Raw genomic sequence first — 140,885 nt, 5'->3', positions numbered from 1 at the left:
TGGGGACCCCTTTATTAAAGGGGTCTCTCAGATTCTGATAAGCCCTCCGCCCGCATACCCCGACAACCAACGGCCAGGGTTGTCGGGAAGAGGCTCTTGTCCCTATCGACATGGGGACAAGAGTGCTTTGGGTTGGGGGGGCAGTGCCCCCCTCCCCCACAGCACACACTCCCCCATGTTGAGGGCATGTGGTCTGGTATGGCTCAGGAGGGAGGGGGGCGCTCGCTCGTCCCCACCCCCATTCCTGTCTGACCAGACTGCGTGCCTGGGATAATGGCTTGGTTTGGATCTTGGGGGGGACCCCACGCTATATTTTTTGCGCGGGTTTAACCCCTTATGTTCCAGACCAAGCCTAAGAGCCTGGTATGCACCTGGAGGGAACCCACCTTATTTTTTTTTCGGGGGTCTGGAGTTCCCCTTCATGAACAGCGATCTGTCATTTTCACATGTCAGTCCCCCCCCCCCTACAGTTAGAACACACCCAGGGAACATATTTAACCCCTCCCTCGCACCTAGTGTTAACCCCTTCCCTGCCAGTGGCATTTTTTGAGTAAGCAATGCATTTTTTACAGCACTGATCGCTAGAAAAATGCCAATGGTTCCAAAAAAGTGTTCGATGTGTCCGCCATAATGTCGCAGTACCGATAAAAATCGCTGATCGCCCCAATAACTAGTTAAAACAACAAAAAAAAAAAATTTGTAGACGCTATAACTTTTGCAAAAACCAAACACTAAACGCTATTTGCGATTTTTTGGAACCAAAAAGATGTAGAATACGTATCGGCCTAAACTGAGGGGTTTTTTAGTTTTTTCAATATATATTTTTGGGGATATTTATTATAGCAAAAAGTAAAAATAATTTTTACATATGTGGGCGGGACTTACGCAAGTCCCGCCCACATATATAAACATCGTTCAAACCACACATGTGAGGTATTGACGCGTGCGTTAGAGCGAGAGCAATACTTTTACCACTAGACCTTCTTTGTAACTATAAACTGGTAACCTGGAAAAAAAAGAAAAAGGTCGCCTATGGGGATATTCACGGAATTCATTTTGGCCCCATTGCAGGAGTGTTTCCAATAGTAAAGCGTGACATGTAAGGTATCTATTTACTCAGTGTAACATCATCTTTCACATTATCCCCAAAAATTGGGCTCACTTTTGTGTTTTGTTAATTTTTAACCACTTGAGCCCGGACCATATTTCTGGTCAATGACCGGGCAAGTTTTTGTGATTCGGCACGGCGTCGCTTTAACTGACAATTGCGCAGTCGTGCGACGTGGCTCCCAAACAAAATTGGCAACCTTTTTTTTCACACAAATAGATTATTAAATGTGCGTGTTTACTTCTGTTTTTAACACCTCCCCTTCAGGCTGGAAAGCATCAGATCAGGGGAAACAAAAAAAAAAAGCTCTCATTCCATTGCAGCTTGGTTCCTACATGTGTGATGAACTGAGCATGCTCAAACACTTAGAAAAAAAATATCCTTTCTTTTTAAAAGGTGAAAAACACTCATTGGATGCTCATAGAGCGTGGTTTGGATTAATTGCAGGTGTGCCCAATTACAAGCTCACCCAAACTAGAGACTGCAATTTGTTCATGTGATTCCAATTGCTTCATTACTAGCACTGTTATAAAAAGCTTGGATCGATCAGTCCTCAGCTGCCCTCAGAAGGGGCAGGCTGGCAGAAATGCTGTTGCTAAACACAAATGTGGTTTGTTGCATGGGTTTTGTTTTATTTTGCCAATGGTTTTGGTTTATTTTTAAATGATGTTCACTTTGATGTATTTGTCTATGTGGCCTTATTTTATGAAAAATGTGTAAAGCTATGGTTAATTAGAATTTTGAAATGTATTTTTGTTTGTGTTTGTTTGTTTGTCTTTTTTTGCTTTCCTTGTTTTGTTGACCAATAAAAATTACTTTAAAATTGTTAAGTTTGTCTTTTGTTACTTTTTCATGCTACATATGTTGACAGCTGCAGCTGAACTAGGTTAGGGCCTAACAAATTATGTGTGATTTTTGTCTAAGCTTCTTTCCTGGTGTGTAATCATGAAATGTTTGCCATGTTTATTCTCCATGACTTTAAAGACAAAAACTGGTAAGTATTTTATTTATTCTGCAGTGGTCCTCAGCCCTCAAGTACCCCCGACAGGACATGTTTTGGGGATTTCTCTTATCAAGAATTGCTGTCCAGACTATTTTAAAGCACATGTGCAAGATGAAGGAAAACCTGCAAACATGGCCTGGGGGGGGGGGGGGGGGGTTTGCTATTGGTGGACAGGCTTGACGTGCTGATTTACAGCACTGTGCTTAAATCTAGCGCAAGGCAATCCTATTCAAATTGTGGGTGTTTGAGGGAAGCCAAGTGAGTGTTAGAACCCCTGCTTTGTGTTTTTTTATTTTTGTGTTGAGCTTTGTGTCCCTTTTCTTAAAATTGGCTTCACTTCCTGTCACACAGCTGAACAGGAAGTGAGGTTAAAACCCTACCAGTGTCATTTCTTGGGGACACCGGTCAATCTAACTAGTGTCCCCATTAAGCAAATTGCACTCCAGCACTGCTGTGTACACCCCAAATCATGGGTCTTCAAACTACGGCCCTCCAGTTGTTCAGGAACTACAATTCCCATCATGCCTAGTCATGTCTGTGAATGTCAGTGCATTACAAGGCCTCATGGGATGTGTAGTTCTACAACAGCTGGAGGGCCGTAGTTTGAGGATCCCTGCCCCAAATGATTATTTAGTTTGGGGTTTAGTAAAGGCAAAGCCACTCTGCAGTACAAGCATAGTTGCTGAAAATCAGAGAGGAAGCACTGATGGTTTTAACATCCAATCCTGTAGAAGCAAAGTTGTTTTGTTTTCTTCCTTGCTTTGCACTTGTAGGAGTGGATTTGCCTTTAGTAAATGGACCCCAAAGTCCAAGATCCCTAATAATTTGGGGTGTACACAGCAAAATGCTAGAGTGCAATTTACATAATGGGAAACTATTTAGATTGATCTCTGTGTCCCCAAGAAAATATATTAGTAAGGTTTTACCCTCACTTCCTGTTTGGCTATGTGACAGGAAGTGAATGAATTAGAAAGGGTGAAGACACCTCACAAATGTTGTCACTATCAGGGGTGCAAACATCCCCAAAAAAATGAGCAGATAATACTTATTTGCAAATTAATAATTTTTTAGTTAACATTGGGTGGGGTGCTCTAACACACACATTCCTACATATTAGCAACGCTCTATCCTGGCCTATTGGCATGGTTATATTTTCTTAGGGCTCTCAATAAAACTCTATGAAATTTGTGCTTAAACTAGAACCAGGGGCGGACTGACAACTCATGGGGCCCCTGGGCAATAGAAGATTATGGGGCCCCTCTGGCTTACAGATGACCACCACGCCAGGAGGTAGTGCAGAGGCGGGCAGCTAAAATCTTGGGATATTCACATTAAAAGCATGTCATTTTCGGACATATCAGGGACAGATCTAAAAAAAACACAGATTTTTACATACTGTCCCTGGTTTTACTGAGCCTGGCAACCCGGATGGGGCCCCCTAGTGGCATGGGGCCCTCGGGCAGTGCCCGAGTGACTCAATGGTCAGTCCGCCCCTGACAAGAACTATAATCAACAAGTTTTATTTTCTTTCATTTTGGATAGAGTGAGGGAGGGTTATAGGCCCTGTCAGTTTATTTTGTATTATCTGTGTCCAATTGGGGAGATTTGCCTTCACTTCCTGCCCCATAGCCAAACAGGAAGTGAGAGAAAAACTATGCAAATTAACCACTTCCCGCCCAGCCTATGGCCGATTTACGTCCGGGAAGTGGTTACACAATCCTGACAGGACGTCCTGCAGGATTTCATGCCGCACGCGCCTGTGGGGGCACGCAGCGCGGCGATCGGTGATGCGGGGTGTCAGTCTGACACCCTGCATCTCCGATCTCGGTAAAGAGTCTCTCACGGAGACGGAGACTCTTTACCACGTGATCAGCCGTGTCCAATCACGGCTGATCACGATGTAAACAGGAAGAGCCATCGATGGCTCTTCCTCACTCGCGTCTTACAGACGCGAGTATAGGAGAGCCGATCGGCGGCTCTCCTGACAGGGGGCGTTCGCGCTGATTGTTTATCAGCGCAGCCCCCCCTCGGATCACCACACTGGACCACCAGGGATGCCCACCCTGGACCACCAGGGTGTGCAAAAACAAAAAAAATATAGAACAAAAAAACAAAAAGCATTAAAAAATAAGAAAAAAGATGCCAATCAGTGCCCACAAATGGGCACTGACTGGGAAAATCAGTGCCACCCCACAGTGCCCATCCATGCACAGTGCCCACCTGTGCCACCCATAAGTATCCATCAGTGCCACCCATAAGTGCCGCCCATAAGTATCCATCAGTGCCACCCATAAGTGCCGCCCATCTGTGCCGCCCATGAGTGCCCATCAGTGCCGCCTATGAGTGCCCATCAGTGCCGCATAGCAGCGCCGCCAATCAATGCCACCTCATCTGTGCCGTCAGTACTACCTCATCGATGTCCATCAGTGCCATCTCATCGGGGCCCATCAGTGCCGCCATATCAGTGCCCGTAATTGAAAGAGAAAAACTTATTTACAAAAAAATTAACCTAAAAAAAGAAAAAGGTTTTTTTGTTTCAAAATTTGCAGTCTTTTTTTAGTTGTTGCGCAAAAAAAAAAACGCAGAGGTGATCAAATAACAACAAAAGAAAGCTCTATTTGTGGGGAAAAAAGGACGCCAATTTTGTTTGGGTACAGTGTTGTATGACCGCGCAATTGCCATTCAAAGTGCGACAGTGTTGAAAGCTGAAAATTGGCTTGGGCGGGAAGGTGCGTAAGTGCCTGGTATGGAAGTGGTTAAGGGAATCCAGTGCCCCCCCAGAACTAGTGTGTGGGTCCCCTGAAAATTACTGGGCGGGGTTATACAAAAACAGGGTGTGACCTTGACAGGAAGGGGTGGGTCATTTTTCTATTAGGAGGTGCAGATATGTAGTCAGGCCTAGGGCAGAACCAAACCTTAATATACTACTGCATATTAGGGCTTATTTAGACCGGAACCGATTTACAGCGTGTTTTTATATTGTGGGAGGAAACCCACGCAGGCACAGGGAGAACATGCAAACTCCATGCAGATGCTGTCACGGGCGGGATTCGAACCAACGACTCTTTTGCTGCTAGGTCAAAGTGCTATACACTACACCACTGTGGTGAACGAACATGATTGCAGCTGAAAGCATGAGATCTTTTTTTTTTTTTTTCAATACCATGCTTTCCAGCCTTATTGACCCCGCCTCTCTCCCTAAAGAGGACCTGTCACACACTAGTCCTATTACAAGGGATGTTTACATTCCTTGTAATAGGAAGAAAACTGATCATTTTTTTTTTATTTTTTTATTTCAGTGTAAAACATTATAAAACTAAATAAAAATAAATAAGAAAACCCCAAAAAAAATGTTTAAAGCGCCCCGTCGCGACGAGCTCGCGCACAGAAGCAAACGCATACGCGAGTAGCGCCCGCATATGAAAACAGTATTCAAACCACACAAGTGAGGTATCGCCGCGATCGTTAGAGTGAGAGCAATAATTCTAGCCCTAGACCTACTCTGCAACTCAAAAAATGCAACCTGTAGAATTTTTTAAACGTCGCCTATCGAGTTTTTTAAAGGGTAAAAGTTTGACGCCATGCCACGAGCGGGCGCAATTTTTAAGCGTGACATGTTGGGTATCATTTTACTCGGCGTAACATTATCTTTCACAATATAGAAAAAAATTGGGCAAAATGTATTGTTGTCTTATTTTTTAATTCAAAAAAGTGATTTTTATCCAAAAAAAGTGCGCTTGTAAGACCGCTGCGCAAATACGGTGTGACAAAAAGTATTGCAATGACTGCCATTTTATTCCCTAGGATGTCTGCTAAAAAAAAATATATAATGTTTGGGGGTTCTGATTAATTTTCTAGCCAAAAAATTGTGATTTTCACATGAAGGAGAGAAGTGCCAGAATTAACCCGGTGGGCAAGTGGTTAAAGTACTCATGGCTATAAAGAATAGAGTCATTGCTCATTAAAAAAAAAAAAAAAAAAAGGGGGTCCCTCCAAATTAAATTACCAGGCCCTTCAGGTCTGGAATGGATATTAAGGGGAACCCCGCCGTAAAAACCCAAAAAAAAAAAGACGTGCGGTTCCCGGCAAATATCCATTCCAGACCCTTCAGGTCTGGTGTGGATTTTAAGGGGAACTCCACCCCAAATTGAAAAAAAAAATGGCGTGGAGTCCCCCTAAAAATCCACACCAGACCCTTATCCGAGCACGTTGACCTGGCCGGCCGCAGAAAAGAGGGGGGGACAGAGTGCGGCCCCCCCCCCCTCTCCTGAACCGCACCAGGCCACATGCCCTCAACATGGGGAGGATGTCCCCATGTTGATGGGGACAAGGGTCTCATCCCCACAACCCTTGCCCGGTGGTTGTGGGGGTATGCGGGCGGGAGGTTTATCAGAATCTGGAAGACCCCTTTAACAAAGGGGACCCCCAGATCCTGACCCCCCCCCTGTGTGAAATGGTAATGGGGTACATTGTACCTCTACCATTTCACCCCAAAAAAAATGTCAAAGTGATAAAAATGACAGTAGCTGGTTTTTGACAAATCTTTTAATAAAATCTTCTTTTCTTCTTTCCTTCGGGGTTCTTCCGCTGCTTCTTTCTTCTCGTCCACATCTTGCCCGACGTCTTCTTCTATCTTCTCCGTCCGTCCTTCCGCCTTCTGGTCCCGCATCTTGCCCGTTGTCTTCTCCGTCCGCCTCCTCGTCCGCATCTTGGGTCTTCTGCGGTCTTCTTCTCGGTCCGCCGCCTTCTAGTCCCCTGCGTTTGAATTGTAATTGGCCGCCGTTTTCCCGCTCCTGGGACCCGCCCCCCTCTGACGCCACAAGTAAACTCCTTAGAAGGTCATGTGCGTCAGAGGGGGGCGGGGTCGCAGAGCGTCACACAGCGGGGGAATTCAATTTCAATCGCGCCGCCCGGAGAAGAAGTTCCCGCCGTGTCACACTCATGTGACCCCGCCCCCCTCTGACGCCACAAGTAAACTCCTTAGAAGGTCATGTGCGTCAGAGGGGGGCGGGGTCACATGAGTGTGACACGGCGGGAACTTCTTCTCCGGGCGGCGCGATTGAAATTGAATTCCCCCGCTGTGTGACGCTCTGCGACCCCGCCCCCCTCTGACGCACATGACCTTCTAAGGAGTTTACTTGTGGCGTCAGAGGGGGGCGGGTCCCAGGAGCGGGAAAACGGCGGCCAATTACAATTCAAGCGCAGGGGACGAGAAGGCGGCGGACCGAGAAGAAGACCGCAGAAGACCCAAGATGCGGACGAGGAGGCGGACGGAGAAGACAACGGGCAAGATGCGGGACCAGAAGGCGGAAGGACGGACGGAGAAGATAGAAGAAGACGTCGGGCAAGATGTGGACGAGAAGAAAGAAGCAGCGGAAGAACCCCGAAGGAAAGAAGAAAAGAAGATTTTATTAAAAGATTTGTCAAAAACCGGCTACTGTCATTTTTATCACTTTGACATTTTTTTTGGGGTGAAATGGTAGAGGTACAATGTACCCCATTACCATTTCACACAGGGGGGGGGTCAGGATCTGGGGGTCCCCTTTGTTAAAGGGGTCTTCCAGATTCTGATAAACCTCCCGCCCGCATACCCCCACAACCACCGGGCAAGGGTTGTGGGGATGAGACCCTTGTCCCCATCAACATGGGGACATCCTCCCCATGTTGAGGGCATGTGGCCTGGTGCGGTTCAGGAGAGGGGGGGGGCCGCACTCTGTCCCCCCCTCTTTTCTGCGGCCGGCCAGGTCAACGTGCTCGGATAAGGGTCTGGTGTGGATTTTTAGGGGGACTCCACGCCATTTTTTTTTTCAATTTGGGGTGGAGTTCCCCTTAAAATCCACACCAGACCTGAAGGGTCTGGAATGGATATTTGCCGGGAACCGCACGTCTTTTTTTTTTTTGGTTTTTACGGCGGGGTTCCCCTTAATATCCATTCCAGACCTGAAGGGCCTGGTAATTTAATTTGGGGGAACCCCTACACATTTTTTTGTTTGTTTTATGAATGAATCCCTTTAGAATTGTCAGAGCCGACAATTCATTATAGCCGCGTGTGAATTTTTAAATGACTTTTTTCCTTCAGAATGTCACTTTGTGCAGGGGGAGTTCTAAGTGCGGGAAAAATGCGCTATTTCACATGCTGACATTACACCCCCCCTAGGTACGAAATTTAAAGGAATATTTCACTTTTATTGTTTCACTTTAAGAATTATTAATTTCACTGCTCCCGAAAAAACGGCCGTTTTAAAAAATAAAAAAAGCATTGATACATGTTCCCTGGGGCAGGACTGAGGTCCCCAAACACTTTTTAGGACTAAACTTGCAGATTAGCCTTTAAAATGAACACTTTTGATTTCTCCCATAGACTTCTATAGGGAGTTCGGCGCGGCTTTACATATTAGTTTCAATGCGCCGGCTGCTACGCTGGTTCATGCGCCTGATTAAGCCTCCACCCGGAGTACTAATTAATGCATGAACCAGCGCAGCGCACATAGCTTAGTAAATCAGGCCCACTGTTTTCATATCAAGGAATACCATGAAACATTGACTTTTATTTCTGTGCATTGAGAATGAATGATTTTCTTGTTCTCAGTCCTGGTTTGGAGACATGCTCTCTCTATCCCAGTGCTAGACTAACTATGGCTAAACTTTTAGGCTGATGGTTTCTGTCTTGACCACTAGGTGGCACTGTCTAACTTAAATTTTTGTTTAGTAAGAGCTGCTAAACAATGTCCTTTATAGCTGCTGGCAAATAGATATTTTAGAAGATTAGAGTGACACACTGACTAAATGATATCCTTATTCTCCCAAATTAATCCATACACATCAACTACTTAATAGCCCTGTAATCTATCATTAAATCGTTTCTTACTGCATTTTTCTGCCTCCCTATCATTTCCTCTGTGCTCCTGAACCTGTCCTTCCCCACCCCATGTTTGTTTGGTACAAGCGGCGCACGATGCACACATGTGTACTGCTCTATGCACACTACAAACCCTATGGTCCATAGTCCATCTCAGGAGAGGGTGGCCATGTTCCTACATACAGTGGGATCATTGAGAATTAATGTAGCCATTAATCTTCAGATTTGAAAGAGGCTGAGAGCAATAGATTGTACTGTTTTTGTTATACAGATTTTTTTTTATATAGAATTTTTCTTAACCAGAGTTTAATGTCACCACTGTGTCAGTGATACAAATATTATGCAGGTTTATGGAGAGATAACACAGCGATCTCTGATTATAATAGATGATGGTATTGTAACAGTTTGTTACATTTCATTTACTAAAGTTTAGTTTAAAATATACTAGTCAAATTTTCTGTTTGCTGTCTGTATCCAATTGAGAGATTTTCCTTTACTTGCTGTCTCAAAAGTTTTTGAAATACTGTACCTCATAAATGAGACATCTCCTTAGGAGGTACATAAGCAAAACCTTCAGCAAATTACCCCACCAGGCAGACTGCTGGTGCTGTATACAGCGTGTATACACAAGTTTCTTTGGATGCAGATTTCAATGCAGGATTTATGCTATAGCTATAGATAGATATGGTCATGTACAACTCTAAAGCCTCGTACACACGCTTAGTTTTCTCGGCAAGAACTAGCAAGAAAACTGCTAGCAGAGCTTTCTTGCCGAGTAGACCGTGCGTGTGTACGAGGCTTTGAGGTTTCTCATCAAGAAAACTGCCAAGAATCTCAACGAGAAAAATAGAGAACCTGCTATTTTCTCGTCGTGATTCTCGGTTTTCTGTTTTCCTGCCGAGAAACCCGAGCGTCTGTATACTTACCTGTCGTCGTAGAAACCTGCGCATGCTCGAAATGACTTTGACGCATGCGCGGTAGCTTCCAAGGAATAGGTAGGGTGAAGCAAGATGGCGGCGGTGGCAACGAATGTGACGAGCGCATGCTCGTCGTACTCGTTGACGTCACCGCGTTCTTGCAATTCAAAAGAAAGGCGGTTCTTTTGAATGGAGTGTCTGTACACTCGGCCGGCAAGAGATTCTTGCCAAGAATCTCATCAGGAAAAAAAATGTTTTTTTCCTGACAAGATTCTGGCCCGTGTGTACAGGGCTTTAGGCTGGGTTCACACCATTGTTCCCCCCATCCAATTCGCAATAGCAGGAGATTTTGACCGGCTCTCTATGGAGCCGGTTCACATATCTCCACAGCAGGTTCGGTGCATTTTGCACTAAAACGGTGTGCGTCTTTTGGTCCATTTCAAATCCGAATTCAGCCCAAAATTCGGGGCTGAAATCAGACCTGAAAAGGTGAACCAGGACGCACCGGATCCCTGCTGTGAGCCGCATGCGGCTAATATATGAATCAAGCCTTAGGCCCCGTACACACGAGGAGACATGTCCGCTGAAACTGGTCCGCAGACCAGTTTCCGCGGACATGTCCGACCATGTATACGGCCTAGCGGACAGGTTTCCAGCAAGCTTAGAAACTTGTCTGCTGGAAACATGTCCGTCGGACATGTCCGATGGTTAGTACGCCTAATCGGACATGTCCGCTGGTTATGATGTGTAACCAACGTCCCGAAATCCCGCGCATGCGTCAAATTGATTCGACGCATGCGTGGAAGCATTGCACTTCCGTGTTTGAGAACGTCGGTGTCTTCTACGTCACCGCGTTCTCTGTCCGCGGGGATTTTGGTCTGATGGTGTGTACACACATCAGACCAAAAGCTCCCAGGAGACATGTCCGATGAAAACGGTCCGTGGACCATTTTTATCGGACATGTATCCTCGTGTGTACGGGGCCTTAGTGGTTATAAAACAAATTTCCTTATCTGAACAATTGCATTATTTTTCCTGTTCCAAAATTAACTCAAAAATGCTTTATTTTTACTCACTTTCAGGCCTGACGACAACAGATAGTACCGGAGGTGAATCTCTCCAGTAGGGATGAGCTTTGTATTCGAGTCGAACTCATGTTCGACTCGAACATCGTATGTTCGTTCGTTGAAATACGAACAAAACGGGTCGTTCGCGCCAAATTCGAGTTACGTTTCACAGACCATAATTCACTGCGGCATCGCTGGCTGATGATTGGCCAAGCATGCACTATGCATGCTTGGCCAATCACAGCGCGCAAAAAATGGAGAGCCATAATTGGCCAAAGCCAGGGTGGCTTTGGCCAATTATGGCTCAGGGGGTTTAGTACACGACCACACTATAAAAGGCCGCCTGCAGGGCGGCCTTGTGTAGTGTGTTGTGGCATTTAACCACCAGCCGCCGTTATCAAATAACGGCGGCAAGGTGGTTGCTTAACTCTGGGAGGACGTTATATCCTCCTGGAGAATCGTTCCTGCGCGCCCCCTCGGGCGCGCACATGGAAATATCCGTGCATGCCGGGTCCACGGGACCCGGCGCAACACAGATCACGGTACAGGGCCAATGACAGCGGCTTTTTACCACGTGATCGCGCTGTCCAATGATGGCGCGATCACAATGTAAACATAGCAGTGCCGCCTGTGCCCACCAGTGCCGCCTGTGTGCTAATCAGTGCACACTAGAGCCACCTGTGCCACCAGTGCCGCCTGTGCCCACCAGTGCCGGCAGTGCAACCAGAGCCACTACAGTGCACATCAGTGCCGCCTGTGCCACCACAGTGCTCTGCAGTGCAGCCTCAACAGCCACCAGTATGGCAAAAAAATTATTTACCGTTGAGGAGGCCTACCAGCATCTAATCATGAGCGATGAGAGCAGCGGGGAGTCTCAGTCCGATTCGGATTCGGCCTATGAACCCGTTACAGGCAGTGGGTCTGATTCAGAATCCGAAGAGGAACATATGCCCGTGAAAAGAAGGGGTGCTGGCGTGGAGAAGCGGCCTACTCCCAGAAGCGCAGGGCCGTCCACCTCAAGCGCAGTGCCACTGCAACAAAGGCCAGGCACCAGTAGGGTGTCATCTCAGCCCCAAAGGGATAGGGGCCATGCCAGCCTTCCCTATGGCCTTCAAAACCCCCTGTGGCTTCCCCCTAATTCCGGAGCAGCAAATATCCCCCCTTTCACTGCCCAGCCAGGTGTCCAGGTGAACACCGATAATTTTTCCATGCTCAAGACTTGCTATCCTTCATTGTGGCCCAGTGCAATCTCTACGCACAGCAGTACATAAAAAGCAACCCTGGTTCCAGGTATGCCCGTCCGTTTGAGTGGAGAGAACTAACCGTGGAGGAATTCAAAATTTTCTTAGGCCTAACTTTTACTATGGGACTTTAAAAAAAAAAATTGTACTCCTACTGGTCTACCATCCACCACATGCCAGTCTTCTCATCCCTTATGCCAAGATCCCAATACCTAACAATTATGCGGTTCCTCCACTTTAACGACAACGCCCAGATGATTGAACCCTACCTTCCCACAACAAAATCCCGCCACTGGTATAAGAAAGTGCCCATTTATTTTTTCAGTTTGGCCTTCTTTAACACGTATGTTATTTACAAAAAAATCAACACAGAATCCTGTACCCTATCTTTACTATCAAGAAGAAGTCATCTCTGCCCTTTTGTACCCTGAAAACCCACCAGAAAATATTCGCACCGATTCTGTGAGCAGACTCCACGAGCGCCACTTTCCTGAGAAAACCCTGCCCCGTGAAACAGGCTACAGAGTCGCCAGAAAAAATGCAGAGTGTGCTCCAGAGGAGGAATTCGAAGAGACACCATGTATTATTGTCCCGATTGTCCTTTCCAACCAGGCCTCTGTATAGGTGTATGTTTCCGCCGTTACCATACGTTTCTACATTATTAGGGAAGTATGGTAAACGCAATTCTCATTTCCTGTAATTTTCCTCCACACCCCTTATGCCACTGCACTGAACTGTACATACAGTTGTATTCAAAATTATTCAACCCCCACTGAAATTGATTGTTTTGCCCAGTTTGACACTGATTTTGATCATCCTGCTTACAATTAAATCAAAGAGGCACGTGTAGGTCAGACAAATATAACATAACATTTATAATGAAATTACCACAAATGTCTTTTCTGTGCTCACATCATTATCAGTTTTATACAACCCCCAATTGACATTCAATCTTAGTACTTAGTACAACATCCTTTTACAATTATAACAGCTTTTAAACTTGAAGCATAGCTTGACACAAGTGTCTTGCAGCGATCTATGGGTATCTTCGCCCATTCGTCATGGGCAAAAGCCTCCAGTTCAGTCACATTCTTAGGCTTGCACACTGCAACTGCTTTCTTTAAGTCCCACCAGAGGTTCTCAATCGGATTTAAGTCTGGTGACTGCGATGGCCACTCCAAAATGTTCCAGCCTTTAATCTGCAACCATGCTCTAGTGGACTTGGAGGTATACTTGGGATCATTGTCCTGTTGAAAGGTCCAACGTCTCCCAAGCCTCAGGTTTGTGACAGACTGCATCACATTGTTATCCACTATCTCCTGTTACTGAAGAGAATTCATGGTACCTTGCAGACGCTGAAGCTTCCCTGTACCTGCAGAAGCAAAACAGCCCCAAAGCATGATTGACCCCCCGCCATGCTTCACAGTAGGCAAGGTGTTCTTTTCATCATAGGCCTTGTTCTTCCTCCTCCAAACATAGCGTTGATCCATGGGCTCAAACACTTCTAATTTTGTTTCATCAGTACAGAGAACACAATCCCAAAACTTCTGTGGTTTGTCCACATGATTTTTGCATACTGCAGTCGAATCTTCTTATTCTTTGGAGACAGCAAGGGGGTGCGCCTGGGAGTTCTGGCATGGAGGCCTTCATTACGCAGTGCGAGCCGTATTGTCTTAGCAGAAACTTCAGTACCCACATCTGACAAATCTTTTCTCAGTTCCTCAGCAGTCACAAGGGGACTTTTCTCCACTGTACGCTTCAGGTAGCGCACAGCAGTCGAAGTCAGCATCTTCTTTCTGCCACGACCAGGTAGCGTTTCAACAGTGCCCTTTGCCTTTAATTTGCGAATGATGCTTCCTATGGTGTCTCTTGGTATGTTTAACATCTTTGCAATCTTCTTATAGCCATTGCCCTTCCTGTGAAGAGTAACCACCTCTTCTCTTGTCTTCCCGGACCATTCCCTTGACTTCACCATGTTTGTAACCACACTAGTAAATGTCTAGAAGGAGCCGAGTATCAAAGTCATTTGAAAGCTGCCTGATTGGTGCTTATTAGGCTTTATTGCAGCTCCCTGACATCCACCGGGATTTTCAATACCTGATTGAAAACACTTCAATGAACCTCTGTTCTTCAGAGTAGTAGTCTTTAAGGGGTTGAATAATTGTGTAAATGAAGAATTCACAAAATAAACATTTACTACTGTATTACAAAACCAATTGATGTCATTTTAGTTGCATATGGTTCTTTAAGAAGTCCTTGTAGGATTTAATTCTGAATACAATTACAAATGTACACTAAATTTACTAAAACCCTTTACAGCATTGGGGGGGTTGAATAATTTTCAACACAACTGTACCTCTGCCTTCTCCGGAACCGACCATGGCCTTTTATACGACTATGCTTTTGCCTAACGCTAAACATACCTCTGCCTTCTCTGGAACTGACCCTGGCCTGTTATACGATCACGCTTCTGCCTAACGCTAAACTGTACCTACCTCTGCCTGCTCTGGAACTGACCCTGGACTGTTTGACCATGTTTTTTGCCTGCCTCTTGGATTGATCTTTTACCCTGCTATGCTAGTGGGAACACAGGGGTTTCACATATGTAAGGGGCTCCAGAATTGTTTTTCTGGATGAAAAAATTATTTTTTTAGTTTTCTCATTCCCAGATTAGGGTCTGGTTGCCCGGAGGCTTCAAAGAGATTTGGGTGGGAGAAGCCTCTACCCCGGTCCCCATTCTTTCCTGGCCTGCTACTTGGACCATGTTCCTGCTTACTACCAGGACCAATATTTTGGCACTGCTGGCAATGTATCTACTTGCACTGGCCCTGGACTGTATATGGACAGTATCCCTGCCTGTACTGACTATGGACAATATCCCTGCCTGCTGCCTGGACAATTCCATTCACTGTCGCTGACCACGTCCCTGCCTGCTGCCTGGATCAGGGCTCTCCTCCTGTGGACAATTGCACTACTAAAACCACAGGTAATCTTTTGTTTTTTTGTTTTACCCATTACTCAGCAGAATGTATTTTAGGGTGTAATTCTTGGTATGTACATGCTGTGTTAGAAATATGAAGGGCCTTCAAAAATGTGATAGATTGTAAGGAAATTGAATGTGTAATTTGTGTCCCTAGAACACCTGATGGTGCTTCTTGGATGTTGGGTCTCTATGTGGCCAGGCTGTTAAAAAAGCTCACACATGTGGTATCGCCATACACAGGAGGAGCAGCAAAATATATTTTGGGGTGTAATTTTTGCTATGTACATGCTATGTGTTGGAAATATCCTATAAATGGACAACTTTGTGTAAAAAAAAAAAGTGGTTTCATTTTTTTTCCACATTATACGTTGGGGTGTTAGCTTTCCAAAATGAGGTCACTTTGTGGGCGTTTCCATTGTCCTGGTGCTCCAGGGCCTTCAAAAATGTAATAGGTGGTTGAGAGATTAGATGTGTAATTTATGCTCCTAGAATGCTTGAAGTTGCTACTTCGGTGTTGGGCCTCTGTATGTGGCCAGGTTGTGTAAAAGTCTCACACATGAGGTATTGCCATACTCAGGAGGAGCAGCAGAATATATTTTGGGGTGTCATTTTTGCTATATACATGCTATGTGTTGGAAATATCCTATAAATGGACAACTTTGTGTAAAAAAAAAATGCGTTTTCATTTTATTATATATTTTGGGGTGTCATTTGTGGAATATACATGCCATGTGAGAGAAATAACCTGTTATAATGACAATATAGTGTGAAAAAAAATCTTAATTTTGCAAAGAATTGTGGGAAAAAACTTCAAAAAACGAACTATGCCTCTTACCAACTACCTTGTAATGTCTACTTTCCAAAAATGGGTCATTTTTGGGGGGGGGGATTTGTACTTTACTGGCTTGTTAGGGTCTCAAGAAATGAGAGAGGCTGTCAGTACATCAGATGTGATCAAATTGATAACTTTTCAGTAATTGGTACCATATCTTGTAGACCCTATAGCTTTCACCCAGACTAAATAATATCCAATTTTTTTTTTTTTTTACCAAAGATATGTGGCAGTATGCATTTTAGGCCAAATGTATGAAGAAAAATAACTTTTTTGCAAAATGTTATGATATAAATGAAGAAAGGTTTTTTTTTTTAAAAATTTTCGTTCTTTTTTCATTTATAGCGAAAAAAATAAAAACCGTAGAGGTGATCAAATACCACCAAAAGAAAGCTATATTTGTGGGGGAAAAAAGGACAAAAATTTCATTTGGTTACAGTGTTGTATGACTGAGTTATTGTCATTCAAAATGTGAGAGCACCAAAAGCTGAAAATTGGTCTGGTTATTAAGGGTGTTTAAGTGCCCAGTGGTCAAGTGGTTAACAGAGAACAGAGAGAGACAGAGAGAGTGTAATTTTTTTGCAGGTAGATAGAGCAGGCAGGCAGGCTAGTCAGTTAATGTTACAGTGTGTAGAGGATATATATACATCCCAGGTGTTGTACATACAGTATATTTATACACTGTATAGTTTAGCTAGATCAGTTCTTCCTAATTTACTGGCAGGCAGGCGATTGTGCTATTTAAAGACGTTATCACAGGCATACTATAGACACCCTGAGGAGCAGTGATTTTAATGATGCTTAAATTAAAAAAGTCCCGAGCTCGCCCCCATCATCCTCCATGAGTCGAAGCCTGGCCGTTGATTGGCTGCAGTGGATGGATTGAAAGCAGTGCAGCCATTGGCTGGTGCTGCTGTCAATAACATCCAATGACGCGCCGCGCCGGGGGGCAGGCTATGGCCGCCGCTGTATCACGGGAGCGGGCCCGCAACAGCTCCACACTATGCAAGATGCTCGCATATCTGTGTGGAGTTGTTGCAGGGAGGAGCCGAGACAGCCGCCGAGGGACCCTAGAAGACTAGGATCGGGGCCACTGTGTGCAAAACTAACTGCACAGTGGAGGTAAGTATAACATGTTTGTTATTTTAAAAAAAAAAAAAAAAAATTCCTTTACTGACCCTTTAATCATGACTCTGAACTTTGTGTATTACTTAAGCACTGTGCATGTCACACCTGTTCACCCCCTATGGACCAGAGCAATTTGTACAATTCTGCTATGGACCCATTTGTTTGAAGAAAACTTTGTCATTACTTAAGATAACAAGGTGACACATATAGTCATTTTTTAAGCACAAATGATGCTTTTGTTCCATGACAACAATTATTTTTTTCCGTAATCCTTAGACAATAAAACATAACAACATTAAACACCACACTTCATCTTTTTTTTTTTTCTTTTAAATATATATTAATATTTAATAAAATAGAAAAGAACAAAAAGATCACCAGGAAAATAATAACTGAATGGAGGAGTAAATTAGAGCTGATTAAAGTAAACTAAGGGCTAAAATGGTGTTAAACAGAGGAACATTTGAAAAAATATAAATACAAAACTTTTTTTTACTTGCCTCATATGCAGATGAAGTTCATCCCATTAATCTGCAGATGAAGGAACATAATGATACAAAGGTAACAATACAGTATGTTACTTTGTATCTTTCTGTAGTATCTGAGCAAGGGTTATTTATAAACACAGCTTAGGCTGCTGGCCTTCTCTGTTGTTGTTTACTGAGAGGAGGGTGTCCTGGCAAACAGGTAGAGATACTGGTTGTGCTACACACATCCTGTGTACAACGATCACCTTTTTTTTTGGTCGTGTGCAATACACCCAAAGTCTGCAACTAGTAAATCTTGACCTTTTGACCTTTTGCAAGGAGGAATGGGCAAAAATCCCAGTGGTAAGATGTGGCAAGCTCATAGAGTTTTATCCAAAGCGACTTGGAGCTGTGATAGCCGCAAAAGGTGGCTCTACAAAGTATTGACTTTAGGGGGGTGAATAGTTATGCACATTGACTTTTTCTGTTATTTTGCCCTATTTGTTGTTCACTTCACAATTAAAAAAAATAAAAATCTTCAAAATTGTGGACATGTTCTGTAAATTAAATTATGCAAATCCTCAAACAATTCATGTTAATTACAGGTTGTGAGGCAACAAAACACGAAAAATGCCAAGGGGGGGTGAATAATTTTGCAAAGCACTGTAGAGGCGCCTCTCTTCTCTTTTATACTCTGTAGCTCCTGCTGGATTTTTCTTCTAATCCCCTTGTGGAGGCTTCCATTTGTGGATGGACATTTTATGGTTACACAACCTATCACATTGCTATAATCTTTTTATATGGACTATAAACTGAAGACTTATGAATAAATGGTTGTGGAAAGAATCATTTGAGTTTCCATTATTTCTTATGGGGAAATTTCCTTTTGATTTACAAGTGCTTTGGATTACAAGCATGTTTCCAGAATGAATTATGCTCGCAATACAAGGTTTTACTGTATAGTGGCAGGTTAGGGTGGTACAGTGGCAGGTTAGGGTGGTACAGTGGCAGGTTAGGGTGGTAGGTTAGGGCAGTATAGTGGCAGGTTAGGGTGGTACAGTGGTAGGTTGGGGCTGTATAGTGGTGTCATGCTGTTACCTCATGGCTTGTAATCAAAGACTCCCCAGGCTGCTGTGTCCTCCCTCCACACCCCCTCCGATGATCTGCACTAAGTCATTCCAGCGGATATGTTCAGCTGGCACAATGTCAACACCATGCACAGATTGTTGGAGGCATTATCCAACAATCTGCAAAGTGAGAATGTAATGGTCAGACTCTGCCTGGCTATCTGCTCATATGGGAGAATTGATCGATCACGTGACAGGCAGATTTGGGTGTGTTGCAGGGCGGGCCACTGTCCTGTGACACACCAAATGCCCCCGTCCTGCGACACACCAAATGCCACCGTCCTGCGACACACCAAATGCCACCGTCCTGCGACACACCAAATGCCACTGTCCTGCAACACACCCAAATCCGCCTGGCACGCGATCGGTCAATTCTCCTGCATGAGCAGAGAGCCAGGCAGAATCTGAATATTCCATTCTCCCTTTGCAGATCGTTGACTCCCAAGTTCTGCGCATGCGCAGTGTTGATGTCACACCAGCTGATCAACATATCAGCTGGCGTGACGTTGCGTACTGCGCATGCACAGATCTTCGGAGGCATTATCCGCCGGGGATGCACTATTCGATAGAACACGAATTTAGTCAGCATAGGTGTTAGGAGAGGGGAGGGAGCATGTTTAACCACTTGCCGACCGGCCACCGCCGTTAGCTGGCTCGGCGGTGGCTCGGCTGGGCGAGAGCACGTAGTATGACGTCCTCTCTCCCAGCCGCCACTAGGGGGCGCACACGCCGCCGGGCACACGCGATCGCTCGGTACAGAGCGGGGGCCGGGCACACGCGATCGCTCGGTACAGAGCGGGGACCGGGAGCTGTGTGTGTAAACACACAGCTCCCGGTCCTGTCAGCAGGGGAAATGCTGATCTTTGGTTCATACAATGTATGAACCGAGGATCAGTGTTTCCCCTAGTGAGGCCACCCCCCCCCCCCAGTAAGAACACACCCAGGCATACTTAACCCCTTCCCCGCCCCCTAGTGTTAACCCCTTCACTGCCAGTGGCATTTTTATAGTAATCAAATGCATTTTTATAGCACTGATCGCTATAAAAATGCCAATGGTCCCAAAAATGTGTCAAAAGTGTCCGAAGTGTCCGCCATAATGTCGCAGTACGAAAAAAAAAAAAAAAAAAATAAATAAAATCGCTGATCGCCGCCATTACTAGTAAAAAAAATATAATAAAAATGACATAAAAATACCCCCTATTTTGTAAACGCTATAACTTTTGCGCAAACCAATCAATAAACGCTTATTGCGATTTTTTTTTTACGAAAAATATGTAGAAGAATACGTATCGGCCTAAACTGAGGAAAAAAAATGTTTTTTTATATATTTTTGGGGGATATTTATTATAGCAAAATGTAAAAAATATCCATTGTTTTCAAAATTGTCGCTCTATTTTTGTTTATAGCGCAAAAACTAAAAACCACAGAGGTGATCAAATACCACCAAAAGAAAGCTCTATTTGTGGGAAAAAAAGGACGCCAATTTTGTTTGGGAGCCACGTCGCACGACCGCGCAATTGTCTGTTAAAGCGACGCAGTCCCGAATCGCAAAAAGTACTCTGGTCTTTGGGCAGCAATATGGTCCGGGGGGTAAGTGGTTAATGCTAGTTAAGCTAGAATTCTACTTTATTACCTGCAAAATGAACCTTGAACAATCGCAGCCAGACAAAACGAAATATTTCCTTAAAAAACAGTAGATCTAGATAGATAGATATACATATAGATTTCTTTATAAATCTCATTAGACGGGTGAGTATAAGCTTATCCCAACAGAGCACTCACCCTCCTTTCTAACAAAACCCTTCACTAAGCATTACCACTCCATGACCCAATCAGAGTGCGCCCTCGGCTCTGAAGGGCTCCCAGCAGCGGCTCACATTATGGGACTGACAGGGGACCTTCATTATGTGTGGCGCGCCGCTAAAGTGCCCATGCAAAATGCCTGTCTCGTTTTACATACAATTGTCTTCAATACACATTGGAAGTCGCTTATATCATTGTGTACGTTTTGTCACAGAAGTCCGGAAGCCGCGACCTCCCTAGCCTGGAGGGGGCTTTCGCGATGTGGATGTTAAACAAAACCGGCATTGTTGCGGTCGCGCCTATAGGGAGGTAATGTGTTGTAGTTAGAGGAGGTCTCTCCATAGCGCCGGTGTGTCCGGTCCTCCGCCTCCTTTCCCTCCCCCTCCGTCCTATTGTATGGAGGACCCGAGCGGCAGCTTCATGTACTGGCACAGGCTGTGACCCTCTGCTCACCATTCACTCCCCCTCACTATATGTCGCAGAGCAGCGCCATGGACAAAACAATAAAGGTAAGATAATGTGACCTCTATATACACACAGCTGGCGACGGCTCCCTGTATACACAGATATGTATGTCTTGGTGCACTGTGTGCTGGGTACAGACTGGACAGTGTGCTCTGTGCTGGTGACAATGGAGGATCTCTGTATATAGACATGTATCTGTGTATTACAAGACTCTGTGCTGGTGACAGTGGAGGCCCAATAATACACAGATACCTGTCTATATACAGAGAGCCATCATCAGCACAGAGCACACTATCCTCTAATACAGATACCTGTCTATATACAGAGAGCCATCATCAGCACAGAGAACACTATCCTCTAATACAGATACCTGTCTGTATGTACAGAGAGCCATCATCAGCACAGAGCACACTATCCTCTAATACAGATACCTGTCTATATACAGAGAGCCATCATCAGCACAGAGCACACTATCCTCTAATACACAGATACCTGTCTATATACAGAGAGCCATCATCAGCACAGAGCACACTATCCTCTAATACAGATACCTGTCTATATACAGAGAGCCATCATCAGCACAGAGCACACTATCCTCTAATACACAGATACCTGTCTATATACAGAGAGCCATCATCAGCACAGAGCACACTATCCTCTAATACACAGATACCTGTCTGTATGTACAAAGAGCCATCATCAGCACAGAGCACACTATCCTCTAATACAGATACCTGTCTATATACAGAGAGCCATCATCAGCACAGAGCACACTATCCTCTAATACACAGATACCTGTCTATATACAGAGAGCCATCATCAGCACAGAGCACACTATCCTCTAATACACAGATACCTGTCTGTATGTACAGAGAGCCATCATCAGCACAGAGCACACTATCCTCTAATACACAGATACCTGTCTATATACAGAGAGCCATCATCAGCACAGAGCACACTATCCTCTAATACAGATACCTGTCTGTATGTACAGAGAGCCATCATCAGCACAGAGCACACTATCCTCTAATACAGATACCTGTCTATATACAGAGAGCCATCATCAGCACAGAGAACACTATCCTCTAATACAGATACCTGTCTGTATATACAGAGAGCCATCATCAGCACAGAGAACACTATCCTCTAATACAGATACCTGTCTGTATGTACAGAGAGCCATCATCAGCACAGAGCACACTATCCTCTAATACAGATACCTGTCTGTATGTACAGACAGCCATCATCAGCACAGAGCACACTATCCTCTAATACAGATACCTGTCTATATACAGAGAGCCATCATCAGCACAGAGCACACTATCCTCTAATACAGATACCTGTCTGTATATACAGAGAGCCATCATCAGCACAGAGCACACTATCCTCTAATACAGATACCTGTCTGTATATACAGAGAGCCATCATCAGCACAGAGCACACTATCCTCTAATACACAGATACCTGTTTGTACATACAAAGAATCATCATCAGCACCAAATATACTGTCATTAGATAGCTTTCTGTGTATTGGAAGGCAATATGCTCTGTGCTAGTGACAGTGGTGGATTTTTAATGCGCAGATACTTGTCTGTATTTAGAGAGAACCATCTTCAGTGCTGAGCACACTGTCCACTAATACACTGATACTTGTCTGTATATACAGTGTGCTCTTTGGTGGTGACTCTCTGTATGTACAGACAGCTAACCGTGTATTAGTTGACAGTGTGCTCTGTGCTGGTTGCACCTCTCTGTATGATAGATATGTCTCTGTATTAGAGGACAGGATGCTTTGTGCTGGTGACAGCGGTGGCTCTCTGTATGTACAGATAGGTATCTGTGTATTAGGGGGCGGTGTGCTCTGTGCTGGTGGTTGCGTTCTGTATTTATAAACATCATGTTTCAATGTGCTGGTGACAGTGGTGGCTCCGTGTGTGTGTGTGTGTGTGTGTGTGTGTGTGTGTGTGTGTGTGTGTGTGTGTACAGATATGTGTGCTGATGGTGGTGGCAGCTACCGCTATACTTTCAGCTATCAGTGTATTGGAGGACAGTATGCTCTGTGCTGGTAGCAGCTCTCTGTATTGATGGATATGTATCTCTGTATTAGAGGACAGGATGCTTTGTGCTGGTGACAGCGGTGGCTCTCTGTATGTACAGATAGGTATCTGTGTATTAGGGGGCGGTGTGCTCTGTGCTGGTGGTTGCGTTCTGTATTTATAAACATCATGTTTCAATGTGCTGGTGACAGTGGTGGCTCCTTGTGTGTGTGTGTGTGTACAGATATGTGTGCTGATGGTGGTGCCAGCTACCGCTATACTTTCAGCTATCAGTGTATTGGAGGACAGTATGCTCTGTGCTGGTAGCAGCTCTCTGTATTGATAGATATGTATCTCTGTATTAGAGGACGGGATACTTTGTGCTGGTGACAGGGATGGTTCTATGTATATACAGACATGTATCTGTATATTAGAGCTGCACGATTCTGGCTAAAATGAGAATGATGATTTTTTTTTGCTTAGAAGATAGATCACGATTCTCGCGGCGTAACAACATCTTTCACATTAAAACAAAAATATTGGGCTAATTTTACTGTTTTTTTTTTTTTTTTTTTTTTTAATTATTATTATTATTATTCATTGAAGTTTTCCCCCAAAAAATTGCATTTGAAGACCACTGGGCAAATACAGTGTGACATAAAATATTGCAGCAACTGCCATTTTATTCCCTAGGGTCTCTGCTAAAATATATATAATGTTTGGGGGTTCCAAGTAATTTTCTAGCAAAAAATATTGGATTTTAACTTAAGAAACAAGTGTCATAAAAATATTTGGACTTTAAGTGGTTAAACTTCCTGCATTTCCACACAGAAGTTTGATCTAAGAAGGAAGTTAGTTACAATGTTTCATGTTAAAAAAACTTGGCAGACTGCCATAAAGTCTCTCCACGTTATATGGAAGAATCGCCAAACTCTGCATTGAAGATCGTCGGGGGGGGGGGGGGGGGTTGCGGGTTAATCGAGATCACGATTAATTGTGCAGCTCTACTGTATATTAAAGGATTTTGTGCTCTGTGCTGGTGGCAGTTACTTCTATACTTACAGATGTCAGTGTGCTCTGTGCTGGTGGTGGGCTTATGTATTTATATAAATGTATCAATGTGCTGGTGACAATGGTGGTTTTATGTATATTCAGACATGTATCTGTGTATTAGATGGCAGTGTGCTCTGTGCCGGTGGTAGTTACCTCTGTACACACAGTTGTCGGTGTATTGGAGGGGTGGTGTGCTCTGTGACGGTGGTAGTTCTCTCTGTACAGACATGCGTCGGTGTATTGGAGGATGGTGTGTGCTCTGTGACGGTGGTAGTTACACCGACACCTGTGTGTACAGAGGTAACTACCACCGTCACAGAGCACACCGCCCTCCAATACACCGACGCCTGTGTGTACAGAGGTAACTACCACCGTCACAGAGCACACCGCTCTCCAATACACCGACACCTGTGTGTACAGAGGTATTGGAGGGCGGTGTGCTCTGTGACGGTGGTAGTTACCTCTGTACACACAGGGGTTGGTGTATTGGAGGGCGGTGTGCTCTGTGACGGTGGTAGTTATCTCTGTACAGACAGGTGTCGGTGTATTGGAGGGCGGTGTGCTCTGTGACGGTGGTAGTTACCTCTGTACACACAGGTGTCGGTGTATTGGAGGGCGGTGTGCTCTGTGCCGGTGGTAGTTACCTCTGTACACACAGGTGTCGGTGTATTGGAGGGCGGTGTGCTCTGTGCCGGTGGTAGTTACCTCTGTACACACAGGTGTCGGTGTATTGGAGGGCGGTGTGCTCTGTGCCGGTGGTAGTTACCTCTGTACACACAGGTGTCGGTGTATTGGAGGGCGGTGTGCTCTGTGACGGTGGTAGTTATCTCTGTACAGACAGGTGTCGGTGTATTGGAGGGCGGTGTGCTCTGTGACGGTGGTAGTTACCTCTGTACACACAGGTGTCGGTGTATTGGAGGGCGGTGTGCTCTGTGCCGGTGGTAGTTACCTCTGTACACACAGGTGTCGGTGTATTGGAGGGCGGTGTGCTCTGTGACGGTGGTAGTTACCTCTGTACACACAGGTGTCGGTGTATTGGAGGGCGGTGTGCTCTGTGACGGTGGTAGTTACCTCTGTACACACAGGTGTCGGTGTATTGGAGGGCGGTGTGCTCTGTGACGGTGGTAGTTATCTCTGTACAGACAGGTGTCGGTGTATTGGAGGGCGGTGTGCTCTGTGACGGTGGTAGTTACCTCTGTACACACAGGTGTCGGTGTATTGGAGGGCGGTGTGCTCTGTGCCGGTGGTAGTTACCTCTGTACACACAGGTGTCGGTGTATTGGAGGGCGGTGTGCTCTGTGACGGTGGTAGTTACCTCTGTACACACAGGTGTCGGTGTATTGGAGGGCGGTGTGCTCTGTGCCGGTGGTAGTTACCTCTGTACACACAGGTGTCGGTGTATTGGAGGGCGGTGTGCTCTGTGCCGGTGGTAGTTACCTCTGTACACACAGGTGTCGGTGTATTGGAGGGCGGTGTGCTCTGTGCCGGTGGTAGTTACCTCTGTACACACAGGTGTCGGTGTATTGGAGGGCGGTGTGCTCTGTGACGGTGGTAGTTACCTCTGTACAGACAGGTGTCGGTGTATTGGATGACAATGATTGCTCTCTTTATATACGGATAGTTGTCTGTGTATTAGAGGTGGTGTTGGTGGTTTGCTCTGTGCTGGTAAAGGGTGATGTCATACAGCTGCTTTGTTGTGTTTTAGAGGGAACACCAGGTGTGTGTGTGGGGAGCTCTATATATGACTGCTGGTGATGAGTCAGTCTTGTATCTCATCATATTGTATAAATCTGAGATCTATTTTCCCAATGAATCACCCTGTGCTAATTGTCCTGAGGAGTCAGGTGCTGCATGGTTGTGTCCATAGGGAATCGTGCAGCTCCTGATCCCTGACTACACGGCTGTGTGTAGATTGAATGACATTCTTAGAATTTCCTGTAAAGTATCCTTGTCACAGTGATCTGTACCTGATCTCATGTGTTCTCTGTCATACTCCAGATCTCTCAGGAAAGCTTTGATGGAATGGAGTCTCTTGTATAAAACAGTGGCGTTCCCAGTACAGTATCATGACCCCCTTTACCATTAGGTTTGTTCCAATAGGTGGGGGGGGGGGTGGTCAACATTTCCCTGCATAGTTATTAGCCACATGGTTCTCTTTTTTTTTTTTTTTTATCCATCAGTAGAAACGCTGTGTTCTCCTATAAGCTTGTGTACATACTGGGGGGAGATTCAGGCTGGGGTCACATCTTAGGCCCCGTGTACACGGGACGCTGAGGCAAAGTCCTCTGAACGATTTTTTATTTTTTTGACACCTCGAAACCAGCGTTTAAACCGCCCGTTTAGCCGCGTTTAGTGGCATTTTACAGCGTTTGCATCTAGAAGCATTTAGTTAAGGTAACATCATAAGACCCACCCTTGCCACGTCACCTGCCACAAGTTGTAGATTGTCCACTTGCCACGTCACCTGCCACAAGTTGTAGATTGTCCACTTGCCACGTCACCTGCCACAAGTTGCTTGCTCAAATCTAACAACATATGGGTCAAATTGCAATTATACTTCGGATAACAGTAATGCTAGTGGTGTATTGGATTGGATCAAGGGCTCATGAGGGTATATAAATGGTCTATGAATTATTGCAAGCAATTACATTTTTTTAAAATATTTTTTGAATGTATTTTTCATCATTTGCCATAATTTTTGAGATTTTTTTATGTAAAAAAAAGACATCTTTAAAAGCGCTTATAAACGAAAACGCGGCAAAATGCCGGTACCGCGTTTAGCGTCTCCAACGTGGAAATCTTCTGCGTCTGAACCCATATTTTTGCTTTCAAAGAAACGCTGTTAAATGCAACTGCCTAAAAAACGGCAATAAATTTAGTTCGTACAGCTCAAAACAAACGAGAGCAACACTCCCGGGCGTGGATGCTATGGACGATGTTCATATACTCAGATGAAGGAGTGGCTTTGCTAGCCACTTGAGTCACGAAATGCGACGAATCGTTAGGCCGTTACAAATTCCACATTTGGTCCAGAGTCTTCCAGGATATGGAATAAGTGTCTGGTACAGATATTGGGGGGAGAGGGGACTCCAAGCAGTTTTTGTTTTTGGCATGGCGTTCCCTCACAAGATCCATACCAGACCCATCTTTACAAGCAAAACCTCATTGTTATGAGTGCTAAGGAATTGCTCATGTGCAAACGCCTCAAATTAAATGGAGGCGCTATTAGATAAGGACTGTAGTAAGGTGATAAGCTTTCCTGGGTAAATGAGTAATCAAAGACTCAAGGCCCTGATTGAGATCACAGGAATAGAAACGCAGTGAGATAAATATTGTACTATTTAACCTGATTGCTACAGCAGTTGTGTTGTGTCTAAGGCTGGCCATATCTACACTCAAGAGAAGTTGTTCTAATGATCAGCTTCTCTCGAATGGGAAAATCTTCATCCGAAAAGCGGCTGCAGCGTTGATCAGTGTATTCTGTCATCGGAGGAGTCCTCACCGTTAGAATACAATTGCATAGCTGGGAGGATTCCTCCATTCATACATGCAAAGCGGATAAGGAAAACCTTTTTTTTATTTATTTTTATATAGCAGCCAGTTTATAACTTTAACCCTTTCCCTATCGAGTCATTGTAAAATGACGTCGGCGGGAACCCTCCCTCCCTCCGGGTGGACGTCATATGACTTCCTGGGTGGCTAGGGGGCGCGCATGCGCCCGCCGCATCGCTCGGACCCGGTGCGCGTGCCCGGCGGCCGCAATGACAGCGTGAACATGGATCTGTGTGTGAACGCACAGATCCATGTCCTGTCAGCAGTGAGGAGACCAATGTGTGTTCCCAGTTCGGAGAAACACACATCGGTCTCCTCCCCTTGTGAGTCCCCTCCCCCTACAGTTAGAATCACTCACTAGGGAACATATTAACACCTTCAGCGCCCCCTAATGTTAACTGTTAACCCCTTCTTTGTCAGTCACATTTAGACAGTAATCAGTGCAGTTTTATAGCACTAATCGCTGTATAAATGTGAATGGTCCCAAAAACGTGTCAAAAGTGTCCGATGTGTTTGTCCGCAATGTCACGGTCACAATAAAAATCGTGAATCTCCGCCAATACTAATAAAAAAAAAAAAGCCATGATTCTATCCCCTATTTTGTAGACGCTATAACTTTTGTGCAAACCAATCAATAAGCGCTTATTGCGTTTTTTGTTTTTTTACCAAAAATACGTAGAATACGTATCGGGCCTAAACTGAATGTTTTTTTTTTTTTTGTTTTTTTTTCTTCAAAATTGTCGCTCTTCTTTTGTTTATAGCGCAAAAAAATAAAAAACACAAATGTAATTCAAAGTGCGACAGCGCTGAAAACTAAAAATTAGTCTGGGCAGGAAGGGGGCGAAAATGCCCTGTATTGAAGCAGTTAAACAACTGTAAACAACTTTGTACAAATGTGTTTTGCATTTTAGTATTAACAGATTTAAAAGTATGAATACAAACAGTAGAATCATTTGAATGTGATGACATATTGTCAATCTGTTATGATTTGTGTCCCAGATGGCTACTTTTCTTAAATTCCTGCTATGTCTCTGGTTAGTAATACAAGACGCTGTGTGCAATTAGGCTTCATTTCCACTGGCGTTTTTACAGCCACTGTTGTTAGGCTTTTTTACAGCTTAAAAACGCCTGTCCATGTTTATTTTGTAAAAAAAAAAAAAAAAAAAAAATTTTTTTTTTGTGAGCTGCAGCTTTAAAAATGCCGCGGTCGCGTTTTTGAGCGTTTTTGCGCGTTTTTGCGCGTTTTTTAACGTCTGGCGTTTTTACAGCTCTACTCTGGAGCTTCAGAACGCCCTGGTCCCGCGTTTTTTTTACAGCTCAAAAACGTCTATGCCACTTGCAGCTCAAAAACGCCTATGTAGGAATGAAGCCATAGAATAACATGGACAGGCGTTTTTAAGCTGTAAAAAACGCTCAGAAACGTGGCTGTAAAAACGCCAGTGGAAATGAGGCCTTATAGTACTTGGATGTATTCATCCAAAATTTGTGCCTCTCTTATGTGTGTTGCATGAACGCCGTCCACTATCTGGACAATAGAAAAATGCTCGTTTTTTCTGTCGGTAGATCAGCTTCAAAAAGTAACAATGTTGCGGTTATCTCCCTAAAAATTAGTGGACATGCTAATCAAATGTTAGGTTTATGGAGCACAGAAAGCAAACCAGTATTTAGCGGAACAGGTGGAATTTATCATTGTATTAATGCAGGAATTCTAGCACAGGATACCTTTTGCATGATTTTTCATGTGCACATGCGATAGTTGTGTCATCTCTGCCCCACCTTTCCACCTCATCCACATTCATCAAATGTAATGTAGAGCAGCCAACCTCCTATGTTCACTTTGCACCAGGCCAGTCACCCACTACGGGACCCAGAGACAAGAGGACATCACTGAAGTTACATAGTTAGGTTGAAAAAAGACACAAAAAATAAATAAAAGATATCGTACAATCCCAATTCTATACCAATAGTTGATCCAGAAGTAGTGAAGTAGTGGTGCCTACTACAGTGATTTCCATCTTTCAGGGGCTTCGGCCAGGTATGGTATATACATAGTTAAATTTGTCCTGCCTGGACCATTGCAACTACAGTGGAACCTCCGGATTGCGAGTAATGCGGTTAATGAGCGTTTCGCAGTACGAGCACTGTATTTTTAAAAATCGTAACTCGGTTTGCGAGTGTTGTCTCGCAGCACGAGCATGATTCAGGCCAAAGCAGTGTGCAGTACCACGTTTGGCCTGAGGTGGGGGGCACTGGTGCCGAGCAATGCACGAAAAGTAATGAGGACAGCTCTGTTGACCTCAGCAAATCTTGGGGAACAGTGTTTCCAACGTTTGCCGAGGTGTCCACTGGTCTTTTCGGCCATTTCCGAGGCTCTCGGGCACCCCCCGCCTCTGGTCGCATGTGGTATTGCATGCCATTAAAGTCAATGCGGAACAAATTATTTTCGTTTCCATTGACTTCAATGGGGAAACTCGCTTTGATATGCGAGTACTTTGGATTACGAGCATTCTCCAGAAAAGGATTATCCTCGTAATCCAAGGTTCCACGGTATGTAATACATAGCATACCTGGAATTCATCTTGAAAGGAGAAGTATAGCCAAAGCTATTTTGGCTATGCTTCTCCTATGGAACACAGGAATGCAGTTCCCGGTGACTTGTTTTCAGCCAGCTATAAGCATGACTCTGTCGGTCCAGGTTCTGGAAAAATCCTGACTTTACAGTTGGGATCCACCACAGTGTCTGGACCAGAAGCAAGAAGATTTTCAGCGAGACACTGAAATCCTGAGCCAGTCTCTCCTGCCCCCTCCACAGCCCAGCGCTCCAGTGAGCCCTGGAGGGGCAGAGCAGAGATAGTGACTGAAGGTCATCAGCTCTCTGCAGGCTATAGACCAGGGGTCTCAAACTGGTGGCCCAGCTGTTGCAAAACGACAAGTCCCATGAGGCATTGCAAGGCTGACAGTTACAAGAATGACTCCCTCAGGCAGAGGCATGATGGGACTTGTAGTTCTGCAACAATTGGAGGGCCACCAGTTTAAGATCCCTTCTGTAGACCAAGAACTGAGCAATTGGTGGTCTTTGATAGCTCAGTTCTCAGGCAGTGGGGGACAGAAGTGGCTGGGATTGGTGCTGCAGCCACCTAGGTGAGTCTGATTGTGTTTTTGTTTTTTTAGGGTGTGTGTATATGGGTGTTTACAAATTATTTTTTAAATGTGTTTTACATAAAGGAATGATAAAGAAAGGAAAGACAATTTTTCCAACACTATCATCCTCCATATCAAGATACAATACAATATACTTATTATGGGGGGATACATTTTACAAAAGTATATAAAATGTAATTTAACATATCTCCTGGAGGAATCCTAATGCCGCATTCTGGTAAAACTATCGTTCCTAATGGAGTAAGCACATTCATCACGCTGTAACAGACAGAAAAGCGCAAATCTTCTTTTACTAACACAAAATCAGCTAAAGCAGCCCAAAGGGTGGCATCATCCGAATGGAACTTCCCCTTTTATAGTGCCGTTGTACGTCACCACGCTTTGCTAGAGCATTTTTTTTTCACGATCGTGTGTAGGCAAGGCCTTTTTTAATGATCGGGTTGAAAAAAAATGTTTTTTTTTTCTAGAGCCTGAAAAACTTAATTTTTTACAACCCGAAAAACTGTCGTGTGTACGCAGCATTATACATATGAGATTTAATTCCGTAGTAATCAACAAAAATTGAATAACTAGGGCATTCGCTCTTTATTGGAACTCAAGGAATTGGAGCATCCTCCGATAACCACATGGATTAGATACAATAAAAAAAAATTTCTTAGGGTATCAATCGGGGAAAAATGGATAGAGGAAAGTTAATAAAGAAAAACAAAAAGAGAAGTGGTTGCCTTCTGTACACGACCAGTTCAACGTCTACTTTCAGAGAGGGGGTTGTATAAAGTTTCCAAGAATCTGAAACCCTCTCAAACTTTGAATGTTGTCCTTAAATACACTGATCATTGTTTTAATAAGCATGATCCATGTCGGCTTACGTTTCATAGACTTGTCCTTTATCGCTTAATTCTTCCAAGCCTTGGCTTTCACAATTTTAGTCGTTGGGAGCATATAATACATTAACCTTTAAGTGTGTCTGGGGTTATTGTCTATGGGTTTGTTCAATAGGGCGACCCAAGCACTCTCAGTAGTATTCACCACAGTTACAGAATATATTGGACCCTCATCCAAAAGTGCTTGACCTGTGGGCAAGTCCACCATGTGTGGAACATTATTCCCACTTGGCCACATCCCCAAAAAACATGGGGGAGATGAGCCTAGATATTTTTTAGAAAGCTGTTAATCTAGAAAAAAAAACTTTAGTTATTTTCTATTAATATGTTCAGAATTCCTTTATGAAATCTGGAAGACCTGTCCCTCCAGTCTTCCTAATTAATGCTGTTCTCAAATCCTTTTCCCAGGCCAATTGTAAGATAAGTTACAAGAGGCATCAACTAACAGTTTATAAAGGACTGCTATGCTAACCCTTCTGAACTGATCGTAGCCTGGCAAATCTAAATGAAAGCTGGAAGCCCAGACTTCTTTTCGGGTTATGTTTTTGTAACCTGTGTCCCATTGGGGAGATTTCCGTTCCCATCCTTTCCCAAAGAGGCATGAGTGAACGCAACATGTGTTCTCACTGGAAGACTTCCCCGCTGTTCATGTTCTGGTAACAGCTCAAGAAATTGGATTTCCAATTGTCCCAATGGCAATGGTCACCAGACCAAATAGGAGAGGAAATGCAGACCGCAAAAAAATAATGGGTAGAGGGTGGTGAAGGGAACATCCAAAGAAAGAAAAAGGCAGGCGTAGCATGGTAAGAAAAAGAGGGGGGGTGTTAAGGAAAAGACAGGTGTAGGTGGTCAGGGAGAAGGCTGATAAGTCGAAGGGAAAGGGGCAAAGCAGTTTATTTTTGGCAGTCTGTATTATTGTTAGCTATTCAGAGGTTTGAGATGGCATGGTCCATTCCTAACGAGCAAAAGTGAGTGATTTACTGATGTCAAACATTTTAAGACATTTTTTTATTTATTTTTTGTCAAGAAGAAAAGCTTTAGTGCCGATTCACACAGGTGACTTGTCAGGCGACTTGGCCGCCTGACAAGTCGCGCTCCGTTGTGTACTATGGAACCGTTCTAATAGGAGCGCCCATTCTAATAGGAGCCCACGGAAATCTCTGAACCTGATCAGCTGTTCTTCAGGTGTACACGGCGCATACGTGGCTCGGGGCGGCAACCAGGCTCATTCCTTACCATCCCTGTGGACTTGGAGCATGTTAAAAAAAGGCTGAGCGAGCGAAGCGAGGACGTGAGGCCGACTGGCCACTTACGAGGTCCACGTTGCCCTGGACCTGTTGCAATAACAACTGAGGGGCGAGTACAATTGAAAACAGCTGATCAGGTTCGATGATTTCTGTCGGCTCGGATTGCGCCTGCGCAGTCAAGGGGGAACCATATCGATAGGAGGAACCATATCGACAGATCACCGGCACTTACCGTATTTGCCGGCGTATAAGACGACCCCCTAATTTTCCAGCTAAAATGTTGGTTTTGGGATTTACTCACCGTATAAGACGACCCCCCTCCGACTAGTCTGTCTAGAACAGTGGTTCTCAACCTTAATAGTGTTATGACCCCTTGATAAAACTTCCCAGGTTGTGGGGACCCCTAACAGTAGAATTTTCGCAGGCCAGGTTGTCAGCAACCAAGGCAAGACAAGTAATTTGCCCCTAACCCATGGACATTTAGGGTTCCCTGCGTCCCTTCCACTCATACAGTATTAAAACACCTTCTGGTACCTTTTAGGATGTACCACTCCATCTATGTTCTCCTTTCTTTCCCTTTTATCTCTCTATCTTAATTTCTTGTTTTTTTGTTCCCCAACCCTCTCTCTAGCCATATTTCATGTTCTTTCTCTCCCTTTTTTCCTCTCCCTTCCATGTATTCTCTATTTTTATTCTTTCTCTTACTCCTTTTTGGTGGTTAGGGGGGGATGAGTGGCAGTGCTGGCAGGGAGTTCTGATCAGCCAACTTGGGTGCTCTTGATCAAGATCACCTGCTGATCTGAGAACTGTAGTGGGGACTCTAAATGGCAACTCTAATCACAGGTAGTGTTACCTAATGTGTCTCCAGCTCTGTGGTGTCTCGCAGCAGTGACACCTATGCCGAAATCAGAATATAGGGTCTCCTCCAGTCCCTCCCACTTCACATTTCTCACCAGTCAGCTGACCTCTAGTCTCTGCCCCCCAGCCATGCCGTGAACTGAATGGGCGGCCACAGGCTCCAGGGACTGCCCAAGATCCGGTGACCCCTGGCAAATTGTCATTTGACCCCCTAGGGGGTCCCGACCCCCAGGTTGAGAACCACTGGTCTAGAAGCTGAGGGGTAGCCAGGACAACCGCTGACAGAATAAGGCTTTCTCTTATCGTCCATGGACGGACACAGCTCCTTAAATCTTGACAAGTGGGTTATGTTCCCTGTTTACAGGAGAGGACTAGGCAGAAACATGTTAAATAGTTAAATACATGTTACATTAACAGAGTTGAACAGCCCCGCCCAGGGGGCGGTCCCTCCAGACATAACCCTCCTCACTGCAGCTTGCAGCCTCAGTTTCGTTCTGCCTAGCAAAGGAGAAGGACGTATGGCTCCCTTTGGGCCCAGCGCCCTGAGGAGAAATTTTATTTTATTTTACTTTACTTTTTCTTGAAGAATCTTCTTTCAACTGTTGGCTGAGAGACAGGCTGGATATTATAGATCCTTGTAGTCTACTCAGTCCGACCAGCAAGCGTGGGCACACCTTTGCAAAGAGGCTTGGTCTGCCACGCCATACCTCATGACTCCTGAGGTGGCCGGTGAGCTTTGCTCCGAGGTCCACATATGACTGGGCTGTGGTGTTGTCTCACTCACAGTGGACCGGGCCGACAGCTACCTCCATTTCGGTTGTAGTTCTGTCAGGAATGCGTCAGCGAGTCCTCGCTTGGACGGGTAAGTACAGTCCCTCCTGCTTCGGTGGGTTGGTACGGCTGGGCATTCCTGGGGTTCGGGGGTCCCTTCCCCTTACTTCCCTGCTCCTTTCCCTTGCTGCATTGCTAACATTGCCGCTGTCAGGGGGGAGGGGGCCTTCCTGAGGGGACTGTGTTATCTGGCCTGTGTTTTTTCTTTTTTGTATTGGGCTTTCCTGTGAGGTAAAAAGCCCTGTGATGAGCACAGATGTTTATGATTATACTTCAGCAGACGCTGACTGATTGGTGACACCTGTAACGGTTTTGCTTTTTATGCTGTATCTGTGTCTTATCCTTAAATAAAACAGCCTTAGGAGGCTTTTCCTGTTTAAACACAGGTCCCTGCAAAAGTTACCTCACGGTTCTTTTCCTCACAGGCAGCGCTGGGCAGTCTCCTCCTGAGGGAGTCCCCTGGTTACCCCTGGTCAGCGCAGCAAGTGGGTGAGAGGCCCTGAATAGGGCTCTAGGAGCTTTTGTCTATTTGTATGGACAGGTGTGCATATTCTAATACACACTATATGTAAATATTGGAGTCAGTATCTGGGTCCTTCCCCACATGCTGGTGGTGGCAGCAGGTGTTAGCACCTGGGATTCCCACAGAGTTTTTATTTTTAGTCCTGGACACAGTTTGTGCCAGGGTGGGGGTGGACTGCGGGCGGGCGGTAAGAGTGCCCCCTTCCCCCGTTATCCCCTGGGGAATGCTCTGTTATGGAGCCATGGACTAGGTACCTAGTTAAAAAAAAAAAAAAAAAAAAAAAGGCAGAATAAGGCATTTATGGGTGCGCTTTTTACTGTTTCAAGGGACTCTCCTAAGCTGCATAGTGCAGCTGGGTTTCCGCTGAGGGCTCGGTCTTTTTTGGATCACACAAATCAGACCGCTGTGTAGGTTTTTTCCTTCTGTGCCCTTCTTTGATAATTTCTGAGATGCGGAATGAGAAAAGCCACTGAGGGCATTTGTAGTCCCTCACCGCCTGGCGGGAACCCCCGCTTGTATGGATCTGACTGATAGAAGATCCGAAGTACTGACCCGTTCCATGTTTACCATGCTGGGGTCTGGCTTGCGGCCTATTGTGGCCACTACACTGGGGTCTCAGTGGTCGCTGGCGCTATTTTTTAGGAGATTTTTCAATTACATTGAAAACTCCCATTGGCGCCCATTTTGTCGTAGCCACGCTATGGCGCAGCTTACATTGTGCTGGCCTTTTTCCTGTGGCCGCGTTCTGAACGCTCGGCGGCCATCTTGGAGTAGTCCTGACCCCTAGTGCTGTATACAACTCACAGAGTGAGCATTTTGCACCAGACAGTGGAGGAGCACCGACTCTCTCCTGAGGTTATTAGCCTAGCGGACCAGCTGGTCCAGGGCCTCATATAGGTCTGTGATGCTTCATTGAATGCTGCGCCCTTGTTATCCAGGGCGTCTGTTTCAGAATGGTTTTATGCACACGGTGGTGTAGTGCTTAACTCCATTACTTGGCAGCAAAAGAGTCATTGGTTCGAATCTGCACACTGACGCCAATCTGCACACTGACGCCAATCTGCCTGGAGCTTGCATTGTCGCTCCCTGTGTCTGTGTGGGTTTCCTCCGGGTACTCCGGTTTCCTCCAAAGACATGTGTGCATACACCTACATAATATACATACACACTATGTGTGTGTATTATTTAGGGGCAACCCTCCCAGGCCGTCAAAGGCCCAGCTGGGGGACTAATCTGTCCCTGGGTGCATAAGCCGATCACGCCGGCACCCAAATCCTGCCAATGTATATAGCCTTCCCTCCCTGTCTCTAGGTGGGAGGGGCGGCTTGCAGGTCCACAATTCAGTGAAACCTCCCTGCTCTCCGACTAGTGGGTCTGCGAGGTGGTCTCTTCGGAGTACTAGATAGGGTTTCCTCCTATCCACAGAACAAAGTTCTGTCCTTGTGTCTTCCCCTCCCGGCACGTCGGTCTGCCTTGGGCAGTGTGGGATTTGCTAAGCTGCAAGGTAATTTTACCTTTCCTGCAGGACGAGAGTTTTGGGGTTTTCTATGGGCCTCAGGCCCTAAATACCTTTGTGAACGTCGGGTAGTTCCGCATGGAATCCATTTGTTCGGTGGTAGCTGCGCTTCATCCGGGGGATGTCCTGACGTCCTCGGACATCAGGGACGCATACATGCATGTCCCGTTTTGCACATGTCACAGTGTTTTTTTCTGTGCTTCGTGATGAGAGAAGGGTCTCTGTCAGCCTGTGGCCCTCCCTTTTGATCTGGCGTCAGCACCATGAGTTTTCAGCTAGGAGCTCGCACTTATTTGAATTTTGTTGGGACAGCGAGGCTTTGCCTCATTGGCTACTTTGACGACTTTCTTCTGAGAGCAGCTTCTGTCTCCGACCTAGTGGATGGGTTATTCCCATTCAGACCCTCCGAAGATTCGGGTGGATGTTAAACGTTTAGGCCAGAAAGTGTAGCTCAGTGGCAGCAAGCCTGCCCTACATGTGTGCGACCCAGGGTTCAAATTATGGGCATGCTAGGTTCCGACTCAGCGTTGTAGTATCTAGTGTTGATCCAGACTCCTCAGTGGCAAGGTCCTTCTTCCCCTGGAGAAATTGCAGACTCTTCAGTCTGCGGAGAAGGTATTGGCATCACGCAATCGGTCTTCTCTCCGGGCGCCTGCTGGTTCAGGGTCTGTGGGTAGCCTCCTTCAAGGTGGTACTGTATGCCCAGTTCCACACCCTGGTTTTCCAGTGGAACTACTGTCCAGGTGGTAAAAATCTCTTGTCTCTGAAATCATTAGATTCCTGTGCGCCACCTAGTCAGAGTCTCTCTGAGTTGGTGACAGAGATTCCCGACTCTTCGGTCCGGGAAGTTGTTCCTTCCTTCCAGTGGTCGGTGTTTACGACGAATGCCAGCTCACGGGTTGTGAACCTGGAGGTTCACAAAACTGGGGGGTCCAGTCGGCCCTGAGTCGCTGGACTTGCGTGGACCTATGACCACACCTCCTTGAATGTGTCTGGTCTCGGTAGCTACCCAGGGTCGGGCCTGGCTAGTGCCTGGTGGAAGACCTACTGTTCATTGTCCTACTATTTTAGGCGATCAGGCTATGCTTCTCCTTGTGGTCGACCAATCTGGTTTCAGCCGGACAACGCCACGGCCGTGGCTTCAGTCTACCATCAGGTATGCCGGCAGGCAGACTACTGGAGTCGCCAGATGCTGGACCAGGGCGACTGGTCTTTGTGCTTGGGGTGTTTCGGCTCCCTTGCAGGAGGTGAGCCTCACATGGCATGGATCTCCTGGCAGCTTGTCTCCGCCGCAAGGGTGTCAGTTAGTGGCCAGGTCTAGTGATCTTGTACAGACGCGTCAGTCGCGCTGGTGGCCCTGTGTTGTCTGTATCGGTGATTTTTTGCCATTCCTCCATGGTAGTTGCTTCCTCGGCCGCTCCACAGAGTGGATGCTGAGGAGATCCCGATGATTCTAATCGCTCCAGATTAATCTCGGCGTCCTTGGTACGCTGATATCGGGCGCCTGGTAGCGGAGGCACCCTGGCGATTGCCAGGGCAGGAGGTTCCTGTCTCAAGGTCCCATACTTCCTCCTGTTGTACAGTCACTGACTTGCTTAACATGGTTATTGGAAGCCAGACTTTAGGTGACCAGGGTCTGTCTGACTCGGTCATCTCAACAGGGCACCGTAGTCTTCTTCCGGAGGATCTACCGTCGCACCTCTCTTGGTGCGAAGGGATGGAGTGACGTCCACGGGCGTACTTTCAATGTCCAGGGTCCTGCTGTTTTTAAAGCTTGGATTGGATCTAAAAATTGCTTAAAGCACCGTTTGGGGGCAGATTTCAGCCTTGGCTGTGTTCTTTTAGTGGCCTTTTTGCGGCCCGTTCCCTGGTGGGTCCCCTTTTTTTGTGTGCAAGGGGTTTGTCATATACTTTCCCCTCTTGGCCCATCTCTTCCCCCATGAGTTTTGACTCTGGTGCTCTCGGTTCTTCAGGAACCTTCCTTTTGGAAACATCAGAGAGATTTTCTCTTGACACTATCTCAGAAGGTGGCCCCTTTAGTGGCCTTTACCTCTGTTAGAGGGGTTTCTGAGTTGGCGGTCTTGTCTTGCAAGCCGCCATGCTTGATCCCCCATAAGGATTAGGTGATGGTGCGCCCGCGACCTTCCCTTCTTCCGAAGGAGGTTTCGGCCTTTCATACTTTAGGCGTGGTACGCGCTTTGCGGGTATACCAGCCTACTACGGCTCCATTTCGGAGCTTCTGACTCTCTTTTGTGTCGGTGTCTGGTCCACAAAAGGGCCTGGCGGTCTCGTTGACCACCATTTCTCGGTGGATCGGGCAGGCCGTCATACAGGCCTATGCTCCTAAGGGCGGGCCCCCCTTTCCGGTCACGGCACTTTCGACCAGGGCAATTGGTGCTTCCTGGGTTTTTTTTTTTCCCGACATCATGCGTCGGTCTCACAGGTGTGCGAGGCGGCGATTTGCTCGTCTGTTCACGCTTTTTCCAGAATTTACATGGTTGCTGTGAGTGCATCTTATGATGTTTTTTTCAGCCGCTAGTTTTTGCCGGCGGCTGTTTAAAGTTGCACCTCCTCCGTTGAGGAGCTCTGCTTGTTTTGGGGTGAAGTTAAAATTGTTTTTACTGATATATTTCCCACCCCTCGTTTTTTGACACTGCTTGGGGACGTCCCACTTGTCAAGATTTAAGGAGCTGTGTCCGTCCATGGACGATAAGAGAAAATAGGATTTTTTGTACTCACCGTAAAATCCTTTTCTCTGAAGTCCATGGACGGACACAGCTCCCACCCCTCCTTTTTAGGTTTGTACTGCTTGTTACGAACTGAGGCTGCAAGCTGCAGTGAGGAGGGTTATGTCTGGAGGGACCGCCCCCTGGGCGGGGCTGTTCAACTCTGTTAATGTAACATGTATTTAACTATTTAACATGTTTCTGCCTAGTCCTCTCCTGTAAACAGGGAACATAACCCACTTGTCAAGATTTAAGGAGCTGTGTCCGTCCATGGACTTCAGAGAAAAGGATTTTACGGTGAGTACAAAAAATCCTATTTTTTTTAAATCTCGCTGAGCCATTACATTACATGCCTCACTGAGCCAGTATGCCTGCCTCGACGATCTCCCTCCCTTCTCCTGTTTGCAGAGTTTCTCAGGCTGCGGGCATCCATTATTCAAAAGCCGCGCCTCCTCCTCAGGCTGTTCCGTAATAGGCAGAACGCTCATTTTCCCAGCAGAGCCTCTGTTCAGTGTTCCGCCTATCACAGATGTCCTCTCGTCCGAGGTCGAGGATGAGAAGGCATCCGTGATAGGCGGAACACTGAACAGAGGCTCTGCTGGGAAAATGAGTGTTCCGCCTATCACGGAACAGCCTTAGGATGAGGCGCGGCTTTTGAATAATGGACGCCCGCAGCCTTACAGACAGGTACTGGCGTATAAGACGACCCCCGAGTTTTGAGTCATTTTTTTTTACATGCAAAAGGTCGTCTTATATGCCGGAAAATACAGTAACTTTTTGTTTTTATATATATTTTTGAGAATGTTTTTTGACCTTCTGGGAGCCCAGTCTCTGCCAATGGTTCAGTCGCACTGAATATTGGAAGATCAGAACATGAGCTTTTTTGGGGACATCGTGGACACTTGAAACAGGGCCTTCCAGGGTTTTTAGCATTAGGGGTAGTAGCAAGGGATGTATTTAATTCTTCTAGCACTGGGTAAGTGCAGACTAAGTAGTGTTTTATAAATGTTTTCCAAGGAGGAGATATTTTGATTTTGAGAAACATGAGAAGAAGATTCTGTCCATTGCTCCTTTTGTTAAAGAGGATCCTATTACCCTCATCCAGGCTTTTATATAAGAAAGTTCAGCCATGTAGTTTTGTGGTAGAGGCGATACAGAAAGGGTGAACATTTTGTCCTAGGGCTTAAAGGTTTTCCCAACATCAGTGTTCATAGTCTGTACCAAATGAAGGCAAGTTTCTTTTAATATGTGCCTGGACTACTTTAACTGTTGCAAGGAAATAATGCTGTCTCAGGCTAGGTTCACACGGCTGCGATTTTGCCGCGATTCACGGCCACGATTTCAGGGAATGCCAGTCAATAGAGCTGAATTTGCATCGCACACGGATCAAACTCGCACAGGGCCCTTTTTTTTCCCCCACAGCTTAGATTCGCACCGCACTAATGTGAACTGCACTAATGGAAAACAATGTTATTTTAATGACTTGTGAATTTGAAAAATCGCAACGGCTCAAATTCGCAATAGAATTTGCAGCAGTGTGAACCAGGCCTAAAGCCACATACACACAATTAGACTTACATCTGACTTTACCATGGGTTTTGGTCCAAAGGAGCCTTGGCTGTGAACTTGGTATGCATACACACACGGCAGAACTTTTTTAGCCAACATTCACCAAATCCAAAGGTTTTTCAGCTCTTTACCGCCACCCTTTGGGCAACTTCTGCTATTGTTGTCTGATCTTTAGCATTGGTTCTGAGCATGTGTGTTTTGTAGTTTGGACTTTTTTTCTTTTTTTTTACAGAAACGTTTTTATTTGTCTCCAGAAGGAGAAACATTTAGACATACAAACATAGAAAAAAGAAATTTTTTTGCAGCTATACAACACAGAACAAATAATGTCATACATGAAGTATTCCATTATCTCAATACAGAATTTGGCTGGTTTACAGTACAGTGATACAGTCACATCAAGTCATAGAACACATCATTTCACATATTAGGTTCGGGTGATAACCTCTACCTCGGAGTAGTGGGGGGGGGGGGGGGGGGAGGATTGTAGTTTGGACTTTAGTCCGATGGACTTGTGTACACACGATCGGATTACCCTCCATTGGACATTTGTTACCGGAAAGTTTGAGAGCATGCACAGCGAGTGTTTGTCCGATGGAAAAACCGAAAACAATTGTCCGATGGAGCATGCACACGGTCGGATTTTCCGAATCAAATCCGTTGGATCGTTGTTGTCAAAAAGTCTGATCGTGTGTATGGGCCTTTAGATTGGGTAAAAAGTGACTATAGTGAATTTGGTTTTCATTCGTCGAGAGACATGAACGTTCTTCAGTACCCAGAGGGCATAGCGGGCATTGCACTATTCCTGTGAAGGAAGGGTGGTCTGACAGTAAGTTACTTGAATATACAAATTCAGTTCCATTTTATAGCATGCAGCATTTGGTGGTGGTGGGGGTTCTTAATGCATACAATAGAAACAGAAAAATCTATTCATCAAAGTGTACCATAAATCGAATTTCAGATTAATACCACAATATTGGTAAAAATGTGAGGTAAATGCCACAAAAAAATGATCTAAATCATTAAAGTGGTTGTAAACATCTGACATGAAGAATGAACAGGGCATTCTTATTCAATTATGTTTGACAGTTTTAAAATGGCTCAAAAACAGTGGGGGCGAGGTCCCACAGAAGTTAAAGGAGAAGTCCAGCCTGAGCTTTGTAGGCTGGGCTTCTCCTCTGGGTCAAAGAAGTGCAATTCGTTATTCACTCCTTGTGACCCGTTTTCAGCGGAGAGTGGTCTGAAGTCCGTTCTCCTCTGATGTAGCTGCCATCAGTCGACACATTGCGTCATCCCCACTTCCACGTCTGGAACCACCAGCTGCCTTGATTGATGGCAGTCTCAGCATCTCAGAGAGCCGCTGAGACAGCTGCTCCCCGCTCCTCCACGGCTCAGCGCTCCAATGAGCACTGATAAGTAGAGCATCGCTCCGCTCAGAGAGGAGTGAAGACCGAGCCGTGTTCTGTGGCTCGGCTCTCAGTGCAGAGACGCCGGGGGACGGATGCAGCATCGTTCTGATGCTGCATTCACCGAGGCAGCATCTTTTAAACACAGCAGAATATATAGAGAAGTGCCACTTCTTAAAGACATATGTCAGGCCTTCATAATAAGGCAGGCCATCCACGTCTCGAATCTCAGCTAGTTCAGCAGAAACCGGCCGAGATTAGAACTGTTAATGGGCAGGCTCAATGTACCAAGTTGATCGATCAACTTTGGTACAACCAGCCTTCCAGATTCTCTTGCGATTATCACTAGCGGCTGCTATAGCCGGTAGGGATAATCGCTGTCCTCTCCGGCGGGGACTGCTTCCCCCAAGACAATTGCACCGCAGGAGGGAATCCCGTATTAACACTGTCTGTGTTGATAGGGGAATCAAGCAAATTTGCTCTGTGTATGGCTGGCCTAACGGTAAATTGCCCTTTGTTAAACAAACAGAAAACTGATAATTGCTCAAGGTGGAAAACGAGTTACAATGGGAGCAGAAGTATCCGACGTTGGAAATCTATTTGTGAGGTAGTGGGCTTGGCCAGTAGTATCTAGTTATGATGCTGTGGCACAGCTGAAGTTGTGAAAGATAGAAAATAGGAAAGAGAAAAGGGAAGTTTGAGCAAGAAGTAGAGTACAAGGGGTGTGGGTGGGAGAGGAAAGGAAGGTGAAAATTGGAAGGAGAGGATTCTTACCCCCACAGGTTGCGGAAAGATGTTAACCAGTCAAGAGCCAGCCATAGACAAAATTTGTAAGTTCAGCAGGAATGGGCCGAATTTCGATCCATCTGTGGGCAGTCTGGTTGTACTAAAGGCGATTAATTTTTCATTACCGGTGGCTATAGCCACCAGCAGTGATCATTGTATGCTGTCGGAGGGGAAGAAAATGTTATCAAGTATTGCCTGCCAAAGGCTCAGGGCTCTTTGTTTCAGTTGAGAATATGAATGCCATGGTGGCCATATTTTCCAGAACTTTTCGTACGTGTCCCATTAACTAAAGGACAACTTTTCATTAATCGTGGTTCCATTCAGAGCATATCCTATAGTGTAGACTTGTCTTAATCCAAAGCACAGAGTGTGATTTCTGTCCCCCATTCCCTGTGCTATCTGCAGGTTACATCAACATCGCACAATCCTGAGATTTTGGGTGCTCATTCATTGCAACGGCCAGAATATATACCCAATAATGCCTCTTGTTCCAATATTGGAACAGTAGTAATGTGGGAGTTATTTATATCCTACTACTCTAGGTAATATATATGATTTTTTATTTTTTTTTGCGCAAATAAAAAAAAAAAAAATTCAACCTTAGGCATAAATGGGTTAATGTATTCTGGTAATTGAAATTAATGAATGTCTAGCGCTTAGGCCCGTTGTGCATTTTCTTTTGTCTCCAAAGCACTCCTGCTAAACGCAGGCTAAAATAGAGGCGTGTTTAGAGACGAAAAAAAAAAAAAAAAGATGCCCATAAAAGCAACATTTTTTTTTATGTCGATCGTGCAACAGGTCTCAGTGTGGAAATGTTCTGCCCTGAGCTCAGGAATGTAATTAAACAGTAACATTTCACTAGGAGATTGTTCTGTAAATGTTTTCATGGTTTCACAATATTGCTGTGTGCCTTCATTCATAGAACAATTTTGCTCTAATGCCATGTTAAGCTGGCCATAGATGGATTGAATTTCAGCTGGTTCAGCAGGGAACGGCCAGATTTCCATCCATCCACAGCCGTTCCTGTTTGATCTAAGGACCCACAGCTCTCAAATGGGCTTGTTTGGAATTTTTGCTTAGATCAGCACTGATCAGTGTATTCTGACATTAGAGGTGTCCCCAGTGTCAGAATATAATTGCAAACCGGGGCAGAGTCCCTCATCTCGAATGTGTGGATAAGGGAAGCTGTTTCTCTTTTCTTTTTTTTTTTTTGGTCAGTTGACTTGCTGGTAAAAAAAAAAGCTTCAGCCTATGAATAACTTAAAGAACATAAAAATATGCAGGTGCTAAATACTGTAATACACATATTTAACACATCTGTTAAATGATGCATTTTTTTTTTGCTTTTGAGATGGGTACCGCATGAATTATTTTATTTTAAAGGCAAATATTCATGCGGTATATTCTTAGTAAATTGATCCCTTAGTATTGGGAACAAACATCTTGTTGCAGACCGGACTATAAACTGATGAGCTCTAGACAGGCTTTCCATTATAGACCGGCTATACACGGTCCAAATCTCGTCCGGTTCAGCAGGAACCGGCTGAGATTCGAACTGGTAATGGGCAGGCTGAATGCACCAAGTTGATCAATCGATCAACTTGGGTATAACCAGCCTGCCGGATTCTTTTACGATTATAACTAGAGGCTTGCCCCGCACCCCTGCCGGGAGAAGACCTTTGCTCATTCCCCACTCTGTGTTGATGGGGAAATTGTGCAAATTTCTTGTGTGGGCACAGAAGTTCAGATTTTAAAGATGCTTAAGGTAGAACTTAAAGCGGAGGTTCACCGGTAAAATGCTGTTTTTACCCTTAGATGGATGCTCATTTAGTCTAGGGGAATCGGCTAGTTGTTTTAAAATCCGAGCATTACTTACCGTTGTAGAGGGCGATCTTCTCCGCCACTTCCGGGTATGGGCTGCAGGACTGGGCGTTCCTTCTTGATTGACAGTCTTCCGACAGGCTTCCGACGGTCGCATCCATCGCGTCGCGATTTTCCGAAAGAAGCCGAACGTCGGTGCACAGGCGCAGTATAGAGCCGCACCGACGTTCGGCTTCTTTCGGCTACTCGTGATGCGATGGATGCGACCGTCGGAAGCCTGTCAGAAAATTGTCAATTAAGAAGGAACGCCCAGTCCCGAAGACCCATACCCGGAAGTGGCGGAGAAGATCGCCCTCTACAACGGTAAGTAATGCTCGGATTTTAAAACAACTAGCTGATTCCCCTAGACTAAATGAGCATCCATCTAAGGGTAGAAGAGCAAAAAACAGCATTTATCGGTGAACTCCCACTTTAAGTCTCATAGTAAAATGCATATTATTGTTCCTCAATTTCTCTTTATTTGAATCATTTGCCTTGTTTATAAAAAAAAATCTAATATTCATTATGTATTCCTTTTTAAAGTGGAGTTCCACCCAGAAATGGAACTTCCGTGGATCGGATTCCTCCCCCCTCTCCAGTGCCACATTTGGCACCTTTCAGGGTCGAATCCAGGTATCTGCTCCCACTTTCCGGGGAAAGATCCAACTACGCAATGTCCGGTCGCTCCCCCGCCCCACTGCCTTCTGGGAGACACACAGGTCCCAGAAGACAGTAGGACCGTTCAGGAAGCACAGCGCGACTCGCGCATGCACAGCAGGAAACAAGCTGTGAAGCCACAAGGCTTTGCTTCCTGTTTCCCTTAGTAAAGATACCATCGCCTGCAGCTGGAGCTGAGGGACGGATTCGGGTGCCAAAATCGTGGGGACCCTTGACAGGTAAGTATCCTTTTTATTTGTATATTAATAGTCAGCAGCTGCAGTATTTTGTAGCTGCTGGCTTAAAAAATAAAAAAAAATACCCCTGGCAGAACTCCCCTTTAAAACGTACTACCGCTCATGCAGTGACTGCCTATCCTGTTCAGGACGTGGGTGCACGTTAATTTTCTCACCTGTGATATAGCTACATTTTCCATTGCTCATAGTGCTTTGGTGCAACAGTCTATAAGTTCTTTGTAGACCTCACTGCTGTAAAAGTTCATTGAAATCGATTAAAATGAGGCTGGGCTTGTGCATGTCACATTGTATAATTGCTGATGACACATCATAGAGGTGTGAATTGGCACATATTGTAGTTTATTGTGGAAACCAGCACCCCTAGGTGGCAACCATGGCATCACCTGGGAACAGGAGCATTGCACAGGCCAATAATTGGCAAACTTTTGATCGCAGCAGCATTATGTAATAAATTTATATATTTTAGATACACTTGAACAGTGGCAGAAGATCACAAAAAGAAATGAATTTGGAGACTGTTTAGTATGTTACAGGAATTTTGGGGGGGTTGGGACGTGGTGGCTTTAAAAGGAAAATACACTAAAAATGCATTTATATTTTATATTGTTGCCAAAAATCCCTTTCACATTATCTGCATATTGTTTTACCATCTTTATTTGTGTGTTTGCACGCAGGATACTTCTATCTTGGAAGAGTACAACATCAACTGGACGCAGAAGCTTGGGGCTGGAATCAGCGGTCCAGTAAGGTATTTCATTCTTTTTATATTCTTCTGAAATGTAGGGATGTTAGCTAATGCTGCATAATTCTTATTTTCATCTGTCTTGTTTGCAAAGGTTTGGTAAAAGTTTTCAGCAAATGCTTCTTTATTTTATAAACTTTCACTATGAAGAAAGAAAGGGGGGGGGGGGGACAATTCCAAGTTGAATTTGCTAAATATGCATATTTCACACCTGATGTGCTCATGGGGGGGGGGGGGGGGAGCGGAAATCGCAGTGGTAATTATGGTGATGATCTTCCGGGTACTGCTTGGCTTCCCACTCTTACCACAGGGGTTGCTAAGCACTGCTGGCATTCTTGAGCCCTGTACACACGGGCAAAATGTCAATAGAGTGCCAATGGCAGAGGGTGCTGATCAGAGGGTTCTGGCTAGGGGGGCGCCCCCCTGTCGGAACACAACAGCTCAGTGGGGGAGATTGCTGTACTAACCTCGCATGGTTAGTACAGCGGCTCCCGACTGGAGCTGTCAGGTTTTTTTCGCACAACCGAAAAAAACTTGTCAGTCAATACAAGGCATTTTCTGATTAGTCAGAGAGGAGGGTAGCTGATGTCACGACCTCCACCTCGTCCAGTCAGAGAATACCTTCTATTTACTGAAAAATACAAGGGGTTTTGTAAATGGTGGCAGTGCTGAGCAACCCTTATGGTCAGTGCGCATAGGGGAAGTTGCTTGCATAGAACCTGAGCAGGACATAGAAGATTGTGGCTATTAATGTAGTAGCAGCGACTAGTAATTTTCAGCTTTCACAGGTGCTAACAAGATAGGATATGCATACTTACATTGTGCCAAGGTGAACCAATATAAGTATGTAATACAGATTAGTATTATAGTTCAGCTTTAATATAGCTATTAAAGCTGCAATTAACAATGGCTTATAAAACCGTTATAAATATTTTTATCTTAAAAAAAAAAAAAAAAATAGTTTAGTTTATTTAAAATTATCACCCTGGCAAGGTTAAAGAGTATCTGTCTCTAGCTGCAAAACGTTTTTAGTTTTGTAAAAAGGGACAGCACAGTGGCTACCTGGTTGGCACTTCTGCCTAGGGTCGTTGGTTCAAATCCCAACCACGGTGCTACCTGCCCGGAGTTTTCATATTCTCACTGTGCCTGTGTGGGTTTTCTCCCACACTACAAAGATATCCTGGTAGGTTAATTAGCGCCTGTCTAAATTGACCCTAGCATGTATAGTGCATGTATTAATGCGAGTTGGGGACCTTGGCTTTGTAAGCTCCTTGAGGGCAGGGACTGATGTGAATGTACAATATATATGTTGGGTGGTACAGTGGTGTAATGGTTAACACTTTCGCCTAGCAGCAAAAAGGGTTGCTGGTTCGACTCCCAACCGGAGTACCAGGAGGAAACCCATGCAGGCACCTGAAGTTTGCATGTTCTCCCTGTGCCTGCGTGGGTTTCCTCCCACACCCCAGAGACATGCTGGTAGGTTAATTGTATCCTGTCTAAATTGGCACTAGCATGGTATGTGTACGTATGAATGTGAGTTCGGGACCTTTGCTTGTAAGCTCCTTTAGGGTAAGGACTGATGTATATGTAAGGTTCTATATAAGTACCTGAATTACAGCAGAAGTAAACCCATCCTTAAAACAGTTTAATTTCTGGCACATGCCGGAGATTTAATACTCCTATTGGTTGTGCTCTCAACCAAACTTTCGAACTATCCAATGGCTGGTGTCATAACTGATCACATATGCAGCATCATGGCAGTTGTAGATTAAACAAAGGCAAAGATGGCAGCTTCCTTGGCTGAAAACGATAGGGGGGTATACTTGCACTTTAAAGCGGAGTTCCACCCAAAAGTGGAACTTCCACTTAAACCACTCCTTGCCTCCTTACATGCCACATTTGGCATGTAATTGTTTTTTGGGGGGGGGGGGGTGGGGGCTTCAGGAGGAGTTGGACATCCTGTCCCACTTTCTCCTTCTGCCCAGGGACCGCTTAGGCAATATGTCATATCGCTTTTTGGCGGCCCCTCCCTGTAGGCGATCACCTGGGACTTGTGACAGGTCCCAGGCGATCGCCTGTCCATTCAGGTAGCGCAGCGCCGCTTGCGCATGTGCAGTGAGTGCCCCGCTGTGAAGATGAAAGCTGTCACGGCTGGGTGCCCACAGTTAGAATGGAGGCGCCGGCAGAGAGGGGAGGGGGGAGAGAGGAACGGAGCTGGACAGTGGAGCAGGTAAGTGTATGTTTATTAAAAGCCAGCAGCTATACTTTTTGTAGCTGCTGACTTTTAATAAACATAAAAAAAGGCTGGAACTCCGCTTTAATTAAAGTGCTGAGTATATCCATGGCCCTAGATAAGTACCTGAAATAAATAAAAAAAATTAAAGATTTATTCAGTAAATAGTTGGCTGCTACCAATTACTTTTTAGTTTCAGTGGTGTCACCCAGGGATTTCTCCAGCCCTGTCAAGCTCTCATAGAGATAAACATCATTGTTAGACAGACCCCTTTCACACTGAGGCGCCATAACGCTAAAAATAGCGCCTGCAAAATGCCCTGAAAGAGCTGCTGCTGTCTCTCCAATGTGAAAGCTCTGAGTGCTTTCACGCTAGAGCAGTGCGCTAGAAGGACGGTAAAAAAAAGGTCCTGTTAGCAGCTTCTTTGGAGTGGTGAAAGAGCAGTGTGTATACCGCTCCTGCCCATTTAAAATTAATGGGCACCGCGGCTATACCGCCAGCAAAGTGGTGCTGCAGCGACGCTTTGCGGTGGTTTTAACCCTTCCTCGGCTGCTAGCGGGGGTAAAAGCGCCCTGCTAGCGGCCGAATGGCATTGCAAAATTGACCGTAAAGTGCCGCTAAAAATAGCAGCGCGTTACCACCGACGCAGTGTGAAAGGGACCTAAAAGGGACAACTTCAGGATATCTGACATTTCTCACCATTTTTCTGCCATCGGTAGCTGTAATAAATAAGCATACCCAGCATCTACAAAGTGCAGAAACCTGTAATGCCACCCAACTTTCATCATTTTGCTTGCATTATTACAGTAAAGTGATATCTGATTGAGCTGTACCCCATAGCAGCTTAATTTTTATTTTTATGCATTTTGCCAAAGAGATTATTCTGTAAAAAGCTAGAAAAAAAAAATTGCCATTTTGCATTATTTAAATTTTTTTTTTTTTTTTTTTGCGCTACTATGGATGCCGTGAGAAGAATAACTTTCCTTTACACAGCTGGTCTTTATCAGTAATTGCATTTAACATTAATGTCTTTTTTATACGTACATTTTTGGTCAAGGTTAGAAAAAAGTTAGGTGTAGGGCTCGTTAAATAGTAACTATCTTGGCGCTTGTGATTTAGCTTTGTGTATCCCTTTCGCTTATGAGTACTATGTTTTTAGCTACAGTTAATTTTCTAAATGGCTGATATTTCCTTTTCTTTATTTTTGCTTGTGGAACACTGACAGTAGATATGAATGTTATTATATTTTAAAATTTGCATGGCTCTCCTGTCCTTTTCGTTATAGTCTTCGGTTACACACACTGACAGTAATGTAGCCTTCATCTATTTATACCGGGGCACAGAAATGCTTCCTTTTGAGGGCCTGTCCTGTCGTCTGATACGTGCCATTTCTGCATTAGCCGGCAATAACCTTTCTGATGCATAATGGCCATGCCTTCCCTGCAGTTGTTTCATAGCTCTACACGCATAATAAAATGCTAAACCCTGCTTCCTATAAGAAAGCTTACTAGAATTGTTCTTAATTCTACATATGGTGCTCATAATATCAATGAAAAGCTGCTATGTATGGTTTTTGTACCTTCTGTAAAATATAATGGATAACCATTTCAACAAGTGTATCTAAAGCCAAGAACAACAATATCACATATTGCAGCTTACCAGTCCTTGACTGCCATACTTTTCTTTTTTCCATACTTCTTTTGCCTTCATTTTATCTGGTAATCTGGCCATTAACACACTTTATGTCCCAAAATGACAACGCTCACTCATTGTACTGTATCTATGTAGGAGCAATGTTGCCACCCTAGGTCAACCATTCCTGGCTTGGACTACAGAACACCTCATGTCCATAATTTGGCGGAAGGTGCGAAAAAATGATGCAGGATAGCCGCACTCCATGCTATCAAGCATCATTTTTTGTTTCTATGTCTTTGTTGCAAACAGAGCCGGAACCCAACTTGATTGTGGAGACAGCTGATCCTAGGAGAGGTAATTGCATTCGAGCAGTGAACTCCCATAGGGGAAGGTGCGCTTTGGTTTACAAAGGTCATCTAGGACTGATAACACTGCTTGAGATTTCAGTGCAGCAGTGTATACAGAAACCAATGAGCTCACTGGGTTTCTGGTAAGATCAGTAGGCTTTTTTCTTTTTGTTAATTGGTGAACAGCTATAACAGAACTTTCAATAAACACTTAAAGCGAAAATGCACTATATTGCAGCTTATTGGTTCTTTAAATGTGGTGGCTGCATTCGTTTCCATCTTTCAGCCTAGGAACAGTTTTACCAAGTATAGAAAATACCTATTGATCTTGCCAGAAATGCAGTGTAACTTCTTGTGGATTGAACCAAACCACAACATCTTTCTTCCAAGCTATTTTGCGTAAATTACTAATTCCACCCGCCCTTCACGTAATGCAGATGAAGAGAAGAAGACCTGTTTTGTAGTTCAAATCATTACCACCTAGTGACAACCATGGCTTTCTCCATGGATATATTGGAGGGGTGAGCGAAAACACCCCAGGACAGTATGTGTGTTCTTTATAAAATCACCTGGTGAAAATGCAAGGGGGGAAAAAAAGCCTAAAGAAAACGAATGCAGCCACCAAATTTAAGCACTAGTAAGCTACAATACATTTCATTTTTGTTATTGGGTTGTAAGATATGCCTAATGATTAGACATGTAAAAATGGTATCTTAATTATACAGTATAGGACACAAAAGTGGTATTCTCAGACCATTGGTTATGATGACTACCTTCAGGTGACTGGACTTGCCAGATCTGCTGCTACAACGTATTCGTAAAACCCCACCCATTCTGCGAGGCTCCAGGTTTTTTTTTTCTAGCGCCCCATGGTGTTGGAGATTTTTTTTTTTTTTTTATAAACCATTTAATTTTTCTGCTAAAGCTTTGGTCAGTATCTGACTGCATATAGCCCTCGGCTACTTAGCGGTTTTTGGGTCCGTACCTAGTGTGTATCTTAAGTGCAGTACCACGGTGTAGGGCTGGCCTATAATGCTTACTTTGGTCACTGGATCCTAGAAAGTAAAATTGTATGTTTACACCATTTTCTTGCTATTCATACAATCCGCAGTGCTCGGCACGCTATGTAGTTTATTGGCCAGAGGATTTGGGAGTTATTCACTTTATTTGTGGTATCCACTGCTAGTTTGTGTCTAATGCTTCTTAGCCTAAGGAGTTTAAAATTTGGCATTTTTCACACCTTTTAGATGACGCGTTTCCGCCAACCTGGGGAGTCTATCGCTAGCAGTGAACACAGGGAATTATGATTAAAAGCCCAAATAACATGTACTCTGCAGATAGGCTACAGGAAACACAGAACACCGCTCATGGTGATAGGTTTTCCTTGTCCTGGAGCGATTTCCTATACTGATACTCTACTCGGACTCTAGCTCCATCTTTGGCATGTATCATGCAGCCTGTGTGACAAATCCATAGGGGTGAATAGAGCCCCCGATCCGCCTGATAAACTGACTGGGGACCTGAATACTATAGCGCTCATATATTGGTCTTTCTTCTTTCTGGTCTCGACCAGCATCTGGCCCTTCAAGGGACAAGTTTTGGCCTTCATCATCTTCCAGAAACCTCTTCCCAATCCTTAATCGAGGCTTTTCTTTAGGAATTTGCTCATTTAAATGCCCCTAGTTGGCCTCCTCTGTCACTTTGAGATCTCAACCTCTGCTTTTCACATGCTCCCCTGTGAACTGAGACATTCCTTTGGAAGGCCTCGTCTGTATGGCTGCTTCCTGGAGGATACATGGCCACAATTTAAACTTGGATAAAAAGAGGTGTAATCTTAAACTAAGAAAGGGTTTCTTTACTGTTTGGTTGATGAAAATGTCCAACTCTCTTCCCTAGGAAGTGGCATTAGTGGTGAGTGTGGACAATTTTAGGTATATCTTCTTCAGTCAGCATAATATGACAGGGCTATAGGAATTCTTAAAGGGGGCTGTTCCAGCGATTTAGCCAATCACCACTATGGGGTTGGAGGGAGAGCGAAAAAGGGGTAAAAGGGGTAAAAAAAAAAAAAAAAAAAAAGTTCTACTCATAAAGCAAATTGGCCTAATCTTGTAAGGGTTGTTTTTCAATCGCAAAAAAAAAAAAAAAACCCTGCACACACATACACGTGTGTGTTTGTTTTTTGTGTTTTTAACCTTATACACTATAAGTCTGTAATGACGAGTTTCCGTCCTGCAGCTGGTCGCCTAACCAGAAAAAGTTGTGTTCTCTTTGACATTTCTTACATGTTTTATTTTTAATCGTATTAAATTATAAAATAGCTATGCATGTAATTGTCCGTGTAGGTTCTTTTAAAGGCAGCAATGCAATTTTAGATCTAATCATCTAATTTAATTGTTTTAGGGTATGTGTGAAAAAGTCAACTCAAGAGCGGTTTGCACTGAAGATTCTTATAGATCGTCCAAAAGCCAGAAATGAGGTGAGATCTGTAAATGTATCCTTGTGAAAAAAATCATACCAGTTCTGAAAGTTTAATGGTGGCTCTGGAAAATGACTTCAGTTGTTTGTAAGACATTCATACATTAGGTCTGACCCCCTTTATATTTGTGTAACTGAGGGATTTCTTTTGCTCTGCAATTACTTTGGGTTTCTGCTATGTAATCCTTTTTATTAAATGTAAAAACTGTTCTTCAGGAAAAGCTTCTTGTACAGTCTATAGATGGGGCATCGAGTCTCAAGCCAATTGTTGCCTTTTTAATTACCTGACAAAGACACTCCTCATTTGACAAATACCTTTTTATAGTGGTAGACTTAAAATAATGTACATAGGATTAGTGAACATTGCTTGGCGCATAGCTGAGCAGTCAACTTTGCCTGTTTACAGATTTATTTGAGTGTATTTACACTTTCCAGTATTTTTTTAGTAATTTTTTCCCTATTGCAGCATTTGTCTTCATGTTTCTACAAGTGACGTTAAAGTAAAAACTGATCTTATGCCATTTAGGTGCCTCTTAAGTGAATAAACCACTTGGAGAGGAACAACGAATTGAGTAGGATTTATTTGTACTCGAGAAGATGTAATCATTGGTTGTAAAAAAGTGTCTTTACATTCTTAGCTGTGAAAAAGTGGATTAATAACCTCAAAATTTGATTTTAGCACCAATACTAGATTGCTTCAAAGAGGTGTAGATGCTTTCCTGAAAAAAGGAAATAAGTGAGTTTACATATGTTTGTTTGTTTTTTTTGCCTTTTTTAAGGGTTAGGAAAGATATTTTCTTCAGACATTTTCCTTTATTAGATGAAGAAGACTAGGACAGCCGCACTCCAAAAAAGTGTTCCTTTTTAATAAAATAGGTCACAAAACTGACATGTCACAGCAGAAATCTGAAAAACACAACTGACGCGTTTCACACTGTCATACAGTGCTTAGTCATAGCTATGAGCGGTCACCCTTCTTCCCATTTTTCTTTATTAAAGTAGATATTCACACAAAAAGCAAATTGAATTCTAAACTTACATGCAGCCACATTCTAACACTAATCTATCTAGCCAAGTAAAGAATAAATTAATATACATACCTTTTCTGAAGCCTAGTGGCTCAGTCTCTAGTGGCAGATGCTGTGTGCTGGAGAGAACCAATAATGGCTGGGAAGTGATGTCGCCCATAGACTTAAAGGGAAGTAAAGGACCCCCCCCCCCCCCCCCCCCATTATACTTACCTAGGTGGAAGGAGCATCGGTCCCCCGGTGCCTTTGCACTGAGGACTGAGCGAGCAAACACTGCCGATCAGCTCTCCGCTCTGCCTCCTCACTGGATCACTGAGCTGTGAAGGGGCGGGGAGCGGCCGGCTCAGACTCTCAGCAGCTCGCTGAGAGGCTGAGCGGGGTGTGAGTCCAGACCGATTTCTGTGATGTCAGCAGAGAGCGAACTTCAGCCCGCTCGCTCTCTGCTGAAAATGGGTCACAGAAGTGCAAAACGAATTGCCCTCCTGTGACGCATAAGAGAAGTACAACGTGAGCTTTGGCTATACTTCTCTATTTTGGGTTTCCATTGTTGGCTGCTTCTCCTGCACACGCTTATTCACTAAAGCTGCCGCTGACAGATTAGTGCGGGAAGAAAAGGGAAGTATAGCAATTTCTTCTTTATAGGGCTAGATGGATTATGTTTAGAATGTGGCTGCATGTAGGCTTTGGGTGAATTTCTACTTTAAGGCATGGAAACAAATGTCCGTCAAGAACGCAGTGACGTACAACACTACGACGAGCCAAGAAAATTAAGTTCAATGCTTCCGAGCATGCGTCGGAATTTTGTGCGTCTGAATTGCTACAGAGGATCGGATTTTCCGGTAGGAAAATTTGAGAACCAGCTCTCAATCTTTAATTGGCGGAAATTCCGACAGCACAAGTCCAATGGAGCATACACAAGGTCGGAATTTACATTCAAAAGCTCACATCGGACTTTTGCTGTCGGAATTTCCGATCGTGTGTACGGGGCATAAGGCTTGCATGTTAACATAAGATGCTTTTTGTCCTTTGCTTTTTGATAACATTACATGATACAGCGCAATGGTTCTAGGTGTGTCTGCTTAAATAAATCTGCGTGTTGAAATAGAAGTCTATCTAAAACAAGGACCAATCGCACTTGTGTAGCCCAGTCCTGAAATAAACTCTTCATTTTCTTTCTTTTGAATGGGGTAAAGCTGCACTGGTCACTTCTAGTACTTGGGATGCCAGGATAATTATTGAAAAAAATGATTATCCAGAAGATGAAAGCCCTGATTCTAGCTATGAGCATTTGGTTCACAGTAAGAATGGATTAAGTTGGGTGCTACACATGGATATACAATTGTGTTTTACAAGTGTGTAAAGATGTAATCCACTGTGTTTCTCTTTTTATCTGAAAACAATTGAAAATCAAACACAGAAATCTGATAAAGTTCAGGATATTGGACAACAAACATTTGTTTATTGTTACCTTTTTATAGTGTGAGAGACGCTTCTCATAATTTACTATTGTGCCTGTTACTTTTGCAAGTGATTTCCTTTTGTACAGAAAGCTGTAAATGAAACTTAAATTTACTCTGGGGCATTGTTTTGTCGTGCCAATTATATCATCTATTGTACTTGAAAGCACCATTTCACACAAAGGACTTGGTGTAATTGATACAATGGCAAACAGATAAACCATAATTGGCACTGCTAATTGTCTTTGAGAATGATATGCAATTGTACTGTGCATGAACATTGTCCAGAATAAGCACACAATAAAACTCGCAACCATGACATGATATCTGATGCGCTCACACAATAAAGCGGGCCGAATGTCAGAAGATAAAAAATAAAATAAATCCGACATTCGTTGGCCTGTCCGTTTAGAAGCCCGACATTCAGTGTCTATCGGATTAGCATGCTGGAAAACCAGCAGCCGACCGACTCCGGATCAGCACTCTCGGCCAATGGCGCAGAGTACTGATCAGAGAGTTCTGGCAGGGGGGCCATCCCCCTGTCAGAACACAACGGCTCAGCGGGGAAGATCACTGAGCTAACCTTGCATGGTTAGTACAGCTGCTTCGACCGGAGCCGTCTGTTTTTTGCATGAAAAAGAACTGTTTGTGTTACCAGGCTTTATGGTTGAGGATTTTGATCTAAAGAGGGACTCTGATCTAAAGAAAGTTTCTGATCCAAAGGGGGGCTCTTATCCAAGCATGGACTCTGATCCAAAGGAGGACACTAATCTAGCTATACCGTCGGATTTGCCGCGGGATTCGGCCGCTAGCGGTGCGGTATTAACTCCCGCTAGCGGCCGCTAAAGGGTTAATCCCGCCCGCAATGCGCCTCTGCAGAGGCGCATTGTGGGCGGTATTGCCGCGGTTTCCCATTGTTTTAAATGGGAGGGAGTGGTATACACGCCGCTCCTCTCACCGCTCCAAAGATGCTGCTTGCAGGAGATTTTTTTCTCTCCCGGCAGCGCATCGCCTCAGTATGAAAGCCCTCCGGCTTTCACATTGAGAAGACTGGGCATGAGTTTTTCAGACGGTAAAGCAGCGCTATTTTTAGCGCTGTACCGCCTGAAAAACTCCTCAGTGTGAAAGGGGTCACCGCTCCTTCCCATGGGGCGGTGTTAATTAGCGCTGCCTAAATCTAGTAAGTGATTGTGTTGACAAAATTAAAATCATCTAATAACATTGTCTCTTTAAATTACAAGCCACATAATCATTATTGGTGTTAAATCCAATATGCACTATAAATGATACTCCATTTGCACTCCTAAATAAAAAATTCCATAAACCAACATTTGAAATTTTAAATAACATGTAACCTTATAATAAAGTGTCAGCGGTGTTGCCATATTATTTAGCCTATGATATTCTACTTGATCAGGCTAGATGTCCTCAGTTTACACTAAATACATTCTAGTTTGACATCTTCTTTTGCTCACTTGTTGATGACTTTCAGGGTGACATCTTGCAGACATCTTTGGTTTGATGTGTCTGCCGTATGTGTATATTACTTCATTCTACATTTATCCACAAAGTGAAGATAACTTGGTGGACAAATCTGATTTTACCAGCTGACTAAGGGCCAGTGTTCATGGTGTTGCATCTTATATCTGTAGCACCCCCATGATCCATGAGAGACATTTAAGGGGCCCATAGTGGCCGGGTGGGCTGACATTTAACCTAGGGCTGAGTCCATGGCTAAAAATGGGGAATTGAGAAACAATCGCTATCAGTCACTTTACGTGTCTTTTATAACGTTTTTTTACTCATCACACAAAGAAAGAGGAATAAGGGCTACAGATGTCCCGAGCAACGCTTATGCCTTGTACACACGATCGGAATTTCCGATGGAAAAAGTCAGACGGAATTTTTTTATCAGATATTCCGACCATGTGTGTGCCCCATCTGAATTTTTCCATCGGAAATTCCGACAGACTTAGAAAGAGAACATTCTCTTTTTTTCCCAATGAAAAGAAATTCTATCGGAAATTCCGTTTGTCTGTATGGAACTCCGACGGAGAAAAAAAACACGCATGCTCAGAATCAAGTCGACGCATGCTCGGAAGCATTGAACTTAATTTTTCTTGGCTTGTTGTACGTCACCGCGTTTTGGATGGTCAAAATTTGGTGTGACAGTGTGTATGCAAGACAGGTTGAACGGAATTCCGTCAGAAAAATCCATCAGCGTTTATCCCGATGGAAATTCCGATCGTGTGTATGGGGCATTAGACTCCAGATCCCCACCCAACTTCTACAATGCAAAAGACCTTAAGGCTCCATTCACATTAGCATGTCTCCAAAGTCGCATGATTTACTGTGTGACTTTGATGCAACTGTTGGTGCGTCTTTGATATGACTTTACACTCTTTAGGACCAAAATCGCATCAAAAGATGCGCCAAAGTAATGCAGGCACTTTTTCCAAGTCGCACCTATTTTACGGGTGCCATTGAAAATAATACACTATGACTTGTCATGCAACTTTGGTGTCCACAAGTCACAAAAGTTTTAATGGAGCCTTAAGCCGACACCGTCCGACTTCTTTTCTCCCAGAAGGGTTATCAGGCCTTTGTGACGATCCAGCTAAAGGTTATTATTGTATCCAGACACCAGTGTCGGGGGCTATTATTGCATTCAGTGACACCAATATCAGGAGCTATTATTCCGTCTACTGATACCGATGTCTGAGGCATTTATATTACATTCAGTGACACCAATATTAGGGGCTATTATTGCGTCTATTTGACATCACTGGAGGTTATTATTGCATTCACTAATACTAATTCTGGGGGCGATTATAGCATCCACTGACACCAGTGTCGGAGGCTATTGTGCCCACTGACACCAATGTCGGAGGCTACTATTGCGTCTACTGGCATCAATGTTGGCATTTTCTCACCCAGTAATTTTTCATCTGACAGCGGCCAATTGACTTGGCAGATTTACACACATCCCCAACCTCTGTAGCAGTTGGGAGTGTGTGTAAAACAATGAACTTCTCCCAATAAAATTCCTGCTAGAAATCCAGTAAGCTTGTAAGTTCCTGCGCTCTGTATTTCTGCTACACTGAAAGCTCAAGTAGTATTGTTAGCCCTGCTGAGTTCTCCTCTGTGTACTACAGAACACCTGCCCTTTATGTTAGGAAGATCAGGGGGGTCATATAGTTCTAGTACACTTTTTTGCCCAAGGGTGACTATGATGCACTTCCATGCGTAAAGTACGGTGAATGAGCTTTGTCACCCTGGGACAGGGTGTATATATAAAGAGTTCAATCACAGCTGATCACGATCTAAACACACTTGCTGGATATCTGCATTCCTTTCCTCATGCTGTCACAGCGTGAGGAGGGGAGAGAGCCTGTAACCAGCAAGTGTAAAAGGGGACATCTGCACTGATAATCGGGGCACGGATCATCAGTGTTCTAATATTCAGTGCCCATCAGCGCTGCATATCAGTGCAGCTTCATCAGTGCCCACCCGTACCGCCTCATCCTCGGCCCTGCTGACCCTGTCCTTTGTCCCGCTGACCCCATCCTCTTATCCATTGACCACATATGTGGCACTTGGGCAAATCCTGTTTCGGAGTCTGATGAGAAAGCTGCAGCTTCCTCATCAGACCCTGAGACAAAAACAGTATACTGCGGCTGGGCCAAATGTAAATGGGGGGCAGCTGAATTTTAGTCTTGCCTAGGGCAGCACAAAACCAAAATACACCACTGACAGGATCGGCACAGCACAGTGCATACACCCCAGTTCCCACGCAGAAAGACCAGGGGCCATCAGTGACGGGAATTAGAGCAGCAGCGGATGCGGTTACTACATTTGTGCTCATAAGTTTACATACCCTGGCAGAATTTCTCATTTCCTGGCCATTTTTCAGAGAATATGAATAACACACACACTTTTCATTCACTCATGGTTCGTGTTTGGCTGAAGCCATTTATTATCAATCAATCAAATGATTTTTAAATCATAATGGCAACAGAAACTACTCAAATGACCCTGATCAAAAGTATACATATCACAGTTCTTAATGCCGTGTATTGCCCCCTTTAACATCAATGACAGCTTAAAGTCTTTTGTAGTATTTGTGGAGGAGGCTCTTTATCTTCTCAGATGGTAAAGCTGCCCATTCTTATTGGCAAAAAGCCTCCAGTTACTGTAAATTCTTAGGCTGTCTTGCATGATCTGCACATTTGAGATCTCCCCAGAGTGGCTCAATGATATTAAGGTCAGGAGACTGAGATGGCCACTCCAGAACCTTCACTTTATTTTGCTGTAGCCAATGACGGGTCGACTTGGCCTTGTGTTTTGGATCATTGTCATGTTGGAATGTCCAAGTACGTCCCATGCACAGCTTCCTGGCTGATGTTCCTCCAGTATTAAACTTGCCAACAATTTTGACCAAATTCCATGTGCCTTTTGTAGCTCGCACATCCCCAAAACATCAGCGATCCACCTCCGTGTTTCACAGTAGGAATGGTGTACCTTTCATCATAGGCCTTGTTGACTCCTCTCCAAATTTATTGTTTATGGTTGTGGCCCAAAAGCTAAATTTTGGTCTCATCACTCCAAATTACTTTGTGCCAGAAGGTTTGTGGATTGTCTCTCTGCTGTTTGGCATATTGTATGTGGGATACTTTGTGGCATTTGCGTAGTAATAGCTTTATTCTGGCGACTCGACCGTGCAGCCCATCTTTCTTCTACTGCATCCTAAATGTGCATCTTGATACAGCCACACCACATGTTTTCAGAGAGTCCTGTATTTCACCTGAAGGTATTTTTTTTTTTTTTTTTTTTGCATCCCGAGCAATTTTCCGGGCAGTTGTGGCTGAAATTTTAGTTAGTCTACCTGACCGTGGTTTGGATTCAACTGAACCCCTCATTTTCCACTTGCTGATTAGTTTGAACACTGCTGATTAGCATTCTCCATTCCTTGAATATCTTTTTATATCTTTTTCCTGTTTTATACAGTTCAACTACCTTTTCCCGCAGATTCTTTGACAATTCTTTTGCTTTCCCCATGACTCAGAATCCAGAAACTTCAGTGCAGCACTGGATGAAAGATGCAAGGGTCTGTCAGGAGTCCATAAACTCATGGACCTTGTATATCTCTCTCTCTTACACACTCACACACACACACACACACACTAATTTCTAGCAAACAGATCACAGGTTAGGATGGTTACCTTTTTAATAGCCATTCAAACCCCTTTGTGTCAACTTGTGTGCATGTTATCAGGCCAAAATCACCAGGGTATGTAAACTTTTGATCAGGGTCATTTGGGTAGTTTCTGTTGTCATTATGCTGGAAAGATTATTGGTGTCTCTCTCCCCTCCATCCCGGACATTTTCCATAAACGATGCTCCATCAAAGCTACCAGTATTGTAAAGGATCCTACCCATCCCTCCCACAGTCTCTTCCAGCTCTTGACATCAGGTAGAAGGTACCGGAGTATCAAAACCAGGACTGTCAGTTTTTTACCCTTCAGGCTGTGAGAACCCTCAACTCTCTCTTTGAAACCTCTTCTACAACCTATATATTGTGACCAGGGACGTCTCGCTTCCCCTCCTTTTTACACTTGAATATGCACTAGACACTTTATAACAGGGCTCGACAAACCCCGGGCGCCAGTTCACAATTGCGACTAGAATCGGCGACCTGGGGCGGCACAGCTGGGGTACCCTGTCTCAGTGCGCACCCCCCCTCGCGATCGCGTCGGGCATCGCCAGCTGGTAATTGAAGCCGCAGCTTTGCAGGCCTTCTGCAGTCCTATAGTTCCCTCTGGAATCTGGCGCCCTCTTGTGGTGCCCGTTGGTATGACAAGACAACCAGCAATGCTAATGGAGCTTCCCTGCCTGTTTCCATCTCCTTCCCTTTACTTAGAAGTTAGAACCCCCAAACATTATATATATATAACACCCTAGAGAATAAAATGGCGGTCGTTGCAATACTTTCTGTCACACCGTATTTGCGCAGAAGTCTTACAAGTGCACTTTTTTGGGGAAAAAATACACTTTGTTTAATAAAAAATAAGACAACGGTAAAGTTGGCCCAATTTATTTTATATTGTGAAAGATAATGTTACGCCGAGTAAATTGATACCCAACATGTCACTCTTCAAAATTGCGTACGCTCGTGGAATGGCGACAAACTTTTACAGTTTAAAATCTCCATAGGTGACGTTTAAAAAAAATTCTACAGGTTGCATGTTTTGAGTTAGAGGAGTTCTAGGGCTAGAATTATTGCTCTCGCTCTACCAATCGCGGCGATACCTCACATGTGTGGTTTGAACACCGCTTTCATATGCGGGCACTACTCACGTATGCGTTCGCTTCTGCACGCGAGCTTGCCGGGACAGGACGCGTTCCTGGCTCCTAACTTTTTTAGCTGGCTCCTAGATTCCAAGCAAATTTGTCAAGCCCCGCTTTATAAACGCTTGCTGCTGCAAAGACTTTTAGAAATATACAGTATATGTACAGTTATGTAGTTCCCAGATGTATATAGGTTTATAATGTATATTTATAATTCTGTTTAATTCATATGTAGCACCGTGGCCCTGTGAGATGCAACATTTCGTTCTACCGTATGTCCTTATGTGTAGTAGAATGACAATAAAGCTTGACTTGATGATTTAAAAAGAGTAAACACAGTTGAATGATAATAAATGGCTTCAGCCAAACACAAACCATGAGTGAAAAATGTTTTTGTGTTATTCATATTCTCTGAAAAATGGCCAAGAAATCATAAATTGTTCCAGGGTATGTGAACTTATGAGCACAACTGTACATGTGTGTAACTGGGTAGCCCTTGTATCAGGGCTCCTGTGCCTCGCAGACACCTGCATCCATTATGATGCAGTACTGGGAATGCTACTATGATGGGGAACTGCAGGGGCGGGGTCACAATTGCAACCTTTGATGCCATGCCCATAGGGCCCTCTGTGCTTACATACACACTGTAGCTATTGGGATTTTTGTTTTATAAGGGTCTGCCCATGCTTTCTGCTTCTCCCCCACCACCATTATCTGTGCTGTCATTGGTTGCTAGGACTGCCAGCGCCCAAGGAACCAATGATATGCTTTCCCAGCACACACAGTAGGATACAACTTCCTTTGTGCTGAGGGAAGATTATGATCCAAAGAGGGCCTCCAGATTTAAGGACTTAGGGGAGATTCTAATTGAAAGTTTAATTTTGATCTCACAGGGGTCTTTAATCTAAGGAGGAGATTCTGATCCACTAGGAGGGACTCTGAACCAAGGAGGGTTTCTGATCTATAGGGGAGCTTTCATCCAATTGTGTCAACTGACAGCAATGTTGAGAGTTCTTACATCCACTGACACCAATGTCTGGACTATTATTGTGCCCACTAACCCCAATTTTTGGGGGCTATTTATTGCATCCACTGACGCCAATGTTGTAGGCTTTTGTTATGTCCACTGAGGCTAATGTCGTAGGCTATTATTGTGCCACTAACACCAATGTTCTGGTTTACTTGCCAACAAAGGGAAGCGGGGTATGGGGAGATGCCGATCTAAAGTGGAACTCCTATGTAGGAGAGGATTCCGATCCACTAGGGGACTGCTAATCCGAGAGAAGATTATCATCTAAAAGGGGTGCTTCATATTAAAGACGGGACTCTGATCTAAACAGGGACTTCAGATCTATGGTGGGATTCTGATTGTTACAAAATGTATGGCTGAAATCGGCTCGCCCCGCATGTGCACAGGAACACGGTGCGATTCCTGTGTGACATGCAGTGTCTGCATCGCACAAATGTGAACCCAGGCTAAAACTTGGCACATTCACGTTACTGTAGTAATCTTTAGCTGCTTTTGACTGTGGATCTTTCAGATCTCTCCAACGTATATTGCTGGCACTAAGCTAGGTTAGAGTACGTCATCAGTTTCCACAGTTCTCCCAATGGGGTTTTGTATCAAGAGCTTTCAAAACTAATGTCTTCAAAAATATGTTCCTGTAACACTTTCTTGCTTTATAATCACGTGTTGCTTTTCCTTTAATTTACCATATATAATATATAATCTCTCCTTACCATATACCTTTTTTACTTATTTTTTTTTTTTTCTTGAAGGTACGGTTACATATGCTGTGTGCAGCACATTCAAACATTGTACAGATCATCGATGTTTATGCGAATAGTGTACAGTTTCCCCACGAATCTAGTCCAAGGTAAGACATTTCTGCTAAATTTTCTTTTCAACCAAAGTAAATGTTTGTTTTTATGTGCTGCTTTCTTTTTCATTATATTTACTTTTATTCTTTTGCAGAAGGTTGAGCACCAATAATTTTGTCCTGTAGCTGTATGTAAGATTCCTCTAGTAGGATAACCTAGTCCAAAAGTATTTTTCCGTGTGCATTACTTTGTTGCCGTAAAGTTGTTTGTTTCTTTTCCAGTTTGTCTTGTTTCGATTACTTCTCTAATAAGTTTCTGAATTAATTTGCTGGACAGATCTCTACTTTTTATTTAGTTTTGTATCATTCTTTTGTGCTAACTATACGTTCAGATACAATATTGATCTGAGAGTTTTGAGTCCTATATTTAGCACAAATAAATTGTTACAAAATACATTTTTTTTTTTTGTTTTTGTTTTATTTATTTATCTGTCACTCTTCTGTCCGGTATAATGCAGGGTATTGGTTGGTGTAATCCTCTTGCCCAGTGACTTGAGGCAGTCAAAGTTATGTAAAATATGTGCTTAAAAATATACTTAAAAAAATATACTTTAACATTGTTAAAGAAAAAATCATGTTTACACCTAACTAGCCTTAAAACTGTCGTCCTAACATCTATGCTAACTAACTTTTGTAAGAAAGATGTATATACTTGCCTATTTTTAGGCTGCTCTGGTCTGGTCACATGATCTCCCATGTGTCAGCCAGTGGCGGCTGCAGGGGAGAGGAGAAAGCACTCTGACAACAGCTAGTAGAGCCTAGAACAGTGATGTCACCAACTGTTTTCAATAGCCCATCCGTTATTGGTGCTTCCTCCTCTCTTCTAAAGCTACACTGGCAGATACAGGGGAGCCGAATCATGTGACTGAAGGGAGCCTGAAAATACGTAAGTAAATACATCTTTTTTTTTTAAACAGGTTCGTTAGCATAGGTGTTGGAAAGATGGAAGGGGCCGTTTTAAGGCTAGTTTGGTGTCAGCAGAAATTTCACCTAAAAGCCTTTAATAAAGATCTCTTGATATCTTTTAATGTGCCCTTGTGTAAACAAGCTTTAAGGGAGTATAAAGTCCCCTAGTAAACTACTCCCTATATAATGCTGGGTACACACATGACTTTTTTTTTTCCCCATTTAACCCAACGGGCGAGGTACTAACACATCAGATATTAGTGCGACAAAATGCCCACTGAGCTATTGTGTTCTGACAGGGGTACTGCCCCCACCAGAACACAGTGATCAGCTTTGGCAGCCATTGGCTGATCAGATGCTGGTTTTCCAGCATGCAGATTCTACAGAAGCCGGTTGTAGTGCTGTACACACGGGATGAAAGTTGGATGGTTCCTGCCAAACCGACCATTTTTGGCCTGTGTGTACCCAGCTTAAGTCATTTAAAATGAGTCCCTAAAGTGGAATGCCAGCAAAAAGTTTTTTTAAGCTTTAAATAGTGTGGGGAAGGGTTATAAAGTCTCTCAGGTATTGTTGGGTTTGTCTCCTTTGGGTGGATTTCCTTCACTTTTTTTAGTGTTACTGAGACAGTAAGGCCGGCCATGTTCAGCAGGAACAGGCGAAGATTCAAAACGCTAATGGGCAGGCTGAATGTACAAAGTTAATCAGTCTATCAACTTGGTTACAGCCAGCTTCCGGACTCTCTTGTAATTGTCGTTGGCAGCTGCTATAGCCACTAGCAATAATTACGGTCTTCTTTTGCGGGGATGGCTTTCCTCGTCCGACCCGCTACCCCACCAGGAGAAGACAGCAGGAGGAATTTCCCTGTCAGCACTGTTTGTGTTGATGGAGGAATTGTGTGAATTTATTTTCTCCAACCTGTGGGTTCAGGAAATAAATTTTACATCACGTATGGTCGGCCTAAGTGAGAGAAGATCTGCCCAATAGGAAATAGAAATGGCAATAGAACACATTTTAAATAGAATTGGGAAGTGCTACAGTCTAGGATAGGAATTTAAAGGCAAATCTTCCCAAAGAGGTCATAGACAGAGGTCATAGACAGAAGTTCAAACCCATTCTTAAAATAGCTAAAAACGCATTGGCAGCTGGTGCTAACTATTTCAGGGGGCAGCACACCACCCCTTGCAAGAGAGATGGCTGTGAAGGCAGCGATTGCCGCAAGCACATCGGGAGGCAGACAGGAAGGTGCTGATCGTCGCAAGCACCCCCACACCCCCGGCATTAGACGGGTGAAAAGGCGATCCACAGCCACCCAAGCCCCCCCCGCTGCATACAGACCTCACCTTAGGTGGAAGGAAGTACTGGGCTATTGCTTCTCCTCCTGGCTAAACAGGGCCAATCGGGTCTCCGAACCTGATTCTTGATTGGCCCGGGAGGAGAATCGGGAAGACAATGGCAAAATATAAATTCGCTATTGTCCCACAACTGGGTGTTTTATCTATTTAACTCAACAAGTATAGTCAATAAATCATTATTAAACCTGTAGTAAATATTGTAGAGTTTGTATTCTAAATGGTGATCATATATAATAATTGTTTACTTCATGTAAAAAAAATCAATAATTTGGAGTTGGCACATAATGGAGGTGGCCATTTTGGCTAGAATATACAGGTTATCACTCCACAAACAGCTGGCGGTATTACTAGGCCATGTACTTGTAATTTGGTTCCTGATAATTCTGCAACAGTTGTACCACACACACATGTACCTCATTAAATGTATGGTACCAAAACACTTGCTGTAGTCATAGTTTTCCTGACCTTTCTTCATTGTCCAAACACATTTACTGACTCCCTAATGTCCCTTCTCTGTTGCTGTTGCCGTTTTATACAGCTTTACAAATGGTTACCTCCAGTAGCTTTCCAGATTTAACAGGCTAATATAGTGACACCCTGCTTTCATACATATTGTATTAAATAAAGTTAGTATATGATACAATGGCAGGAGGATTGATTTTTAACACTGCTGGAAGAGAAGTGCCAGTGCTGTCAATCTGGGGCACAACCTTCACCAAAACCAATCAGCATTCTGTCAAGGCAGCAAATGGGGAAAACTAAGGCAAGGTTGCGCCTTCTGTTGACCAGCATCAGCATTGACTGCATACTCACTGATAATTGACACACTCTTTAAATTAACACTTTTGAACAGGGCACGGCTCCTATTTGTTATGGAGATGATGGAGGGGGGCGAGCTGTTTCACAGAATCAGCCAGCACCGGCACTTCACTGAGAAGCAAGCCAGCCAAGTAACAAAGCAGGCAAGTTCCAGAATTTCCACCAGCAGTCTTGCAATGAACAATAAGGGTTGAAAGAATAATAGAGGGACCTAAGCTCTCACTTATCTTATTGCCTGCTTTGTTATAATGATCACATGCTATGTACGCCACCACTTGGAGGAATGTTCTGTTTCAGCCAGAGTACGCTCCTACTGGACGTATAAATAATGCGTACTCTGCTTTATGGTCCTGCGGTGGACTGAAAGCCTGGCCTGGGTTAAATCCAGTGTACATTTCTCAAATTGTATAAATGTGTCTGTTAATTGGTGTATATGGAAAGCCCAGCTATTTGATTCTTCTTTTTTTTTTCCTTATGCAGATGTACAGGATTATATTTAATGGGTCTCCACATAAAAGCTTCTCCAGGAAGCCTTAAAACATGTTGGTAGTTACCGTACATTGTTGCTATGGGATACAGGCATACCCTGCCATCTACTACTTTGATGTTTTCAATTTCTTGTGGAGCATTGAGGATGTATTGGATAATTTTCCATCTCCATAAAGTGTGTTTTAAAGGGAATATATAGACTTCTTTTTTTTTTTTCTTTTAAGTGCTTTTAAATACAAATGACTGTGATCATCTGGATCTCAATGGTCTTAGTATGGTGTGCTGTGGTTTTAAACATATTGTGTCTACTGTAGGTATTGATTCTAATTATGGCCAGCAGTTTAGTGCTGCAAAGTGAGCCTACCCAGACTGATTGAAGTCAGTATTCGTATCCTCCCTATGCTAGCAATTGTTTAGTACAATGCTGAATAGACTGTTTGATTTTCAGATGTCAAAGTTAAGAGTCACAATCTGAGTGCGTGTATACATAGACTAACAACCAAACAAATGTTTTCTTTGCGTGTACTCCACTGTCCTAAATTCCTTCCCTGATGAAGCCTCCATTTGCATTCAGCATAATGAAATCAGTTTGTGCGATTCTATTCTACCATGGCTGTATGCAATTTATCAAGTAGTGTGCCACCTCTACAAGTGGATTGCTCTCATGCATCTTGCCTTTGTGAAATAGAGTGTGTGACATGGAAATGAGCAAATGTTTCCTGCAGGTGGAACTCTGAATGTTACTCAGCATTCAGAGCTCCTTAATGGGGCAACTCGCAGGGCCAGTGGCCATATGTGCAGCAAATGGGGTACATTCTACAGATCCTTTAGGAATCACTGAAGTGTTAGTACCAGCATCTCAGTAAATTTAGGCTTACCTTTCCACTTTATCGTTATTACCCTAAATGTATATTTGCTGAAAATATGCTATCATTTTCTTTTATCGAACAGAGTGCAGACTAGCAGTCTAGCATGTATTTAATAACCTATATATTGACACAGCTTCTCTTGTATTAATATACAACTGTAGGGGAGAATTGCTCCTTGTGCTTACTTGTGTTTTTTTTCTTACAGATTGCTTTGGCTCTACAGTATTGTCACTCATTGAACATTGCACACAGAGATCTGAAACCAGAGAATTTGCTCTTTAAGGATAACTCCTTGGTAAGACTGTTATAATCCTTTTGTGCAGTAGGCAGTTTTCTCACTCTAATTACAGCGCTAGATTATATATTGAAGGACTGCTTGTTTGCAAATACAGACTTTGCATTTACCCAGTCACCCTGCTTTATACTGCTCTAATGTTTTTGGTACCTTTTCTATGCTTCATACCCAGTGAAGTGAACATCCCTTAGATTAAACAAATCTCCCTACATAAGTTTTACATGCATATCTGCTTTATATATTCTTTAGAACGTGCACATCATGTTGGTGATTTTCTCTTCCTGTTCAGCACTGGAAGTGAAGTCTGGGCATACAGCCAAGACGGCTGATTGGAGGAAAGGCATACACCCCCTCTCCACATAGGTAGAGACATGCAGAGCTGTTCTGTAAATAGATATGCTGTCTGCTAATATATTTAAAGAAACCTCCCTAAATTTCAGGCTGGTTTTATCTCAGTTGACAGAGAGCTTGTCAGAAGTCATCATGCTGAAAACAGTATAACAAAGCACGAAAAAGCCAGGGGACTTAGTGCTTTGAAGGGAGATAATAAAACACTGCAGATATATGTGCCCAGCTTAAATTTCATGAATCGGGTTTACATCCACTTTAATCATCAAACTAGTCATTTTACATTGTATATATGTCTTTTCATAATTTTTTCATTTTTTTTTTTCAGGATGCTCCAGTCAAACTTTGTGATTTTGGGTTTGCAAAAATAGACCAAGGAGACCTAATGACACCACAGTTTACCCCTTACTACGTAGCTCCTCAGGTAATTGTTAAAATTAATTGAGAAACGTGGAACATAAGAAATTGACTTAATAAAGAGAACCGGTTATAATATAAGTGTTCAATCTTTTGGCATAAGTATATTGGCTTGCATTTGAAATGTTTTTATTGCCCTCTTATTTACCTTAATGTTTTCTAAGGATGTCCCAAAGCTATTGTGTGCATCCACAATATATTGCCAACAAGTTACCAATTTAAACACCTTTTTTGGAATTTACAGAAAAATTGTTATTTGCTGTCAGTGACTATCTCTTGCATTTTTGTTTAACTACTTCCCACCCGGCCACTGTACATATAAGGCTGGGTGGGCTCTCTCTCCTGAGTGGACGTTCAGGAACATCCCTCAGAAGGAGATCCCGATGCGCTCGTGTCACCCTGACATGGCGCATTTCAGATCGGCAGGTGGGCTCTGTGATTGGCCCTCCTGATCACATAACTGCCGTGTCCAATCACAGCCATCATGTGATGTAAACAGAGAGCTGGTTGCTAGGCAATCGACTCTCCTCTCCTCACACATTTGGTTGTCGGTGAGGAGAGCAGATCGCTGCAGCTAGCTGTTGATCAGTGAGTATGAGCTGTTTTTTACAGCTTTTTAGTCGCTGATCACCAGTCTAGTGTTCCCACAATGTAAAACACACAAAGTTAACACACATGTCCTCGCATAGTAAAAACACCTGTCCCCCACATATGTAACCGTAAAATCACATGTCCCAATGATCATTTGCACACAAATGTCCGTGATCACCTGCGCACATCTGTACATGATCATCTGCGTACATTTGATTTGTAATCACACAAACCAATTATTATACACTTAACATGTTTTTTTTTTTTTTTTTTTTTACCAAAAACATGTAGAAGAAAACATTTTGGCTTAAATTTATGAAAAAAGTCGATTTTATTGGATTTATCTTAAAATGGAAAGAAGGAAATATTTTTTTCCCCAAATTTCCGCTCTTTTTTTTCGCTTATATCGCAAAAAAATTAAAACAAAGTCGTGAATAAATGGCACCAAACGAAAGCTCTATTTGTGTGAACAAAATTATTAAAATTTGATTCGGGTACAGCGTTGCATGACCGCATAATTGTCATTAAAATGCGAGAGCGCTGAAAATTGGTCTGGGAATGAAGGGGGCGAAAACGCCCAGTATTGATGTGGTTAATTCAGTCAGTTGGGCAAGGTGATCAATTTCATTAATCTTTCAATTATTATTTAGCTTATAAACAAAGTAGACCTGAACTCAAATGGCTATGATATATTCTGGAAGTGTAAATTGTGCCTAAGCAAGTACCCTTTTTATCTTCGAATTCCTATCAAAAATGCTCATCTCAGGAGATTATCAGTGCAATATGCATAGGTCTACTGCTGCTGCCTGGTGTTCTCCTTGCTGGAGGCTCTCATATGAGGAAGCCATGCTCTGCCTCTAACAAAATGGCAACCTCCACATGGATGGACAGTGCAAAAAACAGGAATGGTAAGTTAGTAATGGGGGGGAAAAGTTCAGCTGCAGGAAAACCACAGACAACACTGGTTTGTCCTTTTTACCTTTTTTATGCCCAGCTTTTAGAGATCAGTTATTTCCTAATCTAGACAAAAAAAATCCAATTCATTGCAAAAGAGATTACAAATAATATGCACACAATCTATTAATCAGAATTGATCACCCATTTATTTTCAGTCAAACTTGAAATGATCCATCTAAACCATTCAATCCAATGATCTATTACAAATTGTTGTATGCATGGCGTGCTTTAAAGGGGAGAGGTCACCTGAAGTCTTTTGCTGCCAACTGTCTGACCTCATGCTGTCTCCTGTGTATGCATAACAGGATCACATAACAGAGGACTGTAGTAAAAAGGAATGTAAAAATACAGAGCTGCATGTTTGTTGCTATTACTTGGGCGCAGCATATTTTATTAGCATGAATTCAGACATTTGACTGGGAAGGAGCTTTTGGACCTCAGGGAGTGCCTGACTCTGGTCTCTGAGTCATCTTTGAAAGAAAACAACAATTGATAATGTAACACTAAGAGCCCATTCCCACAGGGGACGACTTTGGATCCGACTTCAAGTCACCTCAGGTTTCCTCAGGTCGCACTGTGATTCATACTCAAGTCGTGTCCAAGTTGCCTCCCAAAGTCATGCTGGAAGTTGTGTTGCCCCTGTGTGAATGGAGTCTTAGACCTCATGCACACTGGATGTTTTTTGGAAATTTTTACAGATGCTGTTTTTGGCTTCAGATGTGTTTTTCTACAGTCAATAAACTCTCTACACACACATAGGCTGTTATCAACTGCTTTTGGCTGTAGCCCCCCCCCCCCCCCCAAAACTACGGGGGTTCTGAGAGGAGTTTTCAGCTGTAAAAACAACATAAAACGCTGATAAATGCGCAAAAACTTGGCTCATCAGCATTTTTATAACGGTTTTGATCCATTGGAAAAAAAACCTGCTAACGTGGAAAAACGCTAGAAAAAGCTAATAAACTATATTGCAGATACATTGAAAAACTTGCTGCAATGCTACTGCCGTTTTTTTATAACGTTATTTTAATGCCCAGTGTGCAAGGTTAAACTTAAATGTTTAAACTCTTTTATAATACCAATATCTATTTGTCTAATTGCTGCCCCCCTTTACCATCAAAAATGTCTTGTTTGGTACAGGGTATGTTAAGTAGAGTCTGCAGACTCTTTGTTTAAAAAGCATAAACAGTCTCTCATTTCTCTTGTCTGGTGGCCTGTTATATTTTAGTAGTTGTTCATAAAAAAGCCTGGTACCAGAACCATATTCTACATTGATTTTATTCTAGCTTATATTTTTTCTGAAATACATGTTGCTAGAGGCACTAACTTGACACTAACTTTTAGGTATCCCTAAAGCAGCATGATGTCTAAATACGGCGCCGCAGATGGCTGCACTGTTGTCTGAATTAGATAAACCTACAAGCAGTCCCAGTTAATTTCTGCTTAACCCATTTCATACAGAGGTATGGAAACGCACAGAACATGCGCCCAAAGCTCCTTGCATTGTAATTTTAGGTGCTGTTCAAGCTTATTGGGGATGGAGAGATGTATTTACTTCAACTAGTATTAGTTACATATTGGTTGGTGTGAGAAAAACAATTTTTACACAAGTGGGGTGAAAAATTTTGAATGCACACCCAGCAGAGATGGAGAACTGTATAAATCTGTATAATCTGTCATGGTCATTATTCTGTCACGTGGCAGCCACTTCATTGGGGGCACCTCCCCCCTAATCCATGCATCCGGCCCCTAATCTACATGCAGGGCGGAACCTGAGGCTCTAATTGGTTTAAAAAAAAAGTGGGCTTGTGGCGCAGAGCACTGTGCCCTAATCCCACCCAGTAGTGTGACAATAGCAAATTAATATTCACTATTGTCTGCCTGCTTCTCCTCCTGGCCAATCAGGAAGCAGGTCCTGAGACCCGATTGCCCAAGAGGAGAAGCGACCGTATTGCCTGGTACTGGGGGAGCATGTACGGGGAGATCCGGGAGATGGCCATCCTCATCAGAGCGATCTCGCGCTGCATCGATGCGAACACATACATAATCGAGAGCGGATGTACAGGGAGATGGCTGTCCTCGTAAGTACCACCCACGGGGAGAGAGGACCCCCTCCAGCCACTGCACTAGAGAAAGACATTAATACTACCTTGTGGAATTGACAATTGATATGGTGATATGGTTGTCATGCTGCGAGTTTCGAGATGTAAGAAAAAGTCTGATGTATAGAATAGATATTGCAGTCAGCATATTTTAAAGTGGTTAATGAATGATATCAGATCCCTGGGTGTGTTCTAATGCCGGGTACTGAGGTTCGGACATTCCGAAAACAAAACCGTGGATTTGTTTTGCGACAGATGTTGGCTCAAACTTGTCTTGCATACACACGGTCACACAAATGTTGTCCGAACGCCAAGAACGTGGTCACGTACAACACGTACGACGGCACTATTAACCACTTAAGACCTGGACCAATATGCCCCTTTTTGCGATTCGGCACTGCGTCGCTTTAACTGACAATTGCGCGGTCGTGCGACATGGCTCCCAAACAAAATTGGCGTCCTTTTTTTCACACAAATAGAGCTTTCTTTTGGTGGTATTTGATCACCTCTGCGGTTTTTATTTTTTGCGCTATAAACAAAAATAGAGAGACAATTTTGAAAAAAAATTCAATATTTTTAACTTTTTGCTATAATAAATATCCCCCAAAAATATATATAAAAAAAAACGTTTTTTCCTCATGTTAGGCCGATACGTATTCTTCTACCTCTTTTTGGTGAAAAAAAAATCGCAATAAGCGTTTAACGATTGGTTTGCGCAAAATTTATAGCGTTTACAAAATGGGGGATATTTTTATGGCATTTTTATTCTTCTTTTTTTTTTTTTTTTTTTTTTTTACTACTAATGGCGGCGATCAGCGTTTTTTTCTTTTTTTTTTTTTTTTGTGACTTCGACATTATGGCAGACACATCGGACAATTTTGACACATTTTTGGGACCATTGTCATTTTCACAGCAAAAAGTGCTATAAAAATGCATTAATTACTGTGAAAATGACAATTGCAGTGTAGGAGTTAACCACTAGGTGGGCGGTGTAGGAGTTAAGTGTAAACTCATATGTGTTTCTAACTGTAGGGGGGTGGGGCTGGACGTGTGACGTATTGATCGTCTTTCCCTATATCAGGGAACAGACGATCAATGACAGTGCCACTGTGAAGAACGGGAAAGGTGTGTTTACACACACCTCTCCCCGTTCTTCAGCTCCTGTGACCGATCGCGGGACACCGGCGGCGATCGGGTCCCGCGGCCACAGAGCTTCGGACTGGGTCGTGTGCGCGCACCCCGCGGCTGGGCTTTTAAAGGCGACATACCTGTATGTGCCTGTGCCCAGCCTGCCATTCTGCCGACGTATATGTGCAGGAGGCGGTCCTTAAGTGGTTAAAGGGAAGTTCAATACCAGTCGTGTTAGTAGAAGTTTGGTGAGAGATGATTCGCTTTTCAGCCTTGTGCTTTTCAGTCCGTTACAGCGTGACGAATGTGCCATCTCCATTACGAACGCTAGTTTTACCAGACCGAGCGTTTCTGTCTCATACTTGATTTAGAGCATGCGTGGAATTTTGTGCGTCGGAATTGTCTACACTCGATTGGAATTTACGAGAGCAGATTTTGTTGCCGAAAAATTTGAGAACCAGCTCTCAAATTTTTGTTGTCGGAACTTCCGACAGCAAATGTCCAATGGAGCCTACACACAGTCGGAATTTCCAACAACAAGCTCCCAACTAACATTTGTTGTCGGAAATTCCGAGCGTGTGTACGCGGCATAACTGTAGGGGGGGATGGGCTTACTGGAACATGACTGAGATCACTGTTCCTGATCACTGGGAACAGTAGATCGCCTTGTTTACAAAAGCAAATCCTCGTTCTGCCTCTGTCCATAGCGATTGCGGGTGGCCGGCGGACATCGAAGCCGTAATGGTGAGCCATAAGTGAAGCACTAAAACAACAATGTTCTTGGGATGATAATATCACATGGATGTTCCGGCCATAGACATTGCTGTTTTGTGAGTCTATGAACTTAGTATGGAGCTCAGGATCATGCCTGGCATTTGCGAAATGTCCATCCAGTTTTTCGGCTAAATGTCCCAAGATCTGTGCGCCTGAGTGGGACCAATAGAACTGTGTTGTGAGGGTCACATGTCAAGTGGCTCTTGCTTAGGAAGGAGAGAAAAGTAGGACTCGCTGTTAGCTGGGCGTGCATTCCTGGAGCCATGTCCGATCCCCGCGGCTCACTCTCGTCCAGCATGGCAGAACATGCCATCCCACAGCTCCAGCCATACAGGCAGAACAACGATTGTCCCATACACTCCTGTTACGGTGAAGTCATCCGCACATGCGAAGAAGGTCTATGGCCAGAATGTCTATAGCTGGACTTTCACTGAACATTAAAAGAGGATTGCTCAGCGCTGGATTAACTCTGTGTGGCAAGACTGGGCACAGATGATAGGGAATCGTATACTCTACATTGTGACATCAAAACAAAAAAACATTTTTTGGGGGTTTACATCCACTTTAAGCATCATGGTGCTATATCACCCTTCATTACAAAAGCCCATCTCCATATCCTCTAGATGTTGTAGATAATTCTGAAGGCTTGGATTGAGCAAATGATATGGTGGGCGCATTTAGTATGAGGTGTTAATATGCCGGATAAAGTCTGCAACCTTGTCATTTTAAATCTGGGCCCTGTGTGTGTGTGTGTGTGTGTGTGTGTGTGTGTGTGTTTCATTTTTTTCATCTTTTTATATGTATCAATTGGAAAGATTGCATTAGATATATTTATTGCTTGTAGCAATCTATTTTTAAGCTCCACGCAAGAAGCTTTCAGTAGACTGCCACTGCAGCTGGTACTCTAATAAAAACCTTAAAGCGATACTAAACACATGCTGTTTAATTGGCATTGTCTCTATTTCTGCATGTGGATGATGACACTAATTATTTTAATTAAAAAAAAAAAAAAAACATCCAAGTACCTTTTTCCTGATCAATATACAGCTGTCATATGACCCAGATCTTTCCCAGCCTGTCTTTAAAAGGAACTTCTTGTCCTCTGCTGTTGGTCACATTTTCAAAAAAATAAATAAAAGCTTTTGGAACACAGAGTAAAAATAAATAAATCATATCAAATTATTATAAATTGTCATAAAAATATATATTTGAAATAAAATATTTAATATTTTGTAGAAATAACATGGTGTGGGCGGATTTCTGCCAGTTACAGGCTGTTTCACGCCCCTCCAGCCTGTGTCTTAGAATAAGAGGGAGGTAAAGCCTCCATTAATCTACATGTAATATCCAACCACCCCATTGTGTTAAGCTGTTTAGTGGGCATGGAGGAGGGAGGGAGGGAGTGGGCTGTCATCTGCCACTAGGTATACGCCCACATATGTGTGACTCTATAGTCACATGGGCTGCTCACATGTGATAAGGAGGAAATGCTCAGCATAGACACTCACTGAAAACTGAGCATGTGCAGAGTTGTCACTACAGCTGCAAAATCCCTAACTGAATTGGGGACATGAACCGAACAGGGAGATGAAGAGCAGCAGGATTAACCAGTTTTTTTTTTCAGAATACGGAAAACGAATCTCATAGTGACTATGAACAGCAATGTAATACAGCAATTGTTTTTTTTTTTTTTTTTTTTATAAAAGTGTGTTTAGTGACTCTTTAAGAGCATACGGACCTGCCCGTTCTGTATTAAAAGGAAACATCATCATCAGGCAGTACAGGGCTTTTAAAGCTGGAATATGTCCTGTAGTATTTTCTATTGTAAAATACCTTTTTATAAAAAAAATGTTTTTTTTTTTACAAAAAATGCCCTTACAAAAAAATGTTTTGTATAGAAGATGTTTATCAGTTAATGAGATTTTTTTTTATGCAGCTCTTCTATTAACTTTATATTATAACTGTCAGGTTCTAGAGGCACAAAGAAGACACCAGAAAGAGAAGTCGGGGATTATTCCTACCTCACCAACACCATACACATATAACAAGGTAAATGTTTTTGCCGATTATCAAAACGAATTTGTGCTTTGTGGCCACCATTGAATATTTCAGAAATACATTTTCCCACAAAAACTAGTGTTCCAAAGCTTTGTATTATATTGCATATACGGATTTGCACCAAGGAGAGGACACAACAACTCTTATCTGCATTCTTGCTTAGTTACTGCTGCAAGAATATCCAGATGAGCCAGCTTTTGTTCTAGGCTATGCAATGGCCACGCTGCAATAGATTCTACACATAGGGAATGTTGCGCCAACAGCTTTCATTTAATAGACTGAAATGTTTAAATTGAGAACCAATGCACATGAATAAATAGAAATGTAAAGATAAGCATTGTTTTCCAGGAATTTTGTAATCACATCAAGTTTCTTAAATTCGCTGAGAGAGCTAGAAATCTTGTAAAATTTATAAGCTTGGAAAGAAATGTGTATTTTTTTTTATGTATTTTTTTGACACATTTAATCAAGCAACATAGAACACAAGGTGTTAGAACAGTGTTCTTTGTGATACAAAGAAAACATTGCTCCCCCCCCCCCCTCCTTTTGTTGTTGTGGGAAAATATTTTATCACCACCCCTACACATGTATGCAAGGTGTGCATACAGGAACCTATCACTATTATGTGTTTTATGTTTTTACTCTGTGGTTGTCTCTGTCTCTCCCAGAGCTGTGACTTATGGTCCTTAGGTGTGATCATCTATGTGATGCTGTGCGGCTACCCTCCCTTTTACTCCAAACACCACAGCCGGACAATCCCTAAGGATATGAGGAAGAAGATTATGACTGGAAGCTTTGAGTTCCCAGAGGACGAATGGAGCCAGATCTCAGAAATGGCAAAAGACATAGTCAGAAAGTGAGTTCTTGCATTTTCCTGAAATCTTTGTAGTTATAAAGTAAGCAGTTTTTTTATTTTTTCAATGTTTAATCCCATGATCTTTGCAACTCATCTACAGCAATAAAGCCATTGTTAGACTGGTGTGGCATCTGTAATGTTAACGCCTTCAACAAGATTGCTCGTAAAACAAAATCGTATTAATTTCAAGACTAAGTTCACTTTTGTTATCCAGTATATTGTACTGTGAATGTATATAATGTGTGGGGTAAGGGGGCCCCAGTAGTTAGAAAAACACTGTTTCGCTTACAAGATTGGTGCTTAGTTTTAAATGCTCTACCTGTGATGACTACCCCACAGTCTGGCTAACAAACTGCCACTGTGAGAGGTCATCCCCATCCTACCTAGGATCTGGAATACACCATAAGCTGAGCGTGCCCAAGGCACTTTATCTTCCCTCGTTGCCACAGTGCTGCTGCTGCGACAGGGATAGCACATTGTGCATGCAAGGAACATGAAAGGGAAAGCACACGTTTTCCTATGATGCTGGGGACGTGCCCAGCATAGACTGCATACAATTTCCTAGGCCAGACAGGAACAAGCGATTAACCACTTCACCCCCCAAAGGATTTAGCCACATTCCTGCTCTATCACGAGCGATCGCGGGTGCTGGTGGAAATCGCGGCCGCCGGGTACACAGTTCGGCTCCTCAGTGATGCAGTGGCACACGTACACCCCCCATATTATAATAGTATCAGCATGTGGTTAACCATATTTTTACATTTTTTTTGCCCGTACTGTGGGGAAGCCACCACAGATATGCAATTTAAACTAGGCACCAATTTTGGAAGCTGCACTTTGTTCACCTTACAAGAGAAGTTCTGCAATTCTTTTAAGAATCATACTTGCCTATGTGGATGCTGCATCGGTCTGATGCTGCATCCATGGCTGGCTCAGGCTTTCAGCGGCCCCCTGGGATGCTGAGCCAGGTATCGGTCCGGGGTTCTGGGTGGATCCTGATCATATGGTCCTGATCTTTCCCAGGCTCTGTGACGAAAACCGGTCACAGGAGAGCTGAACGAACTGGACTCCTGTGATCCATAGGAGAAGTACAGCCAAATGGGGAGTGGCTTCAGAAACCATCCCCGCCAGAACAAAACAGTGATTATTGCTAGCGGCTATACCAGGCGCTAGTGATTAGTCATATGTAGAATGCAGCAGGCTGGTTGTACTCTAGTTGATCGATCAAGCAACTTGGTACATTTAGCCTGCCCATACATGGTTCAAATCTAGGTCGGTTCTGCAACTGTCTTGGGCTGGCCTTAGGCTTTAAGTCAGGGGTGCCCAACCTTTAGAAGCGCGTGGGCCACTTAAGCGACTTGGTAACCAGTTGCGGGCCACATTAAAACGGAGCAGGTGGATGGCAGGTCCATATGCAGAGCAGACACGGACACAGCCCACTATACTTTTGGCTTTCCTGCACTTTGCAATAGACTTCCATTATATTCTGCAGGTTTGGTGCATTTTCAGAAAGCTCATTAAACTCGCAGGTAATATCAGAAGTCTATGGCTCAGTGCAGGTAACCCACAGGTGCACTTCTCTGCACCTGTGGATCAGTTTGAAAGCAGCCCAGTAACCACTGCAGAACAGATATGTCCATATGTACACTGTGATTTTAGTAATAAACCTACCTTTAACAACAGTATTCTATTCTAAACCATCCCAGAGCAGGAGGTCACGGGCCACATCAGAGGGCTCCGCGGGCCACATGTGGCCCCCGGGCCACTGGTTGGGCACCCTTGCTTTAAGTGCTCAAGAACAGTAAACTCATTGGATTGTATATATGCTTTTTTTTTTTATTAAAACCGACATTTATTTAAATGTATAATGTTGTCTGTAGGCTGTTGAAGGTTAAGCCTGAGGAACGACTCACCATTGAAGGTGTTCTGGACCACCCTTGGCTAAACTCCACAGAGGCGCTGGATAATATTTTGCCATCTGCACAGATGATGATGGATAAGGTTGTATATGAATTCTTTGCTCTGCGTTAATCTTAAATTGTTAGGAAAACTTTAACTTCTATACGTTACAGAGATGACATTTGAAATGGATAATTCTGATATTGGTAAAACAAAATTTTAAGAAACATTTATGGTAACTGGGGAAACGGAGGTTTCTGAAAGTGTTGATATAACAGTCTACTATAGAGAAAAATGTAATTTAACTTTTTTATAATCAGTTAAAATCGTGTTTAGGTTACACTTCAGACAAAGACTTTCATAAGGAGAAATTGCTCTTGTAGGGAAAATGTGTCATGCTTACATAACAGGTGACAATAGCAGAAATTCATATTCAGGAGTGTGCCGTTTACATTGGGGCATTACAGTGTATTATCTCTGTCAGCACATTATCACATTAAAGATTCTTTTTTTGTGTTCACAGAGGATGCTTCATCTTAAGAAAGTTGCACAGGAACTAATTAGACTGTGTACCATTTTCCATTGCAGGCAATGGTTGCCGGGATACAGCAAGCCCATGCAGAGCAGCTTGCCAACATGAGAATACAAGACCTCAAAGTCAACTTGAAACCATTAAACGTTGTCAATAATCCCATCCTGCGCAAGCGAAAGCTGTTGGGGTAAATGTTATGAGAAAACATAGTTCTCCATCCCAATCAATATGCAAGAGTGATCTGGAAAAAAACTTGTGTCAGAACGTCCCTTAATTTTTCTTATTTTATTTGAAATGTAAATCTGACGAAAGGTGATCGATTACACATGCAAAGACAGATGTAGACAAACTTGCTGACCCTAGTGTGCCACCACACCTCTGTGTGGTCAGCAGGTTTGGAGTAGCATGATTACCCACCAAGTTGGGTTGTATTTGTATACCCAAGAATTTATGAATTTACAAAACTAAGCACATATTCTGACACATGCTTGAATATTTTAAAAGTGTACCCTTCTCTCTTCCCAAGCTCTATCAATTTCTTACTAGACTGCCCTGAAGGTGCAATTTTACTGACATTTATTTAGTGTGATTCTTGGTAGACCAAGTGCCTTTTAAAGAACTATATATCAAATGTAAAGCTCCTCTTTTATGGGACTAAAGAAAAACCGTGGTGGACACTCCCCTTGGTTCAAACTTTTTCAAACCGAGTGCCTTGGCAAAATTCCTCAAAAATTGTATACCAACCAGTGGGTGAATCATGCCTGCCTTTTAGGTACATAAAGACACGTTTTCTTTTTTTTTTTTTTTTTTGTAATTTTTTTTTTTTTTTTTTAAGTGTATTTTGTGCGTGTACTCGAGAGAGGAGCCGGACTGCAGGAGTTGGGAGTAGGCAGGCCTCCCCCAGAGGCAATCTGCCACCTTTCTCCATGCCCCGGGTGGCAATGGCGGGTGTGTGAGGGGGTCCTCCCACACAGCCCGCCCTACCTGCTCCGCTTTGAAGCCCAACGGGGCAGAGGGACTCCCTATAATGGAGTGAGAGGATTTGCCCGCTCAACCAGCCCCGTTAGTCCTTCGCCTCTCTTTTTTTAGAGACCGCGTGGTCAAAGTGCGTGCATGTTAACCCAATTTTGAGTGCGTGTAAGTGTGGTGGTTTTTGTGGGAGGGGGGTGGGCGTACTAAGAGCAGGCTTACCTCGCATAGCACACCCACCGGGAGCCGGGCTGAGACCACCAAACTCAATTCACATGTAGCCGAGACCGGGATCTGAACCCCTAGCTGCAGAGGTGAATGGCTTGTCAGCGCAGTGCCACATGTTTTCATTGTGCACCGCACCATTACAACCTTCTAGCCCTCCCCCCTAACAATTATTAACATAAATTGGTTGATGGGGGGGGGGCGTTGGGCGCCTGCACTGCACGTCCCTTCCCTGTCCCTCTCTGTCAGCATTGAGTTCACAATAGCTGAATGAGGAAGGGAAACTGAGGGAGAAGAGGAACATTGGAACACTAGTCGGTAACAGTGTGCAAAGGTGTATTTGATTTGGAAGAAAATCCTCTCTAACGGTTGTCCGACGTGTGAATGTTCCTAAATTGTGTAAAACTTGTATGCTGCATACACACGGACATTCCGACAACAAATGTTTGATGTGAGCTTGTTGTCGGAAAATCGGACCGTGTGTAGGCTCCATCGGACATTTGCGACAACAAATGTTTGAGAGCTGGTTCTCAAATTTTCCGACAACAAAAGTTCTTGTCGAAAATTCCTATCGTGTGTAGGCAATTCAATGCACAAAAATCTTACATAATGCTTGGAATCAATTTGACGCATGCTCGGAATCATTGAGTTCATTTTTCTCGGCTCGTCATAGTGTTGTACGTCGCCGCGTTTCCGACAACATTTATATGACGGTGTGTATGCAAGACAAGTTTGAGCGAACAACCGTCGGAAAAAAATCCACGGTTTTGATGTCGGAATGTCCGATCGTGTGTACGCGGCATAAGTTTTTTGTTTTTACATTTTGAAATGGAGTGCCCCAAGATTGTGCATAATTTTAACCACTTCAGCCCCGGACCATTTTGCTGGTCAATGACCGGGCCACTTTCTTTACCGTACACCACGGGACACAGAGCCATAATCATTACATATTGGATTGTATGGTCACCAGAGGTGATTGGATACTGGCACAACCAATCGGAGACAGTTCCCCTCCATAAAGCCCCTCCAAATTAGTGAAGTACCTCAATTTTTTCGCAAGTGTCTCCGATTTGGACGCGTGGAGATGTGCTAAGGGAAGCTCGGCTAAAGAAGACCCTCTGAGGGCTAAAAGGAGCTAGACCTTCGGGTCCATCCAAGACGCTGAATTATTACGCCGAAACTGGATGAGATCCGGGCCTCACGCATGAGGCTTTGCCTGTCTCTCTTCGGAGGACTGGGCTCTGAGGTCCAGCATTTTCGCTATTGCAGCTAAAAGGCCTGGTCAGAGTCTTTTACAAGGCCCAGGGAAGAGGTCTCCTTTAAATAGGAACCCATACCCCTGAAGGTTGGCACACAAAACCCACCGAGATGGGTGAAGATTGGTACTGTCTGTTTATTCAGTAGTTAAACCTAAGGGAAAAGGGAGCCTAAGATTTTTCTTAAGGACCTTTTTACAAGAATTTTACAGTGGGTTTCTTCTAATTTTTGGCCACTAGAGGGAGTAGAGAGCTGAGTTTCTCACCTCACTCTGTACAGTGTCAGACCACAAGCACGCTTCCTGCTGCAGAGCTCTGCTACACAGCCACCACTCTTCTCCTCCAAAGAACCTGGTAAGAAGCCAGTAAGGCAGCCGCCATAATAAAGCGTGCCCCCGTGACCTAAATTATCGGGAAAGGGCGGAAGTGGAGCCGGGAGCGCTCGCGGGCACGCCACTTTTGAAAAGATGGCGCCCAGATAGGGGCCATAAAGCGGCCAGGAAGCCAGCAGCTCTCCCTTGGGATACAGCAGCAGTTTTCTTGGGGACACGCAAGCTCTATGTGGATGGTGGGGCATTACCAAAGAGAGGCACCTACTCTATGCATGAAACTGTGTGTTTAAGTTGCATACTGTATATAGATTGCTAAACTGAGCACAGTAGTATATGCGTTTTGGTACCTCGGCTTGTTGCTTGGAAAGATGTCTTCCCTTAGAAAGGGTCCAGGGGCTAAAAGCAACGCCGCCCGAGACAGGAGGCTCTACCTGTGCCTGCTCGGTACCTTTCTCCCCTGTAAGCCTTGATTTGCCTATACAGGAGGAACCGTTGCCACTATCGGGAGTTTCTCCAGTGGCACCTGGGCCTGCATATGTCACTGAGGACACTTTTGCTGCAGCCATGGAAAGATTAGATTAGAAGATTGCTAATTTAATCGTTAAGTCCTCACAAAAGGACAAAAAGCAAAGCAGATCTCCTTCGTTAACTTTAGATCCTCTGTCAGAAAGATCTGAGGAGGATGAAGTAATACCTGTAGAGGACAGGGATGAGGAGTCGGACGGCTCAGGGGTATCAGAGGAGCTTTTTTCTGCTTCCCAAATGCCAAGATCGCAGGTGCAATGTTATGCTGAAGCAGTGCGAACTGCGTTCAGGCTGCCCTCCTCTGAGTTATCTGAATCACCTGTCTCCTCCCTGGGGTCTTCCTGCTGGCAGGAGCAGTTACACAACCCGCTGTAGCTGCAGTGGGTATGTGTCAGGTCCTCAGGGACCAGGTAAAAGATGGGCTATAATAATTATCTCCAGATCAGGCCAAATTGTGGGAAAATTTGCCCAAAGCCTTATGTTTTACAATAGATGCTATGAGAGGTTCGATCCAGCAAGCGTCTCGCATTACACTCCAGTTGGTGCATATGCGCATAGTCCTTTGGTTAAAACATTGGTCTGCAGAGGTACCATGCAAAAAGCTTCTAGCGAGTTTCCCTTTTCATGGTGAAAGCCTTTTTGGGAAAGATTTGGAGAAATACATACAAAACATATCTAGCGGAAAATTTACGCTGTTACCAGAGAAGAGGAAAAAAAAAAGCAACCTTGTTTTAATTGTTCTCTCTCCCCGGCTCCTGGTAAATCTACCTCCAGCCAGTGGCGATGGCATTTTCCACCAAAGCCAAGGAAGACCAGCTCTAGAGAAACAAGAAGCATTGGGGTTCTAAGGCTAACAAAAAAAAAACCTAAAACCTCTGCATGAAGAGGCGCCCCCCGCTCGGCCGAGTGGGGGGGACGGCTTCGTCAGTTTTCAGCGGTATGGCAGACAGAAATACAGGACAGATGGGTGGTATCCACAGTATCCCTAGGGTACAAGCTGGAATTTCGAGAGATCCCATCTTCTCAGTTCCTGAAGATCAAGGCTCTCCAAAGATCCTCTAAAAAGAGCATCCTTGAGATTACTTGCTATTCCAGGGGGTGATTACAGAAGTACCCTTAAAGGAACAAGGTTCAGGTTTTTATTCAAACCTCTTTGTGATCCCAAAACCAAACGGAGACGTCGGACCCATTCTGGATCTGAGATCTCTAAATCAGTTTCTGAACATTCGCCATTTCCGAATGGAAACTATTCGTGCAGTAGTCGCCACCCTACTAGGCAGAGAATTCATAGCGTCGATAGACATCAGGGACGCCTATTTACATGTGCATATCCATCCCGCTCACCAAAGATTCTTAAGGTTTGCGGTGGAACATCGCCACTTTCAGTTTGTGGCTCTGCCCTTTGGGGTGGCCACCGCACCCTGAGTATTTACAAAGGTACTAGCCGCTCTGTCGGCGAATCGCAGAGCACAGGGCATAGTGATAACAGCCTATCTGGACGATCTACTTGTGATAGATCAATCAGTGGCAGGATTAGATCACTCTGTATCCACCACGAAAAGATACCTGGAAAAGTTAGGATAAATGGTAAACCTACAAAAATCCTCGCTACAAGCCCAAAGAAGGATAGAGAATCTGGGCATGATCATAGATACAGCTCAAAGCCGGGTGTTTCTACCAGAGTCAAAGATCAAATCACTAAGGGACCTGATCCGCAAGGTCAAGACAAAGAAAAGACCATCCATTCACCTTTGCATGAGGCTATTGGGGAAGATGGTAGACCCCTTCGAGGCTGTCCCTTACGCTCAGTTTCATTTGAGACTACTTCAGGGCGATTTTAGCTGCCTATCCTCACAGGTGCGCCAAGATTTCAGTTGGTGGTTAAGGACCAAGAACTTGCAGAAGGGAAGATCCTTTCTCCCAATCACCTGGAAGGTGGTGTCTACAGATGCCAGCCTAAGGGGCTGGGGAGCTGTATTGGAAGAAGCTTCAGCCCAGGGAACCTGGGCCAAGGCCGAAAGAGACTTATCCATCAACTTACTGGAGATACGGGCAGTATACTTGGCCCTCAGAACCTGGACAAGCAGGTTATAGGGCCACCCGGTTCGGATTCAGTCCAACAATGCTACAGCCATAGCTTGCATCAATCACCAAGGAGGCACCCGCAGCCAGGGCGCCCAGAAGGAGGTCAATCGCATTTTGAAATGGGCAGAGGAACATGTTCCTTGCCTTTCTGCAATTTTCATTCCAGGGGTAAAGAGCTGGCAAGCAGACTGTTTGAGTTGCCAGCAGCTATTACCAGGAGAGTGGTCTCTCCACCCCGAAATCTTTTAGGCCATCTGCCAGAGATGGGGGACCCCGGATGTAGACCTACTGGCTTCCAGGTTCAATAGGAAATTGGACAAATTTGTGTTCAGGACAAGAGATCCTCTGGCCTATGGATCAAATGCACTGGTAGTGCCGTGGAGTCACTGATCTATGCCTTTCCTCCAATCTCTCTACTACAAAGGCTAATTTGCAGGATCAAGAGGGAAGGAACTCCTGTAATCTTAGTGGCCCCAGATTGGCCCAGAAGACCTTGGTACGCGGAGATCAGTGGGAACACCGTGGACGCTTCCGCTTCGTTAAGATCTGTTGCAAGGTCCAGTGTTCCATCCTTCCTTACAAAAGCTAAATTTGACGGTTTGGCTTCTGAAACCCACATTCTAAAAAGAGAGGTATCTCAGGTCCGGTGCTTTCTACGCTTATTAATGCCAGAAAGCCAGCTTCCAGGCTTATTTACTATAGAGTCTGGAAAACATATGTTACATGGTGTGAAACCAACAGATGGAATCCTCAGAGGTATGACATAAATAGGATTGCCAGCTAGGAGTGGATATGAAATTAGCCCTTAGTACCATTAAGGGGCAAATATCTGCTCTATCAGTCTTCTTTCAAAGACCGCTGGCATCTCATTCCCTAGTTCAGGCTTTTGTTCAGGGGGTATTGCAGACCAATCCACCAGTCAAATCCTCCTTATGCCCATGGGATCTGAATTTAGTACTGTCAGTGTTGCAGAAACAACCTTTTTGAACCTATTCGCCCAATTCTGCTGATTCTTTTTAGCAGGAAATTGGCATTTTTGATTGCTATCTCTTCGGCTAGAAGAGTATCTGAATTAGCAGCGCTTTCTTGTAAAAAGCCTTATTTAATTTTTCATAAGGACAGAGTTGTATTACGACCCCATACTGCCTTTTTACCTAAGGTAGTGTCGGCTTTTCATTTAAATCAGGACATTGTTCTGCCTTCTTTTTTTCCGGATCCGCAGACAGCGGAGGAAAGATCTTTGTACTCTCTAGATCTAGTGAGAGCAATAAGGGTGTATCTGCAGGCAACCACTCAGATACGCAAAACAGATGTTTTGTTTATTTTGCCAGATGGTCCCAAGAAGGGACAGGCGGCATCAAAATCTACTATCTCCAGGTGGATTCGACATTCAAGCCTATGGTTTAAGGAACAGCGCCTCCTTTTTCGGTTAGGGTGCACTCCAGGGCGATAAGTGCTTCATGGGTAGTGCTCCACCAGGCTTCGGTGACTCAGATCTATAAAGCTGCAACTTGGTCTTCAGTCCACACATTTTCAAAATGTTATCACATAGATGTGAAGGGACATGAGGATGCTGCCTTTGGGCGAAGTGTGCTGCAGGCGGCAGTATAGAGCTTCTTATCCATGGCGGTCTGCTTGATTTTTGTCTCTCCTCCCCCCCCCCCCCCTTCATATAGGGCATTGCTTTGGGACGTCCCATTATGTAATGATTATGGCTCTGTGTCCCGTGGTGCACGATAAAGTGAATAGGATTTTTATAACGGCTTACCTGTGTAATCCTTTTCTTGGAGTACACCACAGGACACAGAGGTCCCCCCCTTTTTATGGGAACCTTATTGCTTTGCTACAAAACTGAGGTACTTCCCTGATGGGAGGGGCTATATGGAGGGAACTGTCTCTGATTGGTTGTGCCAGTGTCCAATCACCTCTGGTGACCATACAACCCATTATGTAATGATTATGGTGTCCCGTGGTGTACTCCTAGAAAAGGATTTCACAGGTTAGCTGTTATAAAAATCCTGTTTTTTTGCGATTCGGCACTGCGTCGCTTTAACTGACAATTGCACGGTCATGCGATGTGGCTCCCAAACAAAATTGACGTCCTCCCCCCCCCTCCCCCCCACAAATAGAGCTTTCTTTTGGTGGTATTTGATCACCTCTGCGGTTTTTATTTTTTGTGCTATAAACAAAAATAGAGCGACAATGTTGAAAAAAAAAATATATATTTTTTACTTTTTGCTATAATAAATATCCCCCAAAAATATATAAAAAAAAACTATTTGTTTTCCTCAGTTTAGGCCGATGCGTATTCTTCTACATATTTTTCGTAAAAAAAAAACGCAATAAGCGTTTATTGCAAAAGTTATAGCGTCTACAAAATAGGGGAAAGTTTTTTTATGGCATTTTTAATAATTTCTTTTACTAGTAATGGCGGCAATCTGCAATTTTTATCGGTACTGCGACCTTATGGCGGACAGATCAGACACTTTTGACACATTTTTGGGACCATTGGCATTTTTATAGCGATCAGTGCTATAAAAATGCATTGATTACTGTAAAAATGTCACTGGCAGGGAAGGGGTTAACACTAGGGGGCGATCAAGCGGTTAATTATGTTCCTTAACCACTTCAGCCCCCGGACCATATTGCTGGTCAAAGACCAGAGCACTTTTTGCGAATTCGGCACTGCGTCGCTTCAACTGACAATTTTTTTTTTTTTCGGTACTGCGAAATTCTGGCGGACACTTCGGACACTTTTGACACATTTTTGGGACCATTGGCATTTTTGTAGCGATCAGTGCTATAAAAATGCATTTATTATTACAAAAATGCCACTGGCAGGGAAGGGGTTAACACTAGGGGGCGAGGAAGGGGTTAAGTATGTTCCCTGGGTGTGTTCTAACTGTAGGGGGGGGTGGGCTCACTAGGGGAAATGACTGATCGCTGTTCATACATTGTATGAACAGACGGTCAGGCATTTCTTCCCTGACAGGACCTGGAGCTGTTTGTTTACACACACAGCTCCCTGTTCTCGCTCTGTAACGAGCGATCGCGCGGGAGTCAGGGGCGCGCCCCTATTGGCTGCTCGGCCAGATGACGTATAGCTACATGATCTCGCCCAGCAGAGCCGACCTGCCGCCGTATAACGGCGGCTGGTCGGCAAGCAGTTAAAGTGTGTTCTGACTAGGTGAAATGACAGATCGCTGTTCATACATTGTATGAACATACAATCAGTCATTTCTCCCCCTGAAAGAACCGCTCTGTCTTGAGCGATCGCGGATGCCCGGCGGTCGATCGCGCCCCCCGGGCACTCGCATCAGCACCAGGGACGTGCGCGCCTCTAGTGCCGGCAGAGCAACATCACGTTATATGACGTGATTTTGCGCACCCGAACCAACCTGCTGCAGTAAAACTGCGGTGGGCGATCGGAAAGTGGTTAAAGGGAGCCTTGATCGAAAAAAAAGGTTGGGACCATGCAGATCACTTTTTTGGGGGTTTAGTTCTTTTTCACTTGCTTTTTTTCAGTGTGACACAGCTCTGAACAAAAACCCAGTGACATTAGCAAAAGAATAATGAGACTTTGTTTGACATGTTTTTATTCACAGGACAAAACCCAAGGAAAATGTTTATATCCAAGATGCAGAGAATGGTGAAGATTCCAATATTGCGGTGGAAAAACTGCGGGATGTGATTGCGCAATGTATTTTACCACAAGAAGGTAAATTACCATCCATCTATTTAAAGCAAATGGTGGGCTTCAATGACGTGCCAAATTGTTGCTTAGCATGAATTTCAGGCACCCTCATCTTCTTTAGGGCTTATTCATACTTGACAACATTTCTGACGTTCAACAAACGTCAGACAGGCGCCAATGAGCTTTAGAATGGGGCGTTTTACAAGCGTTAAAAATGCTTCCCAAATGCCCTATGCATGGTTTTGTGGCGTTTGATGAGCGTTGGGGCTTGTTAAAACTGCTCCACAATGGAAAGTGACAGAAACAAACTTTTAACAGGCCGCGACAATGCGGGAAAACGCCTGCCAGAGCGTTTGCTAAGTGTTACCATAGACTTGAATAGGAGGCGTTGAAAGGCTTCAAACTCCTCCTGACTCAACATGAGGCTTCATGTTTTCATAGCGTGATTATATCTTGTGCATAGGTGTTTGAGGGGTGTTAATGCCACTGTGAACTCCGCCTTGGAGCACCATTCTGTAGAAAGTTGAGAATGTTTGTTTTTAAAAAGTTTGCTTTTTGTAAATGTATTTGATTTATACTAGCGTAGTAGTTTATCTATTCTTAAAGCCAATTGCCAGCTCATTAGATTGAAGGTATCCAGGTATAAAGTAATTGAATTCCCTATTGGTATAATATAAAGTAGGGTTGTCCCGATACCACTTTTTTAGGACCGAGTACAAGTACTGATACTTTTTTTCATGTACTCGCCGATACCGAATACCGATACTTTTTTTAAAACATGTCCCCACAAATGCAGCCTTGTCCCCCAAGAGAAAGCCAAGCCCCCACCACCTAGTTGATCAGCGCGGGGAATATTACTGCTTTCATTTGAATAGCTGTGTGTTCCCCCGTCGCGCCTCGTCATATATAGCCCCTCCCCCTTGTCCGGGCACTTTGATAGACAGATCACCCATCCAATCCTGGGACAGGTGATCTGTCTATCAAAGTGCCCGGACAAGGGGGAGGGGCTATATATGACGAGGCGCGGCGGGGGAACACACAGCTATTCAAATGAAAGCTGTATTGTTCCCCGCGCTGATCAACTAGGCGGCGGCGGAAGGGAGGTCTTGGCTTTCTCTTTGAGGACTGCACTGCTCCGCTCTCGGCCCGCTCTCTCTCTCTGAAAACAAAACAAAAAAGTATCGGGCTCAGTATCGGTACTGATACTAGTATAATAATATAAAGCCCATGGAACACAATGACATAACTGCGGGGAGTAGGAACCACAGCAACCAGTAGGTGACGCATTGTTCAACACATCCAGAAGTGTTGGATGACAGCAGCGTCCGTAGCTCTTCAAGGGATTGAAGATTTTATTCTGCATTCATTGGAATATTAAAGATGGTCATAGATGGATCTGAATTTTGATCAGTGTGAGGTAGAAGTCAATGGTTTGATCAACTTCTTTTAAGATAATATGTTGGAAAATGTCTCGACCCAGCAGTTGGTCTATGGTCAGCTTTAGTATAAAACTTTTAAGGGGACACATTAAGTGTGTGTGTGTGTGTGTATGTATGTATGTATGTATGTATATATATATATATGTATGTATGTATATGTGTATATATATATATATATATATATATATATATATATATATATATATATATATATATATATATATATATATATATATATATATATATATATATATATACCTGTCAATCACATTGGAATTAATATATTTCCCCTATTGTTGTAAACCAATATTCAATATATTTGTGTAATACCACAATGAAGTGCAGGGTGCTTGTAATTAATGTCCTGACAAAATATAAGAAAAATAAATGCTATAAAGTATTACTGCTTAGACTCCAAAAAGCAGTTAAGTTTATGTTAAAATAATGTCCTCCTTCAATGAACTCTTCACTACCTTCTACTTTAACAATGGAAGCAGTTATCCGGATCGTTATAACCTCTGTATTTTGAGTGCCATACCCAGACCTCACGTTGTGGATACGGCCTGTAATGTTGCTTTGGGCATTGGAACCCGCTTAGGCGCTTACCTTGACACAGAGTGCAACAAGTGTAGTTAGCAGGAGGGTGCTAGACAGATTCGGGGCCCTCGTCTTTTCCTATGGTTCCCAGACCCTGAAAACCCCTCCAGGGGTATGCCCAAAGTGACAGCTGAAGCCTGGAACCATACAGAGACCAATAATATCTCCATTACTTGCAATACACTTCTATAAGTGTCTCCTGAATAACATTCATTTTTAGGTAGATCTGCCAGGAAGCTGGGGGTGTATTTGAGTTTATTTACTCTTCGGGTGTTTAAACTTGGCTTTGCACAAAATGCTTGCCAATGTAGATATGCTCACTTCTGCCGTGCACAAAAGCCTCAGTGTAGTTGCACTTTATTCTCCTCTGTCTCCGTTGTGCTCTTCTAAGTACTAAGAGGCGATTCAGTTCTCATGTGTAGCGCTATATAAGTTTTTCACTCACTCACTCACTAAGAGAAAACATATTCCCCATCGATGAGCATATAGACTGGGCATTTAATGACAATTGGGGTACACCTATAAAGATTTTCACCATTCTGATAATCATTGCCAAGCTATATCCATTGAAAAGAGTTCACAAAAAGTGGACTGTTCCAGTGGTAGACCCAGATGTCCTAAACAAACATTTTATTGTCCTCATAGACGATGTCCCTTCATTTAACGATTCAGCATGCAGAAAATTTGAAATTCTATTAAGGCTCTCTTTTACTCTTGCAGATCTGGCCCTGCAACCAGCTGCCGCTGCAATTTCTGTTTGTCAAACTGCAGTTAATTAGATTAAGGCACTGTTTCTCAATTCCAGTCCTCAGGCCCCCCCAACAGGTCAGGTTTTCAGGATTTCCATTATTTTGCACAGGTGATTTGATCAGTTTCACTGCCTTAGTAATCACCACAGCCTTTTCATCTGAGGGAAATCCTGAAAACCTGACCTGTTGGGGGGGCCTGAGGACTGGAATTGAGAAACACTGGATTAAGGCAATGAACAGCCAACAGCATCCTGTTTTAGAGGACTGTGTTTTGGTGGAACACTTACAAATATTGCCTTCCACTCTACCTTTTTCGTGTTGATGCCCTGGACGAGTAAAAACACACATTTCCATAATGTTTTTAATTTCTCTGCCATATGTGGAAAATGTTATGGCTAAAAGCGTGAATAGCTGAAGCTGCCTGTTAGACACCAAATTAAGCCCTTCCTGTTGGCGCAAGACTTGGAACACAAATCTACTCTAAAGTTGCCTTTGCAATGAAGGGGCTCCTTCACTTTTAAGAGTGGTGGGACATCTGTTACACTTTGCGTTCCTCAGGATCTCAGACCTATGGGTTAAACAAGGTTTCAAAAGAGTACAAAATAGATTTTTTACACTCTGTCTCCACACTGTTTTTTCTTCTTTCCAACCTGAAAAAAAAACAGACTCATCCATGGCCAGCCTTAGATTGTCCAGAAATTCTTAAAGCGGGGGTTCACCCTTAGAGGGCACTTTTTCCCCTTAGATTCCTGCTCGTTTTGTCTAGGGGAATCGGCTATTTGTTTTAAAATATGTGCAGTACTTACCCGTTTACGAGATGCATCCTCTCCGTCGCTTCCGGGTATGGGCTTCGGGAATGGGCGTTCCTTCTTGATTGACAGTCTTCCGAGAGGCTTCCGACGGTCGCATCCATCGCGTCACGATTTTCCGAAAGAAGCCGAACGTCTGTGCGCAGGCGCAGTATAGAGCCGCACCGGCGTTCGGCTTCTTTCGGCTACGAGTGACGCGATGGATGCGACCGTCGGAAGCCTCTCGGAAGAATGTCAATCAAGAAGGAACGCCCGCTCCCGAAGACCCATACCCGGAAGCGACGGAAGAAGATGCAGCTCGAAAACGGGTAAGTACTGCTCATATTTTAATACAAATAGCCGATTCCCCTAGACCGAACGAGCAGGAAGCTAAGGGGAGAAAAAAAAAAATTTAACAAATGGGTGAACTCCCGCTTTAAGCTGGCCGTACACTCCTCATTTCTTTTTTTTTTTTTTTTTTTTTTTTTTTTTTAAATCGGCTGCTGTGCTGATCGGAAAAAGACAAACTCTCCCATACACACAAGTGAGGTGAATGCAGGAATCCTCCCTGCAGTGCTGTTGTATTCTTACAGTGGGGACTCCTCCACTGACAGAATGCACTGATCACTGATGCAGCTTATTGAATGAAAGTTTTCTTTTCCAACAGTCCCGTTTGAGAGAGTCTTCTTCTTGTTTACCATTGCTTGTCCCTCTTGGCTTCCTGAGACACATATCTTGGACACTCACTCTCAGCATCACAGCAGCACACTTCTTTTTCTAAAGCCGCACATGCAGAGTGTGTGCTCTCTTTCCCTATCTCTATCTGCTGCTAAAGAGTGCATACTGTGCATGCACCAGGGAAAGAGACCCTGCTGCATTTGACTGCTGAGAACAAGCAGTTCAAGCTCTGCTGTGTCCTGCAAGATATTGGGGACAAGCATGGGTTGCTTTACTCATAAGGTTGGCTTTGCCTTTACGCAATGACAGGCCCCATATTAACACTTTCAATGCATTTTTTTTGTTTTGTTTTTTGTTTCATTCATGATCTGAGTCCATTTCCTACAGGTTGGGGGGGCTACTGACAACCATCTTTGAGCAATCCGTTTCCTTGCTTGAATCAAGCATCTAAGCACTGTATGTAACTGGGGTCCCCCTCCACATAACCCTGCACACATACCTTTCCCTCTAGATTCAATAATGTCCAAAATATGTATAGATTTATAATGTCAAGGACCTCTTTCCAATGCTGGTGTAACTTTGGGCACCTCCACACCATATGTATGAGATCCCCTCCTGTGTCTCTACATTTTGGACAGTTGGCATCTAGTCTCTGTCCAAATAAAAACAGCATTTTAGGGGATATAATACACTCTGTGTAGTAAAAATAGATGCAACACTCTGTTGGGGGGGGGGGGGGGGGACAATGACACTAATGGGCCTAATTCCAATATAGGCCAAGTCCTCCCACCTCCCATTCAAGGCCCGCGTACATATATGTGGGTATAGATTGGATATTAATCCCTTTTAGATGTGCTCACATTGATTACCTTGCTAAGAGGGATCACGCTCCATTCTAGTGCCTTTTCTTTAAACTGCATTCTGTTCCTGAAACAATTTCAGTATCCTATTCTCATATGTTTGGGCAAGACGGCCTATTCTATACCTATCCCACTCCTTAATTTTCCCTATCGCCCATAGTTCTCCCAGATTTTTGTTTTCCCAGAGAGCGGAATACTCTGTAAATCACAGATATCCTAGCATGTCCTTTTATAGTGTCAGCTTGTGAAATCCAAAGGAAAACAAATCTGCCTCCATTGCCTCTACTTCCGAGTTATGGAAAGTGTTTGCTATCATCAATGCATGTTTACTGCAGTAATTGCACTTGTCTACTAATACGTTTCTATATTTGTTACAGTGACATACATCTGTGGATTGGTGTTCAATAATCATTTAAAACTGAATTGGACTCTTTTACACTTTGACCCATCAGCAAGCTTATAAGTACCTTTATTGATGTAGAGTGTATTCACATCCTCCTAAAGCTTTTCCTTCCATAGATATTGCTGTAGGACTATTGTGTGGCATCATACAAGTGCATTGAAATGCTACATGAGAAAACACAGTATGAATCCTTAATATATAATTATAATATATAATAATAATAATATGCTGTACAGAGTATCTAGTAAGCATGTTTATATTTGAGATTAAGGTTATGGGGTTCTTTGATTGTGATCTACAGAGTTTTATTCCACTTTAAGGACCCGATTGTGCGGTCTGCTAACCCAAAGTCCCCCCAATCCCTGCAGATGCAAACAAAAAACTTTAAACTAAGACATTCAGTTTTTGTTTTCTTTTTACAGGAGAAAATGAAGACGAAAAATTAAATGAAGTTGTACACGACGCCTGGGAATACAACAGAGACTGTAAATTACTGAGAGACACATTGCAAGGTTTTAGCTGGAATGGTAAATTATGAAATTTTGTCAGCCATCTTTATCTTAAAGTGAATCTGATGTGGTCTTAAATGTTTCTAATACTTCTCTTTTTAAGTGTCTGTGTTGCCTGTGTGAAGTTGGCCACAGACAGACAGATCGAAATTTGGGTGGTTCAGCAAAACCAACTGAATTTCAATTAGTGTATCGGCGTCCCCAGAAGATCGTTTAATCAAGTTCAGTCGAAAAAACGATTAGCAGCAGCAGGCTTATTTTAACTTATTATAATTTAACCCGTTGATTGCAGGTGTCACTAATGAGCCCCTTTATTCTCCCCTCCTGTGTTGGTCTCTGTGTTTGCCTTTGCTGAGGATACACTGCCTGGGGATGAGGTACCATTTTCTATTTTTATTTAGCGTTAAAGCAGCCTGAATCTGCACAGAATGGGATCCCTAAAATTGCCCAAACCTGCTAAGACTTTCTTGGTCCACTTGCTCTTAGCGCATGTCTTGTACAGTGACTGGACTCATCCGGAGAAGCTCCTTTCTCTTAAAACAGATGGACCGAACAATTTCCTGTCTTAACAAAACACTAACGGTCTCTGTGGAGCATAATCCAGAGTTCAGAGACCCAGCAGATTAAAGGTTACAGGCTCTCTTAAGGCCGTCTATTCCTTGGGTGGGGGTTAGGCAGTCTGCAGTGGCCTCCATGGCCATCTTCCAGAGATTCTTGCTGTGCATGCCCCAAGACTTTAAAAGAGAAGAGTGTTTGTTTTTTGTTTTTTTGTTTTGTTTTGCATGGCCCAAGACTTTAAAAGAGAAGTATGTTTTTTATACAAACCTCATACTCCTCCTAGGTGGATTATACTCCTAGGCAGCATTGATAAGATTCTGCATCTGTCCCACCACCTTTGCAGTGAGAACTGAGCAATCAAACACTGCTAATCTCTCAGTTCTCCCCTCTGCTCTGAGCAGAGAGCTGTGACTGTCCGTCAATGGCTCTCTGCTCCTCCGCTGGGGGGGGGGGGTAGGGAGTGGCTGGGTCGGTCTCCCAGTGGCGAAACTGAGAGGCTGAGCCAGCTGTTGATCCATGCATCTGGGTGGATCTCGACTGTAAAGTAGGGATCTTTCCCCAGCCTGGACTGGCTGAGTGATGTCGGTCAACAGCTGTCGACGAGCTGCACTCCTGTGATCCAAAAAAGCTTTGCCCATACTTCAACTGCAACTTAATGGAAACCTCCTTTCACCGCCATCTTGAGCTTTTACCTGGTGCCTTATCTTACACTATTTGCATATATGCTTCACCAGTTCGTTAGGATGAACCTCCTTGGCCATCCATTTTTTTTGTGGTCCTTCCTTTGGGAGGTGGCACATCAAGGAGATCATGGGGTATGAGAGCACTCTTCTCCCCCAGAAAAAAAGCATGTGCATCTGCTGGTAGACCTTTTACTTCCCAGACAAGAAAAAAAAGACCCTCTCAGGCCTCCAGCTCCAAAGTCTAAAACGCTTTCATTTGAAGACATTAACCTCCAAGCCAGCTAAGTCTGGCTACAAGCCCTCTTCTCCGTTATGGGGTGCCCCAACGTGTCGGAGTTGGGAAGGGGGGGTGGGGTGTCTTTTGGCCTTGTGGGCCTACTGATTCCAAGAATTGTCAGGTGTTGAGGTTGAGTGTCATTTCTTTGGGCTACAAACTGGAGTTTTGGACTATGCCTTCTCCCTCACATACTCTAAAATTGCTATCTCTCCCCACAAAGACTGACTGGACCAGTTGTAATCACACTCTTCTCCCAGTGTGTAAAGTTTACCAAAAACAAATAAACCCAAATGTTTATACTTGGTGCAAAATACTTGTGTCTTCAGTGAAAACAACGATAATAGGGAACTCTCACCAAATGATTAGACCAGGGGTGTCCAAACTTTTTTCAAAGAGGGACAGATTTGATGAAGTGAACATGCGTGAGGGCCGACCATTTTGCCTGACATTCTTTAAACCATTAAAAGTGTGTTCGTCCGAGGACTAATACACTGCCCAACAAAAATTCTCTTTCCTTTGTGGCTGTGTGTGGTGAAGAGATGAGCTTGGGCATGTTATTTGGATATACCGTATTTATTGGCGTATAACACGCACCTTCACTTTACAAAGGTAGTTTGAGGAATAAAGCTTAAAGGGGTTGTAAAGGTAAAAAGTGTTTTTCCTAAATAGCTTCCTTTACATTAGTGCAGTGCTCCTTCACTTACCTCATCCTTCCATTTTGCTTTTAAATGTCCTTATTTCTTCTGAGAATTTTTTTTTTTTTTTTACCTTTACAACCCCTTTAAATTTTTAAACTGTAAAGCAAAATAAGGGTCAGTGTCAGTGCCCATCTGCAGCCTCACAAGTGCCATAAATGCAGCACCCACCGTTGGCATGAGTGGAGCACCCACCGTTGCTATGAATGCAGCACTCCATTGCCATCTGCAGTCTCGGAGGGACGAGCACCAACAGACATATAGGAGAAACTCCTGTTTTCTCGACGGCCTCTTTAATAGAAAGTCCCGCCTCCTATGATAGACAGGACAGTGGTCCAATGGCAGTGCTGGAGACGGGACTTCCTTTTACATAGGACGCCATGTAAACAGGGAAAACTCCTCTCCTGTATGTATGGCACTCATCCCGTTCCCTCCAAGGCAGCCAGCATATATATCTTTTGTGGCCCTGGGGATTCGTTGAAGGCAACAAAATATATACATGTCAAAATTACCAGGCGGGCCATCTGACCCCTGTACGTGGGCCGCGATTGGCCCGCGGGCCGGACTTTGGACATGCCTGGATTAGACCCTTCCAGTTTAAATGGGTCTTAAAAGGCATATATTATTGACCACTAGATGTCGCTCTCCACCTTGTTCATTCCATCAGGAAATAATCTATTCCAGATATCCTCTCAGAGAGAATAATGGGCCTAAAACAACAATAACCATAACCACAGAAAAAGTGTACAATTGTGCTCACTTGCAATCAAAAAGTGTGGCATCCAATCCACATTAACACCACTAGTGCATACATAACATCGCTATCACAATCCACCGCTTTGTTCCCCTCCCACAGGAATGGATTCAATGTAATGACCCATATACTGCATAAGATCTCTAGGCAAGCATTCATTAATCTTTCTCCTCCTTGGACCCCTCTCCCAGTCACCCAGGTAGCGTTGAAATATCTCCATGGAAGTTTATAAACAAAACGGTCTCTTAGTGTAGCAACTGGTAAACCCCTTTTATTAAATAAAATTGAGCACTTACCGGTAAAATTCACATATGGGTAAAACAAAGATGGTGGACTTGCTATTTCCGTTTTTGTGTCTGACGCAGTGGTCGATGGTGCTCCAAAATTTTGGGGGGCGCAAACAAACTGAAAAAAAAAAAACATCAAGCGTAGCCAGTGTGCCCGGCACCTGCCCGGCACTTACCTGTCTTGGCGCTGTCCTCCACGCTCCGAGTCCTCCGTGTCTTCTCCCATCCTCCTCCTGTCCTCTGCTTTGATTGGACACCTGATAAGCATCCAATCACAGCGCCTGTCGCTTGAGGCAATCAGGTGACAGGGTAACCAGACCCGAGCACCTGATTACTGAGAGGTGGGTCAGTGTTAGGGAAGCGATTTATTCGCTTCCCTAACACAACACTGTGTAAACAGCGAACGTACAGCATTGCGCCCGCTTTTTACCAGTTTGGAAGCCTATTACAGCCTATGGCTCTAATCGGGACACCTATTGGAGCCGACGGCTCTAATCGGGCGCTGCCAAAAAAAGCTGTAATTCAGATGCTCGACAAGGGGCCGGACACCTGAATAGGGGACGGCAGCGGCGACAATAGATAGATTCATGCATTGCATGAATCTATCTATTGGTGATAGAGTGGTGCAGGAGAGAGGGGGCGGTGCTTCTGCGCCTTCTATGGATGCACCGCCACTGGTCTGACGCCACTTCCTTGACAAGACTTTCTCAAAAGCCTCGATTACTAAACTTTCTTAATCATCAGTTTACAGTATATATAGTCCATTGAAAATGAATGCTGGTAATAAACGCAGACAAATAATTATTCTGCTGCATGCATCTTGTAAAACTTGGGGGCTGAAAGCTAAGTAGTACTCATTTAAGGGTAGTATACATTCGGGGAGACTTTCCTGGGATGCAGACTTCTCAAATTTTACAGGTTTTCAATAGCTGGGCTGGATGCCCCAGTGCACCTGTGCCTTCTGCCCACACAAAAATACCAGGATCTCCTGCACCAATGCGGACTGCCCAGTGTGCACGTGGCCTTACAGGGCCATGCATATAGCAGAATGATTATTTATCTACATTTTGTTAGTAAAGTATCCGCTTGTGTACAGAACCACGCTATTGATAAATACAGCTTAGTAAATGAGTCATTCTTCTGTATGAATTTCAGTGACTCAGTAAACCATCAGTATGTTGACTAAACCATAGTAAATAAACCACTGAAGCCTTGTTTAATGGTATAACTGTGTACAATGTGGACACCAGTTCCCAGTATCCATGTTTTTAGCTTTGATATTTTATGACTGCATTATTGGGTCAGAAAGTGGTCCACATACATATAGATATGTCAGATGGCTGTTCACATCCATAAAGAGGAAACGGGCATGCATAATTTTAAAATCTTGCTGGTTGCGTAATCCTGCACAGTAATTTCTGTAATTTTCTGTGGCAGCAGCAATCTGATTTGCTTTCAGCACACTATTATTTGTGAGGTCTATTTTCCTGCATGCTTGTGCAGTTTTCACCTGTGTTCCCAAGACGTCTGATCTTTTTTTTTAAAACAAATGTATGGGGATTTACAATTTAAAATCTTACATTTATATGCTACACGAAGTGTCTCTGCTCTTTTACGTGTTGCCTTCAACATTGCCTACTGGTAAGATCTGAAATTGCACCACATTTATAATAAACCTCAAGGCTTTATGCACACAAGCTTTAAACACTCATAGCAGCAGCTTTTGAGCATTTTTTTGTTCTGCTTCTAGAAACAAATAGTGTTATCCTATGTATCCATGCACAATGTTTTAGTCTAGAAGCATTTTTGGAGCTTCAGCTTCTAAAAGCAGAAAAACTTTTTTTTTTTCTTTTCCAGGACTAAAAACACTGAATGCTGCTAACAGCTGGTTTCCAGTTTTTTTTTTTTTTTTTTTTAAGGCACTAAACAGAAAAAGAAAAGGAATGAGTCACATTACAGGAAATTTCAATGAACGCTAACACTTCTAAACACTGGAGGAAGGAGAGATGGCCGCTCCAGGTGGAGACCTTGGTAGTAATCCACCTCACAGATCTCGGGTGCAGACAATGCAATCAGCAAGGCAGGAATAGCAAAGATGTATTTCTGGACAGCCGCACTCTTGAACAACAGTTGCCTTTATTTAAAATAGGGACAGCACTACAAGCCACAGCAATCAAAAACTCGGACATCTGACGCATTTCACACTATATCTAATGTTTAGTCATAGCTGACTAGCACAATGCCACATCACAAATGTATATTGCTCTCATAAAGTCACATGATGATAAACAGGGGTGGTGTAATGTGTCTAATTGGCTGATCAATTAAGAAGAAGCCTGATTAGAAGACCCCTGTGGACCTAAAAAAAAGTGAAAATCAATTGTGAAAAATGAGAAGAGAAATAAAACAAAACAAAAATAAATTAAGAGATGCAGTGCATAAAATAAGCGGATCAAAGTGTATGTGTAAAAAATTGCTCATCATTTATTTTTAATTTTTCTAATTGTCATCTTCACTCATTATATATGCTTATTTGATGAGCAATTTTTTACATATACACTTTGATCTGCTTATTTTATACACCGCATCTCTTAATTTATTTTTGTTTTGTTTTATTTCTCATTTTTCACAATTGATTTTCACTTTATTAGATCCACAGGGGTCTTCTAATCAGGCTTCTTCTTAATTGATCAGCCAATTAGACACATTACACCACCCCTGTTTATCATCATGTGACTTTATGAGAGCAATATACATTTGTGATGTGGTATTGTGCTAGTCAGCTATGACTGAACACTAGATATAGTGTGAAACGTGTCAGCTGTCCGAGTATTTGATTGCTGTGGCTTGTAGTGCTGTTCCTATTTTAAATAAAGGCAACTGTTGTTCAAGAGTGCGGCTGTCCAGAAATGCATCTTTGCTACTTCTAAACACTGCTAAAAGCTGGCACAAAAATGCTAATTTTTCATCCAGCGTTTTTCTGTCATTTTGTTGAGCTTATAGTTTGCATGGAGCCTTAGACCCCTTTCACACATGTGCACTGTTTGTCTGTTGAGAAGTGAAAGATGGACATCAATGCATCTCTATGGAAAAACAGATTTAAATGGTTGATCATCCATTTATATACACTTCCATCAACATCCATTTTTTGGAATGGCTCAAACCCCTATGTTTAAAAATATGGATCGGATGTAAAAAAATTTTTACATGAATGAACTCAAATGGTTAAAGTGGTTGTTAAGCCACTATGTTATGTTTATACCATCCCCTCTGTTAGTTAACATCATGTGTCCTAGCGTCTGTGCTTTATATTAAAAAAAAAATGGAGATTTCTACCTGATTTCACAGCCTCCCAGTGTGACTCCTCGGCTCTCTCCTCTCCCCGTCTGACGGCTCCATCGGGCAGGGCTGAGAACTCCTACTGACGTCAGCTGGGGAGGAAAGGAGGAGAGAGCCGAGTAGTCACGTGATCGCCAGGAGGCGTTGTGAGATCAGGTAGATGTCTGCATTTTTTTTTTTTTTATAAAGCACAGACACTAGGACACATGTTGTTCTCTAATGGAGGGACTGGTATAAACATAACATAGTTTTATAGCAACACAAATGTTAGGAGGGCAATTTTAAGAGAAAATAAAAAATTCTGCTAGGCTAAATATTTTCATTTTTTTGTGGGAAGAAGCCACAACCTTTCAAAACCCCTACACAAATGCGTAAAAAGTTTCCTGGGTGGGATTGAAAACCTAAACTGCAAACCAAGATTGAAAACCACTGATCTAGGCTCATTCATTTTTTATATATACAGGGAGTGCAGAATTATTAGGCAAATTAGTATTTTGACCACATCATCCTCTTTATGCATGTTGTCTTACTCCAAGCTGTATAGGCTCGAAAGCCTACTACCAATTAAGCATATTAGGTGATGTGCATCTCTGTAATGAGAAGGTGTGTGGTCTAATGACATCAACACCCTATATCAGGTGTGCATAATTATTAGTCAACTCCCTTTCCTTTGGCAAAATGGGTCAAAAGAAGGACTTGACAGGCTCAGAAAAGTCAAAAATAGTGAGATATCTTGCAGAGGGATGCAGCACTCTTAAAATTGCAAAGCTTCTGAAGCGTGATCATCGAACAATCAAGCGTTTCATTCAAAATAGTCAACAGAGTCGCAAGAAGCGTGTGGAAAAACCAAGGCGCAAAATAACTGCCCATGAACTGAGAAAAGTCAAGCGTGCAGCTGCCAAGATGCCACTTGCCACCAGTTTGGCCATATTTCAGAGCTGCAACATCACTGGAGTGCCCAAAAGCACAAGGTGTGCAATACTCGGAGAACATGGCCAAGGTAAGAAAGGCTGAAAGACGACCACCACTGAACAAGACACACAAGCTGAAACGTCAAGACTGGGCCAAGAAATATCTCAAGACTGATTTTTCTAAGGTTTTATGGACTGATGAAATGAGAGCGAGTCTTGATGGGCCAGATGGATGGGCCCGTGGCTGGATTGGTAAAGGGCAGAGAGCTCCAGTCCGACTCAGACGCCAGCAAGGTGGGGGTGGAGTACTGGTTTGGGCTGTTATCATCAAAGATGAGCTTGTGGGGCCTTTTCGGGTTGAGGATGGAGTCAAGCTCAACTCCCAGTCCTACTGCCAGTTTCTGGAAGACACCTTCTTCAAGCAGTGGTACAGGAAGAAGTCTGCATCCTTCAAGAAAAACATGATTTTCATGCAGGACAATGCACCATCACACGCGTCCAAGTACTCCACAGCGTGGCTGGCAAGAAAGGGTATAAAAGAAGAAAAACTAATGACATGGCCTCCTTGTTCACCTGATTTGAACCCCATTGAGAACCTGTGGTCCATCATCAAATGTGAGATTTACAAGGAGGGAAAACGGTACACCTCTCTGAACAGTGTCTGGGAGGCTGTGGTTGCTGCTGCACGCAATGTTGATGGTGAACAGATCAAAACACTGACAGAATCCATGGATGGCAGGCTTTTGAGTGTCCTTGCAAAGAAAGGTGGCTATATTGGTCACTAATTTGTTTTTGTTTTGTTTTTGAATGTCAGAAATGTACATTTGTGAATGTTGAGATGTTATATTGGTTTCACTGGTAAAAATAAATAATTTAAATGGGTATATATTTTGTTTTTGTTAAGTTGCCTAATAATTATGCACAGTAATAGTCACCTGCACACACAGATATCCCCCTAAAATAGCTAAAACTAAAAACAAACTAAAAACTACTTCCAAAAATATTCAGCTTTGATATTAATGAGTTTTTTGGGTTCATTGAGAACATGGTTGTTGTTCAATAATAAAATTAATCCTCAAAAATACAACTTGCCTAATAATTCTGCACTCCCTGTATATATATATATATATATATGTGTGTGTGTGATTGATAATGCAATGTGTGTGTGTGTGTGTGTGTGTGTGTGTGTGTGTGTGTGTGTGTGTGTATATATATATATATATATATATATATATATATATATATATATATATATAGTATATATTCCTTTTTCCAAAGTGCTATGATATTGTTGGGCTTCATAAAATTCAGTTTGCCTAGTTGTATTTCTTTGTAGTCCTTGTTCTTCTCCATGTTTGATTTGACCTTCCCCTGTTAACAAAGGTACACTAAAGCTCTCCCCATCAGCAAAGACAGAATTGTTATTTGCTGATATTCCCCTGTGCAAAGTCTTCTGTTAAAGCATGCAGATCATTTTCTCCCTGTGATACATTTTGGGACATTGTATTGTGTCTGTATAGTTATTTGAAGTGATGTGAAAGGGCAGGACATTCCTGTCCAAGTTGGTACAATGTAGTTGGGTAAAATATATAAACAGTGGTGCTGTTATGGAAGATCCCCAAGAGAAGTTTACCCAGAAGTCAGTTTATTATTTGTAGTAAATCAATATTGCTATCCTTTCTGTAAGGGATAAATGTTTGCCAAAAATGTCCTAATCTTGTAGTAATACATTTTTATTTTTTATTTTTCAGGACAAGGATTTACAGACAAGGTTGACCGTCTGAAACTTGCTGAAATTGTAAAGCAGGTTATTGAAGAACAAGCAAACTCTCAAGAGGATTCTCAATAGCTGAAGTGTTTTTTTTTTTCATTTTTTTTTTTATAGAAGAATACGTGCTTCTTAAATAACTGTAAAATAGTTTTATGTAAATTATATCACTGAATTTCCACACTGCTTGAACATACAGTATACATGTAGATAGAGGTTTAAAAGAAAAAAAAATCATTGGTACTGTAATTTATTTAGAAAATATGAACTGGTTTAAATATTTTTTCACACTACTGTACTGTTAATAGGTACAAGCCTAGCAGGGAATACATAGCCGTTCATGAACTTGTAGTACTCTACAAAGGTATGAGCCCTCTCCTTTTTTTTTTTTCGCCCATAGATGGTCAGCAGGCTGCTATGTACACAAGCTGCTTGATTCCTAAACTGTCAGAATAATACATTCTGAGCAATATGGTTCAGTCTCAGCTGACAGTCAACATGTTAACATACTTGAAAATAGCTGTATGTTGAATGTAACTGACTTGGTTACACTGGCTGGCGGTATCCTCAGGAATAACTGGATAGAGCACATGCCTTTGAATTGTTCACCAGCTGCTCTGTATAGGTGCCAGTATATTTCAGAAAGGTATAAGACTTTCAATTTGTACTCATGTTCTAAAAATCTCTGCAGCCTTTCTTCATTTGTTGACAGAATATTCATCTTTTCCAACCCTGAAACTAAGCATTTCGTTGCTTTGGGCAATTTCTCCACTAGGTGGTGCTCTTGTGTAATTCTTATAAGACATACCATGTATTTATTTCTTTTCATAATTTTCATTTTTTTTTAAATTCTATTGTGGGGTGCTTGTTGTTCTCCTTTTTACTGCACAGTTCTCAGCTTTAATAGATTTCTTTTTAGATATTCTAGTTTTCTATTTTAACACTTTCCTTTTAATATGAAATATGCATATGTTTTTAGTGTGCCTGAACATGCAGTGGTGAACTGCAGACTAAAGTGCCAATTCTGGGGTTCTCTAGAAACAATGTACGTTTCAGTAACAGCAATGGCGTACTAATGTTTTCGTGGCTTGGCTTTCTTTGCCAAAGTGATCTTCCCAGTGCTATCTTGAAAATCTCTTTCACAGTAGAGAGTCTAGCTGAATGTACATCAGTGTAAACGTGCAACTCCCCTCTGTACTGTTCATCTTCTGTGATTGCTCTAAGGTTCACGATCCTTTATTTTATTGTGTTGATTTGACCTTTGCTTGTTGCATGTAAACTGAATTCATGTAATTTCTCTCCAGTGGCATTTTTTTATTTTTTACATACCAAGGGCAATTAGTATAAGCTGCATCTCTTCATCAAAATTCATGGAAACATGTTTTATAACTTCGGGCTTGACATCTGTGTGGCTTCACCTAATTTTTGACAATTCATAGCTGGACACTTTATACTATATGGTATGAATTCATACATTTTTTAGGAACATGAACAGCTATGAATTGGTATCCAGTGCTCGCAAGGTTTTCACAATTCATCATATATTCATATATATATATATATATATATATATATATATATATATATATATATATATATATATATATATATATATATATATATATATATATATATATATATATATGCAATGAGCCAGTGACCCATAACAAAACTTCACTGGATGTGTAAATCAAGGGCATTTACTCACTGTGTAATTAAGCCATTGGAACAACACCCGCAAAAGGCCTCTTTGGGAGCTCCTACATTTTTGTCAGTGCAGGTTTGTTTTAAACAGTTGCCCATAATATTCTGTGGCAGATGTGCACATGGCATAAGCTGATAACAGGTGGCAAGTATAACTACCTTTTTATAGACTAGCCACCTCATTAGCTAAACTAAACCTTTTATATTGCAGCTTATTAGTCTTTGGATGTGGTGGCTGCTTTTTTTTTTTTTTTTTTTCTTCAGGCAGTGAACATTTTTAGCAAATACAGACAATACCTGTTGTTCGTGCCAAAATGCATTGTCACCCCCAGTTTTGTCATGTGCTAGTTTTTAAATCTGAGAGGATATTAACTCACATTTGTGACAAGTGACAAAAATTTTCAAATTAGCAGCAGGCCATAGACGATGTGGATTTCTTTCCTGCAGCCATGGGTTGCAGGAAATAAATGTGCACGATTCTCCCATCAACACCTAGTACTGACAGGGGGATCCCTCCTGCCGAGACATTGTCTCCTGCTGGGAGAATCTCGTGATTATCACTATCAGCTATAGTTGCCGTTTGCGTTAATCGCAAGCAAATCCGGAAGGTTGGTTGTACCCAAGTTGATCGATCAACTTGGTACTTCAGCCTGCCCATTAATGATTCAAGATTTGAACCGTTTATGTCCAGCCTTATGTCACCTCCTGTGAGATGGACTGGAGGCAAAAAACAGTGACATCTTTCTTATTTAAACTTCTAATCCCATCACCCCCTTTTAACCGAGATAAACCAAGGCAAGCTCATGGAAGTCCAGCCTGGGTGGCAACTGTGGCTTCCTACATAGATTAGATATAGTGAAGGTGTGAGTGTAGCCACACTGGAACAGTAAGTGTGTCACTTGAAGGATAACCAGGTAAAAAGAAAGGAGGGAGGGAAAGCCTGTTTTGGGATTAGGACATGCTTTAAAAAAAAAGCACAATTTTTTGCAGGCAAGCAGATACTGACAGGAACACTTCAAGGGGTTGTAAAGGTTAGTTTTTTATTTTTTAAATAGTGTTCACAGGGACTCCCCGCAGGGATTTAGTCCCAAGATAGTGGGTGAGCATGCTGACTAACCCCCAGCCAGAACGGCTCGGATGATGGGGACAAGCTTACTGAGGAGGAACAGGAAGTGAGAAATTCAGACAAAGGGAAAAAAAACATTTAGAAGTGAAATCGAAGGAAAAGGTAAGTGAACCAACAATGCACTAGCTTAAAGGAACCTACCGTATTTATCGGCGTATACCGCACACTTTTTTGCCCTGAAAATCAGGGCAAGATCATGGGTGCGCGATATACGCCGATACCCGCGCCGAGTTTGAACCACTGCGCCGGCATATACCGAGCGCAGTACACTCGGGTATAGTCGGGCAGGCTCGGCTCCTCTATCGGTCACGTCCAGGACGCACAGCACGTGACCGCGAGAGGAGCCGAGCCTGCCCGACTATACCCGAGTGTACTGCGCTCGGTATATGCCGGCGCAGTGGTTCAAACTCAGCGCGGGGATCGAGCGGGGAGGACGCCGGACCCGATGAGGACACCACCGAAGCTGCAGACGGACGCCGGACCCGACGAGGCCACCGCGCAACACACCAAAACTAAGTACTAAAATGTTTTTTTTACAGGAATACGGGTCCACTTTAGGGGTGCGCGCTATACGCCGGAGCATGCAATACCCCGATAAATACGATATTTAGAAAATACAATACAAACCTTTACAACACCTTTAATAAACTACAATGGCACTCCACAGTGCTATGGTAGTTCATTGAAAACTACAAGCCAACAGCCACAAAGGATGTCAGGGTGTAGTTCATTCACACACAGAGCTGCGCTAATTTCAAAAAGTGACAGTTAGTATGGGAAACTTCTCACAGGGAGGGGGGATTTGGCAGTGGCTGCAGCATTGGGAACATGTCCCATTGTCGTCGTCCCTCCTCTAAAAATGGGTGGAACATGCAACATGTTCTCAAAGGTGAGCTTATCCTTTTAAGTCCAGGTTTCCTTTCACTTTAAATAGTTTGTTTGCGCCAAGCTAGCCCAAACAAACAATTTCCATAGCGAAGTTATTCTGCCACTGTCGGCACTGTATCATACTGTAGTACAGTATAGAGCCCTGTGTTCTGGCAGGCATTAAGGGTGACTTCCCATCACTGCTAAGACAAAATTGAGTCAGATTGAGTGTTTCTCAGCCATTAAGTGGAAGCTTTTTATTTTTTTTGAATAAATACAAGGCTTCCTGCTTATTGGCAGAGAGGTGGAGAAGCAAGCAGATGTTACCATTTCCACCTCGGTTAATCAGAGGGAACCCTTGTAGTCATTGATAAAAATACAAAACTTCCTCTGAATGGCTGAGAAGCACTCCCAAATTTGGGGAAGCCACCCGCAAAGGTTGCTAGAACGCGGCAGCCTTATTCAACCAGTGTGCCTCCCAGGTTTCTTTAGGGTTGCCTTGGCAAAATGCCCAAAGATTTGTGTTCAAGCCTGCCTTTTAGTTATACATTGTGCAACATTACAATCTTCTAACCACCAGCGTCGCAACAGCCATTGACGTCGCCTGCACAGCATCCTTGTTTGCCCCTCCCCTGCCTTTATTCATCAGCACTGGGGTCACAATAGTTGAGTGAGGGAGAAGAGAAACATTGCAATAAGTCTGTACCAGTGTGCGAGAGTGTATTTTCTTTGGAAGAATAAATCGCTTCTAACGTTGAGCGTTTTTTTTTTACGTGTTTATGTGGCTGTATTATGTAAAGCTATTTAGTTTTTTACCTTTTTTCTAGAATGGTGTGCTTCGAAATTGTGCAGAATTTTAAAGGGTCCATTGATGGAAGAAAGGTTGAGAAACACTACTGTACAGTGTGTAGCAAATGCTGCTACTACAGTATTATACAGGCAGTTCACACAGTGGCAGAGTAATTTACTTATAGAAATAGTTTGTGTGGGCCAGTTTGACCCAAACAAACCATTTAAAGTAAAAGGACGCATAAACCTCAACTCTAAATAGCAAGTAATGTGGGGGAAAATGCTGCATCATTACCCTGAATGTCTAATTGCTTTAGCGTTGCCTTCAGATACTTCCATAGCTACAAATGTCATAAGAATCGACTTCTACTTTTACTTCTCAACTTTGCTCACATCTACTGAGAACATTTAATTTTATTCTAAAGACCTTTTTATTTTTCTATTTATGATAATTGAATGTTGTTTGAGATTTCCTTTTCTTGAACTTCATAAAATTCTGTATGTTTGAAGCACTGACGAGTCTGAATTTTGGTACTGATAATCAGTTATCTGCATTATTTCTAAGCAGTGTATTATTTTACATTGTGATTTCAGAGTGTATAGTGTTGTTCACACAGTGTGTAGGACTTCATATCATTCATGAGTAATCAGTATACTCCACTGGTACTTTTATGTAATAAAATGACTGCTATGTCAGTAATCCTGGAAGCAGTTTATGTAAAGAAACTAGCCACTGGTCACAAATCATTATCCTTTCAGATTTATAACTAGATTGTATGACCATTTGTATGTTTTCTAGACTTTAGTGTGGTTCTTTTTCTGCTCACATCAGAGAATTGTGTGTGTTCGTTAAAATATATAGGAAGTGGAAAAGTGCCCAAAATGGAGATACTAAGGAAACTGCATTTCAGGTTAGCATTATACATTTGAGCTAAAAAATAAAATAAAAAAAATCTTAATTTTTCATGGCTGTTTATGGATGCTCAACCTAATTTTGGTGGAGTAAATTGGGAGTTAAAAACAGATGCAATCTTTACATATTAAGTTTTATTTATCTGTCGCCATCAAAGAGTCGAGGTTAATGAGAGATATAGTCCAGCAATAGCTGGCTGGCCATGTACATGGCTTGCCATGCTGAATCTAAGCCATATTTTTGTATTTCTTCCCATACTTTTAAAAGTATTTGATTAATTTTTGGAAGTCTTTTTCTTCAATAGAAGGAATACCAGTATTATTAATATTCCATAACCATGCAAGTCCTTCTAAAGGAAATTGCCTTTCCTGGATTGTGCACAGCATTATTTCACAAGGCTGCCTGATAGAGTAGGAAAATGGTTTATGTATTCTTCTTTTTAAAGCCATAAAAAAAACTACAGTATAGAGGACAAAAAGTGTATTTTTCCAACAACATAAGCAATTGTGTTCTTTCAAAGCTTATGGGAAAAATTGTATATTTTTCTCTGTGCATATTTTTACCTTTTGGCATTCCAAGTCTTCTTGTCATCTGTATGTCAGACTAGAATAATTAACACTCCTGCTGAACAACTTGCCAAGTTAAAACCAATAACAAAGTATGCCACTTTGTAATTGGTATTTGTTTTCATTTAGGTTGGTCCAACCAGGGCTAGGAGAATCCCAGGTATTAAAGTCTGTCCCTGATCAAGCCACTGCGGCATTCGCCCAAACACAACCAAAGGATAAATGTGGCGTAAAATCAGTGACAGTCTGGTTCCCCTTCCCTGATAGAAAAATAATTGGCACACTCTTTTTGTTGTGCCTATTGCTTTGTGAAAATTCAATAAAAAAATGACTGAACTAGAAATAATTGACACATGTCTCACAAACGTTTTTTAACTTGTTTACTATATGTAAACGTACGTGTTTTCCAATAGTTATAACTGTATCTATCGCCTTATCTAGCACCCTTTGTAAATAATGCTGTGCATTATGCAGATTAGCCGGCATTTCTCCTGTTGACATAATACTTGGTACAAAGTTATTATTATTATACAGGATTTATATAGCGCCAACAGTTTGCGCAGCGCTTTACATCAGGGAAGACAGTACAGTCACAATACAATTAGATTCTTTCTGTGATTGAAGTCTCAGAAAGTTTAAGCTGGGACGTGCAGGCTTTGTTTCGAGGCTGTTTGTGAAGTGGACACTTGTGTACTGCGTTCTTGTTTGGTCTTAGTGGTTGTTGAATGTTTACGTTGCATGGTCCTATAGTGAAAGCGCTATGCTTATAAGAAGAGTCTGATTTCATTATATTGAGTTTATTTTATTATAAAACGAAATGTGTTTAACAATCACTTTTACCCTTGAATTAACTTTTTATTACTTGGTTTTACATGGGAGCAGAGTAGTGATATATAAACTTGACCTGGAGCTGCAGTGTTCTCTGTATTTTTCCTATACACTTACTAGTTCATTTTAGCAGGCGAACGAATATTCATCATAAGCTAGAAATGGAAAAATACTTTTATATGTATGTGTATATATCAACTGATCTGCAACCAAAGAACTCTTTCGGTCTCTGTCAGTAAAACCATGTTGATAGACTGCATGTGAATAAGCTGATGAAGCAAAATAACCGTTTTCAGGAGTCTACTCTCAAAGAAGAAATCAAAGCAGCTCTGTGATTTGCTAGCTGCAGTTCTACATGTAAGGTTCATACACTGTTGCTTATTCTATGCAGTCACTTTGTTCTGTGCTTAAAGTGGTTGTAAACCTCAGACATGAAATATGAACAAAGCATATCACTCTATAGTGTGTACCTGTCTCAGTCCAGAACACTAAGTGTTATTTGTTTGCTGCTTTGTTCCTCTGCTATAAGCATGAACTTCTGATGAGTTTTACTGACAACCGATTTAACTCGGACTGCATTCTATCACTTTGAAATTGGGACTGCATGATGTGGGCACTTTAACATGGTTCAGAGTGCTATCCATGCCACACTGCAACTGACTTTCCAAGTGATGGGATATTATTCTGAATTCTCCCTACTTTGGAGAGCTGTGTGCTAATGAGTGTGTGTGTGTGTATATATTCAAAAAATGCTCCAACATGTTTGTTTTTTTAATTCACCCTGATACTTTTGTTAGCCCACTTGTAATTCAAAATGTAAGCTCCAAATTTGTTTTGTTAACAGGCTGTCCTTGAGGTTAATGCTTGTGGTATTTATGTTAAACCCAGTTCAGAATAAGATGAATATGGACATTGTAAAGGTGGGGAAAAAATGTGTGTCGCATTACATTTTGGTACAGTCATTTCACAATCATGAGTGAGGAATCGATTCCTTACAATTAAGGAGACCATCACCTTCAGGCGTGATCCATTGGTTTGGAAGTTCTCTGATGGTGTCCAGTGGTCTGGGTAATATAACCTTGTATTTATGGGGCCATGTACTGGAAGCTTTTTAGTCAGTGGTCACTTGCTTGGTTAGCACATATACACTTTAATTACTGATAACAGATCATTTTTTGTAGAAACATAAATGCTGTACTGTTAATGGATTTTCTTCTCGTGAACAACACATAAACAACTCCTAAAAATACATCCTTGATTTATAAAGTTGTCTAATGGAAAAAGTCTCAGATAATTCCTAGTCATTAAATCCCGCACTGGAAAAAAGCTAGAAATTATGTTTTTTTCCATCCGCTTTATAAATAATTCCTAGTGAACTTCTGAATGTCTCCAGCTGTTGATCAATGTTATATATTATTTTTTATCATGAAACCCTTCTGTTAATCACATACCCTATATGATTACCAATATGTGTATTTGGGGAAGGAAGATATTTGGCGTGGCATCACTAGATATTTGTAAGAACTATCCTTTCTCAAATTTGCGCCAGAATAAAAGTTGTGCAACTTTATTTTGGCCACCTTTTGTGCATGGCATGATTAAGAAATATTTTGATAGATTTATATGCCTAACACACATATAGGGTTTGATAATATTTGCTGCCTATATTGAAATGTATTGCAGAAAATAGAATACTAAATTGTTTAATTTATCACTGAAAAGTTGGTGGAATAATATATTTCAGTCAAATTGAAAAATTGGGGATGGGAGGGAGGTTTGGTTGATCTTTGTCTGATATATTTCTGTGGTTCTTCATTCTTAATCTTGTTTCTTAAATGTACCAAGCTCATTTAATTTATGTTTCAATGTTTATTGATGTCATTACAGTTTGTTTTTCAGACCAGTATTAAAATGTAAATATGCATTACTGTATATAAAATTTTACTGAAACCTTTGTGTCTTGATCTTTCATGTATGCTCTTTTCAATATGACCAATGAAAATTTTTAACATGACCCCATGTAATCCTCCCTATTACTGTTAAGTACCAATATGAATCCAAAAGACTAGGAATTGGGGATATCGTGAAGATTTTATATTTACATAATCGCAAAAGTAGTCCTTTTTGTCCAATCAAAACATTGAGTTTATATAGTGTGTGTGTGTGTGTGTGTGTGTGTGTGTGTATATATATATATATATATATATATATATATATATATATATATATATATATATATATACAAATACACACACACACACTAAAATTAAGTATTGATCACATCACCATTGTTCTAGATAAATTTACTTCCAAAGGTGCTATCGACATGACATTTTCACCACATGTCATTAACAGCCTATGCACTTCCTACATACAAAGAAACCATAAACAAATAAGTTCAATACTTTTTCCCTGTGTCATTCCATTTTATTACACATAACTCAATTTCTGAACACATGAAGAAAGTGAGTTGCAAAAAGGCATGGAAAGCCAAGACACCAGCTGAAATCTATCAGTAATTAGAAAAAAAATCCTGACCACTTTTTAGTGCAAATTAATATCCGCTGGTTCATTCTCAAATGATTTCCTATAAAAAGGTATCTCATTACCAAGGTGACACGCAAGAAACATCTCGTGATGGGTGTAAGAGCTTCACAACCTTATTATTGCAAAACATACTGATGGCATTGGTTACAGCATGATTTCTAAACATCTGAATGTTCCAGTGAGCACTTTTGGGGCCATAATCCAGAGGTGGAAAGAACATAATTTCACCATAAATCGGCTACAATCCAGTGCTCCTTGTAAAACAGAGGAGTGAAAAGAATTATCAGAAGAGTTGACCAAGAGCCAATGACCACTTGTTGAGGGCTTCAGCAAGACCTAGAATTAGCAGGTACAATTGTTTCAAAGAAAACAATAAGTAATGCACTCAACCACCATGGCCTGTATACACGCTCACCACGCAATACTTCATTGCTGAAGAAAAAGCATGTTAAAGCTTGTTTAAAGTTTGTGAAATACTGGGAGAATATAGTCTGGTCAGATGAGACCAAAAATGAACTCTTTGGATGCCATAATACACACCATGTGGAAAAAAGTGGGTGGAGCAACTGCGCTAATCAACTAACAAATATAAATAAAACAAAATTCATAAAAATACATATGTGATCGGATGCAGTGAATACAAAATAGAGCTGCACCTTACTGTGATTGTTGTACAGTGATGGCATAAATAGGAAAAAAACAAGGTGCGCTAAATTGAAAAGGTATATAAATAATCCTGAGGATCATGAGATAAATAATCCATGAATGTTAAAATACATGCAAAAATAGAAAAAATATGACAATGAACATAGTCTATGGAGAATGAAGAAAACAACGTAGATCCTGTTCACCAGTGCAGTGAAAAAAAATAATAATTTGAACACAGTCCACAGGTGTCGGTCGTATTCAATAGTGACAATCCAAAAGGAAAGAGATCCTCCACCATAAAAATAGTGTGTCTGCTTACCAGAAAACCGGCGGTCTCTTAATTAAAAGAAGACCCCAGAAGGCGTTTGGATTAACCCTGTGGTAGTTGGGATGTGGATGGGCTGAGTATGACGTCTGACCCCGTCTCAAACCAGTGTATGGGATACTTGGATGATGAATACCATGGAAAATATAGGAGGACCGCAATAGTGTGATACCATAGATAAAATTTATTAAAAAGAAGACAAAAACACACTTGCATGGATACAGTGTAAAATAGGCATGTCAAATTGGCGCTCCGGCCGGAAGCAATCCAAAAAACACCCGTCCAATTGGTAGGAATAGTGCACTCAACGGGGGGTGATCCGATGCGACACACGTTCCGCCCGACCGGTTTCGCGAAAACTCGCTTCCTCATGGGGCACGGGTGGCACACCAAATCACCCCCCTTAAATAACAAAAATAAAATGAATGACGACCAAGCATCATCGCAAGCACGTGGGCGCGCATGCGCGCGCACGTTGGAACACAAAGGTCAGACCAGGCCTCGCTCTGGTCCGAACCTGGCGCCAGTGCGCATGCGCCCGCATATACGGAGTCCCAGGGCAATAAAATACATAGGGCATGGTTAATCCGGACATCGCGGCGGAAGAGAGACAGTCCCACGCCGGATGTCACTGAAAACGAAGCCCCTTAGCAATGATAGATGCAGAAGACCGCTCCGTATCCTCGAACGGCTCCCGCATCACATGACCAGGTGCGTCGACGTCACACGTCGGCGCACGGCCGTGACGACGCAGAGAGCCCTCGGATGACACGGCAGGGCCCAGGAAGCATCAACACGAGGACCAAGCCTCGATATGGAAAACGGGCTGAACCAACAGCCAGCCGCCTATTGGTCAGACAGACCAAACCTCATTTTGGATGCAAAGACACGGAGGCTAGCCACAAACTCAGGACTCCCGAGATACAGGGCCATAAGTTAAAGCTCTGTACAGAGATGCAGTAGCTAGATGGTTACCAAATAATTAGCAAAGGCAATGGCGTGTCAATCCACCCAAACGGGGTAAACAATAAAAATTACATAATAAAATTAGCATGTTCAATGATAAATAATCAATAATACATTAACTAGTAAAATTGACATATTCGATGGTATACACAACAAAGGGTACATAAAGTATGCCAACTGATATAAAAAAAAAAAAAAAAAACTAATTAGCATGAACATCATGCATGCAATCAGGGGTGGATAATAATGTCCAATACAGTCCAAATAAATTAACAGGTTGTTGGGACCAACTCAGTAATGCAAATAAGTACTATATATAATCGTGTATCAAAAAATGGCCATGATCTACATAGTGTGGCGAATAGATATAAAGGCACAGACAACTAATAGAGGTGGCAAACTCAATTGGGCATAAAACCCTAATCTTTGATACGAGAAATCATGAATTATTAATAAAGGCATTAATATCTGTGTCAATATTCAGCCCATACGGTGTGTACGTTTTTGGTACGGTGGATCCAAGCCATTTCTTGTCTGGATATTTCCCGGACAAGATTGCTCCCTCTCCAATGCGGACGATACTTATCGATTCCGATAAACAAAGTATTGGAGGGGTCTCTATGGTGCTTTAAATCGTAATGCCTAGAGACAGAATGCTTATCAAAACCACTTCTGATTTTGGCGATATGTTCGTTTAACCTAACTGACAGAGCCCTCTTGGTGCGGCCTATGTACTGAAGGCCGCAAGGGCACTGGATAAGGTATATAACACCTTTCGTCGAACAGGTTATAAAGGGTTCGACTTCAAAAGTTTGTTGGGTAGCTGTGGACTGAAAAGAAAAAATCTTCCTGTCTCTGCAACTATTTAGGGTGCAAACCTGACAGCGTTTACATCTGTAATATCCTGTAAGATTTTCAAGGAAAGTCCTAGTTGCCCTTGGAGGATCATGAACGCTGGGAGCAATGCGACTTCCAATCGTAGAAGCACCCCTAAAAACCACACTAGGTCTTTCCGGAAGGATGGGGGCTAAGACCTGATCTGTGGTGAGAATGTGCCAATGCTTCTGAATCAGCTTCTTGACACTAAAATGTTGTGCAGAAAAAGTGTGAGAACTTAGGAGTAGGTATCTATAACCTTAGCCAGCAACTACTGACCGATCCAGAGAAAAAGCTTTTAGACAAGGGACAAGGGATTGAAATATGCCCCCCCTAGAAATCTCAGTAAGTTTCAAACTTATATGGATGTGCACAAATTCACTAGACGGCTTAGTATTAAACGTTATTTTCTTTCTAACCCTATTTCTGGCCAACAGGCAAGTAATGAATATAAACATTCCTCCTTGTCTAATGCTTCCCTTTTTAATCCACCAGGATCTTTGGCCCCCAGCATTAAAGTGTTTAGGGATGTGGTCCTTAGCGATTTGGACAGACTTAGAGTGAATAAATCTACTATGAACAGAGATTTGACAATGGGTTTGGAATCACTTTGCCACAACAAGGCCTTGGTTATTAGACCGGCTGATAAGGGGGGGGTATAGTCGTTCTCGACCAGTGTGACTACTTAAAAGAAATGCACAGGCTGGTTGATGATGTCAACACTTATACCCCCCTTAGTAGGGATCCATTGAGTGGGTACAAAAAGGAACTTGAGGTTCTGGTTAAACAGGGTCTCCAAAGTGGCATTCTGAACAATAAAGAAGCTCTTTTCCTGGTACCTAGTGCTCCACGGACCCCAGTGATATACTATTTACCTAAGATACATAAGAGTCAGACTTGCCCCCCGGGTCGTCCCATCGTGAGTGGGATTGATTCCATCACGTCCCGGGCGGGCAAGTACATAGACTCTTATTTACAGCCACTTGTGCAGATGATCCCTTCGTATATTAAGGATACGAAGCAGGTCATTAACACACTTGCCAGTATCTCCCCGAAATCAGGTGTATGGATGGTCACAGCTGATGTGACCTCCTTATACACGATTATTCCCCACAATTTGGGTTTTGAGGCAGTACAGTTGTATTTGGTTAGACAGTCTAGTCTGGTACAAGCCCAAATAGATTTCATCATGGTTCTGCTGAAATATGCAGCTTCTCACAATTATTTTATGTTCGATAATTTGTTTTATCGACAGGATAGGGGTGTGGCCATGGGGGCTAAATATGCCCCCAGTTTGGCCAACCTCTTCATGGCCAAATGGGAGGAGGACGTCATCGATGTTCACCGCCGGCCCGAGATACTACTCTGGTCGAGGTACATCGATGACGTCCTCCTCCTTTGGGATGGGAGTGAGTCAGATCTTGTCGACTTCATGGCCGATTTGAATCGGAACACTCGGGGCATTGCATTTAATTTTGAGTCCAGTCAACAATCCATCCATTTTCTAGATCTCCAGATCAATATTGAGAACGGTAGATTTGTCACGTCCACTTTTTTCAAACCAACTGACCGCAACTCGTTTATTCCACTAGATAGTTGCCATTTACCAACTTGGTTAAAATCTGTACCCCTGGGACAGTTTATGCGCATCAAACGCAATTGTACCAATCCCCTGACATTTGAGAACCAGGCCTCAATCCTCTCCAAGAGATTTGAGGAGAAGGGGTATGACAACTCCATCCTACTCCAATCAATGGAGAGAGTTAGAAATACAGATAGGACAGCTCTTCTTGCAGATAAAAACAGGGGGGAGCGAGGTGATAGATTTTCTCTACCCTTCGTTACAACTTTTTCTGCACAACATTTTAGTGTCAAGAAGCTGATTCAGAAGCATTGGCACATTCTCACCACAGATCAGGTCTTAGCCCCCATCCTTCCGGAAAGACCTAGTGTGGTTTTTAGGGGTGCTTCTACGATTGGAAGTCGCATTGCTCCCAGCGTTCATGATCCTCCAAGGGCAACTAGGACTTTCCTTGAAAATCTTACAGGATATTACAGATGTAAACGCTGTCAGGTTTGCACCCTAAATAGTTGCAGAGACAGGAAGATTTTTTCTTTTCAGTCCACAGCTACCCAACAAACTTTTGAAGTCGAACCCTTTATAACCTGTTCGACGAAAGGTGTTATATACCTTATCCAGTGCCCTTGCGGCCTTCAGTACATAGGCCGCACCAAGAGGGCTCTGTCAGTTAGGTTAAACGAACATATCGCCAAAATCAGAAGTGGTTTTGATAAGCATTCTGTCTCTAGGCATTACGATTTAAAGCACCATAGAGACCCCTCCAATACTTTGTTTATCGGAATCGATAAGTATCGTCCGCATTGGAGAGGGAGCAATCTTGTCCGGGAAATATCCAGACAAGAAATGGCTTGGATCCACCGTACCAAAACGTACACACCGTATGGGCTGAATATCGACACAGATATTAATGCCTTTATTAATAATTCATGATTTCTCGTATCAAAGATTAGGGTTTTATGCCCAATTGAGTTTGCCACCTCTATTAGTTGTCTGCCTTTATATCTATTCGCCACACTATGTAGATCATGGTCATTTTTTGATACACGATTATATATAGTACTTATTTGCATTACTGAGTTGGTCCCAACAACCTGTTAATTTATTTGGACTGTATTGGACATTATTATCCACCCCTGATTGCATGCATGATGTTCATGCTAATTAGGTTTTTTTTTTTTTTTTTATATCAGTTGGCATACTTTATGTACCCTTTGTTGTGTATACCATCGAATATGTCAATTTTACTAGTTAATGTATTATTGATCATTTATCATTGAACATGCTAATTTTATTATGTAATTTTTATTGTTTACCCCGTTTGGGTGGATTGACACGCCATTGCCTTTGCTAATTATTTGGTAACCATCTAGCTACTGCATCTCTGTACAGAGCTTTAACTTATGGCCCTGTATCTCGGGAGTCCTGAGTTTGTGGCTAGCCTCCGTGTCTTTGCATCCAAAATGAGGTTTGGTCTGTCTGACCAATAGGCGGCTGGCTGTTGGTTCAGCCCGTTTTCCATATCGAGGCTTGGTCCTCGTGTTGATGCTTCCTGGGCCCCGCCGTGTCATCCGAGGGCTCTCTGCGTCGTCACGACCGTGCGCCGACGTGTGACGTCGACGCACCTGGTCATGTGATGCGGGAGCCGTTCTCGAGGATACGGAGCGGTCTTCCGCATCTATCATTGCTAAGGGGCTTCGTTTTCAGTGACATCTGGCGTGGGACTGTCTCTCTTCCGCCGCGATGTCCGGATTAACCATGCCCTATGTATTTTATTGCCCTGGGACTCCGTATATGCGGGCGCATGCGCACTGGCGCCAGGTTCGGACCCAAGGCGAGGCCTGGTCTGACCTTTGTGTTCCAACGTGCGCGCGCATGCGCGCCCACGTGCTTGCGATGACGCTTGGTCGTCATTCATTTTATTTTTGTTATTTAAGGGGTGTGATTTGGTGTGCCACCCGTGCCCCATGAGGAAGCGAGTTTTCGCTAAACCGGTCGGGCGGAACGTGTGTCGCATCGGATCACCCCCCGTTGAGTGCACTATTCCTACCAATTGGACGGGTGTTTTTTGGATTGCTTCCGGCCGGAGCGCCAATTTGACATGCCTATTTTACACTGTATCCATGTAAGTGTGTTTTTGTCTTCTTTTTAATAAATTTTATCTATGGTATCACACTATTGCGGTCCTTCTATATTTTCCATGGTATTCATCATCCAAGTATCCCATACACTGGTTTGAGACGGGGTCAGACGTCATACTCAGCCCATCCACATCCCAACTACCACAGGGTTAATCCAAACGCCTTCTGGGGTCTTCTTTTAATTAAGAGACTGCCGGTTTTCTGGTAAGCAGACACACTATTTTTATGGTGGAGGATCTCTTTCCTTTTGGATTGTCACTATTGAATACGACCGACACCTGTGGACTGTGTTCAAATTATTATTTTTTTTCACTGCACTGGTGAACAGGATCTACGTTGTTTTCTTCATTCTCCATAGACTATGTTCATTGTCATATTTTTTCTATTTTTGCATGTATTTTAACATTCATGGATTATTTATCTCATGATCCTCAGGATTATTTATATACCTTTTCAATTTAGCGCACCTTGTTTTTTTCCTATAATACACACCATGTTTGAGGTCAAATGGTATTGCACATCACCCCAAACATCATACCAACAGTGAAGTTTGGAGGTGGGAACATCATGGCGTGGGGCTGTTTTTCAGCATATGGTACTTGCAAACTTCATGTCGTTTAAGGAAGGATGAATGTACCAATATATTCCTGATAAAAATCTGCTGCCATCTACCAGGATGATGAAGATGAAATGATGGTGGGCATTTCAGCAGGACAATGATCCCAAACACAAAGCCAATGTAACTCTTCTTTTCAAAGAAAATAAAACTGCGAGAATGGCCCAGCCAATCCCCTGACTTTAATCAAATAGAAAATCTATGGAACGAACTAAAGATCAGAGTTCAACATCTATATTCAACCCATAAATAGAATAGGTCTTTAACCACTTCCCACTCTGCCTATAGCAAAATGACAGCTGGGTGATGGTTCAGTTATCCTGACTGGGTGTCGTATGATGTCCAGCAGGATAACTGCCAGCGCGCGCCCGTGGGGGCGTGCAGCACGGCGATCGGTGGTGCAGCTTCTCAGTCTGATACACAGCTATATCGATCTCGGTAAAGAGCCTCTGGTGGTTTCTCTTTAATACGTGATCAGCCATGTTCAATCACGGCTGATCGCAGTGTAAACAGAAGGAAATGTTTATTGGCTTTTCCTGATTCGCGTCTGACAGACGCGAGTAGAGGAGAGCCGATCTGCGGCTCTCCTGATGGGGTTCTGCGCTGATATCAGTGCAGCCCCCCACGGATGCCCACACTGGACCACCAGGGATGCCCACCACACATGGATGACCAGGTATGCCCCCCTATGGCCACCAGAGATATCACACAGGGCCCAAAATATGCCAATCGGTGCCCACAAATGGTGCCAGTCAGTGCCCACTACTAATGCCTGCCAGATGTCTCCTCATCAGTGATGCCCAGCAGTGCCATCTATCCAGTGTCCATCAGTGCCTCCTATAAGTACACATCAGTGCTGCATACAGGTGCCATCTATCGGTGCCCATCAGTGCAGCCTATCGATGCCTCCCATAAGTACACATCAGTGCAGCCTATCGATGCCTCCCATAAGTACACATCAGTGCAGCCTATCAATGCCCATCAGTGCTGCATACAGGTGCCACATCATCAATGTCGCCTTATCAGTGCCCGTTAGTGCAGCCTCATTAGTGGCCATCAGTGAAGAAGGAAACGTACTTTTAATAAAATTTAATAACAGAAACAAATAAAAAAATTTTTTTAACAAATGTTGGTGTTTTTTTATTTGTTGCACAGAAAAAAAAAACCCCAGCAGTGATCACATCCTACCAAAAGAAAGCTCTATTTGTGGGAACAAAATGATAAAAAAAAATTGTTTGGGTACAGTGTAGCATGATCGCACAATTGTCATTCAAATTGCGACAGCGCTGGAAATTGGCCTGGGCAGGAAGGGGGTGTAAGTGCCCTGTATTGAAGTGGTTAACTTATGGCTCCAGGACATTTCTAATTTGGATATTTCCCTCACTAGTGAGCTTCCCCTCCAGTGGGGACTATATTTATCAATGCCCAAAAAAATTGTCTTAAAGGGGTCTTTATTGTGTGCAAGCAAATAATGTTTGGACACCAGTGCTTCCTAAACCCAGTTTTAATATCAGTAATGTGTTCATTGAGGTGAACCTGTAGGGTCCTCCCTACGTTTTGAAGACTGCATGGGCACTGCAATAAATAGACCACCCCCACTGTTGAGTAAGTAATGAACAGTTTAATCGTATGTTGCATCTGTGTACTGGTAGAAATAAAACTGGTGGTTCTTCTATGAGCACAATCACTCAGAGAACACACCCTGCAGCTCTTACATTGATAGAAACCTGTTAATTGGTTAAAAAAACGAATTCTATTAGTGGAAGGGTTAAAAATTTTAGGGGCCACTCTATTACTTAATGATGGAGCCCCTTTAAACACCACTTGTGGTTTCTCAGGTAACACCGCCTTCAGCACTCTATCGTTGTTCACAATGTGCCATTGCCTGGAAATTATTTGTTTAATACTCCTATGTTGCATGAAATAAGTAGTAACACAGGGAACCACTGAGGAAAAGGACCTATTTGTGCGCAGTGGCCTATCTTGAAGTAAGTCCTCACTGTTCATAACATTTACAGAATTCAATGTAGTGGCAACTATCTACAGCAGGGGTGTCCAAACGCAATTTCATCGTGGGCCGCATCAGCATTATGATTGCCCTCAAAAGGGCCGGTTGTATCTGTAAGATTAGATGTCCAGCACATCCCCTCCCCATATTTTAGATGTCAAGAGCCACCCCACCATCAGAAGTTGAGTCCCCTACTTTCACTTATATCAGTGTACCCCCCCTTTCCTTATGCTGCTGTTGGGAAGAAGCTGGATGCATTGCTTGAAAGCAAAAAGTAAGGGTCTGGAGGAGGACCAGAGGAGGGCTGGAGCTCTCCTGCAGTTGCAGGAGTGGTGCGAGGCCCACATGAAATGGCCAGGAGGGCCAGATTCGGCCTGCGGGCCTTGTGTTTGACACCTGTGATCTTCAGGAATGTAGGAGTTCCTGTCAGTGGACTTGAAGAAAGTCGATGTAGCCAATCTTTCCCCTTTAACAGAGATCTTCAGATCCAAAAAATGTAATCTCTGATTGGCTCATCTCATAACTCAAGTGTATCCCCCTATGATTGACATTCAGGGATGCAATAAATTCCTACAATTCTAAGCAATTACCATCCCATCACAAAACTAATTGGGGTCTGTCCTGGGCATAGATGACATCCTCCTCCCACTTGGTTGTAAAAAAAGCTTAGCCAAGCTGGGGGCATATTTAGCCCCCATTTCAACCCCCCTGTCTTGATGAAAAAAATGGTTGTCAAACCAGAAGTAGTTGTGGGAGGCCGCACAGTATAACAATTCCATTATATAGGACACCGGGCAGACAGGAAGTCCAGAGTCCCGATCCAAAAAGCTGCTTCCAATCCTAAATCATGTGAAATTGCAGTGTATAAGCAGATGACATCTGCCATCACCAACCTCACACCTGGTTTTAGGGTCACCTCAGAAAGCAAATTAATACTCAGGGGTGGGGTTGGCCTCCCCAACCCGGCCCTTTACTGCACAGCAGTCCACATGAACAGAGTGATGGACTGGTGCAGACATGCAACCCATAATCTATGGGTCCACTTGGAACAGGAAACGGTCCTGTTATGCGGGCTTACCCTGGAGTGGGACTCTGTTTGCCCGATTCTCCTCCCCACACCCACTAATCGAGCTTACCCTACGGGAGCTTCACAGATATTTCAGAATAGCAGAGGCAGACAGTTTTTCTTCTCCATTAATGCCCATAATTGGCCACCCAGACTTCATTCCAAGTATTTCTGATAAGTTCTTCCGACTCCAACCTGATCAGAACTTGGTTAGAGCATCTTCTTTTCTTGGCCCCTCTGAATGGACTGACCCCTCAAGCCTTTATCCTATCCTTTAACTCCTCCATTTTGGCAGGTGGAAGATTTCTCAACTCTCACACTTCCTCCGATCCCTTCCTGACAACGTCTGTTTCCGCAGACAGCCCACGCCCTTTGAAGATTTGTGCCTGGGAGAGGAACCTATACAGAAATCCCTTTCTTATTCTTATAACATCCTACTTCTTACAATATCCTCTTCTTCTTATGTAAGTCATCCTAGTGTAGCAAATATCAGGAGATCATATACTAGATTTTGATGTGCTAGTACAGGACCCCATCTGTATTGGCGTCAATTTTCCCTGGTCATAGTCCCCTGTGTTGGAGATGTGGCACCCAGACTGGCACATTACTTCACATTTTCTGTGAATGTTCAGAGCTGTCCCTTTTCTGGAGACAAGTCCTGCAGATCTTCCACAAGATTACTGATGTCTCCCTCCAGGATAATCCTGCAGCAATACTCCTAAATCTGACTCCCATGTTCTGTAAGCGATATCGCAAATCCCTGTTGAAACACCTCTTGAATTCAGCTAGGGCGTCTGTTTCCAGTATGTGGAAGCAACCATCTCCATCAGTGGTTTGTGAGGGTGTGGGATATACAGCGGATGGAACATCTTACAGCTGCCTTAGGGGAAAGGGATGAGGAACACAACACTCGCTGAACACATTGGGATCTGTTCTGATTCTCGGACGAATATAAGTCCTACATTTGAGTAACTCGCTTCAGAAAAAATGTAATGCCTAGGGCTGTTGACCTTGCCAGAGCTTCTCACACACCCCCCCCTCATTTCCCCTCTACTGTTTCCTCTTTGCCCTTATACCCTTCTATTCCCCACTGACACCATTGGTGTCGCCCACTCCTTCCCTTTTCCCTTTACAGATAAAATTATTTCGGTTTGCATAATCCTTTTGTACCGCTCCTGTGAAACCAGGACAGAGAGCCACACCCTATAAGGGACCCACTGTTTAGTCATAGTCCACTAAATTTCATTGGCTCTGTACCTGCCGATAGGGATTGCGTTAGATTTACCCTTTAGGTTATCTTACTTTTTCCCTATCCATCATTTAATGGTATATATATGTCCTATAAAACGAACCCTCTTCCTGGCTTGGAGGTTCCCCTCATTATTCAGGTTGAATTGCAGGATATACAGTAGTTGTTGTGGAGTTTTTGGACCACAGTTTCCTGCTCTCTCATAACACTGTAAAGGAACCTCACCGATTATCTCATTAATGTACGTAGACCTTTTTGACAAGTTATAACTTTTGCCTATCATTATATGATGTTGACATTTGTGATGCCATACTATTTTGTACAATCTGCTTACCTTAAATAAATAAAATAAAAATAAAGCAAATTAATAATATACCATTTATTTTTTGATGAATGAGGGCATTTAACAAACCAAAGGTTGCAAATAAAAATCAATATATCTGCCCACCCGGGATGTAATTGAAACTATGCCACTAACAATTGGGCGTCCCGGGGGGCAAATAGGGTTCTTGTGAATCTTTGGTAGGTAATAAGTAGTTGGTGTCCGCGGTGCCTTATTCACCAAAAACAAACTCCCTTTTTTGTTTAGAATACCGGCCTCAAGACCCCTAGCCACAATCCTCTCCAAATCCCTCTTGTATTTATGTTTTGGGGTCAGAGGAGAGTGGTGTATAGGTATTAAAATCCCCCACTATCCTGTATATTTCGGACATATAATCCTCCCTATCTAGGATTACAATACCACCCCCCTTACATCTGTACATGTAGAGAAAACTGTAGTATGAGGCGCTGTTTTGTCTGTGCTCTCCCTGCCTTGATTTGCCTTGGGAGAATTTTTTGTGGACAGAGTGGTAGTGTCTTGAAATGGCTCACTTGCACGTGATCATCACTGTTGCATTCTTTGCACTTAATAATAGCCTTGAAGTCTTTAGCATAGTGTTGTGTAGGCATAGCATTTGAAGCAAACCCCACATTTCTTTAAAAGCTATTTGCATTCTTACAAGGGTTTCTTTCTGATGCTGGTACATTTCCTAAGCGGGTGTAGACTGGGGAGGCAGAACAGCAGGAAAAAAGCAGACATATTGGTATATCAATCTATCAACTCGCATAGACTTTCTTTTGTATTTTGTATGTGATTTTAAGATTTGTAGCAATAAAAATATTTTGCAATATATTTGAGTATATGATATTTACATTGAATTGGTACCTTTTAAAAGTTCAGAGTATACATATCTAGTGTAGTACTATGATGCAGTATGTTAGGGAAATGGTACCTAAATAAACTACCAGTTTAATCGTATGCATTAGATATAATAGCAGTGAAAACATGAATTTGAGATACAGTTACTGACAATGTTACTTGCATGGCATCATGACAAATGAGGTTGATTTCTTTATTTTGATATCCTGTCATTCTTAAAGTTAAACGTCAGCCTATGGAAATTAAATGGTTAGGCAGGATTTTTAATGCGTAATCTGACTGAGCTCCAATGCATGCACGGGAGTGATGTCATCCCCACCCTGCCAATGACAGAGTCTGCCAATCGAGACCCAGAAGCCGGCTTCCTGAGGCCAGGCAGGGAGCTCAAGGATGCCACATTGCTGAAGCTGAGGTGAGTATTCTAGTTTTATAGTTGGTAAGCTTGAATAAAGACTCTAGTCCAACCTGTGTACTTGGTGTATGTGTGTTCATGTCGAAAATCATTTGCCATATCCCTGTATATTGTGTTCACTAAGATGCACATGATGGTAGCAGAGTCTGAAAAAACTTGAGACTAGGGTGGAGGTTCACCTTTCAGCAGGACAATGACCCTAAACATACAGCCAGAGCTACAATGGAATGGTTTAGATCAAAGGGTCAGGTGTTAGAATGGCCCAGTCAAAGTCCAGACCTAAGTCCAATTGAGAATCTGTGGCAAGAAAAATGCTGTTCACAGACACTCTCCAACCTATTTGACAGAGCTTGAGCAATTTTGCAAAAAGACTTGCAGCTGTAATTACAGCAAAAGGCGGTTCTAAAAAGTATTGACTCGGGGGCTCAATACAAATGCATGCCACAAGTTTCACATATTTTATTTGTGTAAAAATTTGAAACCATTTATCATTTTCCTTCCACTTCACAATTATGTGCACCTTGTGTGGGTCTATCACATAAAATCTCAATAAAATACATTTACGTTTTTGGTTGTAACATGACAAAATGTGGAAATGTCAAGGGGCATGAATACTTTTTCAAGGCACTGCACACATTCCTGATCCCTGCACTTAGTGTTAGACACGTTTGCCTTAAAATTCCAGGCATGTTTTCATGAGTGCAGCTACACATAGGGAGTTATTTACAAAAGGCAAATCCACTTTGCACTACAAGTGCAAACTACAAGTGCAAAGTGCACTTGATATTGCACTGAGAGTGCACTTGGAAGTGCAGTCGCTGTAAATCTGATGGGGACATGCAAGGAAAAAGAAAAAAAAAATGAAATTTAGCTTGCACATGATTGGATGATAAAATCAGCAGAGCTTCCCCTCATTTCAGATCTCCCCCCTCAGATTTACAGTGACTGCACTTCCAAGGGCACTTTCAGTGCAATTTGCACTTGCTACAGTGCAAAGTAGATTTGCCTTTCGTAAAAAATACCACTCATCCCTGACGCATTATATGTATGCAGGCATTATCCTGCATAAGTGATTCTGACCATCTTTTTCAATAAAGAGGTCCAAAGGTTCTGGTAAGCCTATTACCACTATTTGAGCACTTCTGTGTGTCGATCGCTTAAATTAGCATGGTGAAGGAATACTAGAGGCACCATTTGAATAAGAAGAATTAAATTAAGCACATCAAGATCTATACAGTGGCGATAATCAATATTTCAGTGCATTTATTTACATCTATTTTTCACTGGCAGCAATAAATTTACCATTCGGTTGGACTTTTTTGGGGATTTATTATTTGTTTGCAAAATTTGTTTGAAAATTTGTGGCACATCAAGTCTACCACTTATACTAACCAAATGTGGCTATTCAGTCACCTGAATTGTTATCATTGGTAGTAATGGCACTTTTATATTCACTATATCGGCGGTGAAAAAAAATCTATGTTTGTTTATATATTCACATTTAATTTTCCACTGGCAGCATCTAATGCACCATTTGTTTGGTTCACTTGTTTTGGGACTTATTTGTTTGTGTTGTATGACACACCAGTTATATCACATATAATAGTTAATCAATGCAATCTAGTGACAAAGATTAGTATCTAATTATCAATTAACCTTTTTTCCATTAATTTAGGGCCAACCCCGATCTGTTGAATCGTTTGTTGTAGGAAGGACTAGTGAACCTGGTCAAGTGCCTTTTTGGCATCAACCGAGATTAGAAATGCTGGGATATGGCATTTTTGGGCATGTTCCATTAGTGCAGTGTTTCTCAATTCCAGTCCTCAGGCCCCCCCAACAGGTCAGGTTTTCAGGATCACCACAGCCTTTTCATCTGAGGGAAATCCTGAAAACCTGACCTGTTGGGGGGGCCTGAGGACTGGAATTGAGAAACACTGCACTAGTGTGATTGTTTTAAGGGTATTGTGCCTAGCCTCCCTACCTGGGGTAAAGCCCACCTAATCAAGATATATGAGATCAGAAAGCAGTGGTGTAAGCCTGTTAGCAATCATTTTAGAATACATCCGTATGTCTGTTAGTCAAGGAGATAGGACAGTAACTCCCGCTTAAAGTAGGGTCCTTCCTGGTTTAGGCAATACAATAATTTGAGCTTTGAGTGCGTGTATTGGGAAAGGAGAGTCAGTAGAAACTGTATTAAAAGTTTTGGCCATGAACGGGATGAGAAGGTCTTGAAACGTTTTATAGAAGCAAGCAGATTATTGAGAGAGGAGAGCATGGTGGTGAGTTCCTCCTCTGTAAAGGCCCACTCAAGGTCTTTACCGTCTCTGCAGGAATACTAGGGAGGGTGGTCTTGGCAACAAAGTCTGCTATTCTAGACGTATAGACTGGCAGTCGGGCAAGAAGGTAAGTTGTACAGGTTTTAGTAGAAAGAACATACATTTTTTTGAAAGGATGTGTAAGTTGACCATCTGGGCGTTTGAGTTTTAGGATAGAGGTAATGCTATTTTTGGCATGTAATGCTCTGGCCAACAGCTTACCATGTTTTTTAGCCTCTACATAATATGGGACGTTAACAAAGTGGAGATGCAAATCAAAAGGTCAGTAATTTTGGCAAGATGGTCTTTCTTAAGCCCAGAACCGTGTTTAATAAACACGCCCCGAACCACACACTTTAGCGCTTCTCATTGATTGGGAATAGATGTGTCATCCTTCTGATGGAGAAGAGTAACGCTAAGGATTATATTCAGATTATTTGATATTGACGGCAGATCTGCATTTGAACTTAAGTCCTTACCACAGGTAAAGAGAGGCCCAAGTAACTTAGCCCATATCCAAAATTGCAATCCACTCTTGTCACTTGAAAAAGGAACAATCCACCGCTCTGGGTGTAAACAATATATACAATTCTTAAACGGCCCCAATTTGGTGATAAAAAACGTGCTCATGCTCATTAGTAAAACCGTGTTCCAAGGTGCTTAGACTGGGTGCCCCACATTTATGTACACTCACCCCTAGGAGTTAGCAAACTATCTCTGGTATGGTCGTTGAAGCATGTGGATGGACCCCTGGAGAGTTCCGTACTGGCACTTCCTGCAGTACGTTGCAGATTTATGCTTCCAAGGCCTGTATTTGTCCTCGCATGCTTGAATGACCATACTAGAGATAGTTTGTCAACGCCTAGGGGTGAGTGTGTACATCTATGTGGGGCACCCAGTCTGAGCACCTTGGAACAAAGATTTACTATTGAGCACAAGCACTTTTTATATCACTAAATTGAGACTGTTTAAGATTTGTATATATTGTTTACACCTAGCGCGGTGGATTGTTCCTTTTTCATTTATTTGCTATTTAACACGTTTTTACTGCAGATGGTGGAATTATATTTGATCACTATTCATTGGCCCTTAGTATTTATTCATTTGTCACTCTTGTCACTTGCTGCAGATCATCCTATGGGGAGAGCTATAGTTTATGCTGTTGGAGTTACATTATATGCTGGAATTTAAAATCACTGCAAGGAGCTATAGTGTGTACCTGTTTTATGCTTTATGTTGGCTGACCTTAATTTGTAAATACACTCTGCTATTTATCATAGAATTACAAGACTAATTCTCGTGCCCCTTAAAATGCATAAAACATATTACTCTACATCGATTTTAAAGATAATATGGTGGTGTCGGCGAGGCACCAAATAGGATGGAATTAGGAGCAGAGGACCCAAATCAACCAGCAGCTTCTGTGAGGGAGAGCGCTACATGTGGGGGCTCATCTGGGATTCCTCTGCTCTAAATGCTGGTGATTTAGATATTGAGCTAGGAGAAGATAACATGGAGCTCACAGAAGCAGATGAGTGGTGCCAAGAACAAAATGGCCAACCTAAGCTGTGTGTGGTGAGTGACATACTTGGCGGCACATGGTCTAAAGAGAAAGTTTGACAGACACCAATTGCTGTAGTCCCTGGCAATCAAGTGTTTTTTATCCTTGTAATGTAAAGACAAATCCAGATACCCTTTACACTTAAGTTCTAACAAAATGGAAGAAAGGAATCCCTGCTATGTTGCAAGGGGGTCAATCTCCAACTGGCTGATTTAGTTTAAGCCCAACTAATCCAACTGAGCAGGCCACGACTTTATCCATAAATCTCTGGGCGAGCAACACCAGACCTAGAGGTAGGAGCCGAGCTTCCTAGGTATAACTTGGTTGAGCTTGGGAAGCAGATAGAAGGTCCTTTAACCGCTTGCCGACTGCGCCACGCACTTATACGTTGGCAGAATGGCACGGCTGCGCAAAGCAACGTACTGTATATATACGTTGCTTTGAATTTCGTGCCGAGCGGGCGCACACACGCCCCTGCCGTGAGCAGAACGGTGGATGCATCTCCCTGTTCTGCCTAGTGACAGGACACTGATTGTCTGCTCCCTCTCATCGGGATCAGTGTTGTGTCACAGTAAGCCCCGCCCCCCACAATTAGAAACACTCCCTATGACACACTTAACCCCTTCCTAGCCCTCTAGTGGTTAATCCCTTCCCTGACAGTCACATTTATACAGTAATCAGTTCATTTTTATAGAACTGATCACTGTATAAATGTGAATGGTCCCAAAATATCGTCAAAAGTGTCTGATGCGTCCACCATAATGTCGTAGTCACAAAAAAAATTGCTGATCGCCGCCATTACTAGTAAAAAAAAAAAATATTAATAAAAATGCCATAAAACTATCCCTTATTTTGTAGACGCTATAACCAATCAATACACGCTTATTCCGATTTTTTTTTTTTTACCAAAAATATGTAGAAGAATACGTATCGGCCTAAACTATATATTTTTTTATATATGGATCAAATACCACGCTGCACGTCCGCACAATTGTCAGTTAAAGCGACGCAGTGCTGAATCGCAAAAAGTGGCCTGGTCATTTGCCAGCCAAATCCTCCGGGGCTGAAGTGGTTAAGAAATCCCACCAAGCCAACCAACTATGGCTACCGTAAGCTAAGAATCTTTTTGCGCAAGCCTTTGGAGAGTATGACCTCGATGCCTGGATCAATCAGACAACCCAACCCTTTGAGGAGTGAGAAGTAGCTGACAATATCAAGAGGCAGAGAGTGATCGACAGCTTATAGGTCCTGACATCAAACGTAATTTGGGACCTGAAGCAAGATAAGCCAGGATGCACTTCATCTGAATGCTTGTAGGCTCTTCATTAAGGCAGCATGGTGGTAGAGGCTGCGAGTAAGGCCCTATTGTCACAAGTTATGAAAGGGGCTCAGCCTTAGACCACATCTTACTTTAGCTTGGGGCTAGAGATCCAAATAACCCGCTTTCATACGCCAAGCTAATGAAGACTGTCAGGGCGGAGGAAGCTCTCATAGCCGCCAAGGCTTGAAGAGTTACCCTGGGATATTTGGAAGACCTCTGACAGCAAATGGCGGAACTGAAGAGAACAGGAATCATTAGGGAGCCACAAAGCCCTTGCACTTCTACAATAGTTTTCATGTGGAAGAAGAATGACTCAATGCATTGATTATCAAACAAATAACCAATGGACCATCCTCAACCAATACACCATGCCCTGGATTGTCTGGTGCTAAATGGTTCATTGTGCTGGAATTAAAGAGTGGTTACTTTCAAATCCCTATGCACCCTGAAGACAGGAGACTGTCAGGAGCCCTGACAACATTTCAGTGACTAATGCCGCATACACACCATCACTTTATGTGATGAAAAAAAACGACACTTTCTGTGAAGTAAAAAATGACGTTTTTGAAACTTCAATTTTCAAAGACGAAGTTGCCTACACACCATCGTTTTCTCACAATGTTCTTGCAAAGTGAGGTTACGTTCCACCACGTTTTTCCATTGAAGCTTGCTTCATAAGTAGCTTCTGGGCATGCGTGGATGAAAAAACGTCTTAGAAAACAACGTTTTTTGCTATACACGGTCAATTTCTGTGAAGTAAAAACTTTTGAAAAACGACACATAAAATTGAAGCATGCTTCAATTTTTTTTGGTCGTTTTTTACAAGACATAAAACGAAGTTTTCCCCCACACACAGTCAATTAAAGTGACGTTTTTAAAAACGTCATTTTTTTTCATCACATAAAGTGATGGTGTGTACGCGGCATAATGGAGCACATAGTGGGCAACATTAGTTTGAATTAGGTCCTGGTGTACCTATATGATATCATCATGTTCAGGAGAACCTTCAAAGAACATGAAGATTAACTCAAAAAAGGTGCTACAGAGGCTTCATGAAAAAGGGCTGAATTTGTCTTCAGGGAAGTGCCAATTTTAGCGACAGTCACTTACTTGGGGCATGTTGTCCCTGTCAAAGAAATTGCAACTGCCCCCAACAAAATTGAGGCTGTTGCTTTCTTGACCCAGACCCAGTCAAAGGGTTAAGATCATTCCTGGGGTTCTGTTCCTACTATCAAACATTTGTTGAGGGATTCTCTCACTGAATTGTTAAAGAAAAAGGGTGCACATCTGTCAGACAAGCCTGATAAGGGCTCAAGGAAACCTTGAAAGCCTATCTGTGGTCCGTGGAAGGAACAGTGTGAACTAGCAATGAATCAACTGAAGGAGTGCCGGAACAACACTCCAGTCCTAGCCTACGCTGACACATCAAAGCCATATGAGCTACACATATTGTAAATGCTAGTCGAGAGGGTTTGGGTGGGGTGCTGTATGAAGAGTCTGAAGGACAGCTATGAGTCAAGTGCTGAGTCAAGGAGTAGAACTCCATGCCAAGGGTGCTGCATGTGTGGAAGTCATGGGAGTCAGCACTGTTGATGTGCCCTAATGATGCTGGTCGATGACCAAAAGACACCGAAATTGTGCATTAAGAATGTAATCGACTGCAACTGCTGGATGGGGTGGTCTACTGAAGGGACCTCTTGCTCTCGGACCATGCAGATGATCTATGGCAGCTGTTTTTATTGTAAATATACATAGAATCAGTGCAGAGGTCATTACAAGATGCGCATGGCCATTTAGGGTTGGAACAGAATTTCAAGCTATTTAGAGACTGCTTCTACTGGCCTTGTATGTGAGCAGATGTAGAGAACTATTTCCGTACCTGCTTACGATGCATCCAGCTGAAGACCCTGTTAAGACAAGACGCACCCATGGGTCATCTCCAGAGTCTGAGGCCAATGAGTTGGCAGTGCCATCTTAAGAGCATTATAGGCCCCCGGGCAATACAGTGCACTGGGGCCCTGTCTACACAATCACGCACGAGAATTTACTGACAAAAATTATGAAATTTACTGGCAGAACCACATTTTTTTACCGGCACTGCAAAAAAAGTACCTAAAATTACAGTTTTACAAATGTCTTCATTGACATTGAAGGTTAGGTTACTATAACCCAGCCTGCTCAGAGTTTCCTCTTACATCAGAGTCTGCAGGATTCCCCCTTACAGTGAAAGGGAACTCTTATGTAAAGGGGAACGCTGCAGATCATGATGTAATGGGGAACTCTGATGTGGAGGGGGGCTCTGGTGACCAGAGACCACCTTATATCAGAGTCCACTGCTTTCTCTTTACATCAGAGTTCCCACTTACATCAGGGCCCTAAGACTGATTTCCCCCTTGCACTGTAAGGAGGAATCCTGCAGACTCTGATGTAAAGGGGAACACCAGGAACTCTATGTGTGGGGCACTCTGGTGACCAGAGACCACCTTCCGTAGAGTAAATACACTAAGGTAAAGGGGGGGGGTCACTAATATTTTTGACTGGCCTGGCGGTGCTATCACTGACCTCCTCTAAGGTGCACCATGCAAGGCTCAGTCAGATGGCTCCAGCTTGGCTGCTCTGGTTTTATCCTACAGTTTCCTCGTGTCTGACTTCTCCCATGACCCCCATCCTGGCGACGCTCCCACTCTTGACTCCTCTCCAGACTCTCCCTCAGAGACTGTAGACACGATACAGTTCTACAGTTCTGACCCGCCGCTCTCCACCATTTTTTACTGGGGTCACTGGGCAGCCGATGGGGGGGCCCCCCAGGCAAGTGGGGCCCCCGGGCAACTTCCCAGCGTGCCCAATGGAAAAGAGAGCCCTGTGAGTTGGTGTGCATTGATTTCCTGTGCATGGAGCCTGATTCTGGAGGGCAGGGTATGTCCTGGTGGTAACTGACAATTTGATCAGATACACCCAGGGGTTCCCATTAACAAAACAACAGGCCACCACTGTAACCAAAGTGTTTGCCAAGACGTTCCTCATGCACTATGGCTTGCCCCAGCACATACATTTAGATCAGGGAAGAGACTTTATGGACAAGCTCACCAAGAAACTGTTGAACCTACTAGGATGCAGAAGTCTAGGACTACTCCCTATCAGGGAGACCCCCAGCCTGAACAGTTCAATCGGACACTCCTGAAAATGCATGCCACCTGCTAAGAGACAACAGTGGAACCAGCAGATTTACACTGTAGTGCACGTTTATGACAGCACTGATAATGTAGCCACAGGTTACTCTCCCCACTTGCTGATGTTTGGTAGAGAAGTACGATTACTGTAGATTTTGCTTTTGGCACCTTGGCCGACCACAAATCCACAGCTACTTATCAGGACTACATGGAGAGACTAAAGAAAAACCTGAAGACTGGTTACGAGAAGGTCCTTAAAAGCCCCTAGACAAACAAAATAAGAAGAACTTTGATCTTAGGGGGAGGGTACAAAATTTGCAACTGGGAGACCGAGTGTTACTGAGGAATCTTAGGATCCCAGGAAAGCATATTATAGCTGATTGCAGATTATGTAGGGATAAGACTTCCAGCAGACAGTTACCTGTGTACCAAATCTACCCAGTGAAAGAGACGGGTCCATTGAAAATGTGGCACCAAAATCAACATTTACCTTGTTAAAATTAGACTGTACTCCCCCAAGGGACTCAAGTAGGCCTTAACCTCCAGCGTGACCTCCAGACACCCCTCCCACTACTAAGGAATAGGGGGTGAAGAGGAAAAAGAGATAGTATTTGAAGGGCAAGTCCATCTAGTTCAACCAATAAAAGTGGAAAAAAATATACAATCCTATATACATAATCCTATAGCCACAGTTAATTCAGAGGAAGCATGATCCAATTTGCACCAGCTGAGGAAAAAATTCCTTCCTGATCCCCCAAGAGGCAATCGGATAGTCTCTGGATCAACTTTACCTTTAAATGTTAGTATCCAGCTATATTATTATTTTTAAAGCAATCTACTCCGGGCCGGTGCAAGGATTTTTGCCAACTCAGGCAAAGGTGCATTTTGACGCCCCCCCCCCCGGCGCGCACGCACGCACAGGGCACAACACATCAGGGCACAGCACATCAGAGCACATGAGGGCACAGTGAACATCTGGGCATAGCACATAAGGGTACAGCACACCAGGCCACATCAGGGTAAAGGGCACAGCACATCAGGACACAGGTCACAGTACATAAGGGCACAGCACACCAGGGCACACGACATTGAGGCACAGGACATCAGGTCATGGGACATCACGGCACGGGGCACTTGGCGCACATCAGGGCATATAGGAGCACATTGGGGCATATTGGGGCACAGTGTTTACCTGGCAGCCAGTATGCAGGAAGCATCTGTGATAAGTTATCTCTCATGTCACGCTGCCCCGGCGGCCTCTCCTCTCTTCTCGTCCATCCCAGATGATGTCACAAGCAAATAGGGATGGACGAGAAGAGAGGAGGGGCCGCCTGGGCAGCGTGACATGAGAGAGAATTTATTACACACACTGCCATTTTGGCAGCAGCGCTCCCCTCCCTCCCTCCCCTACACTTCACACACAGCAGGCATCTCCCGCTGTGTGTATTGGAGCTTAGTGTGTTAACTTTGGCCGCGCTGTGAGAAAATTCCCGCCCTTCTTCTAGATCAGCTTGTGTGATAGATGCATTGTTCTGCCTATCACACGAGCTGATATAGGAGGAGGGCGGGACTTTTCTCACAGCGCGGCCAAAGTTAACACACTAAGCTCCAATACACAAATTGGGAGATGCCTGCTGTGTGTAATCCTGGGACTCACAGAGACGAGAGAGATGCTGACACAGTGACACTGTCAATTTTCCGCCCTGTTCCCTGGTGCCATAAGGCAAGCGCGCATGTTGCCTTGCGCTAGCGCTGGCCCTGAATCTACGGAGCTGGAAAGTACCAGCTCTTGAGGGAGTCTATTCCACATTTTCACAGCTCTTACCATTTGCGTATTTGGAGATTAAATCTTTTTTCTTCCAGATGTAAAGAGAGCCCCTGTGATGACCGTAAAGTGAATAACTCAACACCAAGTTCAATATATGGACCACTTACAGTGCCTTGAAAAAGTATTCCTACCCCTTGAAATTTTCCACATTTTGTCATGTTACAACCAAAATCTTAAATGTATTTTATTGGGATTTTATGTGATAGCCCAACACAAAGTGGCACATAATTGTGAAGTGGAAGGAAATTGATAATTGGTTTTCAATTTTTTTCAACACAACGGCCAGTGCTCTCAGCCATTGGCTGATCGGATGCCGATCCGCTGCTTGTTTTCCAGCATGCCTATTTGAAAGAAGCCGGACAGGCTGCTGTACACACTGGACAAATGTCCCCTGATTTTTGTTGAACCGGACAATTTTCTGCCAGTGTGTACCAGCCTTAACACTAATACAATGAATAGTTAAACCCATTTCAAACAGGTAATATTTGTGAACTTGACTTAGAAAGCTTTTGCTGTACTTTTTTTTTTTTATGCATAGGTGATTTACTCTGACAAGGTTGTCTCAGGACTCTTGTGCTTTTTACATTCAGCTGTCAATTTCTATCTGCCTGACATGACTGCAAGCAATTTTCAATGGTAAACACTTGTGACCTCTGCGAACTCCAACATTATCTTAAACTTCTGTTTGAATTGCTTGCAGGTCACTAGTTCTGTAGATTAGTGCCATAATCAAATCTGCTATAATCTTGAGCTTTATCAACAAAGCTTATTCACCAAAGGGTGTTAAAATTAACACAACATCCTGTCTACTAAGGGCTTGTTCACATTTATCCTGTTGTCATTTATTTTTTTAGACTTTACACTAAATTTTTTAGGAATCTTGTTTAATTGATTTGGGCTGCTCAGGGCAGCATGTAGGAAGAAAACGTTTCCTACTACTGCAGCTTTGTTTGGCAGCTTACAAGTGTAACATGTATTATTTTCTATAGGACTCATTCCCATTACCATGCTGCATTACAGTTTATTGGGAAAAAGTATTGTTCATTTTGTATAGCCAATGGCAATAATCGCATGCTAGAAATCCAACATGTTGGTTGTATCAAAATCAATTGATGGATCAACTTGGATACAATCAGCCTGCCCATAGATGGATTGAATCTTGGTCATCCCTGCTGAAACAGTAGAGATTCGATCCATCTATGGCCAGCTTTAAAGATTGAATGTATAGAACAGAAGCCAACCACAGTTAAGTTACTATGCATCCACCATTTATTGTGTGGATCATCCTGACTAAGGTGGCATTTCATCTTTAACCACTTGGCGCCCATGCTATTGCTGAAAGATGCTTAAAATGCTGGGAGGCCGTCCTCCCCTCCTTGCGCTTTGGTCCTCGAATTTGGCAGATCACAGATTGGGGTAAAGGGCCAATCACAGCGGCCCTTTACCACGTGATTACTGTAACTGTCAGCCAATGACAGCTGATCACGGAAGTAAACAGAAGCTAGTCATTGGCTTTTTTCTTCCTCAGGCTGAGAGCATGAGAAAAAAAAAGAAAGCCGTTAACTGGCTTCTGTTACAGGACATCTGTCCCCTTAGTGCCCACCAGTGCTGCTAATCGATGCCCACAAGTGCTGCTAATTAGTGTCCACCAGTGCCACCTACCAGTACCCATCAGTACTGCTAATCAGTGCCCACCAGTGCCACCTTTCAGTGCCCATCAGTTCTGCCAATCAGTGCCTCATCATCGTTGTCCCTTATCAGTGCGACCTATCAGTGCAGCCTCATCAGTGCCTCAAGATAAGTCCCCATCAGTGTCGCCTTATCAGTGAATCCTATCAGCACCCATCAGTGAAGGAGAAAATTTACCTGCTTGCAAAATTTTATAACAAACTATAAGAAAACATTTAACTTTTTTTTCAAGATTTTGTTTGTTTAGCCAAAAATAAAAACCCAAGTGGTGATTAAATACCACCAAAAGAAAGCTCTATTTGTGCGAATAAAATTATAAAGATTTCATTTTATCATTTGGGTACATCGTTCCATGGCTGCGCAGTTGTTATTCAAAATGCGACAGCCCTGAAAGCTGAAAATTGGCCTGGGTATGAAGGGGGTAAAAGTGCCCAGTAAGCAAGTGGTTAAGCTGCCTGTGTTGACTAATGTACTTTATTGGCAAAATTGTCCAGTTGTTACAAGAAAAAAAGACTTGTACCAGGAACATTTTGTGTTCATGTCAATATGATGTTGTGTGCATGTTTGAGACTATTCTAATTTACCTGTAATGAAGGCATTTGATTAAACCAGTGGCGGCCCGTCCATAGGGACGCACGGGCGCCACCCCCCCTCCCACAGTCACAAAAAAAAAAAAAAAACGGGCCCTTTAAGAACTTTTATTCGGCTAAAATGTCATTTTGACATTTTAGCCGCTGTTCTGGCGGCCGTCTATAGAGGGCGCTGCAGCGCCACCCCCTCTCGCAAATAACACACATTCGTGCATAAATGCACAAATGTATGTTATTGTTGGTTGCCAGCGCTGCCTGGTCTATTCAGATAACCAGATGCGGGACGCCGGTTACCCGAATAGCGGCAGCTGGTTGGCTGAGGGGAACTGCCTATCAAAGCCAGCGGCTCTGATAGGCTTTTCTCCGGCTCTCAGCTATCTATACTCTGAGCGCAGGCAATCTGCGCTCATTGTATAAGACAAACGGCCGTTTCAGCCAATCAGGTTCCCGGATTCTGGTTATCAGGAACCTGATTGGCTGAAGCTTCACCACAGCGGCAGAAGACATCGAGGGAGCACATGGAATCCTCAGGTAAGTGCTTTTTACAGGGAAAGGGGCACAGTGACATCATGGGGCACAGTGGTGACAAAGGGCCCAGAGGTGACAATTGGCACAGTGGTATCATGGGGCACAGTGGTGACAAAGGGCACAGAGGTGACAATGGGCACAGTGGCATCATGGGGCACAGTGGTGAGTGACAATGGGCACAGTGGCATCATGGGGCACAGTGGTGACAATGGGCACAGTGGCATCATGGGGCACAGTGGTGACAATGGGCACAGTGGCATCATGGGGCACAGTGGTGACAATGGGCACAGTGGCATCATGGGGCACAGTGGTGACAATTAAAGGGCACAGTGGTGACAATTGGCACAGTGGCAACAGTTGAGGGGCACAGTGGCTGCGTTTGATGGCATGGCACAGTGGTGACAATTGATGGCACAGTGACTGCGTTTGATGGTATGGCACAGTGGTGACAATTGATGGCACAGTGGCTGCGTTTGATGGCATGGCACAGTGGTGACAATTGATGGCACAGTTGCTGTGTTGCATGGCACAGTGGTGACAATTGATGGCACAGTGGCTGCGTTTGATGGCATGGCACAGTGGTGACAATTGATGGCACAGTGGCTGCGTTTGATGGCA

The 140,885-nt window shown here is 43.2% G+C and overlaps 1 protein-coding gene across 1 annotated transcript; it reads left to right on the top strand.

The window, feature by feature from the left end:
• Window positions 1–20,855: 20,855 nt before the first annotated feature.
• On the top strand, window positions 20,856–106,131 carry MAPKAPK5 (MAPK activated protein kinase 5). Its single transcript, XM_040346302.1, has 14 exons — window positions 20,856–21,044; window positions 46,598–46,671; window positions 53,281–53,356; window positions 63,968–64,065; window positions 67,180–67,288; window positions 68,709–68,798; window positions 69,475–69,570; window positions 77,081–77,161; window positions 77,839–78,026; window positions 79,907–80,027; window positions 80,514–80,644; window positions 89,455–89,567; window positions 95,480–95,584; window positions 104,822–106,131. The coding sequence occupies exons 1-14, from the start codon at window positions 21,009–21,011 to the stop codon at window positions 104,917–104,919; spliced, it is 1,416 nt and encodes a 471-aa protein (XP_040202236.1). The 5' UTR covers window positions 20,856–21,008; the 3' UTR covers window positions 104,920–106,131.
• The last annotated feature ends 34,754 nt before the right edge of the window (window positions 106,132–140,885 follow it).

Source organism: Rana temporaria, chromosome 1, assembly GCF_905171775.1.
Source record: "Rana temporaria chromosome 1, aRanTem1.1, whole genome shotgun sequence".
In the NCBI taxonomy this organism is placed as follows: Eukaryota; Metazoa; Chordata; class Amphibia; order Anura; family Ranidae; genus Rana; species Rana temporaria.
This window is presented reverse-complemented; position numbering and strand designations above follow the sequence as displayed.

Bases quoted from the DNA above. Each gene is read 5' to 3' on its own strand.
- MAPKAPK5 (XM_040346302.1), top strand. From the start codon at position 21,009: ATGTCGCAGAGCAGCGCCATGGACAAAACAATAAAG. The intron at 53,357-63,967 runs GTGAGATCTGTA...TTTTTCTTGAAG, and splicing joins GTCCAAAAGCCAGAAATGAG to GTACGGTTACATATGCTGTG. The intron at 68,799-69,474 runs GTAAGACTGTTA...TTTTTTTTTCAG, and splicing joins TCTTTAAGGATAACTCCTTG to GATGCTCCAGTCAAACTTTG.